The sequence below is a fragment of the Balaenoptera acutorostrata genome, chromosome 8 (assembly GCF_949987535.1).
Source record: "Balaenoptera acutorostrata chromosome 8, mBalAcu1.1, whole genome shotgun sequence".
In the NCBI taxonomy this organism is placed as follows: domain Eukaryota; kingdom Metazoa; phylum Chordata; class Mammalia; order Artiodactyla; family Balaenopteridae; genus Balaenoptera; species Balaenoptera acutorostrata.
In genome coordinates, this window is record NC_080071.1 from 86,332,441 (window position 1) to 86,454,336 (window position 121,896).

At 37.9% G+C, this 121,896-nt stretch overlaps 3 protein-coding genes and 1 pseudogene across 5 annotated transcripts in view; 3 read left to right on the forward strand and 1 right to left on the reverse strand.

The window, feature by feature from the left end:
• The window catches only part of C8H2orf72 (chromosome 8 C2orf72 homolog), a 9,467-nt gene extending 5,351 nt beyond the window's left edge, over positions 1-4,116 (forward strand). For 2 of the 3 annotated variants that reach the window (XM_007184887.2, XM_057550678.1), the window contains exon 3: positions 2,459-4,116. In XM_007184887.2, the coding sequence (XP_007184949.2) occupies positions 2,459-2,598 (140 nt within the window). In that variant the 3' untranslated portion in view covers positions 2,599-4,116. Of the gene's footprint in view, positions 1-2,274; positions 2,311-2,458 lie in introns of all 3 variants that reach the window. The other variant, XM_057550679.1, reaches the window with a different exon arrangement.
• A 138-nt stretch (positions 4,117-4,254) lies between these two features.
• On the forward strand, positions 4,255-4,965 carry LOC103005847 (ATP synthase F(0) complex subunit C3, mitochondrial-like; annotated as a pseudogene).
• A 7,243-nt stretch (positions 4,966-12,208) lies between these two features.
• Positions 12,209-121,525, forward strand: PSMD1 (proteasome 26S subunit, non-ATPase 1). Its single transcript, XM_007184708.3, has 25 exons — positions 12,209-12,377; positions 16,439-16,482; positions 17,118-17,191; positions 17,383-17,552; positions 20,879-21,084; positions 23,961-24,104; positions 26,231-26,457; positions 28,960-29,020; positions 30,076-30,204; positions 31,359-31,447; positions 31,923-32,001; positions 32,495-32,668; positions 34,866-34,977; positions 35,527-35,723; positions 36,701-36,796; positions 38,821-38,885; positions 76,274-76,388; positions 90,427-90,543; positions 97,490-97,592; positions 103,001-103,170; positions 104,913-105,005; positions 106,440-106,526; positions 107,096-107,242; positions 119,200-119,355; positions 121,320-121,525. The coding sequence occupies exons 1-24, from the start codon at positions 12,362-12,364 to the stop codon at positions 119,344-119,346; spliced, it is 2,862 nt and encodes a 953-aa protein (XP_007184770.1). The 5' UTR covers positions 12,209-12,361; the 3' UTR covers positions 119,347-119,355; positions 121,320-121,525.
• Positions 46,443-62,901, reverse strand: HTR2B (5-hydroxytryptamine receptor 2B). Its single transcript, XM_007184706.2, has 4 exons — positions 62,817-62,901; positions 61,222-61,927; positions 51,809-52,009; positions 46,443-47,451 (listed from the first exon to the last, which is right to left on the reverse strand). The coding sequence occupies exons 2-4, from the start codon at positions 61,742-61,744 to the stop codon at positions 46,562-46,564; spliced, it is 1,614 nt and encodes a 537-aa protein (XP_007184768.1). The 5' UTR covers positions 61,745-61,927; positions 62,817-62,901; the 3' UTR covers positions 46,443-46,561.
• Positions 121,526-121,896: the final 371 nt, after the last annotated feature.

The window sequence follows — 121,896 nt, forward strand, 5'->3', positions numbered from 1 at the left end:
GGGCCCTGGACCCAAGTCTCTCAGGAATGGGGAGCCCTGGCGACTTCTGAGCAGGGGTGTGCGCTGATTACGGTGTGTAGGGACGTGACTGGACTGCAGGAGCAGGGAGAGACCAGAGGCAGAGCCCACCTAGGAGGGGACTGCACCCTGCTGGAGCACTGAGGTCCCCACCTTGCTGGCTGTCACCTCCAAGAGGCCCTGAGCTGTCTCCTCTCCCAGGCTCACTCACTACACCGCAGCTGCTCCTGCCATCAGCAGGAGAATCTCCAGTCTCCTATAACATAACATAATCACAGGAGTGACTCCCCATCACCTTCGTCACATACCCAAACCTATGGCATGACTATCTCATCATAATCACAGGTCCCACCCACACTCAAAGGAGGGGATTATGCAGGATAAGTACACCAAGGAATGGGAATCTTGGGGGCTATCTTAGAATTCTGTCTACACAATTGAAAGCTCAAAAAATACAAAAGAAGAAACACAAATATTAAAAATCATTCATTTAATTCCCCCACTCAGAGGTAACTATAATTTGGGTAGACCATCCTGTCTGTCTGTCTATCTAGCTATCTATTTATATTGCCTTGTACTATTTAAATATTAATAAATTCACTTCTATATAATATATAAATCATCTGCAAAATGCATCATATATTTAATATATTTAATTGCAGAAATGTTAACTTCAATCTCTCCATCATCATTTTGGATGTATCTGGAAACTAAAGGGGAAAAAAAGCAAAGGAATCATAAACATTTTTTTTTTTCTTTTTTTTTGGCTGCGTTGGGTCTTCGTTGCTGCGCGCAGGCTTTCTCTAGTAGTGGCGAGCAGGGGCTACTCTTCATTGCGGTGCTCAGGCTTCTCATTGCGGTGGCTTTTCTTGTTGCAGAGCTCAGGCTCTAGGGCACATGGGCTTCAGTAGTTGTGACCACAAGCTCAGTAGCTGTGGCTCAGGGGCTTACTTGCTCCACGGCATGCGGGATCTTCCCGGACCAGGGCTCGAACCTGTATCCCCTGCATTGGCAGGCAGATTCTTAACCACTGTGTCACCAGGGAAGTCCCCATAAACAGCTTTATGTAACTCTTTGATCACTTCTCTCTGTAGCATATAACAAATTGTTTAGTCTCATGTAGAAGTGAATGTATTAAATGCAAATTGCGTGTACAGACTATACATAAACATTTATAATATACATAATAAATAGCAGATTATACATACATACACTTACATACACTGTTTTAGAATCTGCTTTCTTTATCAATAACATACTGTGATTGTGCAGTATTCCACAGCGATAATTATACGTCAACATCTTTCATCCTTTTTTTTTTCTGAGGTAATTGTAGATTCACATGCAGTTGTAAGAAATCACATTAAGAGATCCTGTGTACATCTTGCCCAGTTTTCCCCCATGTACATCTTGCAAAACTACAGGATAATATCACAACCTGGGTGTTGACATTGAAACAATCCACAGACCTTATTCAGATTTCCTGAATTTTACTTGTGTGTGTGTTTGTGTGTGTGTGTGTGTGTGTGTGTGTGTGTGTGTGTGTGTGTTTAGTCCTACGGAATTTTATACATCATTTTTTTTTAATTTATTTAATTAATTTATTTATTTTTGGCTGCGTTGGGTCTTCGTTGCTGCGTGCGGGCTTTCTCTAGTTGTGGCGAGCGGGGACTACTCTGCATTGCGGTGCACGGGCTTCTCATTGTGGTGGCTTCTCTTGTTGAGGAGCACGGACTCTCGGCGCGTGGGCTCAGTAGTTGTGGCTTGCGGTCTCTAGAGCGCAGGCTCAGCAGTTGTGGCCCATGGGCTTAGTTGCTCCAACGGCATGTGGGATCTTCCCAGACCAGGGATCAAACCCATGTCCCCTGCATTGGCAAGCGGATTCTTAACCACTTCTCCACCAGGGAAGCCCTATACATAATTTTTAATGCCTGAATCCCATAATGTGACTGAGCCACAGTTTACTCAGCCAATCCCTTTGTCAGATATCGAATCAGTTAGGATGCTCTCAGCTATAGGTAAAGAAACCATGACTCAAACTAGCAGAAGCAGACAAGGAATTCATTATCTCACCTAAAAGACGGTCTAGAGGTGGAGTCAGTTTCAGGGCTGGTTGATTTAGGGGTCCGGCAACACTTTCAAGGACCCAGGTTTTTTCCTTCTCTTTGCTGGGCCGTCCTCAGTGCTGTTTCATCCGTAGGCTGGTAGCAAGATGGCTGGAGCAGTTCCACTAATTATTCCTAATTATTTCCTTAGGATAAAATCCTAGAAGTGGAATTGCTGGGTCAAAGGGTATGTACATTTTTAAGGTTTTCGCTACGTATTTTGTTGTGTTTTTAAAGTAGATAGTCACTGGGGCCAAGTCCTTCCCTTTCATTCCCAGCTTACCCGCTCATAAACTTTATCTTCTCATTGGGTGATTCCTTCTCTTGTGTTCCAGATAAGTTCCAGGACCCTGAGGAGCATCTGGCACTGACAGTCGTATATCCCAACGGAGACTGCGAGGATCCCGGAAAGGGGTCAGTAGCCTGTGATAGAGTTGCCTCCACTCCCGCTGAGCCCGCCGGAGACTTGAGATGAAGGCTGGACCCCTGGCTTCCCCGGCTCTAACCTACAGACAGGGGGCTGGCTCTCACTGAGCTACCCTGCCTCCATGTTGACTTGGGATGCTGGTAACTACAAAGCCCCACCTGCCAGGGGGCTGTTGCGTTGACCTGTTACCAGCCAGGCAGCGGGACTTACTAAGCTAAGCAGGACCTAGGAAAATGTATCCTCCGGGAATCTGGCCCCCCCCCCTCGCATTTGCTCACTCTCGGGTCACTGTGGGGTTATTTTTTCTCTCTGTGCCGCGGTTTCTCTATGCCATTGAGACAGCTGGCTATCTGCTTTGAGGTTGTGCGGTGCTGTGGCATCCCATGATTGTTTGCATGAGTATCCATCATTTCAAGAGCAGCTGGACTAGAAATCATCAGATCTGAGAGGGGAGCCTTGGACCTGTCACTCAACCTTTGGGTCTTCTGTTTCTCAAACACGTAAGGGCGCTACCAGCCCAGTGGCCCTCAGCCAGGGGTCAGGCTACCCCTCCAGGCAGTATTGGAAATTTGTGTGTGTGTGTGTGTGTGTGTGTGTGTGTGCGTGGTGTGTTGGGAGAGTCACTGCAACTGTGGGGCACCCCTGGAATTTAGTGGGCATCTCACAATGTGCAGGGCAATCTCCAGCAGCACAAAGTTGTTCCATTCAAAATGCCAATCATGGCAACTTTGAGAAACTGTAGATGAGACCATCTCCTCCCTGTCAAATTCTAGGAAGAGTCCCCCAGAGCAGAGAGAGTTGGGCTTCCTGGGGCTTTGGCTCCCAGAGCAAGCCAGAATAAAGATGCATTGCCACCCTGGGGGCCTTTTGGGCCAGAGCCAGTATGGCCCCTGTGCTGCAGGCCCAGGGCATAAATAGCTTTGCACACTCTTGAGAAGAAAGGACCATCTTTCTTCCTCATGTTGACATTAACTTTCTGTGCCGCGTTCTTTGAGAATAAAGATGCTAGGAACTAACCACAGCACCAAACAGAAGGAAAGTTAGGGGTATGGATTACAAGAGCATAGGATTTGTTCTTGATCTCAGGTCCTAACCCAAGGTCAAAGCAGACGAAGCCCAGAGGTGCCGAGTTCATCAATCCTTTTTTCTCTGTTTATGAGTCAGTCAGGGTCAATGATGTTCCCTTAAAAGCCAGGAAGACCATCTGACTGTTCACTCAGAGAGGGAACTCTGTATTAGCTCCCTTGTCTTTCTCACCTGCCCCTGGAGAAATCCAGTCTTTGGAATGGCAAGGACAGCTCCTGATTTTCCCTAGTAGAAAGCACTGTCTAAGGGAAGCAGCTAAATTCATTCATTCATGCATGATTCACCCAGCAGACATGCAGTTGTGCCCAGCGCTCTGCAAGATGCTACATAACTTGTATGAGTTATTTCAGCTCTTGCTGTGATGGCGACCAAATGTGCAACGGGAAACCTTCTGTGGCCGAGGAGCTCTTTGATGTTAAGGAGGAGCCCTCCCTGCTCCGTGCCTTTTTTTTCTCTATAATTTATTCTCTATAATAGGGAGCCTAAGCCTAGTCCGTATCAGTGTGAGGGCAGGTAGGATGCCGGGAAGGATACAGCTGACTTCCTCCTACACAAAAATGGACTCAATGAATTGCTGTTGACTTTGTTTCAAAATGGGGAGCCCCATTCCTTTGACCTCTACCACCACGGCCACTGCCACCTCCCGGGAAGAGAGGAAGCAGGACAGGAGCCCACGTTGCCTGTCAACCAAGTCCTCCAGCTGCCCTGAAGAGTGCAAGATGTCCGCCTGTGCACATTCGCCTGCACCCCGCTCTGATCCAAGTTGGATCCAGAGTTGCATACAGACCAATTTCTGCATCAGTGTTATCTCGACCAGAGGCTAGGACTGGAGAGGGCTCTTCAGTACTTAACTGGGCCCAGAATGGTGTGTCTCAGTTAATCCAAAGGGAGTTTTAGACCAGTGCACTCAGCAGAGACATTGATACTACAGCCAGTTTTACTGGTGCAGGTGCTGCAGCAGTAGGAGTGGCTGATTCTGGTGCTGTTACTGGAACAGTCTTTGGCAGCCTCATCATTGGTTTTGCCAGAAACCCTTCGCTGAAGCAGCAGCTGTTCTCATACGCTGTCCTGGGATTTGCCTTGTCTGAAGCTATGGGTCTCTTGTTTGACGGTTGCTTCCTTGATTTTGTTTGCCATATAACAGAAATTACTGCTTGAAATGTTGGCATTCATATTAATTACAGATGTAATTCTGTGTATCTTACTGTGACTCCGAAAACTGTAGTATTGGTTTCATGGAAATGAATGTTATTTCCAAAGTCATTTCATTAAAGATGAAAACGTTAAAAAGTAAGAATAAAAAAATAAAATAAAATGGGGAGACTGCTATTTTTTTAAAAATAAATTTATTTATTTTATTTATTTATTTTTGGCTGCGTTAGGTCTTCGTTGCTGCGCGCAGGCTTTCTTTCTCTAGTTGCCACGAGCGAGGGCTGCTCTTCGTTGCGGTGCGCGGGCTTCTCATTGCGGTGGCTTCTCTTGTTGCAGAGCACAGGCTCTAGGCACGCGGGCTTCAGTAGTTGTGGCTTGTGGGCTCTAGAGCGCAGGCTCGGTAGTTGTGGCGCCCGGGCTTAGTTGCTCCGCGGCATGTGGGATCTTCCCGGACCAGTGATCGAACCTGTGTCCCCTGCATTGGCAGGCGGATTCTTAACCACTGCGCCACCAGGGAAGCCCCAAGACTGGTATTTTTGAAGCTGCTATATTTTTCTATTTCTCTGTTAATTTCTTTGTAATAATTTGGTTGAAGTTTTGTTATTTGATGGGGGGGCGGAAGCTTTTTTTAAGTTAGGAAATTGTCTAAGGCAGAAGTCACAAGACAGTAGCCTCTGCTGTGTTTAAAAATCTTTTGTATTTGTTGCCAACATTTGAAACTTGGGAGATTGCATGTAAAAAAGCTGGTTTTCTGGGTGAAGGATGGGGCATGTTGTCCCCTCCAGTTTCCTGTACCCTCCCACCCACCTCTCCCACTCCTCTGCCTCTCTTCATCTGAATATGCCATGTGCCTGGTCCTGGTCCCGGCGGGCAAGTGAGTTTGCAAGCCTCTGGTATAAAGCGTGGTTTACTCATTATTTTTTCCTTACCTTCAGTTTTTGCTGTGAAGAGTTGAAGAGAGAAGGTCTTTCTTTACTGAGATTTGGGTTCTGCCTCCCAAATGTTAAACGGGACTGAGACCCATCTTTGCTTCCTTGAGAAATGGCTAAGATACGCCCCATCCTTTTAGGAAATGTTGTTGCTGTCTTCTAGCAGACAGAAGAGTTAGGTAGCAGAAGGGATGGCTTTGGCAGTGGGTCTCTTCTCTAGGGACCCTTTACAAGGCACAAAGGTTGGGCTGGGCCTGTCTGAGGGCAGAATGAGGTCAGTGGTACCAGGAGCCATCGGTGAGGGGCCTCCAGTCAGGTCCCCGTGTGGGCTCTTGGGTGCTAATCTTTCTAATATGGCAGTGGTTGTGTTACTTCTGACTTGAATCAATAATTCCTAATATCTAATAAAACCAAACAGTACCTCATTGCTGGCTAATTGGAAACGGAATGGATCTTTCCCTTTATTCTCATAAAAGTGTTCCTTGAAGGGACACTTGGGAGCAAGGCATCTGGTTAAATGGCAGGACCTCTGGAATCGTCTGGCCTAAAGTCCCTCAGTCCTGCCCTGGGTGACATCTCCACAACCCTATTGGCTGGGATTGGAAAACATGTAGCTGGAAAGTGTAAGTAGATATTTAAAAAGAGTTTTTTTTTAAGAGATAGCATTTAACTTGGTATTTATTAGGGTGTGTGTCTGCACACGCGAATGTTTAACGAGATAAAACGGCCTTAACTGAGTCTCAGAGAACCCTTTATACTACGTGCGTCACAGTTTCCTCTCAAAATATTTGTTCACAAGACCTTCTGCACAAGAGTCCCTTGGTTATCACACCAAAGCTTAAGGCAAAGCTGCAAAGGGGTCAAGGGCTGAGGCCCCTACACCTGTGGTCTAAACAAGCCCCTCTTACCGGGGGCAGACCACCTAGGACCCCACCTCCCTGGGGAAGGTTGACAGTGGCCACGTTAACCTGAAAGCAGTCTATACTTCAAAGTGTAGCAGATCCATGCTGCAGGGCTGTCCCTGTGGTCAGGAGGCCGCACTTTGTCCTGTTTGGGTGGCAAACATAGCCAGCACAGTAGAGGAGCCGGTTATTTTGTACCCAAATAACCCCCTTCTGACCTGGTTTTGTGTGTAAGTGGATCAAGGATTGGGACAGATGTGGAAGTTGGCCTGGGCAGCCTGCCATATGCTTACACGTGGAAAGTTCAAGGGGAAATGGAGAAGGCAGGGGTGACTCCCAGGATCCCACACGTATCCCTCTGATGCCTTTGGCCCCTGGGCCAGAGCCCTCTGGTTGCCCTCTATTTGAGGCTGCCTAATACGGAGCAGAAACAGAGACTACCCCACTGGGCCATGCTGTGGTTCACAGGGATCTTGGAATTCGACTCCAAGGGACCACGGTGTGCCACTGGGCGCTAGGGCTGCTGTGGGTCCAGGGCTCTGGCAAGAGAGAGAATCTCGTCTGGCTTCCTCCCTGAGCTGCTCAGCTCCAGCCAGGGCTCCTGCTGCAAGTGCAGACAGTGAATTTCAGAGACCCTCAGGCAGAAATTCAGATTTTCAGTCTCAAGTCACGCTTGTTGCTGTCCTGCTCTGCACTTACGTGGAGTAATTAGGCGCTTAGCTTAGTCCTTGGAGCCAAGCCCTCATAATGAGTCCTGGCTGCAGAAACTGGGTCTCTGTCTTGTCACATGAGTTCTTTCTCTCCCTCACTGGTTAACAAGGTCTTCTCAGAGCAGGGTGTTGCCGCGGATCATTACCCTCACCCCAGAATGCCTTCACCCTGACCTCCCGCCCCTCCCCCGTCCCAGGCGCATAGCCCTCTCCAGAACTCCTAGCTGCGAGGGCAGCCACTCCCAGCCCCTTGATCCCCGACAGAGGTGGGTCTCACTTTCAGATTCTGCCCCCTGATCTGGTCTGGCCCAGTATGTGCCACCAGCAAAGAGCAGCCATGATTGTGAAGCAGGCCAAGGGGCCAGGCCTGAATAGGAGGGCAGAGGGACTGAGACCTCGGGGTGAGTCTAGACCAGCCCCGTCTCAGAAGAACCTACCAGGCACATATGTAGCTTTAAATTTTCTAGTAGCCACATTAGAAAAAAAAATCAAAAGAAACAGGTGAAATTAATTTTACTAACATTTTATTTAGCCCAGTATGTCCAAAATAGTATCATTTCAACTGTAAATATAAAAAAAATTTTTTTAATGAGACATTTTGCATCTCTGAAACCCTGTGAGAATTTTACAGTTACAGCCAATTCAGATATTAAATTTTTATCCAATATACTTAATCTGTATTTAGATTTCATTAAATTTATAGTTGAAAAAATAGATTCACATCCTCAAATTGTTCCAAAGATACTTAAAAAGTTTCCCAATGACTGAATTGGGTACCAGTCTTTAAATTTCAATAAAATAAGATTTTAATTTAAAATCAGTTTCCTGGGTTGCACTAGCCACATTTCAAGTGGCCACCTGGGGCTAGTAGCCACTAGATAGGACAGCCAGAGTGCAGGAGATCTTGCTTGGGGGTTCATTGTGGCTCCTCCCACCCCTGGCCACTTGCCCAGAGCTGGTTGGTCATTATAGACCCTCCCCCCAGCCCCCAGCCACCCCTCCTCCCGCGAGGGAACAGTGGCTTCCAGCATCACTTCATCCAGGGCAGATTTCCGGTTGCCCACGATAGGCGTTGCCCTCCTGGACACTGTCCTTAGAGGGAAGAGAGCCCAGCGTCTCCGATGGCTTCCGGGTTCTTTCGTGCCTCAGTCCATCCAGAACAATTCCAGCCCCAGCCGGGCGTTTCCCTCCAGCCAAGCACCTACCTACGGGAGGCCCGAGTCACCGTCTGCGTTTCACGTTTCTGCTCCCTGAATAAACGCTTTTACTCTAAAAGCACGTGGCCTGAGTGCTGTACAGGAAGCAACCACTAGCCTCGTGGCCAGTTTTATTCCGCGCTGTTCTATGCCAAGCCCTTGATTAGAGCACCTCCCCTCACAGGCGGCGCCAGGTAGGTGGACCAGCCCCCTCTACAGCAGGGCTCAGGTGACCCCAGGGCTGCTGTGCAACAGGGATTTGATCCCTGGTGTCCTGGCACCGACACCCGCCCTTTCCACCTTATCACTGTGCAGCTCAAAAAGCAGTCAAGGGGCTTCCCTGGTGGCGCAGTGGTTGAGAATCCGCCTGCCAATGCAGGGGACACAGGTTCGTGCCCTGGTCTGGGAGGATCCCACATGCCGCGGAGCGACTAAGCCCGTGAGCCACAATTGCTGATCCTGCGCGTCTGGAGCCTGTGCTCCGCAACGGGAGAGGCCACGATAGTGAGAGGCCCGCGCACCGCGATGAAGAGTGGTCCCCACTTGCCGCAACTAGAGAAAGCCCTCACACAGAGACGAAGACCCAACACAGCCATAAATCAATCAATCAATCAATCAATAAAATTAAAACAAAAAGCAGTCAAGCCCAGTTCTTGACAGGAGACCGAGCCCTCCTAAGACCCAGGATTTAAATGCCAGAAGGCTCGCGGGTTGAGGGGATGGGGGTGGGAAGAGGTGGGTGGTCATAGAGCGCTCGCCCCGTCCCATGTGCTCCGCCTTCTGGGGAGCGCTGTGACCACTAGAGGGCGCCGCGCGGGCCAGGGAGGTGCTTCGGCGAAGCTTCGGACTGAATCCTGCTCAAGGTGGGCACATCCGCAAAGAAAAAGCAGGGTCACGGTTTCCTCCCGTCACCCTGACAGAGGCCCCCGCCTAGCGCGTAACTGTGTGAGCCCACAGCTGACCTCTTTTGGGTTTTGAGATCTTTTGTGTTATTCCTATATTTGGAGGGAGATAGTTGTTTATGAACAGAGCACTGGGTAAGAATTCTTTCTGTGGTTTTACTGTGTCCTAAATGTCCTCTAAAAAGAGCTCATTTTAGAGTCTTGGAGAGGGCAGGGGTTTCTGAGACACTGGTCTGAGTTCTAGCCTTGTGCCAATAACTAACTGACCCTGTGTTCATACATTCATCCAACAAATATTTATTGAGCACCAACTATGTGCCTGACCCTGTGCTAGTTACTCTAGGGGACACGGAGATGAATAGATGTGGCTGTGCCCTTGAGTTGTTCCTTGTCCAGCTGGGACATAGACAAGAAAACATGATTAAAACTGTGTGGGGTAAAGGCTGTAAGGGGACACATGGTGGGGTGGTCAAGGAAGTCTTCCTGGAGGAGGTGCTGGGGATGAGGGGGAGAGGCCTTGAAGACAGAGCGGAGGGCAGGTACTGAGGTCAGAGACAAGGTACCATGCCCGCACAGCCTTTCTGGGAATCGGAGCAGTTCAGGATGGCAGGAGTGTGGCACACAGGGCAGAGGGGTGGGACATAAAGATGGAGGGTAAGCAGGGTTGGGTGAAAGTCCTGGAGAAGCTTGGAGGAGACCGTCCCTGCCTTCCTTGTTTTGGGTAGTGCTCCAGGCTAGCTGTGAAGAATGGCCTGGAGAATTGTACGATGGTGAGCAGGAAGTCAAGGCTGTTGGGAACTGTTGCAGCCAGGAAAGAAGAGGGGGAGATGACTAGTGGGTAATGGAGTGAGATGGGAGGCTGGGCTGGTGTGAGAGAGATTAGGGAGGACCAGATCTGGTGCAGACCAGGTACGGGGGGACAGAACAGTCAATGGTGCCCTCTACCCACCCTCTCCCTGGGGGGCCCTGCTTCAGTAGCTGATGGATGCCCTTCATCTCACTGGGATCAAGGCAGGAGACACACATGCAGCAGGGGCAAGGGGGGGCCGCAATGTATGCAGCTTTGAGGTCGTTGAATTAAGGAGCATCAAGCAGAGATGCCTGGTAGGTGTGTGAGTCTGATGCCCTGGAGAGAGGGCAGGGCTGCAGGGGTACATTGTAGGGCCCCCACCTTGTCCATGGCAATCCGAGGCATTGCACTCCCACAGGGAGAACGGGGAGTGAGAGGAAGGCTGTGCACAGAAACAGGGAAGAACAAAGCAGAAGAACAGAGCCCAAGATGGGGACTCGGGGTTTCAAGGAGCAGAGGCAGTGGTCAGAGCTGAGTTTTGAAAAAGATTGCTCTGACTAAAGAGTGCAGAATGGAATGGAGAAGGAGAAGCCAGAGGCCTGGGATAGCAGAATGTCCAAGAAGAGAGGGACCTCTCACAGGGCTCCCATGGGGCTCAGATGAGACTGTGGCAATTACAAGCTCAGCGTCCCAGCCAGAGACAGAATCGTCCTTCCATAGAGAATGTCTTCTTTTTGAAGAGCAGAGATGGCAAACTGGCCACCTCTCTGCTTTAAAACATTTTGAATTAGTTGCCAACATTTTTTTTTGAGATATAATTGACATATAACATTGTATTTGTTTTAGGTGTACAGCCTAACGATTTGGTATTGTGTATGCTGTGAACTGCTTATCACCATAAGTTTAGTTAACATCCGTTACTGCACAAAGTTACAATTTTTTCTTGTGATCAGAACTTTTAAAATTTACTCTCTTAGCAACTTTCTAATATACTGTAAGTGACGACTGTAAGTCGTCATGCTGTACATTCATCCCCAGGACTGATTTATCCTATAAATGGAAGTTTGTACCTTTCCACCCCCTTCACCCATTTCACCCAACTTGCCAACATGTAAAATTCCGAGGATTTCACACAAAATTCTGATTTCTGGCTTTTCTTGGAAAAATCAGAAGCTCTCACGACAGTAGCCCTGCATTTGGCACTGCAACACTGTCGGAGCTAAATTGTTTAGTAAAGCTGGTATAAGACTGCAGATGGCTATCACAACAGGCATTCCAAATTAGATACAATAAAAAACAGGAACCTGTCGCTACAGAGGGAGAGAGGAACTGGTCAGATGTAAGACAAGAATGGAAAATTTGTTTTTCCTTCAGAACACTTTTCACTGTATATCTTTTTATATTTCTGATTTTTAAACCATGTACAGTATTAACTATTCCAAATGTAAATAAAACCCTTCATTGTTCAACTTTATTATAAACCAGTGCTTACTTAGGGATTCATCGTGCTATGATTGTAAAGCATTTATGTTTGGATTTCTTTGGAAGCTGGGCCCTGGTTTTTAAAAATAATGGAAAATCATCCTTCTAAGAAAACGCTCTTTGCCCTCCCGGGATCCCCAAAGGCTTGGCTGGGGCGCGGGGTGGGCGCTGCAGGGAGACTTCCTGAGCAGCAGGTGGCGCTACGAGCCCCGCGAGCACCTCTCCTCAACCCGTTTTTCTCAGCAATGGCGGGTGACGGCGGGGGGGGGGGGGGGGCCTGTCTCTAGGGGTGGCTATTCTGAAGCCTGATCCCAGGTGCGGACGAGGGTTCCCATTCCCGCGGGAGCGCTGACCTCGAGGAGGATTAGAGAACACCATGGAGCTCTCCGTGCACCCTCCCGCGCGAGGCGGGGCGGCAGTGGCGGCATGGAAGACACAGGCCTGGGGAGAATTCGTGCCAGGCGGCAGGCGGGACAGTGGGCAACCCCGAGGCGGGCGGGGTCCTGGGTGAGAAGCGAGCCGGTGGCCTGAAGAGTGACTGAGCCGGGCACCCGGGGAGCCAGGCGGCGCGGCGGAGCGAGCGGCAGGGAGCTGACAGATAGACGGCGCGGCCGGGGCGGCGAGCGAGCGAGCGAGCGGGCGAGCTAGTACGGGGCGCAGCCATGATCACTTCAGCCGGTGAGTGGGATCGCAGCCGGCGCCGAAAGGGAGGAGACGCCACGCCGGCTTTTAGCTGAGTCAGGGCCGGTGACTGGGCACCTCTCGGCGGAGCACCGGCCTGCGCGGCTGCTCACTGCGCGAGGCTCACCCCCCGTGCCGGGGGCTGGTAGTGTGGCCCGGGCTCTCCGGGGGCCCCGCGACCCCCTCCGGCTCGGGGGAATCGCGCTGGGTTGACCGGCTCGTTCTTTCTCCGCAGCCACACCCCCGTTCCCGGACACGAGGGGCTTCCTGGGCCCTTCTCTGACCCCGACGGGTTTTCCTTAATTCCATTCCTCAGGCGGTTGACCATGTGGGGCCGTCCGAGCCCAGCCCTTCCTTGCAGGTGGTTAGGGTGGGATGGTCCCCCCGTGCAGCCGGACTGTAAGGCAGCCCATGCTACTTAAGTACTTCTCGACCTGACTTAGCACTTTTCTCTTTAGAGGGAAATCGAAATTAAATTAGGCTTGAGGCGGGTCGTTTCTGGGTCTGTTCTAAGGATATTTAGTTAAAGCACCCAGAGAACTTTCGTGTTCGGTGAAGACAGCATCCTGAAGGCAGACATTATACTGAGAATCCAACTGTGGTTTTGAGGCTAGATAATGACTAGGCTGCCTTGAAGGAAGAACTCATGGGTGTGCGGGGCAGGTTTCCTGCATTTAACCGTTGTGTGCGTAGATCGTGGAATGACGTTTGCAGCGGCATAAGCTGTAGAAGTCAGGTTTCAAGTGGAGATTTTTAAGCCCCGGCCTGCAGATTGATGTGCACGTAGCTGTCCTCAGCCTTGGTGCCTTTTTTCGTCTCTGCTCACAAACCTTTTTCTCGTCCTGTTTTACTCTACAGTTGCCCCACAAGTGCTTTGCTATAAACAAAGTGATAATCAGAGGACAGTAACTTGTAAGGAGCTCCAAACCATGTGTTTTATAAGGATTGCTTAAAGAAATTGGTGGAGACCCTGGGAGACATAATTGTTCTTTTTAAAGACTTGAAGAGCCGTCACCTGTACATGGGATTAGAGTTTTGTCTCCAGTGGGTGCAGATGATTGGGAGATGAATTTTAGTTCAATGTAAGGAAAAGCTTTTCCATCCAGTCAGAGTTCTCTAAAGAGAAAATTAGCACTAAACTTCTTGCTGCTTGTAAATGTAGGCCTCATTGTTTTTCAGATCCCTCTACTTAGCCCACACCACCTTCATCTCTTGCCTGGCTTGCTTTGACAGCCTTAAGATTTTGTTTTTCCAACAATTACCTCCGTATAGTCCATTCTTCGTGTTGTAGTCAGAGTGTTCTTTTTTAAACCTTAATCACATAATATTATTTTTTTGGTTAAAATCCTTCAGTGGTTTCCATTGTGCTTATAATAAAATCCAGGCTTATAGGCCTACATGATCTGATTCCTGGCTTGTCTTGTACTACTCTTTTCCTCACTATACCCTAATCATACTGGCCTTTCTGTTCCTTGAATATGTCAATTTCTCTCCCCTACCTCAGGCCCTGTCACATTCTTTTCCCCCTTTCTAAACTCCTCTTCCTCAAGTTTTCCCTTAGCTTCTCAATCCATAGCTTCCGCTCAAATGTTAGTCTTTCCTGATCATTCTATTAAAACATGCTGCATCTCTCCCCCTCAGCTGTCCCCTCTCTTCATTACAGTCCTGTAATTACTTTGTTTACTTGCCTGACTACTGTTTTTCTCTCTGTGGTAGAATTTTGGGCGGGAAGCTTTTCATAATTCTTAGAACAACTGCCGAGCAGATGACAGAAGTTCAAAAGTATTTCTCGAATGAAGAAATCAGTTAGCTAATCAAATCAATAAATCAGTCACCAGAGTATTTTAAGTAGAGGCTGAAACAACACTTGGTGGGGATTTAATAGAATTTAAACCTAATGATTTTTGAGGTCTTACTCTGAGACTCGGTGGTGATAGCATAGTGTGTATTCGTTACTGTCATTGGTTACATTTACTGGATTATTTATCAGCTTCTGCTCCAAACCTTTTGTCACCTGGTTTCCTGTCCTTTGGCTCTCTATGGCTTAGGATCTGTCCTGGGTGCTAAACGGAACCTAACAGGTACTAGTTTGGATTAGTTTATTTGTTCATTTATTGGCTAGGCACTTGCAGGGCACTAAGAACACAGTGGTGAAGAAGAGGTCAACATGTACTGTTAAGTTTTTCCAAGAGGTTTGGCTGTGAAAGGGAGCGGAGAGATAGAGATAGGTGGTTGCTGGAGGGAGACATGAGAATGAATTTTTTTTTAACATAATAAAGGAAAATTATGCGTAAAAGCTTTAAAACAATAGTCTCCCACTCCTCTTTTCCCTTTCTCATTCCTTGAGGCAACTGTTTTCAACTTTTAAGCTGTGTCTTCTGGAGCATACCTTTATATTTATAAATAATACGCTATTTAAAATAATGTTGTAAATCGATAGAGCAGCTTTAGGTAATATCTGCTGACTTCATATTATGGCATAAGAGATTTTTTAGCATCCTGAAACATTCCCCATTCCCCAGGTGCACCTCGTCCCCCATCTAAAGGTGAGTTCTGTTGTTTTTAAGATGAGAAATATTTGTGTATGGAGTGTAGGTATTTGATTTAGTTGTGTTCCATGGACAACGGCTGCATTTCTAAGCCAGGACAACCGTATAATACATTAGTCATAAGTGAAACCAAACAGGAGAGTATACAGAAATCCATCACCTCTTTTGGTAAAAGCAGTTCAGACATACCGTTGATTGATGGTAAGGGAATGGGTAGCGTTTTTAGTATTTTGATAAAGCATTCTGCCATTTATGATCTGTTCCACATTTAAGGTACTCTTGTCTATCAGCTCTTCCATGTCACTAGTTCACAATCCCCCTCCCCTCCCCTGATTGCATTCTTTAATCTGTCTTCTCTTCATGCTGTCAGTTCAACCTGTCTGTTCTGGATTTGTTATACCAACCTAGAGTACCAAGAAGTTCCTTTTATCTGCTTTCATGCTTTTTGAACAGTAGTATGCCCTAGCTAGAACCATGGCATAGTTTTGTTTGCTAAATTTTATATCTTTTCCTGTATGGCTCTCTAAAGACAAAGCTATTTGGCGAACCTACACTTACCTGTTAGAAATGGTTACATCTCCTAAGGAAAGTTGCCTTGACACTTTTTGTATCAGCTCACAGTTTCAACTCAGTGTTCTGGAATGATTTTAAGACCTACATGGAAAACATATCTGAGAGACAGTTTAGTTTCCTTCATGGTCCAAGGACGGTAATTTCCCACATCTTTTTTTCTAATAATCCCTTTGCTATATGACTGTATTTCAGGGTGCATTTTTTTGGAGAGGACAGTTATTTCCTTTACTCTCCAGTGTTAGTGCTAATCACCTCAGGGTCACGTGGGGAATGCTGTGCTTCAGTAATTGAAGTCAGAACAAGTGAGATTGCTCATCATTTAGCAGAGCCTTCTAGGTTACTTGTGATACAACAGAGGTGCCTTAATATAGGCATCTTGAAATAATTGAATTATTTTATTCTGTGAGTTGATGACTAAGTACTCCTGCTTTTGTAAATAATTTTATAACTCTTGGTTTATTTTGTGTGAATAATTTTATTCAAAAATTGTGTAGGAAAATTTCTCGTTTTGGTCAGTAAATTAGGCCAGTGATTGTCAAACTGTAATGAATATCAGTATTACAAGGAAGGCTTATGGCTCCATTACTGGACCCCATCCCCACAATTTCTAATTCAGTAGATCTGTGATGGGGCCAAGAATTTTTATTTTTAACAAGTTCCCAGGTAATGCTAATGCTAATGGATCCAGGAACCATGCTTTGAAAACTGTTGAATTAGGCAAATAATGTGATATATATGGTATTATGAGGGTTTGATAACACAGTTAATTCTTAAAATTTGAAATATAAACCTTTTCAGTTTTAAAGAAAAATAATGATTCCTCTAGTGAAGTCACCCCTCAAAAAATACTTTTTTTCCAACTCTGATATATTTTTGACTAAGCGTTAGTTTATCTTAGGATATATATTTCATAATCATATACCTTTTGTCTTATAGCTGGAATAATTTCTCTTCTGGATGAAGAAGAACCACAGCTTAAGGTATGAGTCGAATAAAAATTAACTGGGCTTAATATGAGTACTTCGAAGCTCTTTGAATTTAGTGATATCTGTATATCTTCTTCCATTTAAAATAGCCGTCCTACTTAGTCTATACCTAGTCATTGAAATCTAGCCCGAGGACAGGACAGTATTTTGGCAACAGCAGTGGTTTTCCCTAGAGTTTAACAAAGCTGAGGCAAATGAATCTCAGTGTGGCACCTGGAAACCACCCCGCCACACACCAGTTTTCTTATCAATGGAAATCACAAAAAGTTACTTCTGTATCACACATTTTAAAACTATTTTCATTTGACAAAAATTTGGAATATACTTTGGTTGGCTCTATGCACCTGAATTCATTTATATCCAAACCAGCAGCCTAGAGTCAATCTTATACATACTGTCAAAGAAGAAAAATGTTCAGTATGATAAGGAATGACATTATGTTTTATGATTGAAAACAGAAAGGAAGTGTGTAAGCCCAATGGAAAATATAAGTCAGTTGGTAAACTTTTGTATTTGTCATTTAGTAAATATGACTTAGAATTTGGCCACTGATTTGTTGGAAACTTTTTTTTAAGGAAGTATAATAGTAAGTCTGTCTCAAAATCGAATTTTGGTTTTATCTTCTACAGGAATTTGCACTACACAAATTGAATGCAGTTGTCAATGACTTCTGGGCAGAAATTTCTGAGTCTGTAGACAAAATGTAAGAATTTACTTTATTTCTATAAATTGGAATAAAGTAGATCAACCTTAATTATCTGTGGATGTGGGTCTGTGGCTTATTAATTCATTTAGAAATTTGCTGCCACTAAATTGCGACTTGAGTATTTAGATTTGGAATTTTTAAGGAGAACCACAGTTTGAACTAGGCCTATACTTCCTAATTTCTTTCAGAGAAGTTTTGTATGAAGATGAAGGTTTCCGGAGTCGGCAGTTTGCAGCCTTAGTGGCATCTAAAGTATTTTATCACCTGGGGGCTTTTGAGGAGTCTCTGAATTATGCACTTGGAGCAGGTGACCTCTTCAATGTCAATGATAACTCTGAATATGTGGAGACTATTATAGGTAATTATCTTCCATCTAGTAAGGCTTTATCTTGTTGGCTTCTTTCTTGCTCTAGTACATATAGCATTTTTTTCCCTGAATTTTTGAGGTTGCCACATTTCATCTAAATTGAAAGTTCATAATCTTTCTACACTAATTTTATGCAGGCTGAGTTTTTAGATGTGCCTTAGAATTCTGTGCTTTGTTGTTTTTTGTTGTAATGGACAGTAACATGAATAACAGTAATAATGAAGACACTCTACTCACAAAATATTTTAAGAATGAATCTAAGAAATTATTCAGAAACAGCCAACTTAACACAAAGATAGTTATCTCAGTGATTATGTTTATCTCTTTTCCAATGAGCATACTGTTACATGAAAAAATTAAATCTGATTATTGTGAATAACAGAAATTAAATGATAGTAATTTATAGAGTTGTTTCTAACACAGGAAATCATTATTGAGTGTTTCCATTGTACTAGGCACTGTACTGGTCGTTCTTCATAGCATAGTTTATTCCACAGCTGCCCTGTGAAGAAGGAGCTAACCTTGTTTTACAGATGAGAAAACTTGGGTTTCAAGATGATAAAGACACATGGCTATTAAATAGGAGGGTCAGAATTTAAAACCCAGGCTTACTCACTACGAAATCCATACTGTTTCTACTAGTAACCATTGTTTTTTTATTTGCTTCTGTATTTTTGAAGTGAGAGGGTAGCACACAGGTAAGGTTCGGGATTCTCTATCTTGTAAGTTGAACCAGCTCTGTACGAGTTTGTTCAAGGCTTTTGTAGCTTTAAAAATGTTTGAAAACTCCTGTTCTAATAGATGAAAGAAGGGATTGCATACCCTTCAGACGTGTCTTTTTGACTATCAAGCTTTAGATCATAGTTACAGAGAGCCCAAGAGTGTGTTCTCTGTCAAGTGTGTATAGTATAGTTTTTTGAATTGCTGATTAAGAGGAGATCTGCATTATTCACCTGAACCCTTAAAAGGAGAAAATTGGTATTCTCTTTCAGAAATTGGGAAATGCTGCACAAGGCAGTCCAGAGAGGTACTTTTCAAATGTCCCTGAAGTTTGAAGTAAGATTTTGTGTTCACATTTAAAATTTTTTTGCCATGATGGTGTGAGAATGTTGCAAGTAAGTTTGTTGTTGTTGGGAACTCACTGAATTGGAGTTTTCATCTGTGAATCCTGTGGGAAGAACAGATGATTTTAAAGAATAGACCGTATCATTTGAAACCAGAGCACTTTCCCTACATTAAGTTAGAAATGGTGAGTTAAGTGCATTTATCTCTTTTCTCTTATTTGAAGGATTTTTTTTTTGATGAATGTTGATAATTTTTTCCAGTGGTGATCTGCAAGTGCTTGCAATGTTAACATTTTACAAATGATGCTTTTAATCAGGACAGCTGGTCTATAAGAGGTTATGAGGTGGTAGATGCCTTCCTGTGTATCATCTTAGTCTTACCTTGTAGAAGGTGATTGTTGACTGGTAGACCAGTTCTGTTTGCTTTTCTTTGTGTGGAAATGGGGTTCACCCTTCTAGTTTTCTTGGGACTATTAGAATGGATTTTTTTAAATGTCCGTGAGATTTGTGAGAGGATATATAAAATAGAATTTAGGAAAGCCTTCCTAGGATCTTAATGAATGTCATAAACAATACACTCAGAAAATTCAAGGCTAGAATTTTCAATCTTCTCCCGATTGTAATAAGACTTCAACTAGGAATGAGGCTCGGTTCTGGAATACAGTTATGACATAAACCTGGTAAGTGAGAGCACAAGTCTCATTTGAAACCTGGGAGGTAACATTTTTCTTCCTCAGTTATTAACTAAGGAAGGCTCCCCAAATGTTATAAATCTGAGATTCCTTTCTGATGATATAGGGGTAATGTTTCCTCACAACTGCATTTGGTTCAAAAAGCTCATATTAGGGCCTGGTGAAGATTTTCTGCAACCAAAATTGTTTAAGGTCTGCTTTGTGAGTGCCACTTAGTTCTTACTAACTGTACCTGAACCTGCCTAATTCTACCTGGATGGACCCTGAATGTGGTATATTCCAATTTATAAAAGTCCTCTGCTTCCCCCAAAATATAAACCCATTAACATGGGCCATCTAGTAGACCAGCAGTTCTTTATCCTAGTTCAAATCATTTCTGTTTCCTGGGGCTATAGTTTGCGACTAATTAATCTTTTCCTTGTACCTTTCTCTTTGAAAGGGAGGGTGACAGGCCAGTGAGTTATAGAGAGGATAACTGCTATATATGTCATTCAGCTTGGTGGCTGTTTTCCTTAAGAAGGTGGAAGAAGGTTTAGGGAAATTTCCTTTCTTGGTTGCTCCTAAAAAGTTTAAGGTATGATTGTAAAGTAGTGTAAGTTGTAAACATGATACCCTTCAGTATGTTGCCTCTTCCTCCCCATTCACCCAAATCATCGTGAAATGGGAAAGCCAAATTATGCACATGCACCACTGCATGAATTTTCAGACTCCCTGTTTGGGGGAGAGGGGAAGTATGTGTGAATAGGTTCAACCTACCTCACATTGAGATAGTGAATATTTTAGCTGATTGCCGGAAAGGTTTTTGGAAATCTTGGGATTGCCTTTGGAACCTGTGGCACATTTCAGGTCATAGACTCTCTACTGTCAACGATCTAATAGTTTCATTAATGTGAAGAAGTGTAATTTATTGCCATGTGATCATTGCTACAGTAGGGTTTTTGTTAATATCCTCAGTCATGACAAGTGTTTGTTTTTGAGAGTGAAAACAGCAGCTATTTGTAGCCAACTCTGTAGAGTAAGCAGTTTAGTCAAGTTGAATAACATAATTTTGAATAATAAACAGTAACAAGATAGAAAATTTTTTTTAAATTTATTTATTTATTTTGTGGCTGCGTTGGGTCTTCGTTGCGGTGCGTGGGCTTCTCATTGCAGTGGCTTCTCTTGTTGCAGAGCACAGGCTCTAGGTGCGCAGGCTCAGTAGTTGTGGTGCACGGGCTTAGTTGCTCCGCGGCATGTGGGATCTTCCCGGACCAGGGCTCGAACCCGTGTCCCCTGCGTTGGCAGGCAGATTCTTAACCACTGCGCCACAAGGGAAGTTCTAGAAATGTTTTAAATAATGTCAGCTTACTGGAATTAGTGTGTAGCCCTGCAGTGTAACTGTTATGAAGGGAACAATATTAATTTGAAGGTATAACTTACAGCATTTAAAAAATTTGAAATTTGCTCATTACTCCATAGTCATCCCATAAGTTTTTTTTATGTTTATAAATGTAGGCATTGTCCTTTCTAGTAGTATAGCCCAATTTACCAGCTGATCACTGTTATTTTATTTTCTCTATAGCAAAATGCATTGATCACTACACCAAACAATGTGTGGAAAATGCAGATTTGCCTGAAGGAGAAAAAAAACCAATTGACCAGAGATTGGAAGGCATTGTGAATAAAATGTTTCAACGATGTCTAGATGATCACAAGTATAAGCAAGCTATCGGCATTGCTCTGGAGACACGAAGATTGGACGTCTTTGAGAAGACTATACTTGAGTCGGTAGGTAGATGATGGGATTTTAGAGATTGCTATTGATGAAGAATCAGCAGAGCAAATAATTAAAACTGAAAATTGCATGGGTAGTGAAAAGAAAATCTAACTTAGATATAATAAGGTGCTTTTTTGAGAAAAATTTTATTTTTATATTTATAAAATATAAAATATATGTATTTTATATTTATATTTATGTTTATAAATGAACCTTGGCTGTGTTTTGTGTTTGTCGAATAGTTGCTTTTATCTTACCACATTTATTCCTTTGAGGTCTTGCATGGGGAAGTTGTCTTAATTACCCTGCCCTTTTTAAGAAGACTATATTGGTAAACTACTATTGTAATGCATTTATCATGGTTAAAACTATAAGCTACATTCCTGGTTTGGGGGTGTTTTGAAATAATTACAACAGTTGTAAGTTACCAACCAAAGTGGTCAGAGAGGTGCAAGACTGAGTTAAATGGACATTGATCTGCATGCCCACTTTGCCTGCCTCACTACCTATCCTTCTCCACGAGCTAGCTCTTTGCACTCCAGCCATTTTGACCTTGTCTCTTCTGCTAGATGTACCATACCCCATTCCCCTTGCCAAAAGTATTGCCCCTGCCAAAAACATCCTTTTCCTTTTGTTTCTTTACCTGCTGTATTCCTGTTCAAGATTCACAGTTCAGCTCAACTGTCATTTGTTTACAGATCCTTCTGTCAATCCCTGCCAGGCATACCCTCCTCAACCCTTAGGTCCAGCTAGGTCCACCAGATTATAACCTCCTTAAGGATAGGTACTTTCACCACTGGGTCCCCGAAGCCTAAGGCAGTGTTTAGCAGCAGTGGTAAGATTTGTTTAAATGAGTAAATGAATGAATGACCCAGTGTCGTAGAACGGCCCTTATTTTGCTCTGTTTGACTTTTGTGCAGTTGTAGTCTCCCCTTGTCTTCAGGTGAATAGAACTAAAATATTTGTTTTTATTCATTCAACAAATATTTTTTGAGTGTGTATTATGTGTCAGACACTGTTCTAGACATTGGAGATACAGTGGCAAACAAGACCAACAAAGTTCCTGCCCAAATGGAATAATCCACTGGGGGAATAGGCAGTGAAGCCTTATTCCCTATAAGGTAAAGGGGTGATAAATTTTTAAAGAATAAAGCAGAGTAAGAAATGTGTATTACTTTACATCCCAGTGCACATATACATATAGATGTAACTTAGGATGAAATAATACCTACTTTTTCTACTTATGTAATCCTGATATTTTAAAATTGTATTTCATTTTTTAAAAAATGCTAGTCCCATTAAGTTGATTTCATCATGTATACGCTGATAGGTCACAACTTGCTTTTTAAAAAAAAATTTTTTTTAATCATTGAACAAAGCTATCTTTAAATTTTATAGTACTTTACAGTTTTCACAAGTTTCACACACGATTTCATATAATCCTATAATAACCCTTTTTTATCCCCTACTCCTATATTGCCCTTCCCCCTTCCCTGTCCCCACTGATAACTACTAGTTTGTTCTATCTGTGAGTCTGCTTTTATTTTTTGTTTTATTCACTAGTTTGTTGTATTTTTCAGATTTCCACATATAAGTGATATCATGCAGTATTTGTCTTTCTCTGTCTGACTTATTTCACTTAGCATAATGCCCTCCAAGTCCATCCATGTTGCTGCAAATGGCAAAATTTTATTCTTTTTTGTGGCTGAGTAGTATTACATTGTGTATATACATTTGTGTGTGTGTGACACCCCACATCTTTATCCATTCATCTGTTGATGGACACTTAAGTTGCTTCCATATCTTGGCTATTGTAAATAACACTGCTATTGGGGTGTGTATATCTTTTCGAATTAGTGAATTTTGTGAATTTTTAATTTCTCAACTCGCTTTTTGAGAAGTACTCCTGTAGCTCTTCAGCATGCTTATTTATGCTGAAGGACTTTTATAGGTTAGTATCTCAAATATTGGGTGTGCTTATTTATGTTGAAGGACTTTTTTAGGTTAGTATCTCAAATATTGGGTATGCTTTGAAGAACCACAAGGTAAACATAAATAATCTGGAGGGGCTTCCCTGGTGGCACAGTGGTTAAGAACCCGCCTGCCAATGCTGGGGACATGGGTTTGAGCCCTCGTCCGGGAAGATCCCACATGCCGCGGAGCAGCTAAGCCCATGTGCCACAACTACTGAAGCCCGTGCACCTAGAGCCCGTGCTCCACAACAAGAGAAGCCACTGCAGTGAGATGCCTGCATGCCGCAACGAAGAATAGCCCCCGCTCGCCACAACTGGAGAAAGCCCGCACGCAACAGTGAAGACCCAACGCAGCCAAATATAAATAAATAAAATAAATTTATAAAATAAATAAATAAATAAATAATCTGGAGTCAAAATTTCCTCGGGAGAGCACCAGCTAGATGTGACAGCACTCAAAGCTTGAGTCACTCAGAGCTGGAGAATAGTTCTATCACATTGTGTTCCTGGCCAGTGAGTATAGGCGGTAAGTCATGAGGATTAGCAAGACTAGAGGCAGACACAATTGAAAAGCATAGCCACTTGGTATATGTACAGCTGTATAGATCATTTTATAATAATTAACAGCATCACCACAGTTATAGTATACTATGGTCATATAGTTATGATCTTGGATGATCACTAAATATTTAATTGTTTTCAACCTATTTTTTTTTCATGAAGACAGGGAAATAGGTAATTTTCTTTTAAGATTTTCATCTAAAATGGTTAAAAATTTTAAGTTTTATTGTTTAAGTAGCAAATAAATCTTTAGCTGCCTAGAATGACTAAAGAATATCGATTAAAGTAATTTGATTTCTAAATAAACATGCTTCAGTAACCAGAATCATGTCTCTTCAAATTATCTCTTTCAGAATGATGTCCCAGGAATGCTGGCTTATAGCCTCAAGCTCTGCATGTCTTTAATGCAGAATAAACAGTTTCGGAATAAAGTACTGAGAGTTCTAGTTAAAATCTACATGAACTTGGAGAAACCTGATTTCATCAATGTTTGTCAGGTAATAACATTGCATTACTTTACACTGTACTGCTGGGCCGTGCCTCACTACATTACATTATATAACATCACATCACTGTAATTTCATACATGTATCTCAATTGATCTTTACAACAGCCTTGTGAAGATACTTTATGCGTTTATATTCCATTTTACTGATAAGAAACTGAATCTCTCAAAACTAAAAAGCTGTTTTGTTATAATGTGTTATTTCTATGTATTCTTTTTTTCATTTTGAAAATAATCCAAGCATTTAAGGAAATTTTTGAAAATGAGGTTAAAAAATAAAAGGTAGAAGAAAAGATAAAAAACAGTACCTATGTTATGTCATTCTAAAAAGAATTTCAGCTATAAAAATTATCTTTGGTTTCATTCCCCAAACACCAGCCAAGACCTTTGGGTATATTTTCTTTATCTCTTTTCATGTATGGACTTGCTTGCACACTTTAAAAAAAATTAAACAGTATAGAAAATATGTAAAATGAAAAGTGTATCTTTCTCTTTCCATTGGCCTTTTCCCAGTTAAAAGATTCATAAATGTTTTTCTTCCACCTACTAGCACATGTGGAGCTACCTCATTCTTTTCAATGGCTAGATTGTGTTTTATTGACAAATTTTTGTATTCTACTTAGAGCACAGCATTTTATCACACATTTGGTTTGTTATTTTTTCATTATAATGTGTTCTCAATATGTGTTTCTATCCTCTATACATATTTAAAATTTAGATTAATACATCCTTTTTTTGAATGCTTTTTTTTAAAATTGAGTATAGTTGATTTACAATATTATGTTAGTTTTAGATGTACAGCAAAGTGATTCAGGTTTTTATTTTTTTTCCAAATTATTTTCCGTTATAGGTTATTACAAGATACTGAATATAGTTCTCTGTGCTGTACAGTAAATCCTTATTGCTTATCTATTTTATATATAGTTTTTGATGCTTTTTAAACCAAGTGTGAAACACAGAAAAAGCTGGAAGAAAAATATCCACCTTTATATCACCCGAAGTCTATCTAACATTTTAGTATATTTCCTTTCACTTTTCTCTGTATAGGTTTCTGGAGTTTTGTTTGCTTCTAAATAGTTTTTAATAGTTTTTAAAAACTTACATGAAAAACAGTAGTCCTCTGCCTTCTTCCTCTGTGTATTGCAGTTTTATTCCTCAGAAGTAATTTTATTTCTTTTAGCTGTTTTATTCCTTGTCCCTGTAAAAATTTTTAAAAATTTATTGTACATTCTTAAAATACATTTTTGAACAGATAATATTACATTCACATGATTCAAAATTCATGAAGAATCAAAGGATATACAGTAAAAAGTCTTCTTGACACTTCTTTCCTTTGGCTCCCAATTTCCCTTCCCTGGAAGCAAACAGTATCAATTATATATTTCCTTCAATTTAACATTTTTTCATGTTTTAACGTTTCACAAATTCTTGTACAAACTCTTTCTTGATTGTGCGGTAGTCATTCAGTGGATATACTTTGCCTTTCTTAACCAGTCTCCTGGTATTGGTCATTTATTTTGTTTCCATAATTTCCTATACTTAATTTATAATAACTTTGGTTAATGTGTTCATTTTGAAATTGAGTTATTTGCTGCTTAAGGGAACAAGAAAATTTAAATTGAATTCTTAAAAGAAAAATCCTAAATTTATTGGGTGGTTTTTGTTAAAACATTTGGCAAATCCTAAGAGTAGTAAGAGAAATGCTTCAAAACAGTCATTTTAAAATGTGCCTCTTGTCCTGGCCCAGCACAATACAATGTGTTAAATGAATGAACGACTCCTACAATTTATGGTAAAGCAGAAAATAAGTTACAGAGCACTTGATAGCGATTTATGGATAAGATTTAAAGAAGCCAAGATTCATTCACCAACCGGTTATTGAATATTGCTAATTGCCAGGCACAGTTTTAGGAGCTGTGACTATAAGTTGTATGGATTTTCTTATGGAAGGCAGATTCCATTTTCAGGAAAACTTTGGTGCCAGGATCAGAACTAGAATGCTAGACTAGATAGTCTGCCCCAGTTTGCCTTTACTTACATTTGTTGACTATCACTCTCTAAGTATCTTGTAGACAAAGTTTTCAATTATTATGTAATTGTTCTTTATCTGCATTTCAGTGCTTAATTTTCTTAGATGATCCTCAGGCCGTGAGTGATATCTTAGAAAAATTGGTAAAGGAAGACAACCTCCTGATGGCTTATCAGATTTGTTTTGATTTGTATGAAAGCGCTAGCCAGCAGTTTTTGTCATCTGTAATCCAGAATCTTCGAACTGTTGGCACCCCTATTGCTTCTGTGCCTGGATCCACCAATACGGGTACTGTTCCAGGATCAGAGAAAGACAGGTATAAGTATCTTTTTCTGTATCAGAACGAATTCAACAATCTTTATTTCATTTTGAGAATAGATATTTATAGACAACATAATCTAAGAATAAATTTCACCATTAGCTTTCATAGATTAGCCTCTTACTAAAGCTATTGCTCTGTTTTGCACTCTGCTGCATACATTAAGGAAAACCAAAGAAATGGACCCTTCTGGAAAGAAATGGAAGTGGTTGTCTGATGGGGAGGGTGCCTGCCAGACAGCATGTGTGCTATCTAATCAAGTAAATTAAAAATCTCAGATAGGGCTTCCCTGGTGGTGCAGTGGTTAGGAATCCGCCTCCCAATGCAGGGAACATGGGTACGAGCCCTGGTCTGGGAATATCCCTCATGCCGCGGAGCAACTGAGCTCGTGTGCCACCAACTACTGAGCCTGCACTCTAGAGCCCGCGAGCCGCAACTACTGAAGCCCGTTGCGCCTACAGCCCCTGCTCCGCAACGGGAGAGGCCGCCGCAGTGAGAAGCCCGCGCACCGCAGCGAGGAGTGGCCCCTGCTCGCCGCAGCTAGAGGAAGCCCGCACACGGCAACAAAGATGCAACGCAGTCAAAAATAAAATAAATAAATTTTAAAAACAATCTCAGATGGGGTAGGTTGGGCTAGATTTTAGGCATTTGGGTTAGATATTTGTACAGTTAGGAACATTCTCAGCTTTTTTTTTTTTTTTTTTTTTTTAAACAAGGATGTTTCACTAGTCCTTTTTTTTTTCTTTTTTTAATTTCTTTATTTTTATTATTTTTGGTTGTGTTGGGTCTTCATTGCTGTGCCCGGGCTTTCTCTAGTTGCAGCCAGCAGGGGCTTCTCACTGCAGTGCCTCCTCTTGTTGCGGAGCATGGGCTCTAGGCACGCGGGCTCAGTAGTTGTGGTTCACGGGCTCTAGAGCACAGGTTCAGTAGTTGTGGCACACGGCCTTAGTTGCTCTGCAGCATGTGGGATCTTCCCGGACCAGGGCTCGAACCCGTGTCCCCTGCATTGGCAGGTGGATTCTTAACCACTGGACCACTAGGGAAGTCCCCATTCTCAGCTTTTTTAACGCTTTTATTAGAACTAATAGAAATTACTGTAAGTCAGTAATCTTGTAATCTTCATTTATTTAGGTTTTCTTTCATTTCTCTCAACAGTGTTTTTGTAGATTTTAGTACAGGAGTTTTGTACATTTTTCCCTAAATTTATTCCTAAGTATATTAGGTCTTTTAATGCTGCTGTAAGTGGTACGTTTAAATTTCAATTTCCAATTGTTTGTTGCTAATATGTAGAATTACAATTGATTTTTCTATATTAATGTTGAATCCCACAACTTTGCTTTAGTCACTTATTAGGTCTAGTAAATTTTTTTTATAGATCCCTTTATAGAATTTTCTACATAAGAATCATGTCATCTGTGAACAGAGACAATTTTACTTCTTCCTTTATAACTTTCATATCTTTTCCCCCCTTATTTTTTTCTGCATTGGTTAGGAAATCCAAACATTCTTCCTTTGTTCCTAATCGTGGGGTAATAGCATTTAATTTATTTCTTTTTGATTTTAAAATTTTCTTTCTCCTTACCCTCTCCTTTTCTTGTGTTGTGTTTATTTGATTTCATGTTCTTTCTGAGTTGATCTTAATTTCTGAAGTAATTATCCTTCTTCTTCCATTCCCAGTTTTTCCCTAGTTATATTATTTCATTTCTGATATATAATATTCTTTTATATCTTTTAAAAGTTTTCTTCATAACTTTGACCTCTTTTCAAATAATTTTTTCTTATAATAGTGAATGGGATTTTACTTTGATCCTTTTCTGTTTATCTTTACTGAAATTAGTTTTCCTAAATATTTACAAAGGAGGCTTGTTTAGGATAGTTTTTCTAATTTCCCTGTTCTCTAGAACTTCCTCTTTTATTGTGTTTGTGGAGTTTTAAACAAAATGGTGTCTTATGTTCTGAGATCTCCTGGCTCTGTTTCCTTTCTCACTTTTATTTCAGCCTTCTTTTTCCCTCATTTCTGCCTTCTTAATTTGGATTCTGTGCCCAGCATTTTCTCCTCAGTGTAGTGCTTTGACCTAGAAGAGGGTGTTGGCTGGTTCGTCTAAGAGTCGTTGAGGCTCCAGCTGCTTTGCTTCAGCCTGGTCTTTGTGGCTCGTGGTGGTGTATCTTCTCCTGACCGTGTTGTGGGGATCTGGGAGATACTGTGTCACCTGGTTTTGTTGTCCATATATTTTGCTAACCTAGTTAGTTGCTTTGCGTGTTTTTATGAATTTATTTGGTGGAAATTCAGTAACTGGGTTGCCTCCATCTTATTTTACAATCTTTTTTGTTTCCTAATGGCAGTACTTAAGAAGTAATTAACTGTTTTTTCCTTGCAAAATATTTAATTTGGACATGGTTCAGACCTTCAATTTGATTAAAAGAAAAAAAAAAGCCACCCACACATACTATTCAGAAAATATTTATCACATTAGTAACTATTGGTTCTCTTCTTTTTAGTGACTCAATGGAAACAGAAGAAAAGACAGGTAGTGTACTTGTAGGAAAGACACCAGAAGTGGTAAGTGTGCTTTTTGAAGTTGAGGTTGCCATTTAAACATATATTTCCACACTATACTGTAAATTATTTAAAAGTGCTTCATACCTGCTTTTATGGAGGTTTATTATTAAGTTTGATATCAAAGTTATTTTATAAAAATGGATTTTCTGTAAAAAGTAAAATTTTAAAGATTCATCCCAGGGAATTCCCTGGTTGTCCAGTGGTTAGGACTTGGCGCTTTCACTGCTGACAGGGCCTGGGTTCAATCCTTGGTGAGGGAACTAAGATCCCGCAAGCCACACAGCACGGCCAAAAAAGAAAAAAGATCAATCCCAGAAAGCACTTGACTTAGAAGAAATCAAATCCTCAGATCCTTATCAAAGAATGAACTCTGTCCAGAATAACTCTGAATTACCTGTCACAGGGTGAGAAAAAAAGTATGGCTTCTAACAAATAAATGGCAACTTATCATAGAGGGGGAGGGGGTAGTTTAGTTGTCTTTATTTTTAGTCTTCATGGTGTGTGGAAGAGTGGGGCAAGGATTAGAGCAGTGGTCTGTTGGATGTAACTGTTTCCTCCATCAGGATTTTTGGTTTCTGGTTATCAGGTGTATAAATTTCAACTCTTCTTTCACGTGGTTGGAGAGTTGTGTTGATGGCTTGGTAGTTCATGAGATCATATATATGTGTTGGTTAAAGGTGCTTTTTCTTAATTTGGAGGAGGGAGTTTCTCACCTAAACTATAAGTTGGCTGTGTATAAAATAGTTCTCCTTGCATATCACCAGTAATTAGTTACTCTTTTACAGTTTTTTTAAATATTAAAATATTTTATATTGGAAGCGAGTTTGGAATGAATAGCATTCTTCCATCAAGCTGGTATCATATCTCAATGGCATCTAATAAACAAATAAATTACTCTTTCTCTCAAATAAATGATACATGAGTTTTCTAGATCCTACTGTTAAAATACGGGTTTTGTTGTGTGTATGACTGTGAATTTCACTGGTTTAGGGCTGTTAAAGTTAGCTTACTGGATTTCAGTAATACAATAATTTTCATTCTTGTTTGTTTGGCAGAGTCCAGAGCCCAAGGACCAGACTTTGAAAATGATTAAAATTCTAAGTGGTGAAATGGCTATTGAGTTACATCTGCAGTTTTTAATACGAAACAATAACACAGATCTCATGATTCTAAAAAACACAAAGGTAGGAAATTCATCTGTAATGGAGGCCTTTTTCTTATATTTCTTTCTTTCTTCAATAAGTACTTATATTTATTTCCTATTGAATAATTTGTTGCATTTTATTCCTGATCAAGGAAATAAGTATTTAAAAAAAAATAACCATGGGAGAAATGCTTGATCTTGTTGAAGAAGAAAGGGAATTAATATTGATTGAGCTCCTGTTTTTTGTGCTAGTCTCTCACTGGGAAGTTTAGTGGCTTTTTTTTTTTTTTTTTTTTTTAGTCCCACTTTTTAAGTGAGCATTTATTTGAATGTATACATGTGGCATTTGGACAAATACCACAATCAGAACATTAATACAGGTTATTTGTGTGTTTGTTTTTCCCACTGAACTGCAAACTCCTTGAGAATAGGGGTTCTTACCTTGGTATTGTAACCTTTGTTGAGATACTGATCATAACAATTACTAATTTTTGAACAGATTATCTATTCATCTGGTTCAAAAAATGTTTTAATATAAAAAGATACATAGTACAAAAAATCTTCCTGCCTTGCCTGTGTTATTTACCCAGTATCCTTTCCCAAAGTCATTTATTCATTTTTTATTGTCATATGCTATTCCATTACTAAGCAGTTGTTTGATTGAGTCATATGTAATCATGCTTCTCCAGACTTTCAAAATAATTTTTACAGATGGCAAAAAGAATAATATAATTTGCATTTATGGCAATTTTCTGATGTTTATCTTTATAACGCAGTCTCATTAAAAATAAACACAATAACTTTGGTGATTGCCAGAGTTACAGTGCCAGAAGAGGTGCAGCATTGCTCCTCAGGTTACCCCAGTACTTCGGAGACCTTGAGCAAGATACTGAAGAGAAATGGCAAACTATTCAGAAACCCAAAATTAGAAAATCTGCTGCGTAAATTCCTACCTAAAATCTACTACTGACCTCAAGTTAAGACCACAAATAAAACTTTGTTTGACTTGCTTGTTTTTTATAAGCTAGCTATTTAATGTTTATAAAAGAAATATCCAAGATTCGTATGTTAAATACCAGTTCAGTTTATTCATGTTTTCACCACAAAACAGGGCCTCTTACTGTGTGTTCACGTGCAAGCTTGCGTTTGTATGAATACTTTGCTAATATTAAAAATCTATATTTGTTTTTGTAGGATGCAGTAAGGAACTCTGTGTGTCACACAGCAACTGTTATAGCAAACTCTTTTATGCACTGTGGGACTACCAGTGACCAGTTTCTTAGGTAAATATGCTTGTAGGTTCCCACTTCGGTTTAAAATTGTCTTTGACAGAGACTCTGTTGACATTGTCACATGGATGTGGGGAACTTTCCCTGCCTGACAGTCCTGAATTTTAAATTCTACTTTTCTATTTTATAAATTTTTTTAATTGCATATGCCTACTTGTTTTGAGGTAAAATTAATTTTCTTTATTAGTTGCCTTGAATATAGTTTTTTGAATGAAATACATTAAGCTTAGAAATTTGATACAGTTTTGCTTTTGTTCATAGTGGAATTACATGTCATGCATTTTTAAAAAGTCCTCAAAATATTAAGAACAACTTAGGAGGTAAAATGGAATCATCAGTAACTTGAGGTCCATAAAGTAAAATGATTTGTAACAGTTCAAGGTGAACATTTTAATGCTTTGACGTTAGCGTTATAAAAAGCTTTATGGAATTCATTTCAGTAGTGTTGCTGAATTTCCTTTTCTTACAGAGATAACTTGGAATGGTTAGCCAGAGCCACTAACTGGGCAAAATTTACAGCCACGGCCAGTTTGGGTGTAATTCATAAGGTAATATATACCGATCACTGTGAGCAGGCATCAGAACAGAAGCAATTTTCCTGGAGTTCAGAAAAAAACTAAAGTTTACTATAATTCATTGACAGGTACATTTTGTTAAATTGGATCAGTCCTCATACAGGGAAGGATAAAGTAAAGAAGAAATGTGTTTGTTTTTTTTTAAGAAAAGTGGAAATCTTTTTCCTGTGAAGACTAGCTAAGACGTTTCTCAAAATGAATTGAAATGAGTTATTTGCATTGTCTAAGATGAATTTGGGGAACTGTTATAAAACAAGGAGGGGATGGGAATTGCAGCATTTGTTTCTAACCAGGATGTGACTGGGTCATATAAAGGCTGTCTTCTTATATGAGTGATAAAGTTGCTTAGGAGAGAGCCCCACTTCCCCCTTCACTCTGGAGAAAAAGCAATAATCATAGAAAATGTTACATCTTCTTTTCTCTAACTTTCTTTTACTGACACCTTTGTGGTGGCTCAAATTTACAGGGTCATGAGAAGGAAGCATTACAGTTAATGGCAACATATCTTCCCAAGGACACCTCTCCAGGATCAGCCTATCAGGAAGGTGGAGGTCTCTATGCACTAGGTCTCATTCATGCCAATCATGGTGGTGATATAATTGACTATCTGCTTAACCAGCTTAAGAATGCCAGCAATGATGTAAGTATTAGAATGGAAAAATAGATTCCCATTACTTAAGAGTCCAGGGACACAGGGCTTCCCTGGTGGGGCAGTGGTTGAGAATCTGCCTGCCAATGCAAGGCACACGGGTTCGAGTCCTGGTCTGGGAAGATCCCACATGCCACGGAGCGGCTGGGCCCGTGGGCCACAATTACTGAGCCTGCGCGTCTGGAGCCTGTGCTCCGCAACAAGAGAGGCCGCGATAGTGAGAGGCCCGCGCACCGCAATGAAGAGTGGCCCCCGCTTGCCGCAACTAGAGAAAGCCCTCGCACAGAAACGAAGACCCAACACAGCCATAAATAAAATAAATAAATAAAATTTGAAAAAAGAAAAAAAAAAAAAAAAAGAGTCCTGGGACACATTATATTTGCCGAATTATTTTAGTGAATAGAAATTTTGTAGGATTCCCAAACCAGTACTGTTCTCATTGAATCTTTCTTTCTTTATTTGGTTGTGTGGGTCTTAGTTGTGGCAGGCGGGCTCCTTAGTTGTGGCTTGTGGGCTCCTTAGTTATGGCTGGCCAGCTCCTTACTTGCAGCATATGGGCTCCTCAGTTGTGGCATACAAACTCTTAGTTGTGGCATGCATGTGGGATCTAGTTCCCTGACCAGGGATCGAACCCGGGCCCCCTGCATTGGGAGCATGGAGTCTTAACCACTGCACCACCAGGGAAGTCCCTAGAATCTTTTCTTTTGAAGGTAGTTTCCTCTCCTTCTCCATAAGTTAAAATTGTGCTTCTCAGTCCTTTAAACCTTGTGTGTGAGGAGCAAAATAAAGTACCAGATATTTATATTGATAAAATATGTGCTGTATTCCCACACTTCAGAGTCTTGTTATGTTATATAAGTGACTTTAGTGATCATTTAGCCTAATTCTATTATTTTTCAGGAAACTAAAGCCCAAAGAAATTGCATGTACTCTTTTGGGAATCAGAATTCTTGCTTGTTTGATCTTTGATGACTTTTAAAATGTAACTCTTTTGGAAAAACTTACTAAGCAGCCCTGTTCTTTTTTTAAGGAACCTTGACACATAGGATTTTAGACTTTAACTTTTATGTTAGTCTCTTTTAGAAAGCTATTGGGAGAGTAGCTAAGTGAGCCAGAAAATTCTGTCCTACTTCAGTGAAAAGACTGAGGCCAGTAGGAAGGTCTTTCTCAGCTAATAAGCTCCCTATCCACAAATCATATAGTTTATACATATCTCTACCTCATTTCCTCTGTTGGTCTCAGGTAAAAATTTTCTTGTCAGATAAAACTTTTTGGTTACCAGCAGTAAAACCCTCTGCTTAAACAAGGAGTTTATTGGAAGTAGCTTATTTAATTAAAGGAAAGGCTGATGAACCAGTTCTCACAAAGGTTAAGGGCAGGGCAGTTCTGGGAATCTAGATAACAGGAACTAATGGGATCATCTCTTCAGGGCACTGCTGTCAGGGTGAATGAACTTGAAATGTTTTTGGTCCTTGGGTCAGTCCTCCTAAGAAAGATTAAAATTCGGGAGGAGCATCTGATTGGCCTGTCTTGGGTCACAGGCCCACACTTCCGCTAGGGGAAGATGGGAGCTTATTTTAAGTGATGGTCCCACCAAGACTCGAACCAGTGGGGAGGAATATTCCCCAAGCAGGAATGGGGTGCTGTCACCAATAAGAGGATACTGTACATTCAAAAGTAACAGATCACCACAAAAGTGTTCTTCAAATAAAGACTAACTTTTGGTCTTGACACCATTTTCTCCCACTTTCTTCATAACCATGAAGTTATGAAGAAACTTTTTTCTCCTCTATCTTCAGTTTCCTTCTGTGCTGCCTCCCTCAGTCCACAAGCATCTTCAGGTCTCACGTATCCTAAAAAAACCTTTCCTCACCACTTGCTTCTCCCTTTTAGTTGTTGTCATCTTTCTCCTCCCCTTCTCATGTAAATTTATTAAAAGAGAGCTGTACTGTCTCCACTTTCATTTTTTTCATTTCCTTCTCAACTCACTATTATTTTGCATCAGCAAGCAGCATTCTTTTGAAACTGAAATTGGTGAGGTTACCACTGGCCCTCTGTATCCTTTGATCATACTTCCTAGGCCAGCTGCTTTCCATGCCTAATATCACAATGTATTTTGAAATTTGAATGAAAGCTTGGATTTTAAGTGCAGTGTACCAAATAAATGGAGCCCATCCTTTTTCTTTAGATTGTTCGACATGGTGGCAGTCTGGGCCTTGGCTTGGCTGCCATGGGGACTGCACGCCAGGATGTGTATGATTTGCTAAAAACAAACCTTTATCAGGATGATGCTGTGACAGGTAAGTGATTCTTTCCAAAGATGACAAACTCTAGGATTAATTAATGTAACTGTAATATTTGTTTTCTACCTATATTTTGTGGTCTCTTAAAAATCTAATAGATTTCTCTATTTGCCCCATTTATCAAACTCATCTTATAAAAATGTTTTGTGATATATAGGCTTTTTAAAATGGTATATCTTGTGTGTATGTCTGTATAACTGACTTTTGTAAATAGAAGTTTATTAGAGTGATCTGCTTGTATCCTAGGGCTGTCTATACTGCTTGGTGATAATGTAGAAAAAATATTGCCATAATGTCTCCTTTGAAATCACTGTAGGATTTGGTAGTGTATCCTATCAAGATTTAAAAGGAAAATAGCTGTAAATATATGGATGTACTTCCACATAAACTATTCTTCTTTATATCTGATGACTTGAAAAAATGCTCTCAGAAGCTAACGGTTGTTTTGATAGTTGATGCTAATAGTTAGCACTTCCAATAGGATATGTTTTATTTACTTTACATGCATGACTCTTATTCTTTAATGTTTTGCTTTTCACTCACTAGGGGAAGCAGCTGGCCTGGCCCTAGGTTTGGTTATGTTGGGCTCTAAAAATGCCCAGGCTATTGAGGACATGGTTGGCTATGCACAGGAAACTCAACATGAGAAGATTCTACGTGGTCTTGCAGTTGGCATAGCATTAGTGATGTACGGGAGGATGGAAGAGGCTGATGCTCTCATTGAATCTCTCTGCCGTGATAAGGTGAGATCACATATTATTCATCCCCTTTTCCCTGCATTTCCTCACCCTCTGGTTATTATATCCAGCATTTACAGAAACACTTAACCTTTACTGGAAATTATCTCTATTCCTATCAGAACTCTTAGGCACATTTGTTGATAAAACTTCTCAAAAGATATATAAAGCCTAATAGAATTTAGGAAAGAAAAACACTGATTAAAAGAGGTGAGCAGGGCTAATTTGAGAATTTTAAATTTAATCAAGACTTCAGTGATTTTCAAATAAGCAGATTTAGAAAAGTTCTTTAGAAATATATAAGTTGATTTCTTTTAGAAATAATGTTTTGGGAATGATTTCATAATCATTTAATAAGATATAAAGTTTATTTCATTGCTTTTTCATCAAAAAACAGTGCCAATCTCTATACTTATTTATTTGGGTGAGATTTTTTTCCTTTGCCTTTTGTTTTGTTTTTACAGTGGCATTGTATATGGTAGGTAGTCAGTGGTAAACGGTACTGTCCTCTGTAATCTGATAAAAACATCCACTGCTATAGTTTATTGATAAAACTACTAATTATTTTGCTCAACTGTCAGACTCCGTATCTCTTCCACTCAATGCTCAGTGCCCAAGAATTAAGTGGTAAGGTGAAAGCAAGTTAGAGTGCAGAATTAGAAGCAAGCTTCTTTGTTGTTTGACAAATGGAAGTTGAGAATCATAGGGCAGTGAGTGTTGGTATTGGGCTTGAGTTTATACTTTCTAAAAAGTGTGAGGCAGCATAGGCATGTTGCACAGAATATTGGGAATTAAAAGCAGTTAACTACTACCATATTAGAGTCTTTTAATTCTCCATTTGTTTAGAGAACTGCCAACCACAAAATGGTGCTCCTTGAGTTCATCATTTCTTACCTAAAACCAACTCCCCTGATGGATGAAACTAAGCCTGTAGAAGTTACTATCTGAAATAAGTTGATGATTGACATTGAATTATTTCTTAGGATCCAATTCTTCGACGATCTGGAATGTATACCGTGGCCATGGCTTATTGTGGTTCAGGTAACAACAAAGCTATTCGCCGCCTGCTACACGTTGCTGTAAGTACTCTGACCTTTCTTGGATAGACAGGAAAGAGAAAGTTTGCAGACGGACACTAAATGTGCTGATGACTGCACACCCACACCACATAACTACCACCAGCGGCCCCAGGTTCAGATTCTCATTCATGGAGCACAGTCAGCCGTAACCTAGCGCCAGGTTCACTTAGCTTTTCAGAAGGATACAGGAAAGGATAACAGTGTGTCTATTTGAATGAAAGTCCTTAAAGTCATTTAGGGGCAACTTCTGAAACTCTATTCCAAGGGGCACCCTCATTTATAAGGGACAAGCCCATGTGAATGGATCCAGGAACTTGGACAGGCACTAGAACACAGGAGGGAATGACTTGGAGTCTTTGGCATCATTGAGCTTACAGCGTCGTGGGGAATACAGATGCCAGAACAAATTAATACAAGTGTAATGAGAGTTACAACACAGAAAATTCAAACTGCATATCAGCTGCTCCCTTTAAGGAACACGATATGTCTTCCCGTCTGCAAATAAATTGTAAAGCATTCGTCTAGGACTTCAACACACCTCAGGAGAATTGTTCCTGGGTATTTCATATTTATTGTTATGATTGTGTATGGAATTTTCCTCCCATTACATTTTCTGCCAGGTTATTATTGGTGTAAAACAAAAGCTATTGATTTTTATAGATTTATTTTGTAAACTGGACACCTTATTAAACTCTTTTATTGTGTTTAAAAAAAAAAAGACCATGTGAATGTGTGCAGCCACCCCAGGTGGGGAAATCTAGTGAACAATAGGAACGACTTCTTTTTACAGCCTGTGAAGTTAGCTTCCAGGTACCCCTAAGGGACATGCTCTATGACAAGAGACACGTTGCACAGGAAAGCCAATGCCCATGTTTTCCAACAGGCTTTTTCCACTCAGAGTCACCCAATCCAGGTACAGTTTTTCAGTGATAAATAATGTTGCCTGATAACACAGTGGACGTTCCATATGTCTCAACCCAGTAGGTTTCTACCGTCTTGGTGCTGGGAGATGGTAGACCCAAGGTCATCTTCCCATGCAGAAAGGGTTTAGAGCTATTATTCTTTCTTTCTTCCTAGAGATATTCACATGACACAGTATTTATTAATAATTTATTACTTATCAGTGCAGCATGTGGTATGTTATAGATGGTTGTATTTTGCTTGAGTTTAGGACATATGGTTTTGAAAACAACATTGAAGGAATGGTTAGATTTTCAACGTGGCCCACAAAAGCTATGGTAGAGCTGAAATAGTCTTTACAAGTAGCCCTGCATCTTAAACTTCACCAAACTATAAAGGCTTCTAAGCCTTGAAATGAAGAAATTCTCAGATGAATTTTTCTTAATTGGGGTAAGACATTCTAATAGAGGAATACAGTAGTCCCCCCTTACCCACGGAGTATATGTTCCAAGACCCCCAGGGGATGCCTGAAACCACGGATAGTACATATACTATGTTTTTTCATATACATACATACATACATACATAACTGTAATAAAGTTTAACTTATAAATTAGGCACAGTAAGAGAATACCTGAATTGCAGCATCACTACTCCTGTGCTTTGGGACCATTATTAGGTAAAATAAAGGTTATTTGGATATAAGCACTGCAATACCGCATCGATCTGATAACTGAGAGGGCTACTATGTGACTAGTGTGTGGATAGCATATACAACTTGGATACACCGAACAAAGGGATGATTTACATCCCAGGCGGGACAGAGTGGGATGGCGTGCAATTTCATTACAATACTCAGAATGACATGCAATTTAAAACTTATGAATTGTTTATTTCTGGAATTTTCCATTTAATAAATATTCAAACCACAGTTGACTGTGGGTAACTGAAACTGCTGAAAGTGAAACCATGAATTAGGGAGGTGGCTACGGTAATATGCTAATGAGATCTACTTTACATTTAAATGATGTGGGCCTCTCATATCAGTTTATTCTAGTAATGTAATGAATGTAGTAATAGGATGCATGTAGTATAATGTAATTATCCTTGAAATTTTTTCCTAGGTAAGTGATGTTAACGACGATGTCAGGAGGGCAGCAGTAGAATCACTTGGGTTCATTCTCTTCAGGTAATAATTTCTAACTTCTGATTCTATTTATATTCCATTTCTATTTATAGTTAGTAATTAAACAGAAACTAAATATCTGAGGAAGTATGTCTAGGTTCAGAGTGAGGACCATATAACAATAAAGTTAGTACTGTTCCTCTGAAGAAGAAGCCAGTATGTTTTGAGAGTCTGAGATGCTCTTTGAGAAGCAGTAGTCCTCTTCCCATGTATACTGGTAATTCAAATGGGATGCTATCTCTCACACAGACTTGCAGAGTTCTTGAAGCTCTTTAATGAGAGTGAAAGGTATTAGGTTTTGTTTAAATGCAAAAGAGTGAAAAATTTGCAGATTTGGAGATGCCCTTGGCATTATAGTATGGTTGTGATTTAGAGGACACACTCTGAAACCAGTCTGCCAGGATTGAATCTTGGCCCTGTCACTTACTAGCTGAGTGACTTTGGGCTTGTTACTTAGCGTCTTTGAACTTTGGATTCCTAAGGGTATAGTAATAGTACCTAAGACTGTTTTTTGACAGTTAAGTGAATTAATAGGTCTAAAGCCCTTCGAACAGTATTTGGCACTAGTAAGTGCTATTCAAGTGTGTATGAGTAGTGGCAATTGTAATAGTTAGTGGTGGTAGATGCAGTAGTACTTCTTACAATAGTTCTTCTCTCCAATCTCATGTACACTGTTTCTTTTCGCTGAGGTACTTTATCTTAAAATGCAACATAGGAAAATTAAAAGTATTTCTTTCAGCTCGTTTTTGGGCACTGCTTATTAGAGTTTACTTGTGATGAAATTACACAGTAAAATAAGTTCTGAAGGTACATGTAAGGTGAGTTTCATGTACTTTTAATCTTTGGTATAGGTATATATATATATTTTTTCCAACAAATATTTACTCAACATCCACTGTGAACTGGTTAGAGGACCTTCTCTAAGATGCAAGGTAGGAAGTTACTGCAGGCACTAAATATTTTTTTCCTATTGTGGATAAAAATGTTGAATAAAACAGCAAAGCACACATCCATATAGCATGTTAATAGGTTTCTCCTTACACCAGTCAGTTTTGTTGAATGAGGTTGTTCAACAAAATACTAATCTCCTTCACTGTATTACCTCTAACCCTCATTTGTCTAACTTGTTCACAAAGACACTAGAGAACTTTCACTAAATCCTAAAGACGTAATATTTATACAGATCTACTAGTCTGGTACCTCTAAAACAGATTATGTGGTTAATTGGTTATTATTGTTTTTAGTAAATTCATAGAAGTATCACGTGTTCATTGATTCCTTTTCTGAGATCTGATAAAACCTATTTGTGTTAAGCTATTCCACATTTTTTCAAAAGATCTACAACAGACTCCATAGTTTAAATTTCTTGAGTCCTATCTCTTTTTGAACATTGGAATATTTAGCCACGTACAGTCCTTTTGTATCTTTTTTTTTTTTTTTAAGGGAACGTTATTTATTTATTTATTTATTTTGGCTGTGTTGGGTCTTCGTTTCTGTGCAAGGGCTTTCTCCAGTTGCGGCGAGCGGGGGCCACTCTTCATCGCGGTGCACAGGCCTCTCACTGTCGCGGCCTCTCGTTGCGGAGCACAAGCTCCAGACGCGCAGGCTCAGTAGTTGTGGCTCACGGGCCTAATTGCTCCGCAGCATGTGGGATCTTCCCAGACCAGGGCTCGAACCCGTGTCCCCTGCATTGGCAGGCAGATTCTCAACCGCAGATTCTCAACCACTGCGTCACCAGGGAATCCCAGTCCTTTTGTATCTTTGCCATTTTCTGTTTTTGCTCAGATTTGTCAACAGTGGTTCTACAATTATATTCACAAGTTCTGTTTCAGGGAAGTGATTCATTTAGCTTAGAGACTTGAACTCATTTAAGGCACCCAGTCTCTTCACCTGTTTTGCATTTTGATCAGTCTTAACATTACCTTCTATCTTTCTGATCTAAAAAGCATTCTGCTGAGACAAAAGATGGAAGCAAAATAGAAGTTGAATAGTTCTGTTTCCTTCCTGTCATCTTTGGCATATCATTCTAGCCAACCTGTGATGCTAACCTTTCCTTATTTTTGTTCTAGAGTTTAGACACAGTTGAAAACCAGAAACAAATGGTTTTATTATTGCTATTCAGGGAGGTTTTTTAAAAAATTCTTATTGGAAAACTAGATAATTTGTATATGGAAACTATATTCTTCTAGGTGTACCCTTAGTAACTATTGGCCTATATAAAGAATCCTACTCATGATGGTCTCTTCCTTTGTTTTATCTATTCATTGTCGGCTGCTAACTGTTCCTATTAGTCACTTTATATTTTATATCATATAAATCAGTCACCTAGTGTGTGTATTCTCCCACACAGGAAGTTGAGCTTTCGTGAAAACTGTTTTTCTTCCATTTTTAACCTGACAGTGCTTTGCTCTCTAATTATCAAAATTCATTTCTGCCCTTGTATTTACTGTAGCTTACACATGTGCTCAGTTCCCAGTTTCATCAGCAGATGTCTTCCATGAGCTGCTTTTAGGCTTTGCTAAGATCTCTACTACCTAGAATACTCAGATCCAGCTAATGAGTTGTTTATGTGCTCATTACTTCTAAGCGACCATTCAGAGTTCTGTTGCTGTTGTTGTTTTTTTCTTCATAATATGATTCTTATAAGAAGTAGAAACTGGAAAAGATTTTAGAGATAACTTTGTCTAAAACTTCATGGATGAAGAAAATTAAATGTAATCAACTTGTCTAAGGAGGTGCAGTTAAAACCAAGTTCTCTAATTTTAGATTGTTGTCAATTCCCTGGAGTGATAATTTTTAAAGGTGAAAAAAACCTTAGAAATAAAACAGTATTCCCATTTTTTTTAAAGAGAAGAAAATTGAATTCCAAAATTGTTAACAAAACTTCCTGTTGTCATAGAGCTGAATGGTAGAACAGAAATTCAAAACAGGTCTCAGGATAGACTAATGCTTTCTCTACCATGCCTTTCCTTCAGAGCACCTTCTTTCTGAGTGGCTCTGATAGAACATTTTTATTCTCAAATTTCCTTATTAAGTTTAATATTTGGAAAGTTTCTGTCCTGTATCCTAAGAATTAGTAAATGTTTTCTGATGTGTCATCGGTTGCTTTCTTAGTGTGCTCCATTTTATCATTTCTTCCCTTTTAAATGTCACTTTTAAAATAACCACAGACATTTGGCCCCCTTGAATCGTGTTTTAAGGATTTATTTCTTCTTAATTTTTAAAACTTCTTTTAAAGTGTACTTACTGGACGCAAATACTGAAAACATATCAGTAAACACGTATTTGTACTTCAGCAACTAATGTGAAATTGTCTTTGTAGGAAACTAAAAATTTTCATGTATATTATCTCCTTTATTCTTAGGATAGTCCAGGGAGTTGTAGTATTTTCACTATTTCTTTCTCCTGGTATTTGTGGGTTATATGTTCATAATCTATATGATAAAAATAGAAAATTAAATTGAAAAACATTCTTGCCAAGTTGAAATGAACCTAGTTTATTTTTTATCCAATAATTAGGTGATTCGTGGGCCCATTGTTATTAGTCTAGTCAGCAGATTTATTATCACAACTCTCTACAGTACTGTGCTTGGCATTGACTGAAAACTCAGTTGGAATTGAACAATCTGAATTATTTCATCTTCACATCGGAAAGGAAAATGAAGAAAGAGGCTAATAGAAGTATTAGTTTTTATATACTGGTTAAAATTAAGTTGCTATAATGGTGAACAAGTTGATGATCTAATATAGACCTTTCTTAAAATTAGATAATCTTCGATATCCGTGATCATCTTTGCTGTGACTTAAGCTTACAATATAACACTAAATATTTCTCAATTTATACATTAATTTACTTGCAGATATGGATGGATCTCACAAGATCAGAGGGAGATTCTTGGTGCAGATATTTTTTAGACCACAAAAAAATGGCTTCTTGAATAGAAATGTGAAATGTGTTGCATCATCATAGATCCTTAGCATTTGAAGGAACCCTAGCAATCAAATAGTTACCACCAAATGCATAAATTATCTTTACAATATCTCCATTCACAATTTTATATCAATTTGATACATATTCTCTATGTGCTGTTTTCTGTTTCTGCCTCAGTGTCTGGATGCTGTAACTTCCTTGTTTTTTCAATTCTTCCTTCTATCTGCATCTTTGTTTTCGCCTCGCATTCAATTAACAATAAATATGGAATAGAGTGAAAAAAATATTTTTCAAAATTATCCTTCTAAATAGGTACAATCTATTCCTTTTCTTTGAAGGTAGGACTATTAAAGAGAGTCCCTTTGTTGCCATAGCGGTGGTTAACTTCGAGATTTGCTTTTAAATACAGATTTCCTTAAAATATTTTAAAATAGAAATATCAGTTATGTATCAAAATGCTAAAAATTTTGCACTGTGTTATACTTTTTCAGGAATAGTTTATATTGGAGTTGTATTTCCTTTTCTAGAATCTTCTGGAAATACTAGAATGATCTCTCATTAACTAGCTCTCAGCTAACTGTAAGCAAGGAATTTTTTTCCAGGAATTGAAGCTGAACAGTTTAAAGGTCTTATAGTTAATTCGGTAGGTGTGCATATGTTTAAGCACATACACAAATTTGAAGTCAGTATAGAGCATGTGGGAAGATATTCCTTCTAATCTAGATTGTCTAGGGATAGAGCTTTGCCAGTAAGATTGCCATCTCTAGTATTTAAATTTTCTGAAACAATTTTATTTGCCATCAGATACCTAAGACACAGTTTGGAATACTGTTGGAGTGATATCTGAAAACTTAATCTCTGACTTGGCAAGAATGTAAATCTTAACATACGCCAAACACTTCATATTAGAGACTGGAACCAAAATAGATAAGAATGATTTTTTTTTTTTAAGGAATGTAAATTATTTTGCCTCTTATTCGAGATAACCCACCCCTTTTTTTTTTTAACATCTTTATTGGAGTATAATTGCTCTACAATGTTGTGTTAGTCTCTGCTGTATAACAAAGTGAATCAGCTTTACATATACCTATATCCCCATATCTCCTTCCTCTTGTGTCTCCCTCCCACCCTCCCTATCCCACCCCTCTAGGTGGACACAAAGCATCGAGCTGATCTCCCTGTGCTATGCGGCTGCTTCCCACTAGCTATCTATTTTACATTTGGTAGTATATATAAGTCCATGCCAATCTCTCACTTCATCCCAGCTTACCCTTCCCCCTTCCTGTGTCCTCAAGTCCATTCTCTATGTCTGTATCTTTATTCCTGTCCTGCCCCTAGGTTCTAAAGAACCATTTTTTTTTTAGATTCCATATATATGTGTTAGCATATGGTATTTGTTTTTCTCTTTCTGACTTACTTCACTCTGTATGACAGTCTCTAGGTCCATCCACCTCACTACAGATAACTCAGTTTCGTTTCTTTTTATGGCTGAGTAATATTCCATTGTATAAATGTACCACATCTTCTTTATCCATTCATCTGTCGATGGACACTTAGGTTGCTTCCATGTCCTGGCTATTGTAAATAGAGCTGCAGTGAACATTGTGGTACATGACTCCTTTTGAATTATGGTTTTCTCAGGGTATATGCCCAGTAGTCGGATTGCTGGGTCGTATGGTAGTTCTACTTTTAGTTTTTTAAGGAACCTCCATACTGTTCTCCAAAGTGGCTGTATCAATTTACATTCCCACCAACAGTGCAAGAGGGTTCCCTTTTCTCCACACCCTCTCCAGCATTTATTGTTTGTAGTTTTTTTGATGATGGCCATTCTGACCGGTGTGAGGTGATACCTCATTGTAGTTTTGATTTGTATTTCTCTAACGATTAGTGATGTTAAGCATCCTTTCATGCAGAGATAACCCACCCTTAACACTGCTGAAAAAAGAGTTGTGGCAAAAATGCCTAAAGTTTTAATGATTTAGGAGTTAAATTTGTAAGGTATACTCTTTCTGGCAGATGACGTAGAGCCCATAAGATCTGTAATAGAACCATGTTCTAGGAGAGGATTCTGCCATTTGAATTTTATATACCTGGTTCCCTTATGCTGAGTGAGCTTCTCCATAGCCAGCATATTTCTTGTGATAATTTTCTTAAACTGTGTTGCCTGGAAGGGAGCAAGGATGGAGCAATAATAGGTTGAGGCATAAGAATGAATCAACCTGAAAAGGAAAGGCTAAGATATGGGCTGTCTTCACTGCAGATTCCCTCAGGCTAAATTTATTCACCATTTATGTGAGCAGCATAAAAATAAAATATCAAGGGCTTCCCTGGTGGTGCAGTGGTTAAGAATCCGCCTGCCAACGCAGGGGACACGGGTTCGAGCCCTGGTCCACGAAGATCCCACATGCCGTGGAGCAACTAAGCCCGTGCGCCACAACTACTGAGCCTGCACTCTGGAGCCCACAAGACACCACTACTGAGTCCACGTGCCACAACTACTGAAGCCCGCGTGCCTAGAGCCCACGCTCCGCAACAAGAGAAGCCACTTCAGTGAGAAGCCTGCGCACCACAACGAGGAGTAGCCCCCGCACGCCGCAACTAGAGAAAGCCCGCGTGCAGCAACGAAGACCCAACGCCGCCAAAAATAAATAAACAAAATAATAAAAACATTAAAATAAAATATCAAAAGTAAATAGAATTGGCTACTATTTACAGAGTACCCACATGAACTCATTCTCATAAGAACCTTATGAAACATAGATGAGGAAACAGAGAAATATTTTTTGTAAATTCAATCAGTTAGTTAGTAAACGGCATAGATTGGATTTATTCCAGATCTAGTAGTGCAAAGTAAAGTAACAAAAGGATGAATAAAAAATTTTGTACCAGAAGTTCAACCAAGTCTTTGGGGAAGTTTGGCAGCCATGATCTCATTTATAAGATTATTAAAATTTAGGTTCCTGGATTAATAAAGTCCCATGCCTTATTGCATGCTCTTTGAGAAACATAATGCACAGGCTCTTTGAGAAACATAATGAGGTATAGGTACCCAAGACTCGTTTCATTTGCTTTCTCCTCCTCCGGTAGACCCACCTCCGCTGAGTAGATGCCTGGTGTGAGCCATCTAACAAACAGCTCTAGTTCTAAGACCATGTCACTTTGTGTGATATCCAACTACTCTCCCTACCCCTTCCATCAAGACAGTTTCCTGATCAGTGCAAAATTGTGACTACATTTAACTAAGCCAGATTATGAATGGCAATCTCAGCTTACCTTCAGATGTGATCATTATTTTATGCACTTATTTTTAGTCCTCTGTTCCTATCACTGTTGTTCTGTGTTATGCCTTATGTCTTTAACGCCTTGAAGACAGGGTTAATACTTGTTTTGTTTATTTCATTCTTAGCATAGCTTTGCATACAATTAGGAACTAAATAAATTCTTATGGTGACTTTTTTTGTAAGCCAGAAGTTTATTGATTTATTTAATTTTATTTCATTTGACTATCTTAACATTTAACTAGTGTGCTGGATTGTTTTAATTTGCAACTATACAAAAATGATTTTTTTTGTTAGAGTAATTTTGCCCAAATAAAGAAAATTGGATAATCTTAATACATAATTCTTAATTTAAAGAGATGATTTTTGATACATGATATAAAGTTCTTCTTTATGTAATTCTTGGTATATTTATATCTTCTTTATCTTACTCATCATTATATTAGTTACATAAAAACTGTGCCATTACTCTATACATAACTGATTTGCTCTTCAGTTTTGTCACCTTCATTTTCGGTGAGAAGTGTATCTAGTAAAATGATTGATGAAGACTGAATGGTTGAACTTCGGAGCCTCATTGGGCTCTGGTACATGGCAGGATTAATGCCATTTCGCATTCGATGTTTCATAAAAAATTTAGAGTTCTCTGCCATTGGATTCTGGAAGTACACATTACCGGAGCATTTTCTGAGAGTTTTTACTGATTTTGTGGCCCGGTAATTGCAGGTGATGTACCGGCCAAATGCATCCCGAAATGTCTTGTTGAAGAGGGTGTAGACCAGAGGATTCACCCCTGAGGAAACATAGCCTATCCACACAAATATCTCCAGGAGCATTTTGAGAGTAGTCTGGTTGCAGGAATCACATAAAGCTAAAGTTATATTTGTAATAAAAAAGGGGCACCACATAAGCAAAAAGAGGAAAAACACAATCCCTAGAACCTTTGAGGCTCTTTGTTCATTGGAAATGGTCTGCACTGACTTTTTTCCTACTGTGGACTTTCTTCGCATAAGTATGTCATCACTTGCATTGGACAGGGTTTTGTCCTTGTGAGAACCATCCAGCATTGCCACTTTTTCTGGTGATGAGCAAGGTGTTTCATCCCTTTGGAAAACTGTGGACACAGTCAACCACATTAGGCGTTGAGGTGGCTTGTTTTTGACCAAGTAAGCTTTCTTCTGTAAAGCATGGATAGTGAGAAAGTAGGTGACAATCATGATCGCCAGAGGTGTAAAGAAGGATGCCAATGAACCAAAGAGCATGAAATTGCCAAAACGATCCTTTGTCAGCCCACAAGTGATGTTGTTGGGGTTACCCACATCAGTGTCTATACCTTTAATAGGGACTGGAACGGCAATGCCTAAGGAAGAAGAAACAAGATAAATTGAGTTACTTTATGACCTTTGACTCTTAGATTAGGTCCTTTTAAAGTTTATCTTACTGACTTTACCCTATTAGTGTATTATAATTCCTGGTACCCACAATGCAGAATCTGTCAAGAAATAAATCAATGGAAGATTTGACAAATAGAACCTAAGTAAGCAAACCTGCTGTTTTTAAAGAGATTGGTTTCAGTTTTATAATTAAAGCTTCCCTAAAGCCATAGTGTAGACATGAAATAGTAGAGAATGTCTTCATTTATTCTCCATTTCTCATTATCTATTTTTGTTTGTTGATCTATCCCAAGTTAAGGAAAAGAATTCAGAAGAGAAGCTGCTTTTATCTTAATATCCAGTGTAGTTGAGCTAAAGAGACTTAAGAATACATTCATGCAATATCTTAATTCTGAGTAGATACCTATTTTATAATCTTTGAGGTTACACAGTTTCATTTAACAGACAGTTTTATCTTTTGATATTTGTGAATGTCTTTTAACCTTTTCTTTCTGACTTCTTAGGGAAAACTAAGGGTTCATTGGTTTTTTTCAAATGCTACTTAAAAATTTGAGAGCGAGTGGATCATGAAATTTACTTGCTTTTTTTTTTTAATTTATTTATATATTTATTTTTGGCTGTGTTGGGTCTTTGTTGCTGCACGCGGGCTTTCTCTAGTTGCAGTGAGCAGGGGCTATTCTTCATTGTGGTGCGTGGGCTTCTCATTGCGGTGGTTTCTCTTGTTGCAGAGCATGGGCTCTAAGCACGCGAGCTTCAGTAGTTGTAGCACGTGGGCCCATTAGTTGTGGCTTGCGGGTTCTAGAGCGCAGGCTCAGTAGTTGTGGCGCACGGGCTTAGTTGCTCCGTGGCATGTGGGATCTTCCCGGACCAGGGCTCAAACCCGTGTCCCCTGTATTGACAGGCGGATTCTTAACCACTGCGCCACCAGGGAAGCCATGAAATTTATTTTCAAGATTGAAGGTTCCTCTAATAAAAATGAAAGAAATGTACCTCATGCTAATTTTATTATACTTTAAATACCGTGAAGTAGGTATTTAAATATGACCTTGCTTATTAGTGAAGTAGGTTATTAGCAAGACAACACAAGGGTTAACCCTAATCCTTTCCCTTTGAAACAGCAAATACTTTAAAATAATTCTGAATTAATTGATCTTTAGACACCTCTAGGAAGTATCATGAAAGAATTCACTTTTATGAATCTAAAAGTACTCCTATCATCTGCATAGCCTTTTTATGGTAGCAAAGAGACCTTGACAAGAATATATTCCTCAAACCCTTTCTAATGGAGGCCACTGCTTTTTCTACTTTTCCTCAGGTATAACACCAGAAAGAGGATTCTGTATACTTTCTTTTCTACACTAGGGGTCAGCAAACTATAGCCCAAGGGCCAAATCTGGCCTGCCTTCTGTTTTTGTAAATAAAACTTTATTGGAACACAGCCATACCCATTTGTTAATGTATTATATATGGCTGCTTTTGTTCTACTGCTGCAGAGTTGAGTAGTTCTGACAGAACCATATAGCATCTGTAAGACCAAAATATTTACTGTCTTGCCCTTTATAGAAGAACTTGGCTGGCCCCTCCTCTACCCTGTTACTTCCAGGTAATCATTACACTGTTCTTTCCCCACCCCAAAGCACTTCCCTTTTAAAGTCTATTTAAGCTACTTATACCACTCTATTCTCCATCCAGATCATCTACCAACCTCCAGGATATATGTCTGTCTTCCTTAATGGTTTCAGCCCCTTGCTATAGTTTTCTATCCACTGTTAACCTTGCTATCATCTTCCATGACTCCAGCCCATTTATTACTCTTCTAACACCTAATTTTATATTTCTTGAACTCTTCAACTCCAATGCACTCCTGAAGCCATCGATCCATAAGTCCACTTAAAACTACCCCATAGGGACTTCCCTAGTGGCACAGTGGTTAAGAATCTGCCTGCCAGTGCGGGGGACACGGGTTCGAGCCCTGATCCAGGAAGATCCCACATGCCGTGAAGCAACTAAGCCCGTGCACCACAACTACTGAGCCTGTGCTCTATAGCCTGTGAGCCACAACTACTGAGCCCACATGCCACAACTACTGAAGCTCGTGTGCCTAGATGCTCCGCAACAAGAGAAGCCATCGCATGAGAAGTCCACACACCACAACGAAGAGCAGCCCCCGCTCGCCGCAACTAGAGAAAGCCCGTGCGCAGCAACAAAGACCCAACACAGCCAAAAATAAATAAATTTAAAAACAAAAAACTGGCCCGTATCTAAAATCATGAAATCTGATATTTCCCTTTCTTGTCCTGCTACTCTTCATTACTTCTCTTTACAGTTATCTTGACATCTAGTGCATCCGTCCTTCTCTTTTTTCACATTCCATTAACTCCCATCAAGGCTCAGGTTACCTTCCCAACCAGCTTGTTGGTCAATGACATTTAAGTTTTCGCTAGTATTTTTTATACCTTACCCTCTTATTCTCCTTTCGCCTTACTGTTGTCAGATGTTACCTAGGATAACTGTAAATCCAGAAGAAGAAAGTGAGCTCTTTTTTTTTTTTTTTAGCACTTTGCAGAATTTAAAAACTAAACTAACCTCATTATTTGCCTTTTCTTTTACAAAGTCACTAAATTGTCATCGGTTCTACAACACAAAGTGTGATGAAATGAAAATGGCATTGATCTTGGCCTTTGTGCTAAAAAGCTGTTAAGTCTTTAAGCCAACTGTTTAAAACCTCTAGGTTTCTTTTCTCATCTGTAAAAGGAAAAAGTAGATTTGTAAGATTCTTCTAAGCTGTAAATTTGGGGTCATCTTTTTATTCTTTTCTTCCTGTATACTTATCACTTAGTATTAGTCCATCTTCCTGAATGCAAAGATTCTTTTTCTTATTTATCTTTGTATTCTTAGTACCTAACATATCATAGGTACTCTATAAATTTGATTATCCAGCCTTGATTGAGGTACCAACAGGCTGTTTATTGGCTTGATTAAATTTCAGTTTCAATGCTTTAATTCTCTTAAGGAGCCATTTCTCCTATTTTCCCTCTACCTTTGCCCTATTCTCTCCCCCCGCCCACCCCCCGCCTCCACCCTACCCCAACACACACTGTTTCCCTTTCCTTCTCCCTTATCACACTGAGCTTACCAAAAAGGTGTGGGTTGTTTGACATGAACTACTTGAGTTTTCCTTCTCTCCACTCTAAATTTTGGCAGTTGTCACCCATCCATGCCCTTTCCGTAGCTTCTTTTTTAGGGGCCTCTTCTATCGATCAGCCTCTGTCCCCAAAGCTAGCCTTTTCTCTCTGCTTGCAGGTATCTCCATTCTGAATAGAGTTTTCCTTGACCCTAATTTCTTCCCAAGCCAGACTAGTAACAGTCCTTACTTTTACCTCCAAACTTTTCAAAAGAGGGTTGGCCTTCGTATCTTTATTCCAGGAATATAAAGGTCATTTTCAGTGTCTTGCTTTCTTGTTTTTTTCCCCCAGCATTCTTTTTTCTGATTAGGGAGAGAAGTTACATCTTTTTCTTTCTTCCTTTTAGCATTTTCAGGTCTCTCTTGATTTTTTTTCCTCTTTGAATTTTTCCTTATTAGGAGAAAGTGAATCTGCTGGCAAACTGTTAATGATCATAGTAACCGTTGTGAATCTGTTTGTTTTTCTGATACTAACTTACTTAAAAGATTTGAGTTATCATTTATGCTGTACTTCATGCTAAGATACTCTAATATAGCAGCTATCTTTGAGTATTAAACATGGGCACAGGGGCATAAAACAGTTTAGAAGAAATATGATTTCTCCCAAAAATTATTTCTGAACATCATTTGTATCTCTCTTAAAACTTGTAATTAAGCATGTTCAAAACACTTAAACAGACAGTAATGCCTTTAGTCTGCGTACATATTGGTTTCCAAGGTGAATATATGAACTTCGATACCTGCATACAAAAAGTTTGGTTTCTTTTTGTTTTTGTTTTTGTTTCCTCTTTTCCTATTTATCTTCTTAGGTGTGATTTAAGATGCATTTCATTTTTTTTTTAATTGTTGTTACTTTAATAAAATTTCAAGATTCTGCATGCTACCCAGACCTTAATGATCGGTTGACAAATATGAAAACTGTTTTCAGATTTAGTCTTCCTGCATGTCAAAATCAAGCCTTGAACTTTTCTGCTTTTTCACACTTTTTGCTGATAGTGTGCTTTAGAAGCTATATGATGAATGTAATGTTATGAGGAGCTTGTATTGGTGTAACAGTGTCTACCAGGCCTGGTAATCTCCTAGCCAAATGGAACCAAAGGCTATATACACCACCACACACCCTGACATTCCCCACATACCTATTGAAATTAACCACACCACTGTAATCTTGATGAATGCTGTAGCTGGTGAGTTATATTGATTGGCCTGGATTGGCTTTTTGATGGCTATGTAACGATCCACTGAAATGGCACAAAGATGCATGATGGATGCAGTAGAAAAAAGAACGTCAAGAAATAACCAGGCAGGGCATAGAACGAGTGGGAGGGGCCACATAGCCTCTGAAAGAAAGAAAAACAAAAAACCATATTCTCAAAATGGCAACCTTTAATCTGCAGTTTCTTTTTTAAGTGATACATATTTTTTAACCTTTTTCTGTATTCATCTGAAATTTTATGACTTAAGCTGCAAGGTAATGTTTGACTTCAGATAATGGAGTCAGTAATATTAAATATATTTCTGTAGATGGTACCCTTTAAATACATTTTCTGTTTTGTATAATAATTACAGCTCTTTTCCTAAATCAGTTTAGCATTTTTAGCATTATTTTGACCTTTGCTCTTTTGTGTATTCCTTTTGTGATCTTTTAAAAATGTATACAGTGTTGCAACTGGAACTTAACCTTACTATTCAGATAAAATTTATTTTTAAGCTGCTATTGTATTTAAAAAAAAAAAAAACAGTTACCAAATAGAGGAAGCAATATAATGTGGCAAAAAGAATATTAGCATGGCAGTCTTAGTGAGGCCTGGGATTTTGGCTCACTTCTAGCATTAACTAGCAGTATGATCCTTGTTTATAGCAAACTCTAATTTGGTGAAATAATTAAGTGGAATGACTTGAGTTTTCCTTTTGACAGAAATAGTTCTTAAATAAAGTTTGCAAAAGGAATGGCTTCAGATTATTCCAAAGAAAAGTGGGTTGTTACCCTTCCAATATAGTCCATCCTTCACTCCAAGCAAGGAGATGTAATAAGCAGTACAGACTTCGGTTTAAAAAGAAAATCTCATTATTAAGCATAGTACTTTATTTAACAAATTCTTATTTAAAAAGCATTTATTCTATACCTCATACAGTCTGAAACACTTCAGAAATATTAACTTTTTAAAAAATTTCAGGTTTGGGGTATGATAGTTTTCCAATAAATTTACTTAGACGAGTATTCATACATATATGAATGTGATACACTATGCATTATACATATACTCACTACTAAATTTTGCAGTCTTAAAACAACTAAAATTTATTATAGCGTTTGTCCTAGAGTATTTCAGTTAGAATCCATTTTACAAACACACACAGATTTTAGAACTTGCTATAAAAGCAAATTCCTCCTGTATAGAACAAATGTCATACATATGAGATTATATAAACCCTTTTTATGGTTTAATTGTATGTCCACTGACATGTGAACTACTTTTCTTTTCCTGGTTTTTGTGAGTATATCTGACTTTGACAGGTATAAAATGATTGAGATAATTGAAGGGGGAACCAAGATAACTATCTCGGGATTTCAGAGCACCAAGAGACCCTTTAGTTGTAAACTGTTTAAATTCAGGAAGCCTGGGGGGAGTGGAGAAAGGTTAGTATCCCAGACCAAAAAAAGACCATAATTTAGGGAAAGAGGTTTTAGATAGACTTGAATATGTCTTTTTCAAGACTCAAGTAGGATCTCAGTGAAAAATATGTGGATACTTCACAAAAAAAGGTAGGTAGCAAGGCTGACAAATGCACCTTTTGGTGCCTTCTGTTTCCAGAGTTGGTATGTGGCATTCTTAATAGGAATATTAAAATATTTCTTTTTAAAACAAAATCAGTATGAATTTTTTATTGAAAAAGGATAAATGATTCCTTGGTACTTGGTTCCATGTTCAGCAGATTCTTTAAAAAGGATTTAAAGCATTAGGTGGAAGGAGTAATTCATACTTTTAAGTAAGTTACTTTAATCAGACTCTTCCTACTTCACTGAATTGGGGTTGGGGATAAGGGACAGAGATGATAAATTATAGTCATTGAGCTGGAAGAGACCTTAGAGATTATATCATTGATTTTGCAGATGAGTAAATTCTGGTACAATTAAGTCTTTGAATATGAGAGGGAGCATTTATTTATCAAAATTTAAATGTTAATTGAAAGTGTTCTTTAGGACCTTGCTACTCAAGGTGTGCTCGTCACATCAGCAAGGATCAGCATCACCTAGGAACTAGTTAGAACTGCAGGCTCTTGGGCCTCATCCCTTAGGTACTGAATCATACTGCAGTTGAAGGAAATACCCAGTTGATCTGTATGCAGATTAGTGTTTGAGAAGCACTGCTTTCTTGAAAAGGTTGTGTATTGAGTTTGCTGGCGTAGGATAGGCACTCAGAATTCCTCATAGAAACGAACTTATGGAAGACTGCTCAAAATAAACAAAGAAATAAAGTATGGCAGAGAAACTTGTGTTTAGAATGAATCTAATCAGACTTTCTCCCTCTTAGCCGTAGTGTTCAGTTTTCGTTAACTAGTGTAAAAGGACCTTGAACAAAGGCAACAATGTACTCTTTGACCTGAGCTTAAGCAAACTTACGGTCTAGAGTGGAAAGAATCATATACGACGGATAGTTTTGCAGTGGAAGCTGCTTGAAGTGAGGCTTCATCTTAAACTATCCTGAAGTCCAGATTTAGAACTGAGTAGGAAGTAGAAAAATAGTCAAGCCTAGAGCTATGACCAGAGATGTTAATCATAGTTAAGGATTTTAAAAGGCAGATAATTAATGTCTTATATCTTAGGCTTCCTTTTTTTAAATGCATGCTCTCCATCATCTTTTTAAGTGGGTTGCTAATAAATTTGAACTTGCCTATTTAGCTATTCTAATTATGGATTATATTTTTTTTAATTAAGGTCTGGAAAATTCTAGTCATAAATCTAGTAGCCGTGAGTAGGAAGCCACAATAGAATTCTCATATGAAAAGTACATGTCTTTGGAATTGAACTGCCTGACCCACATACTTCTAGTTGTGAGCTAAGAGGGAAAGCTCTTCAGTGCTGGTTTTAGTTAAGCCTGTGAAACCTTGTTAGCCTCCTTTTCCAACATAATGAATTTATTTTATAAACTCCAATTTTGGAACAGAAAGTGGATAGTGGATATTAAAATTAATGCAGATCATTAAAATTTTATTACTTGAGTGCTTTCTTAATTGATAACAGTAGAGATGTTGAAACGTGATAGAGCAATTTCTTAAAGAGACTGAGGTTTAGGATTGAGTGATGGATCTTTTTGATTAACCTTTATGATTCCAAGTTTCATGAAATACTAGTGAATAGACTGTTTTTATGAAACTAATATAAAAGTAACAGATGACTGCATTAAATAGAAATCTTTTATACAAAGCTAAAATAATTGCCTAAGTAGAAATCACGTAATACAATAATTTATACAAGTTAAAAACATTTCTAGACATTCTCAGTTTATAAAAGGACTTTCTCTAGTCGAGATATTTTCATTCTAAATAGTATTAATTTGATAGGCTCAAGGTCAGAAAAGTTTTTTACTATTCAGAGTAACTGAAAAAGGTTAACTTGGTATGGTGAGATAGGTTAGCTATTCAAAAATTTATATGTTATTTTTATTAGGAGTTTTAATTTGTTTTAAGGATTTATAATTTCATTTATTTGTTATAATGTATTATGTCTAACTTATTTCCATAAGAATGTAATGTATTATTTTATTATTTTTTTTAATTTTATTATTTATTTATTTATTTATTTATGGCTGTGTTGGGTCTTCGTTTCTGTGCGAGGGCTTTCTCTAGTTGCGGCGAGCGGGGGCCACTCTTCATCGCGGTGCGCGGGCCTCTCACTGTCGCGGCCTCTCTTGTTGCGGAGCACAGGCTCCAGACGCGCAGGCTCAGTAGCTGTGGCTCACGGGCCCAGTTGCTCCGTGGCATGTGGGATCTTCCCGGACCAGGGCTCGAACCCGTGTCCCCTGCATTGGCAGGCAGATTCTCAACCACTGTGCCACCAGGGAAGCCCTGTAATGTATTATTTTAAATGGAACATAAAAAGAAAGAATCTAAGGGAAATAAGTTATCAGGTACTTAAACTAAATTAATTACTGCTGGGGCTCTAAATTAGACTTTTTTTAATAAAAGCTAATACAGAAAGGGGAAGACATTTAAATTATATAGTATTTGTTGTCCCACAAAAAGAAAGCACACAAAATTTCTCTGAAAAACAAATCCCATTTCCCACCTCATTGCCCTATCCATTTCATTAAACTCAAAGAGGAATTTACTTCCAATAAGGTTTGAATAATGGCATTTCTTTGAGTGCCTAAAATAATTACAAATTGATAATTATAGGAGCAAAAAAGTCTTAGATGAGTCTTGGATCATGGACAGTTCGTTATTTATCTAAAAATATTAGTAGCACAAATATCTTGTTTAAAATGAAGACTTGTATGCTGTAAGTACCATCATACATAAGGGGTGGTAGAATTGCCGTTCAGTTACATACGTTGCTATTTGTCTCCCAAAGAAGGTTCAGTAACTTTTTAGACCTATGTCTAATATCTTCCTCAGAAAAGATGTCTGGCAATCATTTCAAGGATTCATGCAAGTATTGGTTAAGACCCACGTATTCTGTATCATTTAATATGAAATATAACCTTAAAAAAATATTGGGTTCTGCCTTGTCCCTAGAGAAAATTCTATGGTCCTCCTCTTAGATCGAGTTATTTAAGATATAAATGTTGTCTTTGCCAAATATTATAGTTTTGGTTGATATGATTTCTCATTTCATTTGAGAAAGCAGAGTAACAGAGGTTAAGAGTGTGGATTCTAGAATCAGTTCTCCTAGGTTCAAATTTTATCTCTGCCACTTACTTATTCCTATGTCCTCCCTTGTAAAATGGGGATGATAATAATAATACTGGTTTTATAGAGTTGCTTTGAGGATTAAATGCAATAATACATGTAAAGTGTTTAAAACAATATCTGGCATAGAGAAAGCACTCAATAAATGTTAGTTCTTATTACTATTATTGTTTGACAGAAACTAGCCAACTAGCCCAACCATTAAAACACTCCCACTTAGAAACAGTGAGCCATATCATCAGTATAAAACCTGGTATGTTTGTCTTCCTGCCTGCTGTAGCAAGAGTGCGTGCATCCAATTAAACTTAAAACTGTACTTCAAAAAAAGGGCATGAGAACATGGTTAACTGTTCAACTTTTAATTAAATTTGTCATGAAAGTATGCCTTTTACTAAAGTTGAATTTTAACTATGTTATATATGTGGCAAAGAAGCATAAGTAACCGATGTGCATTGCCAAACATTGCCATGCCTTTTTGTTTGTTTTTTGTTTTTTTGTTCTGGGTTGTTTGTTTGTTTGGCTTTCTTTCTAACTGGTATAAAAACCTGAATTTTTAAACCATAAACTCCATTTCTTGATGAGGTAAACTAATTTTCATCTGAAACCTGCTTATCCTTTGGGTAAGTTTTTAGTTTGGAAAGCTGAGTTATGTCATTAGTTTGGAAAGTAATTGACATTAATCTCTGAATCTGGCACATAAAAGATTTCCCTTTTGAGGATTTAAAGACTATTTTTAAAGCCATTCCAAGAGGACTATGTTCATTGAGGTAAATAGTTCATGAATGTATTGGAGCAGGACAAATCCTAAATGGCTATAATGTCCGAAAAGGACATAGTTTTCAAGTACACTTTTTTTTAATCTCAGAAATTCTTATGTTTCTATATTTAGCTTCTGGAAAAGACAGACCTAGATCAGTGCTTAAATTTTTATTACGAAGCTTCTGCTTTGTTTTCGTTATTCTTGTTTTTTCATTACATTTAAGCATATGAGGTATCCTGGGGTTAGATGTCTAATATAGTGTTTTAAGCGTTTTGAGTGATTTAATACTTATGAAAATTTTTCCTTGGTTTTTTAAAATTTCCACCTTCCAAAAAGAGGTGCCTTTAATTGCTTTGCTCCCTCATTTAAGAATTAGGTAGAGCAGCATTTCACTGCATAAACGAATAACTGATTCTTTTTCTTTTACTGCTATACATTTATCTCATCTCTGGTGAAACTCACATCCAAGCTAAATCTTATATTTAAGTATATAAACCCTTTGCATGTTGTACTGATAGTTGCCAATTATTAGTGCCTAAAACGTGCTGGGACCTACTTGACAATTTCACAAGATATTGGCAATGGAAGATGTAGCATAACCATTTTACAGACAAGGTGATTGAACTCTGATATGTTGTTAAGTGACTTGCCTAAGCCAATACAAGAGAACCAGGATTCAAAGCCTAGGGTATCTTGCTTCAAACCCCCATCTTCCAGCCATTTTATATACCCTCTTTCAACTGTACCACAGATACTGTTTCAACTTACAGATCGTGAGACATGGATTAAAACTTGTAAATAAGCCAGTAATGACCAATGAATGACCAAATACTGTATTTTCTCCCTTTACATTTTTAATCATTTATTTCATGAGAGAAGGCAAAGTTCAGAGACGTTCTTAAACTGTGAATAATCTGTCTTTTTTATATTGGCATATGATGTTCTGTTTTCCTTTGCGTCCTACTCAAGTATTTCTAACCTAGGCAACTTCAAGCCTTATGTTATAAGCTACTAATTTGTGATCATGATTTTTAAGAATTATAGACAAGACAGTAAAAAACTGGAAAGTAAAGGTTAAGTCCAATGCTCCCAAGGAGGAAGAAGTGACAGAAAAGTTGATGTAGCACAATTTATTTGAAAGACCATGTTATGCCTGCCAGTCATAATAATCTTGGAAAAATAGAAATTCAAATAATATATAATCAAATATTATACAAATTATTGGTTGAATAAAATGCTTCTCAGTGTAAAAGCCACTTTAAAATTTTCAGTGCTCTCCTTTTTTTAAAAAAACTACATTTTATTAGAATATAAAGTTTCAGTGTTACTTTCATTGAATTTCCCTGAGATAACTAAAATAACTTATGTCATTCATAGTGGTAATTAGTTTGTTTATGTTTACAGAGCCAGGGACACTTTTGTTTGTACAGACTTCAGAAGTTCTGAAGATTATCCCTATAATGAGAGAAAAATACACAAAATCTACTCCTGCATTTTAAGATTACAGAAATTCTTATAAATGCATTAATTTAGAAAGTCTTAGTATTTGTTAACACATGAAAGGCTATCAAAAAATCTTAGTATTTGAAGTCAGGTCCCCATTTATAATATGTGCAGTTCCCAATTTATGAGTGCATCCTTTTGAAGCTTTTTAGAGGGCAACATGCATTTTCTCATACATTTTCTCATAGAAGTAGAATAATGTTTTCAATAATGAATTAATGCAGTAACATTTTAAATAGTGGTTAAGTTCCCAGGTTAGTTTATTTTTAAAAATCTGCTAACCTTTCTATATAGCTTAATTACTGATAGTAGAAGTGTTTCAGTCTATGAAAGAGTTTATTTTGTAATTAAAAATTTACATTTGAAAGAAGGAAATGAGGTTAAAAATGTAATAATTATTTCAGACATAGATAGGAAGACATTCTACATATTTTATGTTAAAATATGTTGGATTTTCTGCTGACTCTTATAGCTAAGAATATCTTGGGCCCCAAATATTTAAATATAAACTTAGTTTTCAGCTGCTATATACCTACTGTTTTCCTGTGGAATACATGGGATTATCACTGTTGTCTGCTTTTGTGTTTTGTTTTGTCAGCTTACTTTAATGCCATGAAACTTTGCCTTTTAAGATTCCTTAACTGTTTAGCTGTTGATTTAAGTATCTACCACAGTATTTTGCAAAGACTAATAGATGTTTGACGGACTCATGGATTTTAAAGTTAAAATTCACTTCAATCTCATTTATTCAACATAACATCAATTAAATTTTGTGGTAGTATGAGATGAGCATTTTAACATTTTTTGTACACCTAGCAAAGCACAATTTAAAGAGTGATTTGACACATTAAACTATTGTGTGCATGGAGATAAGAGTTTGAATCAATGCCTATACAGTCTTTACCATATATGCATAAATGTTCCTGCATAATCCTCATTTATTTCTTTTAAACTTTATTCAGAATTAAGATTGTTTAGGTTCTCCTTTAGAGTAAGATTTCTTAATTATTTTCCATGGTTATGTGTAGCACTAGATTATTCAAAAGGTTGCAAATTTGTAAAAGGGAGGGGTATAGACAGGCAATATTAATGATTAGAGAGTCTTTAAAGCAGAAAACCTTATTCATTACTGCATGTCCTGCCACAGAATTTAAAGCCTGGGTAAGTGCTGATTTAGAATGGGAAGTTTTAGCCCGTCACCATCTGATTATATATGGGGGATCAAGTACTTAATTTTAGATATCTTTCTGTACTTACTTATAAAAATGTAACATTTAAACCTGAATACAATAGTTTGAATGGCAGTTTTTCTTCACCTTCTCATATATATTCTAGTTAATAAATTTTACTTCTATAACCTGAAATATTTTTATCTTCACCATATAAGCAATTCCAAGAAGCCCTATCTGCTACAAATAATCATTTTTCTTAAGCAGTTAATGAATGGAATATCAATTAATGTCAAGCATTAAATAAGTTAAATATTCTCTTAATGCTGATTCTTCAGAGCCCTCATAATTCATCATCAGAATTATTTGTGTTTACCCAAATTCTCTAACTAGAGATGATATGCATGAATAGGAAACTACTTATATCATTTTAATATCGTTATCTTTTTATCGATATTATAACTAAGATTTCAGTTCTAATTATATTTTAAATTATTGTAATAACTCAGGTTTTGATCCCTTATTTTAGTAACTTAGAGGTCTGATTCTTCTAACATATATCAAGGACACAAATGGTCAGAAATCATAAAAATTAAACAGATGGATCATCTCTTGAGATGCTCTGAGCCAGACCATTCCTTCAGCAACCAAACATAGTTTTTTGTTAACAAGACGCATGTGTAAGACTTGTGTTTAAGTCTTAAGTACACAAACTATAAAGAGATATAACAAGACTTTTTAGAACAATTCCAGTTTAAATTGGGGTTTAGAGATTTATATTGGAATTTAGTGATTCAAAGACCTTATTATTAATAATTAACCCAGCACATTAACTGTCACAGCAGTGTCCTAGATATTGCTTTATCAAGAAAAAAAAAAGTACTAGTAATGGGGTAAAGTATAGGTCTGTTCTTCACAATAATTTTTAGGTAATGTATGCAGAATATATGAGTATTGCTAACTTGGATGACTTTTTAAATGATTTTGTTAGGTGGCTGAGGAGGGAATGGAATTGTTTCTAAGAAATTATTTTTTGCTCTTTAAAACTGATTATCAACCATAGAAAATGATGAAAAATGAGGGACTGTTTACTCACTGTACCTTTAAATAGTCCAAGTCCATATTTAAAGATTAAATGAGTATCCATTTCTCTAATAGTATACCATAGTTCGGTGGTTTGATGGCAGGAACAAAGTGAAATACTTACCGAACATTATTGTCAAGAGGGCAATCGGCATCACAAACAATCCAACCAGCAAATCAGCCACTGCCAGGGACATTAGGAAATAATTGGTAGCATACTGTAACTTTTTCTCCAGTGCAACAGCCAGAATAACAAGGATGTTTCCACCAATTGTGGGTATTATCACCATGAGTATCAGAAGAGCTGCCCAGCGCAGCTTATTTCCCTGTTCCTCAACAATCTGTTTCATTTCGTCTGGTATCGATTCTGTCTGTAATCCAGACCAGTTAGAAGAGATTAAGTGGTCAAATGAGCTCTGCAAAATGTGCTCAGGAATTGTGCGTTGTTCGAATATTCTATAAGAGAGAGCCATTCGTTGTTTTCCTTTAATTTGATCCAATTCCATACAGTGGTCAGCATGGTCAGTAGCTAAGCTGGTCATCTGCGTTTTTAAGCCTTTGTACCCATGCCAAAAACTCAAGGCCAAAGTTGACTCCTTCCTTAAAAAAAGAATTTCAAGTTCTATAAAATGAGAGCATACATACATTTGTCCATGTCTGTAGGTAAGGCCCGAGTGTTTAGTATTCTGCAGAGGTTCAGGTTTCAGAAGGCTTAGTGAAAGAAACTGATAGCTGTGAAAAAAAGACTATATTTTTGGTTTCTCTCTCTCCCTTTTTTTTTTCTTGTAGTGGTGGAGTCGAGTTTGAATTTGAATGCCAGAGAGTTCCCCCTAGATATAAAATATGCCAATTGCATTATTTTATTTCTTTATTTTCAAAACCCAGTTTAAAAAAACAGTTGAATTTATTAGTAGCCCCTCCCTTCTCAATAGGTCTCTTGTGCATTTGTGACAATGCAGCCAATTCTCATAAACGTATGCCTGGTATGCTCCAATTAATGAAACGAGATATATTAATTTTTTCAGTGGTATAATAAAAACCTAGGTGTTTCTGACCCTTGGATGTCTTTTTACCTTTACTTTAGAATATGTGCAGAAGATTAGAAACATCAGAGCACCAAATAGTTCTGAATAGAACTTTTCATACACACTGGCCATCTACCTAGAAACACTTCAAGCCCCCCTAACGTATAAATAAATGATTTACCAGCTAGGAATCCTTATTTGTAATTGGGTTTTGTCTGAGCAGGTTTATTTTAATACTGATATAAATGCCATTTTTGTAAAACATTTTAGAACTCCTTTAGTTTGAAAGAAGGGGAGAAAATAAGTATTACTAGAATCCAGATAATTGTTTTCACTTATTTCATCTTTCAAAGAAAGCATGTTTCTGCAACAAATATTTTCCAAATTTATCACTTTATGTTTATCGCTTTATGCCAAATTTGAACCAGTTCTTTTTTGGTTTTAAGTAGTAATTTTTTTCCTAACCTTCCCAGTTTCCGAGGGAAGGAGGGGAAGCTGAGAGGAAGATTAAATCATTTATTCATAAAATCTACAAATCCCACATTAAAAATCTCCCCTTTAACATTTGTAAATTTTTCATTTTGGTTTTTTTAACCACTGAATAGAAATAAAAGATTATGGTAGCAGAGTTTGTGAAGAAAGAAAAAAAGAAAACTCTTTAGATCAACTCTATATTTATTTGTTAAATACTTACCTCTTGCTTGCTCTTTACTCTCCCAAGCATGTCATCTTATCTGCTCAGTAGACCTGCTTGCTGCTGTGACTGAAGTCCTCCTCCCATTGACTTATTCTGAGCCTCCAGCGCTGGTGCTTGAAAGCAATGAAACAAATGTGTTGTATAGCTGTAAGCGTGCCAAGGAGGTTATTTCATCTTTGATACATTCATTTTTACAGAGTAGCAGCATTCATTATAATTCATAAAATCACTAGTTAAGTATGTTGAACCAGTTCATGACCCTTATTCAAGTTATATTCTTAAGAGCTCTCTTTAATATTGGGGGGACTGTAATAAACTGTCATTTTAGCTTAACGTAGTTTTGTTTTAGATTAACCCTAGGCTGTTTTTCCCATTTGAGAAAGAATAAGATACAATCTAGAGATACTAGAGCTTTAATTCTGTGAAGGTTCTGCCCAGTGAACCTTAGAGTGATTTCCAGAGCTCTAATTTCTACCAGTGAAACAAGATTCTTATCCAGCTTTTATGCCTTTGTTGTGGAACACAATTAATTTGCTCTGGTTACAACCTTATATAGAAGAACACAGAAAGGTTTGAATTCTCCGTGCTTACATAAGTTTTAGAAGAGACTTTTTCATTGCTTGCTTTTAAAAAGGTGGCCTCTGGATTTGGGAGTTGGTTCATTGGCAGTTTTTTTTTTTTTTTTTTCACAGATATATTGGGGAAAGTATGTGATATATAATGAAAATATATTTCTGCCTTATTTCAGAAAATTAGTGTAAAAGTCTTATCAGCTATTCTATCTGAGTTTTCCTTGAACTGTAAGACTAGCTTAGCACTAGGACTTCAGCATTCTCAAGGTTTCCTTTTAAAAGATCATCATAGGGGACTTCCCTGGCGGTCCAGCGGCTAAGACTCTGCGCTTCCAATGCAGGGGGGCGCATGTTCGATCCCTGGTCAGGGAACTAAGATCCCGCACGCCGTGTGGCAAAAAATAAATAAAGATCATCATAGATTGCTCATATTTTTAAATTATTTAATTACTTCTACATTGGCCACAGCATTTATGCCCTGTTTCAAATTTATATTCCTTACCTTGTGTGAAAGTTACTGGAAAATATTTTGTTCATTTCAGTTCTACTGAGCACTTCAGATTTTATTCAATATTTGCTGTTTTATTTTAACTCAAAATTCAATATTTTAGAAAAAATATTTACTAAGAATTTTGGATGAAAACGAATAAAATAATCCTCAAGAACAATCAGATGGATTTTAATGTGCCAGAATTTCTCTTCAAGACTATGAAAATATCTTAAAATACTGCTTTATTCTGAACCACAATTTGACCCCTATGCTCATGCAGGCAGATAGGTATCTGCAAAACAAGTAATGTCAGATTGAAAATAGCATCATTATATTTAATGAAAAGACTTGTATGAAAGAAACCTTCATTGATCTGTGTTTACAGATAAATTTATTAAAATATTCAATGAGTATATTATAAAAATACCAAACATTATTATTTTATAATACTGTGCCAATACTGAACCTTCTCACCCACATTCACTCACTTTCTTTTTTTTTTAATATTTATTTATTTATTTTATTTTTGGCTGCATAGGGTCTTAGTTGCAGCACGCAGGATCTTGGTTGCAGCATGTGGGATCTTTTCGTTGTGGCACGCAGGCTCCAGAGCACGCAGGCTCTCTAGTTGTGGCTCGCATGCTCAGTAGTTGAGGCGCATGGGCTTAGTTTCCCCACGGCATGTGGGATCTTAGTTCCCCTGCCAGGGATCGAACCTGCGTCCCCTGCATATGAAAGCGGATTCTTAACCACTGGACCACCAGGGAAGTCCCTCCCTTTTTTTTTTAAACCTTAACTAAAAGTAGTTAAAATTGGTTCTTGGGATGTTTTTATTTTATTTTTGTATTTTTAATTAGTTTAATGGCTAAAGGACATAACTAGTTAGAACAGCTACTTATTTGGCAACCTTGAGTCATTAGAAGCATAGCTGATAATCAGAGAGAAAGCAAAATAATAATAATAAAAGGGTAGATGAATCTGTCAGTTGGCAAATAACTAAACCTGTGCTGTAAAACTTCACGTACATTAGGCAGAAGGCTGTCTATAAGTCCCCACTCCAAATCTTTTTGCTCTAAACACACTCACAAAAACTTCTCTCCCCCATCTTTAATGAAAACAAACATTTGCACATGGTGGTAAATCTAAATAGTACAAGAGAATATCCATTGATAAATTCACTCTTGAGACGGTTTTTTTTGTTGCTGTTGTTTTAATATTTGAGACAGTTTTAACAAACACGTTTCCCTCCCTTCTCCAGAGTAGAGTAACAGATTAAGAGGTGGACAAGCACTTTGGTAATAGCAAACAGGGCCAACTAAAAAAACAGGAATTAAAAAGTGTAGGCGTGTAGGTCTACTCAGAATAGAGACTTGCAGCTCTCATAACTCAGCCCTCCACAACTCTGTGGTATAATAATTGATATCATAGTGTTGACGACCATATATTTAATAAAGGTTAAATCATCTTTATTCAGCTCTGTTTTGGATAACAAGAATACATGAAGTGCATTTTTTTAAAATTTTCATCCAAAATGACAAAAAATATAAAAGTATGATTCTAAATGGTAGAATGAGATTTCAAATATCTGGAAACTTTATTTGTGTAGAATATCTCATTTACCAAGAACTCTAGATAAATTAATTCTTACTAAAGTAGATTAAAGGTCAGACTCAAACTCTAATCTGACCATAAACAAAACACCTAATTGGTGCCTTTTTTTCTAAAATACTTACTTTTATCCCTGATGCCTTTTAATTTATTGAACAGATTCTGTCTTCTACTTAAAGGGGCAGTCTAGTATCTTTTATAGGTTTAGGAAGACAACTTAAATGTCAGTCAAAGATATTTTTTATCTCTCAGTCATAGTATCTTTCAAACACTAACACACTAAGGAATTTTTGACAATATGTGGATTGTGTCCATTACATATTCATTCATTTGCGAAGTATTCATTGAGTTCCGTTAGCTTGTGGAGATACAGTGATGAACAAGATAAACATTTTCTGCCTTTATATCAATATAATTTATAATTTTATGAGGGGTGCAAACGCATATACTGATAATTATAATATAGCTATGGTGCAGCTTAGACTAACTCACTTCAACAGGGCCCTCGGTGCAGCTCAAATATTTCTTGGCCTTTTTTTTTGTTTTTAATTCCTTTCTTGTTCACTCTCTTTGATGAGATCAGTGAAAGAGCTAAAACTTTGCTCATTCTTCCCTGATGACTGAATTTACCTCTTATTATTTTTTATTTATTTATTTATTTATTTATTTATTTTTGGCTGTGTTGGGTCTTGGTTGCTACGCGCGGGCTTTTTCTAGTTGCGGCGGTGGGGGCTACGCTTCCTTGTGGTGTGCAGGCTTCTCATTATGGTGGCTTCTCTTGTTGCGGAGCACGGGCTCTAGGTGCTCGGATTTCAGTAGTTGTGGCACTCAGGCTTCAGTAGTTGTGGCACGTGGGCTTAGTTGCTCCACGGCATGTGGGATCTTCTTCCCAGACCAGGGCTTGAACCCATGTCCCCTGCATTGGCAGGCAGATTCTTAACCACTGCGCCACCAGGGAAGTCCCTTACATCTGATTTTAATGAAAGACTTAGACCAATCTGAAAGCTCTGTCACCTTTCAACTTCTTAAAATGTCTTTCTTTTCATCCAGCCTACCATTTGGGATCATGTTGTCATTCCTCTTTACCATAACTAACTTCTACTTAAATCCTTAGTCCCAACTCTTTATGGTAATTCTTTGCAATCTTGCTGAATAAAGTATTTTCTTTTTCACACATAGAATCCATGCCTTAAATATTCATTTCCTCAGCTTTAACTTCTTTCTTGCAGACATGCTCAGGTTTACAGTTAATGAAAAATAAAACCTTTCTTTGTCCCTTAAGTCTCTTTCCTTCATCATTTGACTTCTTTAGAGAATTGCCTATCCTTTTTCCTTCTTACTACCCACCCAATATATAACCCTTGTAATCAGATTTTTATCCCCAACATTCTATTAAAATAACTCTTAGAAAGTCACTAATTAACACCAATTGTTGATTTTGTGCAATATTTATCACTATTGACTGAGCATTTCTCTTTAAAACTTGTATCTTTTTTTTTTTTTTTTTTTTTTTTTTTAAGGATTTTCTTATTTATTTATTTATTATTTATTTATTTTTGGCTGTGTTGGGTCTTCGGTTCGTGCGAGGGCTTTCTCCAGTTGCGGCAAGCGGGGGCCACTCTTCATCGTGGTGCGGGGACCGCTCTTCATCGCGGTGCGCGGGCCTTTCTCTATCGCGGCCCCTCCCGTCGCGGGGCACAGGCTCCAGACGCGCAGGCTCAGCAATTGTGGCTCACGGGCCCAGCTGCTCCGTGGCATGTGGGATCTTCCCAGACCAGGGCTCGAACCCGTGTCCCCTGCATTAGCAGGCAGATTCTCAACCACTGCGCCACCAGGGAAGCCCTAAACTTGTATCTTTTTTTTTACTTCAAAGACACCCTATCCTGGGTTCTTTGTCTTTCTTACAGAATCTTTTCTAAGTCTTATTCTACCCTCTTAATATGTAGATTTTCCAAGGTTCCTATCCTGTTAACTTTTCTCCCTCTTCATTTTCTCCTTGCATTCACTCTTATGGTTTCCCATTGACTTGTTGAAAAAAACTCCTAAAACTCTTATTTCCAGCCCAATGACTGTGATCTTGTGGTCATGAGATGAGACAAGCAGCATACTTAAGGGCTAGGAGACCTCAGACAAACCAATTTCTCTGAGCTTTAATTTCTACATTTGTAAAAAGGAGGTGATGTAACCTGCTCTGCCGACTTCACAGCAGCATTTGACCCAGTTGATCATTTCCCCTTCGCCTTCCTTAAAATAGTTTCTTTGCTTGGCTTCCACTAGACCACACTGTTGGATTTTCTCCTACCTCATTACTACTCCTTTGTAGTCTCCTTTACTTGTTCTCTTTCATCTCAACCTCTTTAATATTGGGGCTCCTCTGGGGCTCATTTCTGGACCTCCTCTCCCCTCACACTTGGTGATCTCAGACACACTTAAGGCTTTGAATACTACCTATATACTAAAACTCCCAAATTTGTATCTCTAGCCTAGACCTTTCCTTCAAACTCCAGACTGTTACATTCAATTACCTACTCAATATTTCCCTTAGATGTCTAAAAACATCTCAAACTCAAAATGTCCAAAATTGAACTTTTGCTCTTTCCCTCCAAATCTGTTCTATCTATTGGTTTCTTTATCTCAGTTAAAGGCAGTTGCATTCTTCCAGTCTCTTTTTTTTCACGTCTTACCATCAGGAAATCTTGTTTTTTCTACCTTCAATATATGTACCAAATTTCAAACATTTTCCCCCATGTTCATGACTACCACCAAGTCACAGTTATATCTTAACCAGATTTGTGAGATAGCCTCTTAACGCATCTTCTTTCTTCTACCTTTGCCCTCTGGTCTCAGTAGAGCAGCCAAAATTAACCATTTTTAAACAAGTCAGATCATATCATTCCTTTGCTTAGAATCCTGATTGCCCTTCACTTCACTCATAGTAAAAACCAAGTTTCCTATAATCTGGCCCTGTTTTCAACTACTCTTCCCCTCTTCACTACACTCGAACTATTGACCTCTTTGCCACTCCTCAAACATGCTAGGCATCATTCCCCCACAGGGCCCTTGCATGAGCTGTTTCCTCTACCTAATATACTCCTTCTCTGGGCAGCCACTTGGCTCACTTCTTCACTGCCTTCTTTTCTTTGCTTAAATATCACCTTATCATTGAAGCCTGCCTTGACTACTCTACTGAATACTGCAAAATGCCCCCTTCTCTTGGCTCTTCCAATACGCCTTACCTTGATTTACTTTTTTGGTTCTCCTTAGAACTTCACCTTTTTACTTACTTTATCATTTATCGTTTATTGTCTTTCTCCTACTAGAATGTAGTCTTTGTCTTTTTTGTTCACTGTTCTCTTTGAGTTTATCCTGCTTGGAGTTTGTTAAGTTTCTAGTCTCTCATCAAAATTTGGGAAGTTTTTGGCCATTATTTCTTCAAGAGTTCTTTCAGCCTTCTCTTTCTCTTCTCCCATTGGGACTCCCATTATGCGTATGTTGGTATGTTTTGTGCTGGCCACAGGTCTCTTAGGCTCTGTTCATTTTGCTTCATTCTTTTTCTGCTCCTCAGATTGGATAATCTCAACTAACCTAACTTCAATTCTCAATTAACCTAACTTAATATTATCAGTTAACCTTATTTGATTCTTTTTTCTGCCTGCTCAATTCTGCTGTTGAGCCCCTCTAGAGAATTTTTCATTTCTTAGTTTGAGGATTTGAAGGGCAGGGGGAAACATGCTGATAATGCTGTAACTTTCTGAATGTTGCACATTTCTCTAGGTTCAGGAATGCAATCTGAGATTTTTAAGAGCCATGTTTCTTATTATGGTGAGGTAGCAATTTCTTTATATAAATCTTTTCAATCTACTTTCTTCTTACCTATTTGAGATATTTTCACTCCATTTGGCAGCACCTGAAAGAAATTAATCTGTTTGGAAACATACCAAAAGCTTGTCTGAAACTATAATTATTTTTAGTTTTCTGAAGTCCAATAAGATGTTAAAAAAGAAATATTAAAGATCGGACTAAATTTGTAAGGTTTGGGGCAAGATCTGTGTGGTTTTGTTTTCCTGGTGGTACTTTACACTTAGTAGATAGATAATTCAGTAAATACTAAATTGATGGTAAAAAAACTACCGTAAAAACTGTAGTAAAAAACTACAAATAGCAGTAGCTTAGGATACAGTTTCATGGGACAGAAGTGTGTTTGGGAAATGAAACTGTTTTCTTCTTTTTCACTTATTTTTGTGATAATATTTTATGTATGTTTTATATTATTATGAAAACAAAATTCAAAATGTTTAATATCTCCCCTCTTTTAATGGTATTCACTTTTTAAATTTTTATAAACTAGCCAAGAAATAAAGAGAGCAAGAAATGTTGCTAGAATTCCCACAACATGTAGCTCCATTGTTGAGAACAAATGAAGCTAGCAAATTTGTAATTGTCTGAGTAAATATACTTTTAAATTTAACGTATCAAAATGTAAATATGAGGAAAAGCTAAGTCATAGGTAACACATTTTGTGCTAATCAAAGTGTTGAATTCCTTGCTCTCTAACTATCCCCAGCCAATATAACAAAATCCACTATTTTTCCTGTGACTTGAACATTTCTAGACATTTATTTTTCTAAATATGTTCACAGAGACATAGAGATGAACTTTTATTGCTGATCAGGGATTAGTCATTTAAATACTTAGTTTTAAATGCTGATCCAAAGCCATTAAAACAAACTACAGGAATTATTTTGTGACATTATCTTAAAGACATAAATGTTTACATAGAAAAGCTAACATTCAAGGAGAGTCAGAATTATTTAAAATAACTGAAAAAAAGCCTTATGAATTGTTATTAAAGAGTTAGTGTATTTTCTATTAATTTGCAGGTTCTTTCTCCTTCCCTTGCCTTGCCCCCCTCTCTCTCAGTTTCATCCCTGTGTGTAATATAATGTGTTTTTTGGTCTTCTATATTTCCTGTAAATTGATAGTTAGATCTAGAGGCTTGGTCACATTCAAGTTCAATTTTTCACTCTTTCTCTTCTCCTTCTCCTTCTTCTCCTTTTTCTCCTTCTTCTCCTCCTTCTCCTCCTTCTCCTCCTTCTCCTCCCCCTCCTCCCCCTCCTCCCCCTCCTCCCCCTCCTCCTCCTCCTCCTTTTTTATTAAGAAGGGGCTGGCAGTGCACATAAGGTGTAAGGTCTAGTTGTTTCTCTTTTCATGATGTTAGCGTCTTTGATAATGATGCTGTTGTCCATTAATTCATTACCAGTTTCAAAATGGTGATGATATAATTTTATCATTTATTAGCTTAGTTTTAAAAATTATATATATATACCAACATGTATGTATGTATTTGAATAAAGATTAATGTAAATTTAGCTTTCAGTGAATGTTTGCATTGCGATCATTGCTTAGAAAAATTCTTTTGTCCTTTTAGAGCTGCCTGTTGAAAAATTAAAATAAACCTAGAATATTATGATTTTATTGTACTCTTGAAGAGGTTGAATGTCTAAGCTAATTAAAGAATTTGTCGTTCCTTGTCTTAACAAATTTTCTGAAGAAGGTGTCACAGTTGGAACTATTATTAGACTGAGAAACATAAAAGAATTTTTTATGTGCTTTTGAGTTTATAGCCCTCACAACCTATCTCAGTCTTTTATGGTAATCAACTAGGTAAAGCTCTCTGCGTTAGGCTCCCAGGCAAAGCTCTGTATTTATGTTCGCAGGCAAAACTTTTTTCTAAACCTCATGAAATTGTTAATGCCCTATTCTAAGTATAATACTTTTAACAAGTGGGAGATCATAAAATAAATGAAGTTTTAAGATACGTTTAGGATAAGCTCTTTGTGAGTCACTTTTCCCTGGAATATCCTGTCCTTGCTGCAGCTGAGGGGCAAGGTAAGCAAAGTGTTCTCTGTGCCATTAGCTCCCTAAAAGTTGGTGAGGAAATCTGGAGGTCAGAACCCTGAATATAACCAGCTTTCTAGGTTTAATACCCAGCTTGTTTTACATTGTTTTGAATGAACTTTTGGGTATGAGTTGCCTTACCTTTCTTAAAAAATAAGAGCCCAAACTACAGCATACTAGTAACCAAATTCCTGGTTCTGACCCAAAGGCAATTTCTGGTTATGCATTTAGATTTTAGTAATTATAGTATAGTATTCTACTCTACCACACCACTAACTCCCCAGCGTAAATAAGGTGGAGCAGATATCATTTTATGCATGAAGCAGTTAAGGCTCAGAGAGACTTAGTGATTGCCATTCTATTAATAAATGGCTGCACTAGAATTGGAATCCAGGTTTTTCAAATTCCAAGCCCACGTTCTCTCTACCACAGCATGTTGAAAACGAAAGGGAGAGGAGGCAGAGAGATCATTTAAGGAATCACTGTATTATTTCAAGTGAGAGATGATCAGGGCCTAAAACAAGCAGTGCAAACAGAAACAAGATTTAACAGTTTTACTTAATGGGGCAGATTAGATGTGGGGAATGAGAGAATAGAATGATTGAAAATGTGAGTTTTCTTGGTGTATAGATGAATAGTCACGGTGGAAAGAGAAGCAGTTTAGGGGAAGGGTGCCTTTATTCCTCTTTCTGTACAGAATTCTGTGTATTGACTGAGGTATTTGTGGACTATTTAGTTAAAGACGTTCAACAGGCACTTCAAAATTCAGGATGCTGCTCAGATTATTTGGAGTCTGTTGGTAGGGAGTACAAGGGAATTAAACAGAGGGAATACTCTTAATTCCTGTGTCATTATGTTAATCCTGTGTCACTTACCTAATGAAAATATAAATTCATAACTCTACCAAGGGACTACCATGAGGTTTATGTCCTCACCAAATTCCCACTGCGAAGGACCAAACCCATGTGCTTAGAACAGTGTTTCTGCCTATATACGTATAGTGCTATATTTTTTCCTCTTCTAGGGAAGATAGATTAGAAAAAAGACACATATTCTTGAAAGCATTTTGATTTATTAATACAATTTAATATTGAGGTTGCACAAAATATTCAATAAACAGTAGTTAATAGCCAGTATGTTTAAAAAAAAAAGGAATTCATATGTGCACTTTATGGTTGGATAATATGGCAGTGACTTGTGCATATGCCCTTGCACAATTCCTGCTCTCTGGAAGGTTGTACACATAGTAAGTTGGTAAGATGACTGTTAGCTACAAGCCAAGAAATTTTATTGAAACAACAAATCAGAACTTAAGTTACCTGTCCCAGTGTTTTACTTTTTAAAGTAGGCCTTCCCTAGCCCTTTATGTGGTCTCCCTGCTGGGAACTTAAAAGCACATAAAATTAAAAGACACTCAGTTAGCCCTTTTGAAGTAACTCAGAGGTACTTGTTAACTCTCTCTTTTTTGAGTTAAAAACTTAAGTGAGGAGGGGAACAAGGAAGTGCCTGATATTTTTCCCAGTGATTAACCCTTAGGCCTTGAACCTAGTAGGAAATACTTGTTGGTCAAGTCTGTAAATATATATTTAGTTTGGCTGCCTTTGTCTTTTATTAAGTAATAAAAATTATTTTATCTTTAGTACCTAGCACTGTGCTACTAATTTATGGGAAAAAGTATGGAAGACACAGTCTCAATCCTTGCCCCTTGAGACACATGCAGTCTTGAGTGGTTTTATTTATAATTTGTTATGTGATAAGATGTTTGAGTTTGTCAGAGGATTTGAGTATCAAAGTATGGACAGAACTGGGCTTCCCTGGTGGCCCAGTGGTTACGAATCCTCCTGCCAATGCAGGGGACACGGGTTCGAGCCCTGGTCCGGGAAGATCCCACATGCCTCAGCGCAACTAAGCCCATGTACCACAACTACTGAGCCTACGCTCTAGAGCCCGCGAGCCGCAACTACTGAAGCCTGCACGCCTAGAGCCCGTGCTCCGCAACAAGAGAAGCCACCACAATGAGAAACCCCCCCATCGCAACAAAGAGTAGCCCCCACTCGCCGCAACTAGAGAAAGCCCACGCGCCGCAACTAGAGGAAGCCCGCGTGCAGCAACTAAGACCCAACGCAGCCAAAAATAAAATAAATAATAAAAATAAATACATTAAAAAAAATTATGGACAGAACTTTTTAAGTTCTTAGCCCAATGCAAGTGAAAAATAAAAGTTAAACAATGATGGGACTTCCCTTATGGTGCAGTGGTTAAGAATCCGCCTGCCAATGCAAGGGACACAGGTTTGAGCTCTGGTCCGGGAAGATCCCACATGCTGCGGAGCAACTAAGCCTGTGCACCACAACTACTCAGCCTGCGCACCTAGAGCCTGTGAGCCACAACTACTGAGCCTGCACGCCTGGAGCCCATGCTCCACAAGAGAAGCCACCTCATTGAGAAGCCCGTGCACTGCAATGAAGAGTAGCCCCCGCTCGCCACAACTAGAGAAAGCCCGCACACAGCAACGAAGACCCAACACAGCCAAAAATAAATAAATTAATTAATTAATTTTTTTTTAAAGTTAAACAATGATGCTGTCAACTACAGTAATTCTCCAGCAACCTCTTTGGTATGATATCACCTTTAAAATTTCATTTTTATTTCATAGGAATATTTCTCATTGATGAAATGTCCTGTAATAATGAACACTGATTTAAAACCTTTGATGATTGGTTCATTTTTAAAAACCATAGAATCGTAAAGTGGAACAGACCTTATGGAACTTTTAGTCCAATTCCTTCTTTTTCCGATGTGAAAAGGGATCCCAGAGTGTATGGTTAATCGAACCTTGTCTAAAATTATCCCAGCTATTTAGAGGCAAAACAGGAACTAGAACATGGGTTTTTTACTTCTTATATAACTTACTGTTATTTACCTCAGTACTCATTAACTGAAAGCATATGTGTATTTGCTCATTTGTTTCTATATTATTCCTGCATGATAGTCAAGAAATATTATCTCTAGTTACAGAAAAGAAAATTTAAGTGATTTGCCTAATGTCATGTACTAAGAAATTAACAAAACTAAGACTAGAACCCAGATCTTCTGTTTCTTAGTACATTGCTTTCTTTATACTACTTTTCTGTATTGTTGCCACTAGATTGTTTACAGATTTTTCGTACTAGGAACTAGCTTCATCAAACTGAGAAAGAACATTTTCAAGAAAGAGTGATAGCAGAGTTCTACCTTTTTTTCTTTTTTGAGGTATGGTTGATGTATAATATATAAGTTTCAGGTGTACAACATAGTGATTCACAATTTTAAAAGATTAAGTTCCATATATAGTTACCATAAACTATTGGCTGTATTCCCTGTGTTGTACAATATATCCTTGTAGCTTATTTATTTTATACATAGTAGTTTGTACTCTTAATCCCCTACCCCTATCTTGCCTTTCCCCCAAAATTCCACCTTTATAGACAGTTGCATAAACTTGGCTCTACTCCATTTGAAATTTGAATTTACCATTCACTGGAGTTTGAGGCTAGAGGGCAATTTCAACATAGAATTATAGATTTAAATTGGTCTGTAGGTAATAACTGCTTTCATTCACAACAGGATACTTTTTTAAAAAAACGTTCTATTGAAATGTAATATATTAATAGTCTCTCTTTTTTTTTTTTTTTTAAAAGATTTTCTTATTTATTTATTTATTTATTTATTTATTTTTGGCTGTGTTGGGTCTTCGGTTCGTGCGAGGGCTTTCTCCAGTTGCGGCAAGCGGGGGCCACTCTTCATCGCGGTGCGGGGACCGCTCTTCATCGCGGTGCGCGGGCCTTTCTCTATCGCGGCCCCTCCCGTCGCGGGGCACAGGCTCCAGACGCGCAGGCTCAGCAATTGTGGCTCACGGGCCCAGCTGCTCCGTGGCATGTGGGATCTTCCCAGACCAGGGCTCGAACCCGTGTCCCCTGCATTAGCAGGCAGATTCTCAACCACTGCGCCACCAGGGAAGCCCAATAGTCTCTTTTTTAAGTTTTTATTGAAGTGTAATATACATCTAAAAACATGAACATAATTAGCCTACAGCTTGATGAATTTTCACAACTGAACACACCTGTGTAACCAGCACCTAGTTCAACATCAGTACCAGCCTTCTAGAAACTCCCCTTACACTCTCTTCTAGTTACTACCCCATCCTGCTGCCCCCCTCAGGAGTGACCACTATAACAGGATAGTCCTTTAAGATGAGATCAGATACTTCATTTGTCAAGGTTGTTCTCTCTTCTGTATTTGCTGCAAATATGAAGAAGATGAGAAAAGAACAATTTCTCTATTCTTATCAACACAAAAATAATTGCTGAAGACAAAAAAAAATCAGAATTTTTTCATACCAAGTCTTATTTAACAATTTAATATTCAATCAGAGTAATACTGGGATATTTAAATCTTTTGTGCAGCTTTGGAAACATCTTGGAGTCTCTGTAAGTGACTTTTGTCTTCTGAAACAGGACACAGAGTAAGCAGGAGTTATAAGAATGGACGTAGGGCTGCGTTCCCCTGTCCCCATTACCCACCCCCCGCCCCGGCCCGCCCCATCTCCCATGGCTGTTCCCCACCCTAGAGAAGACACAAGGGAATGAGTACTGCTGTGATGCAGAGCTGTGGTTGAGGGATCACTGATATGTTCCTCTTTCTTTGCATATAGTCTCTGAATGTTGAAGATAGCTTTCTAATATCAATAATTAGAATTCTGTTGGAGATTTTTAATTCTGCAACTTCTGTGTTAAATATAACTCTGTTGTTTCCCATAACTTTCAAAAAATTGATTAAAATTCTTCCATCTTGATTTAAAATATGTTATCTATAACACTGTCTTCACTTTCTCTGTTTCTCATCAGGACCCCTGAACAGTGCCCCAGTGTCGTTTCATTGTTGTCAGAGAGTTACAATCCTCATGTGCGTTATGGAGCTGCAATGGCCCTGGGTATCTGCTGTGCTGGTACAGGAAACAAGGTAAAGGCCAAAGCCAATGCGGTCAGTCCTTTTCTGGCGCCAGACTGTTTTCCCTAGCCGAAAAGTTTATGTAACAGTTGTAAAAATACAAGTGTGGTGTGATCTGTAAGACTTAACTTGCCTCACAAGTTAAGCTTCCCAGAACTTCCTCACTTAACTATGCTGGATTGCTCAAAGCCGTTTAAGAACAAACCACCACATTATATGGATGGCTCTAATGAAAACAATGCTGTTGAATTTTTTATGAAAGCATTGATTTCTTTAAAAAGAAGAAATAGTATTTTTTTCTTTGAAGAGCTACTCTGGCCATTTTACATTGTTATTTTACATGTTTAATTTGCATAATAAGTATTGTGGAAATCAAAGTTCTTATTTGAGACCACCACAGTCAACTCAGTTTGATTTTTTTGTGTGTTTGTTTTAAGTATATATTTAACTGCTGTTTGCCTGTTTTCTCCTCAAGAACATAGTAGATAACCTGGTATTTGTTAAGCCCACAAAAGTGACAAAATAAAGAGTTGGGTTAGGTACATTGATGATTTGAAAACAGTTTGTCATGAGAGTCATAAAGAAATGCACCAATGCTTTAATAACAAGTATTCTTGATTCACAGCAATAACATAAATCACCACATTTTGCCTTTCATAGAGCACATGAACACACCTTGGCCAGTTCCCCAAAAGGTGCACTTTTCTTTTAATAGCACACAGGCATGTGTGTGTGTGTGTGTGTGTGTGTGTGTGTGTGTGTGTGAAAGAGAGAGAGAGGGAACAAGAAAATGGTTATATTCCCAGTGTCTTTACATCAGAAAGGAGCCACTTTTTAAAAATCATCTCTTGTCCAAACTAAAGTAAAGCAAAGCATAATTATTAGTTTATTGATTGATTCCAGGAATTAGATTTTAACTTGCTTGACTTTTTCTCTAATAAATAGTATTAGTATTGGATACAAATAATTTTTTTTCTAGTCACATAAAACATTATTGAAGCTAGGAATTAAAATAGGCATTTTCACTATATGTGGCGAGAATTGTATAAAAATTTATAGAGACATGACCTTCCAATATTCTCATTCTGTCTCCTTACCCTGCTTTATTTTTCTTCATAGCACTTATCACCACCTGACATATTTTTACACCTATTTATTTATTGTCTATCTTCTCTCCACTGAAATGTAAGGTCCCTGAGAACAGAATGTTCACTGCTAAAACCTAAAGTCAGACCTGGCACATAGTAGAGTTTCAGTAAATATTTGTCAAATGAATGATGAAGGGAAGATCATTTTAAGGATATGATGATGAACGAGTTGGACATGGTCTCTGTCCTCACAGTTTTGTTTTTTAAATGTTTTCATTTCTTTTGGAGGAGAATTTCTTACATGAGAATGTATCTTCAGTTTTATTAGAAAAGTCATTGTGTGTATAAAACACAGTTTATGGAAATTGGCCTTCATTTTTTTCTAGGACACATCTGTTCTATAAACAAAGGAAAAATATAGTTGGATGTTTTACTAAGTATTTTCTCCCTCCGGTGTTTAGTAGACATTTATGTCAGACCTCATAAGTTAAATGTAAATTAGATTTTTTTCTTTCCAGATTATTCTAAACTTAATATGGTATCTAGGAGCAAATGTTCTCTGAGACACAGTATCTGACAAGTTAATTCAATGAAAATTCTTCATTACTCATACTAAACAAGTCTGCTTTATTTCTAGATAGTTTGTATGATCTACGTATCAATACCTATCTGTCTGAAGCTTGGCACTTTAATTTTGTTTCTTAAAAGCCTGAAACACCTATTTATTCTAAAATGTATCTTTGAGGTCATATCACATACCTCAAAGGCCAAGTTAGTGTCTTTTAACTTACAAGTTGGAAATTTTCTTATATTTTTATCATGACAACTTTATAAACAATATTGACAATATGAGTAACGTTTGCAAAACTTTCTCTTCTAAACAATGGCACTACATTTTTCAGGGAAGTGAGGAGAAAGAATACATTTATATGGTATTTGTATTATCTGTTAATCGCTCTGATTTTTCTTTTTTGAATTTTTGAATTTTATTTATTTTTTTATACAGCAGGTTCTTATTAGTTATCTATTTTATACATATTGGTGTATATATGTCAATCCCAATCTCCCAATTCATCACACCACCACCACCACCATCCCCCCGCCACTTCCCCCCTTAGTGTCCATACGTTTCTTCTCTACATCTGTGTCTCTGTTTCTCCTCTACAAATCGGTTCATCTGTACCATTTTTCTAGATTCCACATATATATGTTAATATACGATATTTGTTTTTCTTTCTGACTTACTTCACTCTGTATGACAGTCTCTAGGTCCATCCACGTCTCTACAAATGACCCAATTTCATTCCTTTTTATGGCTGAGTAATATTCCATTGTATATATGTACCACATCTTCTTTATCCATTCATCTGTTGATGGGCATTTAGGTGGCTTCCATGACCTGGCTATTGTAAATAGTGCTGTAGTGAACATTGGGGTGCATGTGTCTTTTTGAATTATAGTTTTCTCTGGGTAAATGCCCAGGAGTGGGATTGCTGTGTCATATGGTAATTCTATTTTTAGTTTTTTAAGGACCCTCCATACTGTTCTCCATAGTGGCTGTATCAATTTACATTCCCACCAACAGTGCAAGAAGGTTCACTTTTCTCCACACCCTCTCCAGCATTTGTTGTTTCTAGATTTTCTGACGATGCCCATTCTAACTGGTGTGAGGTGATACCTCATTGTAGTTTTGATTTGCATTTCCCTAATAATTAGTGATGTTGAGCAGCTTTTCATATCCTTCTTGGCCATCTGTATGTCTTCTTTGGAGAAATGTCTATTTAGATCTTCTGCCCATTTTTGGATTGGGTTGTTTGTGTTTTTAATATTGAGCTGCATGAGCTGTTTATATATTTTAGAGATTAATCCTTTGTCAGTTGATTCGTTTGCAAATATTTTCTCCCATTCTGAGAGTTGTCTTTTCGTCGTGTTTGTAGTTTCCTTTGCTTTGCAAAAGCTTTTAAGTTTCATTAGGTCCCATTTGTTTATTTTTGTCTTTATTTCCATTACTCTAAGAGGTAGATCAAAAAATCTCTTGCTGTGATTTATGTCAAAGAGTGTTCTTCCTATGTTTTCCTCTAAGAGTTTTATAGTGTCTGTCCTTAGATTTAGGTCTCTAATCCATTTTGAGTTTATTTTTGTCTATGGAGTTAGGGAGTGTTCTAATTTCATTCTTTTACATGTAGCTGTCCAATTTCCCCAGCACCACTTACTGAAAAGACTGTCTTTTCTCCATTGTATATCCTTGCCTCCTTTGTCATAGATTAGTTGACAATAGGTGCATGGGTTTATCTCTGGGCTTTCTATCCTGTTCCATTGATCTATATTTCTGTTTTTCTGCCAGTACCATATTGTCTTGGTTACTATAGCTCTGTAGTATAGTCTGAAGTCACAGAGTCTGATTCCTCCAGCTCCATTTTTTTCCCTCAAGACTGCTTTGGCTATTCGGGGTCTTTTGTGTCTCCATACAGATTTTTAGACTTTTTGGTTCTAGTTCTGTAAAAAATGCCATTGGTAATTTGATAGGGATTGCTTTGAATCTGTAGATTACTTTGGGTAGTATAGTCATTTTCACAATATTGATTCCTCCAATCCAAGAACATGGTATATCTCTCCATCTGTTTGTATCATTAATTTCTTTCATCAGTGTCTTAATAGTTTTCTGTATATAGGTCTTTTGTCTCCCTAGGTAGGTTTATTCCTAGGTATTTTATTCTTTTTGTTGCAGTGGTAAATGGGAGTGTTTCCTTAATTTCTCTTTCAGATTTTTCATCATTAGTGTATAGGAATGCAAGAGATTTCTGTGCATTAATTTTGTATCCTGCAACTTTACCAAATTCATTGATTAGCTCTAGTAGTTTTCTGGTAGCATCTTTAGGATTCTCTATGTATAGTATCATGTCATCTGCAAACAGTGACAGTTTTACTTCTTCTTTTCCAATCTGTATTCCTTTTATTTCTTTTTCTTCTCTTATTGCCATGGCTAGACTTCCAAAACTATGTTGAATAATAGTGGCGAGAGTGGACATCCTTGTCTCGTTCCTGATCTTAGAGGAAATGCTTTCAGATTTTCCCCATTGAGAATGATGTTTGCTGTAGGTTTGTCATATATGGTCTTTATTATGTTGCGGTAGGTTCCCTCTATGCCCACTTTCTGGAGAGTTTTTACCATAAATGGGTGTTAAATTTTGTCAAAAGCTTTTTCTGGATCTATTGAGATGATCACATGGGTTTTATTCTTCAATTTGTTAATATGGTGTATCACATCGATTGATTTGTGTATATTGAAGAATCTTTGCATCTCCGGGATAAATCCCACTTGATCGTGGTGTATGATCCTTTTAATGTGTTGTTGGATTCTGTTTGCTAGTATTTTGTAGAGGATTTTTGCATCTATATTCATCAGTGATATTGGTCTGTAATTTTCTTTTTTTGTCATATCTTTGTGTGGTTTTGGTATCAGGGTGATGGTGGCCTCGTAGAATGAGTTTGGGAGTGTTCCTTCCTCTGCAGTTTTCTGGAAGAGTTTGAGAAGGATGGGTGTTAGCTCTTCTCTACATGTTTGATAGAAGTCACCGGTGAAGCAGTCTGGTCCTGGACTTTTGTTTGTTGGAAGATTTTTAATCACATTTACAATTTCATTACTTGTGATTTGTCTGTTCATATTTTCTATTTCTTCCTGGTTCAGTCTTGGAAGGTTATACCTTTTTACGAATTTGTCCATTTCTTCCAGGTTGTCCATTTTGTTGGCATAGAGTTGCTTGTAGTAGTCTCTCAGGATGCTTTGTATTTCTGCGGTGTCTGTTGTAACTTCTCCTTTTTCATTTCTAATTTTATTGATTTGAGTCCTCTCCCTCTTTTTCTTGATGAGTCTGGCTAATGGTTTATCAATTTTGTTTATCTTCTCAAATACCCAGCTTTTAGTTTCATTGATCTTTTCTGTTGTTTTCTTTGTTTCTATTTCATTTATTTCTGCTCTGATCTTTATGATTTCTTTCCTTCTGCTAACTTTGGGTTTTGTTTGTTCTTCTTCTCTAGTTCCTTCAGGTGTAAGGTTAGATTGTTTATTTGAGATTTCTCCTGTTTCTTGAGGTAGGCTTGTATAGCTATAACTTCCCTCTTAGAACTGCTTTTGCTGCATCCCATAGGTTTTGGATCATCATATTTGTCTCTAGGTATGTTTTGATTTCCTCTTTGATTTCTTCAGTGATCTCTTGGTTATTTAGTAACGTATTGTTTAGCCTCCATGTGTTTGTGTTTTTTACTTTTTTTTTCCCCTGTAATTGATTTCTAATCTCATAGTGTTGTGGTCAGAAAAGATGCTTGATATGATTTCAGTTTTCTTAAATTTACTGAGGCTTGTTTTGTGACCCAAGATGTGATCTATCCTGGAGAATGTTCTGTGTTCACTTGAGAAGAAAGTGTAATCTGCTCTTTTTGGATGGAATGTCCTATCAGTTAAATCTATCTGGTCTATTGTGTCATTTAAAGCTTCTGTTTCCTTATTAATTTTCTGTTTGGATGATCTGTCCGTTGGTGTAAGTGAGGTGTTAAAGTCCCCCACTATTATTGTGTTACTGTGGATTTCCTCTTTTATAGCTGTTAGCAGTTGCCTTATGTATTGAGGTGCTCCTGTGTTGGGTGCATATATATTTATAATTGTTATATCTTCTTGGATTGATCCCTTGATCATTATGTAGTGTCCTTCCTTGTCTCTTGTAACACTCTTTATTTTAAAGTCTATTTTATCTGATATGAATATTGCTTCTCCAGCTTTCTTTTGATTTCCATTTGCATAGAATATCTTTTTCCATCCCCTCACTTTCAGTCTGTATGTGTCCCTAGGTCTGAAGTGGGTCTCTTGTAGACAGCATATATATGGGTCTTGTTTTTGTATCCATTCAGCGAGCCTGTGTCTTTTGGTTGGAGCATTCAATCCATTCACGTTTAAAGTAATTATCGATATGTATGTTCCTATTACCATTTTCTTAATTGTTTTGGGTTTTTTTTTTAAACATCTTTATTGAAGTATAATTGCCTTACAATGGTGTGTTAGCTTCTGCTTTATAACAAAGTGAATCAGTTATACATATACAATATGTTCCCATTTCTCTTTCCTCTTGCATCTCCCTCCCTCCCACCCTCCTCATCCCACCCCTCTAGGTGGTCACAAAGCACAGAGCTGATCTCCCTGTGCTATGCGGCTGCTTCCCACTAGTTATCTGTTTTACATTTGGTAGTGTACATATTTCCATGACACTCTCTTACCCTATCACATCTCACCCCACCCCCTCCCCATATCCTCAAGTCCATTCTCTAGTAGGTCTGTGTCTTTATTCCCGTCTTGCCACTAGGTTCTTCATGGCCTTTTTTTTTTTCCCTTAGATTCCGTATATATGTGTTAGCATACTGTATTTGTTTTTCTCTTTCTGACTTACTTCACTCTGTATGACAGACTCTAACTCCATCCACCTCATTACAAATACCTCCATTTCATTTCTTTTTATGGCTGAGTAATATTCCATTGTATATATGTGCCACATCTTCTTTATCCATTCATCTGTCGATGGACATTTAGGTTGCTTCCATGTCCTGGCTATTGTAAATAGAGCTGCAATGAACATTTTGGTACATGACTCTTTTTGACCTATGCTTTTCTCAGGGTATATGCCCAGTAGTGGGATTGCTGGGTCATATGGTAGTTCTATTTGTAGTTTTTTAAGGAACCTCCATACTGTTCTCCATAGTGGCTGTATCAATTTACATTCCCACCAACAGTGCAAGAGTGTTCCCTTTCCTCCACACCCTCTCCAGCATTTATTGTTTCTAGATTTTTTGATGATGGCCATTCTGACCGGTGTGAGATGATATCTCATTGTAGTTTTGATTTGCATTTCTCTAATGATTAATGATGTTGAGCATTCTTTCATGTGTCTGTAGGCCATCTGTATATCTTCTTTGGAGAAATGTCTATTTAGGTCTTCTGCCCATTTTTGGATTGGGTTGTTCGTTTTTTTGTTATTGAGCTGCATGAGCTGCTTGTAAATTTTGGAGATTAATCCTTTGTCAGTTGCTTCATTTGCAAATATTTTCTCCCATTCTGAGGGTTGTCTTTTGGTCTTGTTTATGGTTTCCTTTGCTGTGCAAAAGCTTTTAAGTTTCATTAGGTCCCATTTGTTTATTTGTGTTCTTATTTCCATTTCTCTGGGAGCTGGGTCAAAAAGAATCTTGCTGTGATTTATGTCACAGAGTGTTCTGCCTATGTTTTCCTCTAAGAGTTTGATAGTGTCTGCCCTTACACTTAGGTCTTTAATCCATTTTGAGTTTATTTTTGTGCATGGTGTCAGGGAGTGTTCTAATTTCATATTTTTACATGTAGCTGTCCAATTTTCCCAGCACCACTTATTGAAGAGGCTGTCTTTTCTCCACTGTATATGCTTGCCTCCTTTATCAAAGATAAGGTGACCATATGTGTGTGGCTTTATCTCTGGGCTTTCTATCCTGTTCCATTGATCTATATTTCTGTTTTTGTGCCAGTACCAAACTGTCTTGATTACTGAAGCTTTGTAATATAGTCTGAAGTCAGGGAGCCTGATTCCCCCAGCTCCATTTTTCGTTCTCAAGATTGCTTTGGCTATTCGGGGTCTTTTGTGTTTCCATACAAATTGTGAAATTTTTTGTTCTAGTTCTGTGAAAAATGCCAGTGGTAGTTTGATAGGGATTGCATTGAATCTGTAGATTGCTTTGGGTAGTAGAGTCATTTTCACAATGTTGATTCTTCCAATCCAGGAACATGGTATATCTCTCCATCTATTTGTATCATCTTTAATTTCTTTCATCAGTGTCTTATAATTTTCTGCATACAGGTCTTTTGTCTCCTTAGGTAGGTTTATTCCTAGATATTTTATTCTTTTTGTTGCAATGGTAAATGGGAGTGTTTTCTTAATTTCACTTTCAGATTTTTCGTCATTAGTGTATAGAAATGCAAGAGATTTCTGTGCATTAATTTTGTATCCTGCTACTTTACCAAATTCATTGATTAGCTCTAGTAGTTTTCTGGTAGCATCTTTAGGATTCTCTATGTATAGTATCATGTCATCTGCAAATAGTGACAGCTTTACTTCTTCTTTTCTGATTTGGATTCCTTTTATTTCTTTTTCTTCTCTGATTGCTGTGGCTAACACTTCCAAAACTATGTTGAATAATAGTGGTGAGAGTGGGCAACCTTGTCTTGTTCCTGATCTTAGTGGAAATGGTTTCAGTTTTTCACCATTGAGGACAATGTTGGCTGTGGGTTTGTCATATATGGCCTTTATTATGTTGAGGAAAGTTCCCTCTATGCCTACTTTCTGCAGGGCTTTTATCATAAATGGGTGTTGAATTTTGTCGAAAGCTTTCTCTGCATCTATTGAGATGATCATATGGTTTTTCTCCTTCAATTTGTTAATATGGTGTATCACGTTGATTGATTTGCGTATACTGAAGAATCCTTGCATTCCTGGGATAAGCCCCACTTGATCATGGTGTATGATCCTTTTAATGTGCTGTTGGATTCTGTTTGCTAGTATTTTGTTGAGGATTTTTGCATCTATGTTCATCAGTGATACTGGCCTGTAGTTTTCTTTCTTTGTGACATCTTTGTCTGGTTTTGGTATCAGGGTGATGGTGGCCTCGTAGAATGAGTTTGGGAGTGTTCCTCCCTCTGCAATATTTTGGAAGAGTTTAAGAAGGATAGGTGTTAGCTCTTCTCTACATGTTTGATAGAATTCACCTGTGAAGCCATCTGGTCCTGGGCTTTTGTTTGTTGGAAGGTTTTTAATCACAGTTTCAATTTCAGTGCTTGTGATTGGTCTGTTCATATTTTCTATTTCTTCCTGGTTCAGTCTCGGCAGTTTGTGCATTTCTAAGAATCTGTCCATTTCTTCCAGGTTGTCCATTTTATTGGCATAGAGTTGCTTGTAGTAATCTCTCATGATCTTTTGTATTTCTGCAGTGTCAGTGGTTACTTCTCCTTTTTCATTTCTAATTCTATTGATCTGAGTCTTCTCCCTTTTTCTCTTGATGAGTCTGGCTAATGGTTTATCAATTTTGTTTATCTTCTCAAAGAACCAGCTTTTAGTTTCATTGATTTTTGCTATTGTTTCCTTCATTTCTTTTTCATTTATTTCTGACCTGATCTTTATAATTTCTTTCCTTCTGCTGGCTTTGGGGTTTTTTTGTTCTTCTTTCTCTAATTGCTTTAGGTGCAAGGTTAGGTTGTTTATTCGAGATGTTTCCTGTTTCTTGAGGTAGGCTTGTATTGCTATAAACTTCCCTCTTAGCACTGCTTTTGCTGCGTCCCATAGGTTTTGGGTCGTCGTATCTCCATTGTCATTTGTTTCTAGGTATTTTTTGATTTCCCCTTTGATTTCTTCAGTAATCACTTCGTTATTAAGTAATGTATTGTGTAGCCTCCATGTGTTTGTATTTTTTACAGATCTTTTCCTGTAATTGATATCTAGTCTCATAGCGTTGTGGTCGGAAAAGATACTTGATACGATTTCAATTTTCTTAAATTTACCAAGGCTTGATTTGTGACCCAAGATATGATCTATCCTGGAGAATGTTCCATGAGCACTTGAGAAGAATGTGTATTCTGTTGTTTTTGGGTGGAATGTCCTATAAATATCAATTAAGTCCATCTTGTTTAATGTATCATTTAAAGCTTGTGTTTCCTTATTTATTTTCATTTTGGATGATCTGTCCATTGGTGAAAGTGGGGTGTTAAAGTCCCCTACTATGATTGTGTTGCTGTCGATTTCCCCTTTTATGGCTCTTAGTATTTGCCTTATGTATTGAGGTGCTCCTATGTTGGGTGCATAAATATTTACAATTGTTATACCTTCCTCTTGGATCGATCCCTTGATCATTATATAGTGTCCTTCTTTGTCTCTTGTAATAGTCTTTATTTTAAAGTCTATTTTGTCTGATATGAGAATTGCTACTCCAGCTTTCTTTTGATTTCCATTTGCATGGAATATCTTTTTCCATCCCCTCACTTTCAGTCTGTATGTGTCTCTAGGTCTGAAGTGGGTCTCTTGTAGACAGCATATATATGGGTCTTGTTTTTGTATCCATTCAGCCAGCCTGTGTCTTTTGGTGGGAGCATTTAATCCATTTACATTCAAGGTAATTATCGATATGTATGTTCCTATTCCCATTTTCTTAAATGTTTTGGGTTTGTTATTGTAGGTGTTTTCCTTCTCTTGTGTTTCTTGCCTAGAGAAGTTCCTTTAGCATTTGTTGTAAAGCTGGTTTGGTGGTGCTGAACTCTCTCAGCTTTTGCTTGTCTGTAAAGGTTTTAATTTCTCCATCGAATCTGAATGAGATCCTTGCTGGGTAGAGTAATCTTGGTTGTAGGTTTTTCTCCTTCATCACTTTAAGTATATCCTGCCACTCCCTTCTGGCTTGCAGAGTTTCTGCTGAAAGATCAGCTGTTAACCTTATGGGGATTCCCTTGTGTGTTATTTGTTGTTTTTCCCTTGCTGCCTTTAATATGTTTTCCTTATATTTAATTTTTGATAGTTTGATTAATATGTGTCTTGGCGTGTTTCTCCTTGGGTTTATCCTGTATGGGACTCTCTGTGCTTCCAGGACTTGATTAACTATTTCCTTTCCCATATTAGGGAAGTTTTCAACTATAATCTCTTCAAATATTTTCTCAGTTCCTTTCTTTTTCTCTTCTTCTTCTGGGACCCCTATAATTCGAATGTTGGTGCGTTTAATGTTGTCCCAGAGGTCTCTGAGACTGTCCTCAGTTCTTTTCATTCTTTTTTCTTTATCCTGCTCTGTAGTAGTAATTTCCACCATTTTATCTTCCAGGTCACTTATCCTTTCTTCTTGGGTTTGTTTTTGTAGGTCCTTTTCTTTTGTGTTTCCCACTTAAAGAAGTTCTTTTAGCATTTGTTGTAGAGCTGGTTTGGTGGTGCTGAATTCTTTTATCTTTTGCTTGTCTTTAAACTGTTGATTTCTCCATCAAATCTGAATGAGATCCTTGCTGGGTAGAGTAATCTTGGTTGTAGGTTCTTCCCTTTCATCACTTGAACTATATCATGCCACTCCCTTCTGGCCTATAGAGTTTCTGCTGAGAAATCAGCTGTTAACCTTATGGGAGTTCCCTTGTATGTTATTTGTCGTTTTTCCCTTGTTACTTTCAGTAATTTTTCTGTCTTTAATTTTTGTCAGTTTGATTACTATGTGTCTTGCCGTGTTTCTCCTTGGGTTTATCATGCCTGTGACTCTGTGCTTCCTGGACTTGGGTGGCTATTTCCTTTCCCATGTTAAGGAAGTTTTCGACTGTAATCTCTTTGGATATTTTCTCTGGTCCTTTCTCTCTCTTTTCTCCTTCTTGGATCCCTGTAATGCGAATGTTGTTGCATTTAATGTTGTCCCAGAGGTCTATTAGGCTGTCTTCATTTCGTTTCATTCTTTTTTCTTTATTCTGTTCCGCAGCAGTGAATTCCACCATTCTGTCTTCCAGGTCACTTATCCATTCTTCTGCCTCAGTTATTCTGCTATTGATTCCTTCTAGTGTAGTTTTCATTTCAGTTATTGTATTGGTCATCTCTGTTTGTTTGTTCTTTAATTCTTCTAGGTCTTTGTTAAACATTTCTTGCATCTTCTTGATCTTTGCCTCCTTTGTTTTTCTGAGGTCCTGGATCATCTTCACTATCATTATTCTGAGTTCTTTTTCTGGAAGGTTGCCTATCTCCACTTCATTTAGTTGTTTTTCAGGGGTTTTATCTTGTTACTTCATCTAGTACATAGCCCTCTGCCTTTTCATCTTGTCTATCTTTCTGTGAATGTGTTTTTTGTTCCACAGGCTTCAGGATTGTAGTTCTTCTTGCTTCTGCTGTCTGCCCTCTGGTGGATGAGGCTGTGTAAGAGGCTTGTGCAAGTTTCCTGATAGAAGGGACTGGTGGTGGGTAGAGCTGGCTGTTGCTCTGGTGGGCAGAGCTCAGTAAAACTTTAATCCGCTTGTCTGCTGATGGGCGGAGGTGGGGGATGGGGGGCTGGGTTCCCTCCCTGTTGGTTGGTTGGCCTGAGGCGACCCAACACTGGATCCTACCTGGCTCTTTGGTGGGGCTAATGGCAGACTCTGGGAGGGCTCATGCCAAGGAGTACTTCCCAGAACTTCTGCTGCCAGTGTCCTTGTCCTCACGGTGAGACACAGCCACCCCCCGCCTCTGCAGGAGACCCTCCAACACTAGCAGGTAGGTCTGCTTCAGTCTCCTGTGGGGTCACTGCTCCTTCCCCTGGATCCCAGTGTGCACACTACTTTGTGTATGCCCTTCAAGAGTGGAGTCTCTGTTTCCCCTAGTCCTGTCAAAGTCCTGCAATCAAATCCCACTAGCCTTCAAAGTCTGATTCTCTAGGAATTCCTCCTCCCGTTGCCGGACCCCCAGGTTGGGAAGCCTGACGTGGGGCTCAGAACCTTCACTCCAGTGGGTGGACTTCTGTGGTATAAGTGTTCTTCAGTTTGTGAGTCACCCACCCAGCAGTTATGGGATTTGATTTTATTGTGATTGGCCCCCTCCTACCATTTCATTATGGCTTCTCCTTTGTCTTTGGATGTGGGGTATCTTTTCTGGTGAGTTCCAGTGTCTTCCTGTCGATGATTGTTCAGCAGTTAGTTGTGATTCCGGTGCTCTCGCAAGAGGAAGTGAGCACACATCCTTCTACTCCGCTATCTTGAACCAATCTCTCGCTCTGATTTTTTTTAAATAAATAAATTGACGTGAAAGGAAAGCTGAAGTCATTCCCCCCATGTCCCCCAAAAAAGGATTCAATTTATTCTTCCTTTACTTGGCTTTGGAACAAAAGACATTTGAGAAATGACATACTGTATTAAAATAAGTTTGATAATCATATAAACTAATTGCTTTGTTCCTCCAAATTTATACCTACCTAAAGATCTTGTAAGGGGCACTGAACAAAGGTCCTGCAGGGTGTGTAATAGAAGTTATATGGAGTAAAAGAGTTCTTGGTCAAATACAATGAACAGATGCTGGGCTATGCAAAGGTCTAGTAGTTTCTTTAATAGGGTTTCTTGAACCTTTTGTTATGATATGTACACTCCTGGAGCCCTTGGTGTGCTAGATACATTTTTGAATTGCAAGAGGGGATGATATACAGTATGCAGGAGCTCCCAAACTTATTTAATCAAGGAATCCTGTTTTCATAGAACTGGTATTCTGAAGAATATGATATTGGGGATATCCTGGTAAACATTTTGGAAAAATCCCACCATACGTGGGAAGTGTAACCATGGAATCATTTCTAGTCCTATTTGACTTAATTTGTGTTGCCATTCTCCTAGCAGGTAAAATCTTTTCTGTTTTGTTTTGTATTGTTTCTCTTTGTTTTTTGTTTGTTTCAATTTACATTTGATTTATTTAATTTTTTAAATTAGGTTTTATAAAATCATCTTAAGATATTATCTTACTCTAGTATTTGAAGGAAGTTGGATACTTAGAGTCAGACTGGCCTGAGTTTGCTACACTTATGTGATTTTTGGCAATTTACTTTACCTAACTCTGTTTCTTTGTTTATAAAGATTGTTTTGTATTGCTGTTGTTGTTGTTTTAGGATGAAGAGGATTAAATGGATAATATATATAAAATACCTCCCACTGCACCTGGAAAATAATAGGTGTTTATCAAACATTAATCTCATTTTTTCTACTTTCTTTTTTATCTCTTTTACCCCAAGACAGGAGCACTTGTGTTGTAAGCTTCCTTTTCACTTACCATCAATTATATTGAAACTTAAAGCATACTCAGTTCTGACTGTTGCATCCAAGTAGTCTTAAATTAACTTGTGATTACAATGTTAAATGAAAATATTGACTTAGAAAGACAGTAACTAATCTGAAAATTTAGCTATATAAACTTTATTAAATGGTTTTTTTTTAATGCTTTCAGGAAGCAATTAATTTGCTAGAACCAATGACAAATGACCCTGTGAACTATGTGAGGCAAGGAGCTCTCATAGCTTCGGCTCTCATCATGATCCAGCAGACTGAAATCACTTGTCCCAAGGTGAGAAAACAAAAGAATTCTCTAGAAGAGAGCTGGTTCAGGCTTTTCTTTGGTAGCTTATCTTCTTTTGAGGACATTTCTACCTCAAATATGGTGTACACTGAACTCACAGAAAGTAAAGAGGTAGGAGAATGGGAAAACTTTAAGTATATAATACTCTTTGATTGCATTTTTTATAAATGTATGGTCACTTTGTTAATTCAGTTATATAGCCATACTTGAAAAATTAGAACTCATGGGTTGACAAAATCATAAAAATCAACTTGAATTTATGCCTCCTGCTGTCCTTTTAAAATTTATTCGGTAGGATAACTTGTTCCTGTGATACAAGATACAAACTAAGTGGTCTGTGATTTTTTTGGATCCATCCTTCTGAGGTAGTAAAAACTTTATATAGTATATACAATCTCAGTTTAGAAATGAGTACATCCAGATTCTCTGTTAGAATGTCATTGCCCTCATTGGAGATCCCTTGGGCAGGGTTTCAAATGGCTCCAGGAAGGCTTTCTTTCTTCTTTGACCCACATCTGTCCACAGAAACACTATTGCATTTTTTTGCCCTTCTTGTAGGTAGGAGTATAATAGGCTCTCAGTGCAGCTTTGCCTGCGTCTCCCTTTCTCTCCCCCTCCCTCTCTTCTTCTCCCTCCCTCTCTCATTGCTTGTGCCTCAGTCAGTAGCTAATGCCTCATAACTCATGTGTCAGATGTCAGTGCACAGTGCCCACTGATCATACTAGGCTCACCACATGCTCACCACATGGTCTCTCTGAAGCCCATCTCTAGGCTTAGAGTTAGTGGGAAAGACTTAAAGCCCAGTTTTCCCCGTAGAGAAATCCTTTTCACATATCCTTCTATTGATACAATCAAGTCCTCATATATACCGTGTGGATGACCCCATAACAGATTTTGAGGCATCTGTTTTAAAATTTCCTCATGATAGTCTCTCAGACCTCATTTCAGACTTTGGTATCTAATGTATCTTGGCACCTCACCCAGAACTTCTCATTTTGTTGAGAAACAGAAAATGCATAAATCTTATTACATATACTAAAAATTACCATGTTTGACATGTTTAATAGATGTATATAGCTTATGCAGTAATTTCAGATCTTTAATTCTTTTTTTTTTTTTTTCAGATCTTTAATTCTTAAAGTTAGGGCATTTAACAACCTTGTATAATTCTGCTCCTATATAAGAAACAGTCAAAGAAATTGACAACAGAAAAAGCCACTGGTATACTGTCTTCTGCCTCATTAAGCAGATTCATTTTTAGCAAAGTATCAATAGATAGACTGCGGGGGGGAGGAGAAAAATATTTCAGAACTCATTGGTTATTCTGTGGAACTTTAGTAGATTTCCTTTTCTGAGCAGTTGCTATCATTTTTGTTGCTGTCTTTTTTTTTTTTTTTTTTAATCCAGTCCTACTCTCTCCTAAAATCACTTTTAAGACTTATAAAAATTGGATTATTGCAAAAATAGAATCAAACTTCTCATCCTCTTTTAATAATACATTACTTAATATATTATATCTTCTAGAATATAAACATCTTTTCAAACAGACCACATTTCTTTTTGGTTTTTGTTTTTAAATAGAACAGTTATGAGTAGCTTTTGCATCTTTTATTTCTACTTTTGATCTTCTGTTGAGCTTTATCAGCTGGAGGTTATCCAACTGAGTAATGTCATTAAAGAAGGAAGTTTGGCCATCGAATGCACGTCCCCTAACAGTAATATATAGATATTTATTCACTTTGACCTTGCATGTTGCTTTCTTGTTATATGTATTGTGAACATGACAAATGTTTTGCCATCTTCCCATCCTCTGCTATAGGATTTCATTGATTTTATAACCATAAGCTCTGCACCAACAATGGCAGAGTACTTTGTAATGGGGGTGGGGTTAGGTTAGGCTAGGCTGTATAGTTTCAAAAACCTTTCAACTATTTATTCTAATAAACAAATAAAACTTTTTCATATTTAGAAAATGTAAAAAATACAGCAGTTTAAATAATTAGTATTTTGTAATCATTGCATAAATTTTGTTGAATGAAGTCTTAGCTGATGTGAATATGTGGTGTACACTTGCATCTTCACATTGTATCAGAATCTTGGGTATTGATAAGAATGTTAAAATGCAGTTATAGCTGGTAGGCTGTGCCATTAATATAAACTCAATGGGGGAAGTTAAATGTGTTCCCCAGTGACTACAAAAGCAAAAGTGTATACAACAAATGTTCTTTCTGGAAGCACTATCCCTTAGAGTAAAATTGTTACTCAGTTCATGAATCCTTAAACTTTAAGTTCTGTTTCATTGTTTTCTGCTCTTAAGCATGTGATCAAGAGCTTTGTAGACTATAGTTTATATCTCTCTCTTACCTGATAATTGTGAAGAAGGCAACATTGACATTCTGGGAATTCCCTGGCAGTCCAGTGGTTGGGACTTCGCACTTCCACTGCAGGGGACACGGGTTCAATCCCTGCTCCGGGAACTAAGATCCTGCAAGCCACGTGGCATGGCCAAAATTTAAAAAATTGATATTCTTTTGGGATGGTATGTGATATTGCTGAAAAGAAAAAGCTGTTAACAAGCTTGAAGAGAAGTAAGTTTTCAAGGCTACAGAGTCCTAGTCACAAGGTTACAAACCAGTCCATGAAAATGCCTTGAAATCAAAGATCAAGTGTTAATTTCAAGACTATAACCCCTCCTCAAAGGAATACAGAAGGGACATTTCTCAGATATTTTGTGAGATTTTTAATGGAAATTTCCAAAGGAAATGTTTTTTATGCAGTCATGATCTACTTCACATCCTTTTACAAAACGCTGTCTTAACACTAAGCTCTACACATTGTGGTCTTAGTTTAACTCCAGTACATCTTTGCTTTTCTTCTGCCAGTTTCTTGCTCACTCACTCTCACAAACATAGACCCCAGAACACGCATACACCCTTGGGTGATTACAAACCCAATTTAGAAGGCTCTTAGACCAGAGGTTCAGAACCATTTAACTAGAATACTGTTCTTTTATAGGTCCTTGGAGTTATTTTGTCTCCAGAACCCAACTCTTTATGAAGGATCTATCTTCTGTTTTTCTTATTAAATGAACTCCACTGTTAGCAGTTATTTGAACATGTATATAACAAGTATCATATATAGAATCAGATAAAAACATTAAAGTGTAAGAATGGGATCCTGTGCTCCTCCTTGCCTAATATCATCTAGCCTGAGGCCTGTTAACAAGGAAGCTTCTCCCACCACTGATATGTACCCTTTTTGGAAGTAGGATCATATTTGGCAAAGTTTGATCAGCTTTTGCAGTTTTAAAATAAATCAGCATGAACTTTTATATTATAAGGTTTTATTTTACAGCATAACACATTTTTAAGTAGTAATTTGTATTACCATACTGTTGCCTTAAGTAAGACAGGGATTTGGACCCTAAAAGTGTTGGTGGTAATATAAAGAAAAGGCACAACCAACTACCATGAACAAAATAATACTAATAAGATTGAGGAGGGAGCTGAAAACATCACTTGGGATATTGATAGTGGGGAAATCATGATAGCATTGCCAGGAATCTTGAAAAAGAATAAAGATAATTTTCACATTAGGCATGTTAAGTTTGAGATTATAGCAAGTCAGTTGGAGACAAGATGAGAGCATAGGAAAAAAATCAGAACTAAAGAAAGAGATGGGAGCTAGCCCAGATAAATTATATAAGTTCATGGCCCTTTATCTGCAATTCTAATTTACAGAAAGGTCTGAAAACTAAGAGTTTTGTCTGTCTTTAAGGACTCGTTTGGCTGTAAAATCTGAGCCACTATGAACTCATTTATAGCCTTTATCCCATAAATATTCATTTTGCTGCTTCAGAAATATTAATTTGGTTGATTACGGGATATTACCCCCACGCTCCACTGAGGATATTGCATAATTTATGGTGTGTGCACCATGTCACCTTTCTAAATTCTGAATTCCAAAATTCATCTGGCCTCAGTGAGTTCGTGGAAGGAATTATATACCTAGTTGAAGTCATAAGAGCTCATGTAATGTCATAGAAAGAGAAAAGGGAAAAAAAAACTCTAAAACTGATCCCTGATGTACAGCTTCATTTCTATATCCAGGAAAACAGGAAAAAAAAAAAAAACAGGAAGAGACATACCTAGGTGATAAGTAACCACAGAAAAAACGTTTACGGAACTTTATGCCCTTCTCCCATCCTTTATTTTTCTCTCTGACATAGATGTATGGGTTTTGTTTTTTTCCAACAGTATAAGGTGTATAGAGTTAAAAACATGATGAGTGTTTAAAATGCAGGATTTGGAGAAGGTAGATTTTAGATAATCAGGCACAGCAGAAGGCATGGTTCACAGCATTGTCTGAAATTTAATTCTTTTCTGTGAGATTATCATAATATAAAATGGGAAATTAATATTATTTTCTCCTACAAATTCTGATTTGTTTTATGTGGGGGCCATACTATTCATAGCGATGAAATTGAGTCAGAAAATAATGATCCTTAGCCATGACTGCAATTAATTGTTTGTGATCACAAGCAAGCCAGTCATTTTACCTATCTTGGTTCCATTTTTCACATCTGTAAATTAGGCAGAGTAGACCAGATGGGCTCAAAGTCGCCTTCCAAATGTAAGATACTATCCTAACCTACTAATATAATTCTTTATGAAGAATCATAATAATGAAAATTAAGTTACTGCTGCATAAGTAATGTGAGGAAAAATTTTTAAGTGATGAACAAAAACTAGCTTTTTAAAGTACTAGTCTACTTAATATTGATTGGATAAACCCAATATGTATTTGCATTGATTTTTTTAATTCCATCTTTCAGTTTCACCAAATGTTGTCCTATTGTTTGGGGTGTGGTTTTATATTTAAATTCTTCCTTATAATGTACATACAGTGCTTTGTCCAGCGTTTCTTTTTGTAAGTTCATGAACTATTTCGTAAACTGTTCGCACATAAAATTTCCATCCTATATAAGGTAATGTAAGTGTTCATCTAAAATAAGTTAAGAATCAAAGGAATTTGACCTGTTGAACCAGAGTAAAAGCATCAAACCTTAGGATTTTTAAAACTAGAAGGGAATTTTGTGATGATCTCATCGTGCAGGGTGTTATAGTTAGAGAAAGTAAGATGTAAAGAAGTGAGTGGCTTGCTAATGGTCATATGCTGGGTAGTGGCAGATTTAGTTCATTGTTTTCCCTATCACATTCTGTTGTTGCCTATGAATAAATAAGTGAGAACCATTTTAAGGAATATCATTTTGGTAGCAGTATTTAGGTTGCAGAGAGGATAGTCGTGGAGGACTGATAGGACTCTGATATGGTAAGACAGCCATGCTCACTGAATCATAAAATGCCTTTTACACATTACTTTACATATGTATTACTTCATATAGTCCTTACAACAACCGGGTAGGTGTTGTAATCCCTGTAGAGACGAAGAAACTGAGACTCAGAAAAGCCATGTAACTTACCCAAACAGCTTATTAGAGCAGAGGTATTTATAAGCCAGTGTTGTCTGACCCTATGTTAACTCTGCACTGTATCACAGTGTGGCCTCCCGGACCAAGATTAATGAAAAGGGCAAGAGATTCTGAAAGAATATGTAATGCAGATGAAGTCATTATATTGGGAAACTCAAATTCAATATTTCCTGCCTTTGGCAGATTTGGGGGGCTCTGTGATCATGTGCTTCTTGAACAAGCCAACTTCTTTCTGGGTGCTTACCATTTGAAAAGCACTTGGTGGGAAAATAGAGAAGTGTAAGACATGGAGGAAGCATAAAATATTTCCCTTATTGTCACCCAAAAATCAGATATTTTGATGAGAACATATATTTTATAAATATTATTTTCTAATTATAAAAGTAATGTATGCTAATTTTAGAAAATACAGAAAATAATAAAGAAGCAAAAATTACCAGTAATCCCTCCCTGAATGAGTCAGCATGTATTCCATTTTGGTGTGTTCTTTTTTTTTTTAACGATTTTTTTTCCCTTTTTGTTTTTAATTAATTAATTTTATTTTTGGCTGCATTGGGTCTTCGTTGCTGTGTGTGGGCTTTCTCTAGTTGCGGCGAGCGGGGTCTACTCTTCATTGGCGTGCACAGGCTTCTCACTGCGATGGCTTCTCTTGTTGCGGAGCACGGGCTCTAGGTGCCTGGGCTTCAGTAGTTGTCACACCAGCCTCAGTAGTTGTGGCTCGCAGGCTCTAGAGCACAGGCTCAGTAGTTGAGACCTACAGGCTTAGTTGTTCCATGGCGTGTGGGATCTTCCTGGACCAGGGATCCAACCCGTGTCCCCTGCATTGGCAGGTGGATTCTTAACCACTGCGCCACCAGGAAAGTCCCTTGATGTATTCTTTTGATACGAGTAATTATTGTGATGTGTCCTCTGAAAATTAATGTGTGTGCATAATGAAAATCTTTATTGTATATGTGAATATAAATCCAAAATATACCTCACACAGCTGCAGTGAAAGGTAATTTGTTGTAAGGTAGAATTGAAGGACTGTGCCCATTAGGAAATCTGTAGGTTGATGGTGAACAGAAGAGGTGTAATTCAAAGCTCACTGAAAGCCTTAGTGTTCCCTTGAGCTGTTTAAGCTTGCTGACTAACAGTGGTGCAATATGCAATATGGTGCAATATGTGGTGCAATATGAAATCACACTCAGCATTCCCCTGAGTCTGAATCATCCACTGTGGAATGAGGATTGAAAACAGAGCTGGTGCTCCCATACCAGAAAAGTCATGACATCCATGATTTCAATCATGGGACTGTTCTCCCTTCAAATCCGGTCCAGATCCCTCTCTTTCTGAATGTTGTGAATCAGAACTCAGGTTTCATTTGAGCAGTCTATTCCCCGCTCGAAAATGACACAGCAAGTGAATAGAACTAGACTATAATTCTTTTTCTTGTTCCTTCAGGTGAATCAGTTCAGACAGCTGTATTCCAAAGTCATCAATGATAAACATGATGATGTCATGGCCAAGTTTGGCGCTATTCTGGCCCAGGGCATACTGGATGCAGGTAAATGTTTTTAAATCTTCCAGATTAATTTGTCTGTTTAAATCTAATGAAATATCTGTTCTAACTATATGACAAAGTAGAAATTTAGTCTGGGACAAATTATTCCTGTAGAAAATTTGGACCCTGCAGTTCATAGAAATAATTTAGTAGAGTTAGGACTGCAGACTATTACGGTTTGAATCACAGTCCCTTTACAGTACTAGCCATATTTCCCCTCTTTATGTCTGTTTTCTTGTTTCGTAAGGTCTACCTCATAGTGTTGGGAGGATTAAAAATATATGTAGGGCTTCCCTGGTGGCGCAGTGGTTGAGAATCTGCCTGCCAATGCAGGGGACACGGGTTCGAGCCCTGGTCTGGGAAGATCCCACATGCCACGGAGCGACTAGGCCCGTGAGCCACAATTACTGAGCCTGCGCATCTGGAGTCTGTGCTCCGCAACAAGAGAGGCTGCGATAATAAGAGGCCCGCGCACCGCAATGAAGAGTGGCCCCCACTTGCCGCAGCTAGAGAAAGCCCTCTCACAGAAACGAAGATCCAACACAGCCATAAATAAATAAATAAAATTAAAAAAAAAAAAAATATGTAAAACAACTAAAACAGTCCCAGTCACTTAGTAAAGTGGTCAATGAGTGTTAGCTGATTTCTTTTCCTTTAATTTTCTTAGTATATATCAGTTTTAAACAAGTTGACATCGGAAATTTTTTGAGGAAAAAATTAAGTTTTAGACAAATTCTAGCAGCTAAATCATCCTAAAATAAGATACATGGAATATTTGCCTAGTAAATGCATAGCACACTGTACCAACTGGCTCCTGAATTCACATTCTTCACCACTACACTATGGTTTATTTAGAAAGAGATGGGCTACCCTTTCAAGATAGAATGGTGTGCTTTAGTACCTTGGACTTGGGGTTCATTCAACCTGTTCTTTAACTGTTATTACTGGTGATATCTCCCTCAGTAGGGTAGAAGGGAGGAAGCATAACTATTTCATTATTCAAGTGTGAGATTCTTTTTGTAACTGTACCCTAGGCATGTAGAATATAATCTTTTTCATTAATCTTTGCTAATTTGGAAGGTAAAACAATAGTATCTCAAGGTTTTCATAGTAATTCTATTACTAGATGAGCTTTTCTAAAACTTGTTGGTTATCTTAATTTCTTCTAATAAAAACACTGTTAGTCATATTTATTGCAACCATTCTTTTATTGGTCAACTAGAAATGTGTTTATATTTCTAGTGAAGGAAATCAGAGAAAGAAGCTGAAGTTTTTGATATAGTAAGTTTTTTTGTTAACCTTGTCAGGTTTTGTACTTAGAGTATTTTTTAGTCATATTAAGATTTTCAGTGTCCTTATTTTTTAATTTTAGGTAATCTCCCTTATATATAAGGCTTTTTTAAAGAATCTGTCTCCTTTCTAATTTGATTATATTATCTTTTTCTTAATTAGATTTGCTAGAGATTTCTCTTTTTGTTTATATGCTATTGCTAGTCTTTTTTTCCCCTAAATTCTTTATTTTTGCTTGACTCTTATTTGCTTTTTCTTTTTTTTTTTTTAGAATGTTGGTGCTGTTTTCTAAATTTTTTTTTTAATTAATTGATTTATTTATTTTGGCTGAGCTGGGTCTTAGTTGCATCACGCAGGATCTTCGTTGCAGCATGTGGGATCTTTAGTTGTGGCATGCAAACTCTTAGTTGTGGCATGCATGTGGGATCTAGTTCCCTGACCAGGGATCTAACCCAGGCCCCCTGCATTGGGAGCATGGAGTCTTAGCCACTGGACCACCAGGGAAGTCCTCGTTTTCTAAATTTTTGAGGCAAATACCCTTCTCTTTTAATCCATTTGTCTAGTAAAGTTTGTTTTGTTTTAATTTTCCAAGAAGTTGAGAGTTTTCTGCTTAAATTTTTAGTGTTTTAACGTACAATTTATATTTTTCTCTCTTTTTAATTTAAAGATAGGTCATTGCAGCTGTATATAAATAAGGACAGTATTCTATAGATACTTTAGATGAAGTAAACCATTTCAGTTCTTGATGGTATTGATTCTCTCCCATGTATAAATGATACAGACATTGACATGCCATAGTTTCTCCCTTCTCATTCTTTGCCACCTTCCAAAATTTTTATATTATGTTTACATTGTCATAGCTCGTAACATTTACATACTCTTGTGAAATCATAATTCTCAGTTTGGTCTTAGTTTCATATTTAAAGGGATTCAGTGCTCACCACCATTTCTTTTATTGTTGCTGCTTTTTCCAAGGTATCTATACTAAGACTTGACACTTAACTGACTGGATATTGTCAGTCTCTAGTTTACATTCGGGTTCACTCTCTATGGGTTTTGATAGATGTGTAATGATATGTATCCACCTTTACAGTATCATACAGAATACTTTCACTGCCTTAAAAATCCTCTGTGCTCTACCTTTTCATCCCTCCCTCCCTCCCCACCCCCCCAATCCCCGGGCAACCACTGATCTTTCTGCTGTCTCTATAGCTTTAGTTTTTCCTTTTCCAGAATGTTATATAGTTGGAATCATACAGTATATGACCTTTTCAGATTGGCTACTTTTGGTAACTGGTTTTTAAATAGGATTTAGAAGTAACATTTTACCACTCCATAATCTTTTATGTTTTCTTTTAGCTGCTAGTTTTTGAAGTTTGTGCTTTTAGGCTTCAACCCTTTACTCATTCATTCAGTACTACTAAATTAGAGTCATTTGTTAAGAAATTGGGGAGAGAATAATTCTTTGTTTTAGCTTTATTCTGCCATCTTTACTAGAAGTCCTCTCTCTGGTTTCCCTTCCTTCCTCTTTGAGCCCTTCTCTCCTTCCATCTTTTTTTTTGTGAGTCTATTTGATCTGTGATGAACCAATCAAGTTTTGATGCTTCTTTCCATTTCTCTTTTTAGTGTTATTAAGTACATAAAAGTTGTGTACTGCCATATTTGCTATTAGGAGCATAAGATTATTTTCTTACCCTTTTTCACTTTGCTAATATCCTTTCATCCTGGAAAACATTTCTGCAACTGCATTAGAAAAAATTTTGGTCCTGTAATTTATCTCTCAGAAGTTAATGGTAGTAGAGAAAATCTGGAGAGGGCAACTTCAAAGGAATGAGTGAAGTTTATGAGAACTCACTCAATGATTTGGTTTCTTCAGGGAGAAAAGCTGAAGATTAAGAAAGTTTATGGTGAAGTTTGTAAAACTGTGCAAACACTATCAATAGAATAAACTTGCCCTTGTTTTATATTAAATCTCAAACTATTAGAACTAAAGGCTAGTTTAGTTTCTAAGTCTGAAGAAGATAGGTTTCATTAAAATAAAATTCAGCTTCAAAACTTAGATCAAATATCACATTCTCTAGGAAGCCTTTCTCCCCTCTTCTTCTACTGTATTCAGCCTCCACCATGGGTTAGGTGGGCCTAGTACCCAGTTATATCTATCATAGTACTTTTATGCCTTATTTTAATTATCTAATTATCTGTCTTCACTAGATTGGAGGCTCCTTGGAATCTTTTTCAGTATTTCAAAATTCTTAATATATAGTAAGCATTCTGTGAATATAGGGGTTAGAATAGGGAAGAATGTAAGCAGACAGTAAAAGTATAACTCATTCCTGTTGGAAAAACACAATTAAAGTATACCTGATTTATTTCTAGGTAAAATCTTAAATGAAATATCTGTAGAGGGAGTATTAAGAAAATCTAGGTTATTTGGTTGAACAGTAGAACCCTGATTCTTATAAAAAATGCTTTTTGGCTTAGTAAAGTTAGTATTCACTTCCTAACTCCAAGCAAAACATGAAGGGAGGACTTCCCTGGTGGCGCAGTGGTTAAGAATCGGCCCGCCAATGCAGGGGACACGGGTTCAAGCCCTGGTCTGGGAAAATCTCACATGCCACGGAGGAACTAAGCACGTGAGCCACAACTACTGAGCCCACGTGTGACAACTACTGAAGCCCGTGCACCTAGAGCCTGTGCTCCGCAACAAGAGAAGCCACCGCAATGAGAAGCCCACACACCGCAACAAAGAGATAGTTGCTCACCGCAACTAGAGATAGCCCTTGCATAGCAACAAAGGCCCAACACAGCCATAAATAAATACATGCAAAACATGAAGGTGTCTGTGTGATATTGAGGTGAAGAGAAGTGAAATGTGAGCAGTGGAGATCCAGAATTGTAATTCATATTAGGATGGTGACTGGGCACAAACAAGCCTTATTTGTATGGGCTTTATATATTATATAAACTAAAAGATTCGTGTCTCAGAGTTCTGGGGTCCAACACTGACACTGTTACTATAGGCCAGAGGCTGCAACACAGCAGCCCGTGGGCCATACCTGCCTTAAACATGTTTTTGCCTGCCTAGCAAAATTTTGTCCGAAATCCAGATTCAAGTGTACTTTTAAAAACAAAATTACATAGTGACCCTGGATCTAACACCCCTAGTAACATGTCCTCTTTAAATATGACATGAACTTTTCAGTTTGCTTCAATCCACACTGCTTTCAGTCCAACTTTTCTCATTTGTTTACCTGACCAGTTCCTAAAGACATTCAAGTTTGCAACCCCTGAAGCCTCCTAGAATCTCAGCCTTATGAGGGCCCAGTAGAGATCTAGCTAACTGATACTTGGATCTTAGTTCTTGTTCACTAGCTTTCAAACTGTGTTTCTCTGCACTCCCTCAAGGGATAGTCTAGGGGACGTGGAAAGAGGTAGATTAACAGGTCAGATTCAAGCCCAATATCTCTTCTGATTTAACAGAATTAGCTCTGATTTCATTATTTTACATATTGTGCTTCCTCAAAAAAAATTTTCAGTTGAATCAAGGATTGGATATTAAAATTTTTCTTTTGTTAGTGGTAGTGCTCTAGTTCAAATGCTCAAGTTCAAACTGTCATTTTGCCAATGGGAAAAAAAACTTTTAGAGGTAAAGTGATTATCATGTCCAAGATCACAAGGCTAGTTAATCTTGGAGCTGCCTGCATTCAGACATGACTAAAGCAGAAAGAATAAAAATAAGCAAACAGTATTTACCTCTTGTCTCTTTGCCATTGTTTACAAATATGATATGTACTAAAATTTTACTTTTTGTTTGCACATTAAAAGCCAATGTACAATATAGATTAATATTTAATTTAGCATACAAGTTCTGATATCCTTCAGGCTTAGTTTTTGAAAAATGCCTACCTATATAGAAAGAAGTTCTAAATTACCCTTAGTCCAGTATTTCCAATTTTGGAGACCCTAGATAGCTCATTGGCTAACTAATTCCAGTGACTTCATATTAGATTTTAGAACTATACTGTCGAAATAATCACCAAATTCTTCCCTAGTGTAGTACTTAGAAATCTTTATTATTGCTCAACTAGATTCATGTTTATGATTTCTCTCCTTTTCTACAGGTGGACATAATGTCACAATCTCCTTGCAGTCCAGAACTGGGCACACCCATATGCCTTCTGTGGTTGGCGTGCTTGTCTTTACCCAGTTCTGGTTCTGGTTTCCTCTTTCACACTTCCTGTCATTGGCTTATACCCCTACCTGTGTCATTGGCCTTAACAAGGACTTAAAGGTATGTTTGTGAGACCTCAGTTTTATATTGTATCTTCACCGTATCCTATTTGCCACCCACTCATGAGGATTTTCATAAAATTTTAAAGATTAGTTGGCATCTTATTAATAAAGTATTTTCCCTTCAGACTGAGTCATCACCTTATTGAGAGGAGTGTGTTGGTGGAAGTTTTGAAAATCAAGTCTTTTCACTATAACTGTGTAACCTTGGGTAAATCAGCTGAGAGGGATTGGTAAGGGGGGGCAAAATAGAAAAATATGAAAAGGCTTTATAATCACTGATGAATTTTATTTAATATTGGAGGTCTGTGAGAGCTGTTGTAGGATTTCATGCAGATAAGTGACATGATGAGATTTGCATTTTAGAAACATTCTGATATCAGTGGAAATTTGTTACAATGCTATTGCAATAATCTGGGCAAGGAAGACCTAAACTAAATCTTACTAAGGAAGGAAGGTTTGAGACAGGGATATGTTTCAGTGTTATGTGATGCTAGAGCATTTGATGGAAGAAAGGATTGTTGCTAAAGGGAAAACAATATAGGAGGATGTCCCTTTGGTAGTGGCAGAAAGCAAGACCAGCAGTGAGGAGCCAGGGACACTGACAGAAAGAAACTAGTCACTTTAGTCAAAGACTTAAGGTGATACATTCCCTGTCATCACACTATACTTTTTTTTTTTTTTTTTTTAATGAGGTTTTTGCTTATGTCTTTTTTCTCAGTCCTGTGGCCTGATGACTCACTTTCTTGGTCTTGCATCCTCTCAGAGGCTTTTTGATCTTTAAATAACTCTTACATTTGGTCATCGCCATTGTTAAAACATTCTGTTAAGTTTTCAGAGTGGAAAAATTTTAGGCCAAAAAATGGCTGGTAAAGATTGAGTATTTCATTGAATTGATTTTTTTCGGTATAGCTGTATAGCCAATTAATTATCCCCTAAGTGTTTCAGTATTAAACTACTCACATTTGTAAATATTGAGCAGTTTTATCTCTCAGAGCAAGAATCTTTTGTTTTCCCAATCCCTAACATTTAACATTGTGGTTAAACATACTGTATAATCTTTAGGGACTTTTTCCTCTGGCACACAATTTTATGATCTCTGTTTCCATTCCTTACAGTGAAAGTGGGATGGAAAAGACAAGATTGCTTATCCTAGTAAATGTGATGCTCATTACCATTCTCTTGGGTAAACAGAGAAAAATTCAGACTAGAGAACTTTAAACCTGGTCAATAAGTAATGCAAAGCCGACTTTTCCATTAGGCTCATGCTAGACTCTTGTAAGGTGTGATTATATGGTGTAGAAACTGTATATGGACGTGTATAGGTTGTTACTGTGGTACAAGGAAGGGACATGGAAGTTAGGTATGCAGGTTAGATAATCAGATGACACTTTACAAAAAAGGTAACAGTTGATCTGACGCTCACACCATGAGTGGGACTTAACCCTCTGAAGCAGGGTGTGTGGTCAGTAAAAATGAAAGGGATGCCTGTTCAAAGGCACAGAGCTTCAAGAAAGTATAGGGAACCACAGGAGTTCTGTAAAGCACCTCAAAACTAATTCAGTGAAAGAAGAGAGATGCCTTTAAGGGAGGAGTGGTAACATAATTGAATAACTGTGTAATTTAGCCAGGATTGAAACTTCTGGCACCCCTTGGCATCTGTATGCTTGTTAAGAGCATATAATACTTAAATCTTGATTTTGATTATTTTAATAGAGGGGGGGAATTCTCTTATTTCTTCAGATGCCGAAAGTTCAGTATAAATCAAACTGTAAACCATCAACATTTGCATATCCTGCCCCTCTGGAAGTACCAAAAGAAAAAGAAAAGGAAAAGGTAGGTTATTTGTTACTTTGAGCATCATTTATACCTATATAAGCTGCTTAGTGTTTTACTTGGGTTTGTTTTAAATATTGTTATGTTTTAAAGTAGGTATTTTTAAACTAATACTTCTCATAGTAAAATCCAATGTTACACAGGAATATAAAGTGAAAGCCCTTTTCTCTCCTGGTCATCCAAGTCCCATGTTGCAGGGATCACAACCTGTGAATCCCTCCAAATGTTTTTTCTGCACATAGCTATACTTTTTAATACCACAATCGAATTATTCTCTGTGTGCTGTTCTGCATCTTACTGTTTTCACTTTAACAATTTTTTAAAAAAACTTTCAATGTGTATTGATCTCTTTTTTTCCAAAGCTGCAGAGCAATCCCTTTATATATATATCATTGTCTTACCAGTTCTTTATCTGATAGACATTTAAGGTTATTTCTGATTTGTCACTGTTACAAATGGGACTGGAATAGAGTTTTTATATATGTATATTTGTGCACTTGTACAAGTATATCTATAGGTTAGGATCTTAGATATGGAATTGCTTGATCAAAAGTAATGCACATTATTTATATTTATAAGTGTTAATTAAATTTCTTTTCAAAATGGATATAACCAATTTATACTCCTCCCAACCAGCATGAAGACACTCATTGATACGTGTTAAGTTAAAGTATGGTGAAATTGAGAGCTGTGCTTGCCCCTGTAGTTTTCTCAGTAAAATTACCCTTTATGACACTTGAGGTTTAGGAACATGATTTTTTCCCTCAAGAGAATGTTCCATATTAGCCAGTTGACTATTTGCTGTAAATGTTATAGTTAGGTAGGGATAATTATATAACTGACCAAATTTGCGGGTGGTAGGTGATGATACCCTTTGACAACAGTATCTTGTTCATCAGCTGTGTTTCAGAGCCCCCTCCCTTTTGAGTCTAAAACAAAGGCAGCTTTACACCATTACTGCCCAGCCTTTCGAAGTACCTGTTTCACCTTTGATTTCAATGAGACCCATCAAGGAGGATAATTCTAGGTTAACCACCCACCCACTGTGGATTACCATTGTAGGGCATCTAGTCCAGTGAGAGATCTTTACGACCAGGTTTGGAGAAAATTTTTGTTTTCCAGTGCTTTCCCTATGAAGTAAAAAAGGATGTGGCACCCAAATCTCTATCTTAGAAACTTACCATAGCAAATTCACATCCAAGGTATACTACAGATCAAAAAAAATTAGAGTTATATTGGACACAGGCCTCTAGGAACTAAAGATTTACCTGATGACTGTAACAGTAAGTTATCTTTATATTCCCAGATTATTTTGTTCTTTATGATACTTACTACCAGGAAACAGAATAGTACTGTAGAACTGAATTCTCATTGGGCTTGTACATTTGCGTGTAAGTAAGGGATTACAATGATTTACCCTGTTCACTCCTCTAGGTTTCCACTGCTGTGTTATCTATAACTGCCAAGGCTAAAAAGAAGGAAAAAGAAAAGGAAAAAAAGGAGGAGGAGAAAATGGAAGTGGTAGGTATAACTTGGTGGTCATTTGGGTTGATGTAGCTTTCTCTGTCATGGTCCAGATTCTTCCTTAGTTGAACATTGTTATACCTTGCTCTTGGCTTCCTTTAAATCATTATCCTGTTCCAAGCATGGAGACTCAAAATTTTAATTGGAAGAGACTTTAGAAGTTATACCTATTCACGGGAAGAATAGAAGGGTACAAATCAAAAATGAGTTCTTGGAGGAAATGACAACTAAAATGAGTTTTGAAGGGCGAGTAGGATTTTCATCAGACAGTGAGATGATGGTGGTAGAGAGAAAAGCCCTTTCAGGCAAAGGGAACATCGTTTATTTTTGAATATCTCTGATGATAGAAAAACCTTACTCTTTACAACTAAGTTAAATATCATTCTCACCCCCAAGCAGAGTTACCATCTCTCTTGTCTGAGTCTGGTATCACTTTACTTCTACTTCCGTTATGTCTAATCCTAACTACCTTTTGCACCTAATAGTTGCTCAGTAAATTTATTAAACATTATTCAGTGATGTAGAACAGAAGTGAACCTTTATGGGGCTATTTTTTTCCCCCCTAGGATGAGGCAGAGAAAAAGGAAGAAAAAGAGAAGAAAAAAGAACCTGAGCCAAACTTCCAGTTATTGGATAACCCAGCCCGAGTTATGCCTGCCCAACTTAAGGTCCTAAGCATGCCAGAGACCTGCAGATACCAGCCTTTCAAACCAGTAAGTCACCAGTGGCCCTTAACTATATACCAGTAGGATGTTAATCTGTAGGGCAATGGAATCTTTATAGAGAAGGATAAATCTCCAAAGTATTGGGAAAAGCTCTGTAGTACTAATAAATCTCTTAGCAAAAGAGAACATTCCCTTCCATTCCATGTAGATTTGGGGAGACTTTTCTTTGTGTGACCCTGCAAACATCCTTCATCTACCAAAGGCTTACATCATGGAAGTTTCTAATACAGCATAGTGATTTGGACCACAGACTCTGGAGCCAGACATCCTGAGTTTGAATCCTGATTCTACCACTTTCAGCCTATGAGACCTTAAGCCAAGTACTAATCCTCTCTTCCTCAGTTTTCACTACTATAAAATAAGAATTATAGTCCTTAACTCATAGGAATGTGATTGAACAAGGTAATACAGTTAATACATAAGCACTTAGAGTGTTCTATTTTACAATTAGAAAAGGATCTTCATGCCATTTAATTTATAATTAAATATATAAATATATAATATAATTAATTTATAAACATTCTAGGGCAGAATGTTTCATGTTAGAAACAAATGCTGATCAGAAATTTGAGCCGTGATAATGTCTTTATTTTCTAGGTTCTTGTATCTCGAAAACTAGAGAACCATTAGTAGACATATTTAATACATTCAAATCCTGGACCTGTCTAAAATGTCATAGACAAGATTTCTAGATCCTTATAGAAAAGTAAACCCATTCTCATCAGCCTGAAGGTGGTCCCTGATGGTGGTGACAACTCTTACCCACAATTGTGAGTCAAGCTCTTACCTGACTAGATTATCAGCTAGAGGAGACAAGGGCAGAGGATGGAAGATATTTAGTGGAAGAGCTAGAATTGGGCGGAACTGAGTTTATATTCCAGATCTGCCGTTTCTTAGCTGTGTAACTGAGACAAGTCATTTGATTGCTTCGTGTTTCAGTTTCCTCATCTAATAATTGGGATGGTGATACTACCTACTGCCTAGGAATATTGTAAAGATTAAATAGGTTGTTATATGTGAAACACTTAAAACAACATGTGCAACATGGTAAATCCTCAGTCAGTGAATATTACTTGGTGGTGGTGACAAGTCATCAGCCATCTGTGGGCAGCAGGCAGTCAGGCCAGGAAAGACAGAATAGCTTGCAGGTCTTCTCCCATCTCCTATTAATTTTGCATTACCAGGACCTAATACTGCTTGGTCTGTAGTGTCGAATGAATGAATTAATAGAACCACCAATGGACACATTAAATGTAGTCACTATCTAATCTGCAACCCAGCTCGCTAAAGTGACATGTTTCCAGAGAATATATTCTAACAGCATCCTTTCAAAACTGCTCGTGCCAGAACAGGTACATTAGTACACAACTAGTGAATACTTTAAGCACACAAAACACCTAGTGATTTTGACAATTATGAAGAACTAAAGAGAGCAAAGTATATGCTCAGTGTCATGAGGCCATCTGAGGAGACTGGTCTTCCTCAGCTGGAACTTAAATGATTGTTAAGCCTTTGCTCAAAATAAATCCGAGGAAGCTGTAACAGTTGTTCATTTACAAGCGAAAAGATTTCCTCTGTCTGTGCCTGGCTGACTGTTGAAGGTGTGCCCCAATCACACACATAGCCCCTCAGCAAAGACTCGGAGACTTATTGTTCCAGGTGTTTAAGGACATCCCTGGCTAGTCATTAGCTGTCCAATCAGGTAACTGAGAGGAGACTTCAGTGGTCACATACAACAGAAAATACTTTATAGAAAAGTCACAAAACAGACAACAGCAAACCCTAGGGAGGGGTGAGAATTTGATTTCCAGAGTTGCCACATTATATTATTTAAATGTCCAGTTTTCAACAGAAAATTACAAGACATACAAAGCAATAAAACATGACTCATACACAGGAAAAAAGCAATTAATAAAACTGTCTCTGAGGAAGCCTAGATGTTGTACATAATAGGCAGACTAAATCAACTAAAATATGTTCAAAGAACTAAAGGAACTATGTCTAAAGAACTAAAGGAAAGTATAAGAATGTTGTCTTAACAAATCATGAATATCAGTAAAGAGATAGAAATTGTAAAAAATCAAATAGACATTCTGGATTTGAAAAATACAATAACAAAAAAAGGGTGAAGAAAAAATGAACAGACCTGTTAAAAGCCAAGCATACCATCCATCATACACGGAAATGGGATAATGGGAGTCCCAAAAAGAGAGAGAAAAGTGTAGAAGAATATTTGAAGAAATAATGACTGAAAACTTCCATAATTTTATGAATAACATTGATCTACATATCCAGGATGCTCAGTGAATCCAAGTAAGATAAAGAGATCCACATCTAGACACATCATAATCACACTGTTGAAAGACAAAGAAGGATTCTTTTCTTCTTTTTCTTCTTTTAACTGAGGTAACATTGGTTTATAACAAATGTAAGTTTTGTGTATACAACATTATAATTCACCTTCTGTATACACAGCAGTATTCTCACCAACAAAACTCTAGTTTCCATCCATCACCATACAATGGACCCCCCTTTCTCCATTTCACCCTCCCGCACCCCCCCCCCAGAAGTTACTGTATTCTCTATGGTTTTTTGCTTTGTTTTGTTTTTGCTTTGTTTCGTTTTGCTTGTTCATTAATTTTTTTCTTTTAGTCCACATATGAGTGAAATCGTGGTATTTGTCTTTCTCCATCTAACTTATTTCACTTAGCATAATACCCTCTATCCATGTTATTGCAGATGGCAAGATTTCATCCTTTTTTTATGGCTGAGTAGTTAAGTATTCCATTGTGTGTGTGTGTGTGTGTGTGTGTGTGTGTGTGTATCACATCTTTTTTATCCATTCTTCTATCGATGGGCACTTAGGTTGTGTCCATATCTTGGCTGTTATAAATAATGCTGCTATGAACATAGGGGTACATGTTAACACTACAAATTAGTGTTTTCATATTCCCAGAAGTGGAATAGCTGGATCATTCTTTGAGGAATCTGCATACTGTTTTCCACAATGGCTACATCCATTTACATTTTGACCAACAGTGTACCAGGGTTTCCTTTTCTCCACATCCTCTCCAACCCTTGTTATTTTTTGCCTTTTTGATAATAGCCATTCTAATGGGTATGAGGTGATATCTTGTGGTTTTGATTGATTTGCATTTACTTAATAATTAGCAATGTTGAACATCTTTTCATGTGCCTGTTGGCCACCTGTATCTTCTTTGGAAAAATATCTATTCAACTCCTTTGCCTTTTTTTAAATTTAGTCATTTGTTTTTTTGTTGGTCAGTTGTAAAAGTTCTTTATATATTTTGGATATGAACCTCTTGTATGATGGATATATGATTTGCAAATATCTTCTCCCATTTGGTAGGTTTTCTTTTCATTGATGGTTTCCTTTGCTGTGGAGAAACTTTTGGTTTAAAGTAGTCCCATTTGTTTATTTTCGCTTTTGTTTCCCTTGTCTGAGGAAACATATCCAGACAGATATTGCTAAAACCAATGTCAGAAAGCATACTGCCTGTGTTTTCTTCTAGGAGTCTTACGGTTTCAGGTCTTACATTCAAGTCTTTAATACATTTTGAGTTAATTTTTGTGTATGCTGTAAGAGAGTGGTCTGGTTTCATTCTTTTGCATTTGGCTGTCCAGTTTTCACAACACGGTTTATTGAAGAGACTTTACTTTCTCTACTGTATGCGCTTGGCTTCTTTGTCATAAATTAGTTGTCTGTATATGTAGGTTTATTTCTGAATGTTCAGTTCTGTTCCATTGATCTGTGTGTCTGTTGTGTCTATTTTTCTGCCGATACCATGCTGCTTTGATTACTACAGCTTTGTAGTATAATTTGAAATCAGGGAGTGTGACACCTCCAGCTTGGTTCTTTTTTCTCAGGATTTCTTTGGCTATTCCAGGTCTTCTGTATTTACATTTTAAAATTTAGGATTTTTTTTGTTCTATTTCCGTAAAAACAAATGTCATTGGTATTGTGATAGGGATTGCATTGAATCTATAGATTGCTTTAGGTATATGGACATTTTAATATTGTTAATTTTTCTAATTTATGAGCATGAAATGTCTTTCCATTTCTTTGTATTTTCAGTTTCGTTCAACAGTGTCTTATTCAGTTATCAGTATATAGGTCTTTCTCCTCCTTGATTAAACTTACTCCTAGATATTTTATTCTTTTTGTTGCACTTGTAAACGGGGTTGTTTTCTTAGTTTCTCTTTCTGCTAGTTTGTTGTTATTGTATAGAAATGCAACAGATTTGGCAGAGAATCTTGAGAGCAGCAAGAGAAACACAACTCCTCATCATGTACCCAGAGCCACAATAAGATCAACAGCTGATTTGTCATTAGAAACTATGGAGGCCAGAAAGCAGAAGGTTGATATAGTCAAAGTGCTCAAAGAAAAGTCTCAACCAAGAATGCCGTATCCAACAAAACTATCCTTCAGAAATGAAGGCAAAATTAAGACATTCACAGATGAAAACTAAGAGAATTTGTTGCTAGCCAGCCTGCCATACAAGAAGTACTAAAGTGAACCCTTCAGGATGAAGTGAAAGGACATAGTAACTTGAATCCACATGAAAAAATACAGAGCACTGGTAAACATAATTATATAGGTAAATATAAACGATAGTATAAGTGTATTTTTGTTTGTAACTCTTTTTTTCCTCTTTTTTTTTTCTCCATTAATTTTTTTAATTGAGGTATAGTTGATTTACAATATTATGTAAGTTTCAGGTTACAACATAGTGATTCACAATTTTTCAAGGTTATACTCCATTTCTAGTTATTATAAAATATTGGCTATATTCTCTGTGCTGTACAATATATCCTTGTAGTTTATTTTATACATAGTAGTTTGTACCTCTTAATCCCCTGCCCCCAACTGGTCCCTCCCCCTTCCCTCTCCCCACTGTAACCACTAGTTTGTTCTCCATATCTGTGTCTCTTTCTTTTTTGTTATATTCGCTAGTTTGTTTTATATTTTAGGTTCCACATATAAGTGATATCATACAGTATTTGTCTTTGACTTATTTCACTGAGCATAATACCCTCCAAGTCCATCCATGTGGTTGCAAATGACACAATTTCATTCTTTTTTTATGGCTGAGTAGTATTCCATTTATTCTTTTTTATTCATTCACCTGTTTATGGACACTTACATTGCTTCCATATCTTGGCTGTTGTAAACAATGTTGCTATGAATATTGCAGTGCATATATCTTTTCAAATTAATGTTCATTTTCTTCAGACACATACCCAGGAGTAGAATTGCTAGATCATCTGGTAGTTCTAGTTTTAGTTTTTTTGAGGAACCTCCATACTGTTGTCCATAGTGGCTGAACCAATTTACATTCCCACCAACAGTGCACAAGGGTTCCCTTTTCTCCACATCCTTGCCAACATTTGTTATTTGTGGTCTTCAGTAATTCTTAAGATTATGAAGGGATCCAGAAAAATTCTTTATCAGATGAGTTGGAGTTCAGAAAATGTGGTCACAGAACTCTAGACCAGAGGGACCCCACCCTGTGGCCGGAGTCTGCTCTCACCCTGTCCCCAGGGTGGCCAGCTCACCACCCCCTCCCTGGTCTTTTTTCCTCTTATCTGATTTAAAAGACAACTGTACAGTGCAATCATAAATTGGTGTTGATGTGTACACACTGTATAAAAATGTAATTTGCATTAAAGTATGTCTTAGTCTGTTCTGGCTGCTATAGCAAATTGCCACCTACTGTTTAAGACTGGGTGGCTTAAACATCAAATCTTTCTTTCTCACAGTTCTGAGACTAGAAGTCCGAGGACAGGGTGCCAGCATGAGCAAGTGCTTGGTAAGGGCCCTCATCCCAGCTTATAGACAGCCCTCTTCTCATTGTACCCTCACATAGCAGAGAAAGAGAAAGCAAACTCTCTTCATGTTTCTTCTTACAAGGGCATGAATTTCATTCCCGAGGGCTTTGCCTTCGTGACCTAATTGCATCCTAAAGACCCACCTTCTCATACCATTACACTTTGTGGGGGTGGGGTAGGATTTCAACATATGAATTGGGGGAGGGGACACAACATATAGGTATGTTTGGCACATACGTGAGCCATACAGAACCATGTCTGGCACACAGTATGTGTATACTAAAGTTGGATATTGTTATGATTATTCTTATTATATATGGCAAATAAATTTCTATCTGTTTAATCAAAAAAAAGGGAGGAAGACTCAAATTACTAAAATCAGGAAACAAAGAGGGGGCATTACTACCAGCCTTACACATTACTACCAACCTTACAGAAATAAAAGGATTATGAGAATATACTGTGAATAACTATATGTCAACAAACTAGGTAATTTAGATGAAATTGACAAAGTCCTAGAAAGACACAAACTACTACAACTGACTCAAGAAGAAATAGTAAATCTGAATAGATATATAACAAGTAAAGAGATTGAATTAATAATCAGAAAACTATAAAGAAAAGCCCAGGGCCAGATGGCTTCACTGGTTAATTCCATCAAATGTTTAAAGAAAAAATAGCACCAATCCTTTACAAACTGCTCTAAAAAAATACAAGAGGAGGAAACACTGCCAGACTTATTCTATGCGGCCAGTATTACTCTGTAGTAAAACCAGGCAAAGACATTACAAGGAAAAAAACTACAGAGCCAATAATTAATGTTCACAAATTGGAAGATTTAGTATTACTCAAGATGGCAGTACTCCCCAATTTGATCTATAGATTCAACACAGTCCTTATCAAAATCCCAGCTGACTTTTTTTGCAGGAATATACAAACTGATCCTAAAATTCATATGGAAATACAGGGGACCCAGAATAGCCAAAACAATCTTGAGAAAGAAGAGCAAAGTTGGAAGAATCACACTTCCCAATTTCAAAACTTACTACAAAGCTACAGTAATCAAAACTGATGTTGGCATAAGGATAGACATCCAGATAAATGAATTTAAATTGAGAGTCCAAAAATTTATGGTCAATTTGACTTTTTTTTTTTAATTGAAGTATAGTTGATTTACAATGTTGTGTTAGTTTCAGGTATATAGCAAAGTGATTCAGTTATACATTTATGTATATATCTACTCTTTTTCAGATTCTTTTCCATTATAGGTTATTATAAGGTATTGGATATAGTTCCCTGTGCTATACAGTAGGTCCTTGTTGTTTATCTCTTTTATATATAGTAGCGTGTATCTGTTAATCCCAAACTCCTAATTTATCCCTTCCCCCCCACCCTTTCCCCTTTGGTAACCATAAGTTTGCTTTCTACAGTATTATCTGTGAGTCTACTTCTGTTTTGTAAATAAATTTGTACCATTTTTTTAGATTCCACAGATAAGTGATATGATATTATATTTGTCTTTGTCTATCTGACTTTCTTCACTGAGTATACGATAATCTCTTGGTCCATCCATGTTGCTGCAAATGGCATCATTTCATTCTTTTTTATGGCTGAGTAATATTCCAGGGTGTGTGTGTGTGTGTGTGTGTGTGTGTGTGTGTGTGTGTGTGTACACATATATATACCACATCTTTATCCATTCATCTGTCAATGGGCATTTAGGTTGCTTCCATGTCTTGGCTATTGTAAATAGTGCTGCTATGTGCATTGGGGTGCATATATCTTTCTGAATTTTTGTCTTTTCCAGATACATGCCCAGGAGTGGGATTACTGGATTATATAGTAACTCTGTTTTTAGTTTTTTAAGGAACCTCCATAGTGTTCTCCATAGTGGCTGCACCAATTTATATTCCCACCAACAGTGTAGGAGGGTTCCCTTTTCTCCACACTCTCTCCAGCATGTATTGTAGTTTTTTTGATGATGGCCATTCTCATCTGTGTGAGGTGATAGCTCATTGTAGTTTTGATTTACATTTCTCTAATAATTAGTGATGCTGAGCATCTTTTCTTGTGCCTGTTGGCCATCTGTATGTCTTCTTTGGAGAAATGTCTATTTAGGTCCTCTGCCCATTTTTTGAGTGGATTGTTTGTTTTTTTGATACTGAGCTGTATAAGCTGTTTATATATTTTAGAAATTAATCCCTTGTCAGTCGCATCGTTTGCAAATATTTTCTCCTATTTTGTATGCTGTCTTTTTGTTTTATAGTTTCCTTTGCTGTGCAAAAGCTTTTAAGTTTAATTAGGTCCCATTTGTGTATTTTTGCTTTTGTTTCCATTACTCTAGGAGATGGATCTAAAAAAAAATTTGCTGTGACTTCTGTCAAAGAGTGTTCTGCCTGTGTTTTTCTCTAGAAGTTTTATAGTATCCAGTCTTACATTTAGGTCTTTAATCCATTTTATGGTCGATTGATTTTCTTCAGTGGGGAAAGAATAATATTTTCAAGACATGGTGCTTAAGACAACTGGCTATCCATATGCAAAAGAATTAAATTGGATCCCTACCTTACAGCATATATAAAAATTAATTGAAAATGGATCAAAGACTTAAATGTAAGAGCTAACACTATATAAACCCTATCTGTAAATCTTTATGATCTTGGATTAGGCAGTGTTTTCTCATATGTGACATCTAAAGCAGAAGCAACCCCAAAAAAAGATAAATTGGACTTAATCAAGTTAAAAACTTTTGTGTTACAAAAGACACTATCAAGAAAGTGGGAAAAAACCCCAGAGAATAGAAAATATTTTCAAATCACATACCTGATGAGAGACTTATACCCAAATACATTTTTTAAAACTCAATGATTAAACAAAAAATGTATTTTTTAAATGGGCAAAGTATTTGAATAGACATTTCTCCAAAGAAGATTCACAAATGGCCAAAAGCACATGAAAAGATGCTCAACATCATTCATCATTAGGGAAATGGAAATCAGAACCACAAGGAGATAGTTCATAATACCCTAGGATGGCTATAATCAAAAAGACAATAGGTTTGTAGGTTAAAGTTAGCAAGGATATGGAGAAATTGGAACCCTCATAAAGTATGGGTAGGAATGTAAAGTGTTGCAGCCTCTATGGAAACCAGTTTGGCAGTTCCTCGAAAAGTTAAATGTAGACTTATCATATGACCCAGCAATTCCACTCCTTAGTATATGCCCAAGAGAATGAAAACTATGTCCACACAAACACTTGTACACTAATGTTTATATCAGCTTTATACATAATAGCCAAAAGGTAGAAACAATGCAAATGTCCATCAAGTGGTGGATGGTTAAACAAAATATGATATGCACAATGCAGTATTATTCAGCCGAAAGAAATGACATACTGATACATACTCCACCATGTTTGAAACTTAAAACCCTTATCCTAAGTGAAAAAAGCCAGATGCAGAAGGCCACATAATGTATGGTTCTGTTTATTTGAGATGTCCACAATAGACAAATCCATAGAGACAGAAGTTGCTTTAGCGGCTGTAGGAGCTGGGAGTGGGGGATGCAAAATGACGGCTAGCAGGTGCAGAGTTTCTTTTACGTTGATGAATGTGTTCTTGAATTAGATAGTGGAGGTGGCTGTACAACTTTGTGAGTATCCTAAAAAAAAATCACTGAATTGTATACTTTAAAAGAGTTCATTTATGTTATGTGAATTATATCTCAATTTTTAAAAAAAGGAAGAAAAGACTGCCTCTGTGTGTGTGCAGTGAAGAAAGGGGTGCCCCCTGACTCATTCCCTCCAGAACCCTCAATGGCAGGGTCATCAGATCCTTCCTCAGACATTGCATTTGAAAGAGGCAACTTTAGGGTTGTTCTGTTTGGTTTTTTTTAAATATTTATTTATTTCATTTTTTATTTTTTGGCTACATCGGGTCTTAGTTGTGGCACACGGGATCTTCTTTGTGGCATGTGGGCTCTTTCGTTGTGGCGTGCGGGCTGTCCTCTAGTTGTGGTGCATGGGCTCCAGAGCACGCGGGCTCTTTGTTGTGGTGCGTGGGCTTCTCTCTAGTTGCGGCGCGTGGGCTCTGTAGTTGTAGCATGTGGGCTCCAGAGTGCATGGGCTCTGTAGTTTGTGGGACGTGGGCTCAGTTGGTGCGGTGTGTGGGCTTAGTTGCCCCACAGCACGTGGGATCTTAGTTCCCCGACCAGGGATCAAACCCGCGTCCCCTGTGTTGGAAGGCAGATTCTTAACCACTGGACCACCAGGGAAGTTCCAGCAGCTTTAGTTTTGAAAATGGGTGGCATTCCTACTCTGTTTCCTGTCCATCTTAAAAGAAGTCTTATAGAGAGTGTGGAACATTTGGCAGCCGGCAGTGTCCCATTGCCTCTGTCTTCCATTGTCACTAGCCTTCTCAGAAAACAGAATGTCATATATCTTATTCTCTGCTTAGAGAGTGTGAACTTTCTCTCTAACATATAAGGCATTGATAAATCTAAACCATGTAGCTATAAAAAGCTCTTCCCATATGTTGATTATATTGCAGGATTTGGGCTGGAGCATTCCAGTTAAGCATGAAATAGTACCACTATGATCTGGAGCCATATATTTCCAAAATGCAGGAAGTCCTTTAGTGAACATGGGTATTTTCTGTTGAGTAAAAGATTGATCTCCATTTGGTCCTTTAGAAGGTTCAAATAAACTTTTAGACCACGGAGTATTAGGATAGTGGCCATGTTACTCTGTTCTTGGATGAATATTGGTATTAAAGGGAGGGTCCATTCATAAAATGGCTTTTCTTCAAGGAAAGCAAGCTTTTTAAGTGAAAGGGTTATAGATTAATGTGTTTGAATATGTATGTATTGAGAGAAGGGAAATAGTTTAGAAATTCATGAAGGCACACCAGTTTTATGGCGTGGCAGAGCAGAGTTCTGATGAGTAAAAATTAGATTAGGTTGAACTGCAGAGATGCTTATACATATATGAATCATTTGCCTAACGTGCTTGGGCTTCTTTTCCTTCCCAGTAATGTGCTTTGGTAGAAATATGTTTTTTCCAGATGTTCCCTCCACTGTTGACTGATTTAATTACAGAGAGCAGCTTTCCATTTCCTTTGACACAGGCAAGCAAATAGAATAAGATTAGCACACCAGAGATGGGCAGACAGTTTGATTTTTTAATTTACCTTTCACTAATATGTTTGGGAGAGGGCTTAATAGAATTGCTTCTACACTCTACTTCCCTTTTGTTTCCAGTCTAGTTTTTCACTGTCTCACATCACAAGGATTTGTAGATTATAGTGAAAAACACTCAGATATTTGTGATACTCATATTGCTCTATCATTCTGAAATTGCTGGAGAAAAATTGGCTTTTCATTTCTAGATTGTCTCTTGTGTCCAATATGATGGTTTTCTCACAAATGATAAAGTATCTGTTAGACTCGTGTGCGTCTCAAACTTTAACATGCATATAAATCACCTGAGGATCTTGTTAAAATACAAATTCAGAGATCTAAAGCGGGGCCAAGTTTTCTGCATTTCTAACAAGCTCCGAGGTAATGAGAATGCTACTGGTCCAGGACCACACACTGAGTAGCAAGGCATTAGAATACCGTCTTTGGATAGTAAACATTCTCCCTGCAGTCCAACTGAGGCTAGTACAGTACTGAGAAATACTTCTTAAATTGGGATGCATCATCCAAACAGCAACACCACATGTTCTACCATCCAGAGCCACTGGGTTAAATTTGTAGGTACTCCTATAGATTACAGTTATCTTTATCCTTTCTTATGCACATTGGCAGTGATGTCCTCATTCAGTCCTCAGACTAACCTGAAGGAGTAGATCAGGAAGATTTTATTAGCCCCTTCTTACGTTTGAACAGTTTAGTTAAGTCACTAGTGTAGCATCACACAAGCACAAATGCCCAGGTTTCCTGACTCTCATCTAGGAAAGTGTAGTTCCATGCCAGTTCTTTATTTCCAAACCATTCTAGTAGCCTTGAGGTACCATTTAACAAATATGCACTCAAGATTCTGGATCATTCTGGAAATATGAGTGGAGCTTGTGCTTCTTCATTCCTTGCTCTGTTTAATAGCTGTCCATTGGAGGCATCATCATTCTGAAGGATACCAGTGAAGACATTGAAGAGCTGGTGGAACCTGTGGCAGCCCATGGCCCGAAAATTGAGGAGGAGGAGCAAGAGCCAGAACCCCCAGAACCATTTGAGTATATCGATGACTAAGGACCAGAGGTGTGTATGGAACAAAATTGTATATCAAGGGAAATCTCTTAGTCGGTTCTTCACAAATGTTTTATACAGAGACTTGGTCTCCCTTTTTCCCTTTTGTACTTAATCCCTGTTTACCTAAATGGTATTAAAATTTACCCTTCTTTGACCTCTTCGTGAATATGGAAAATACCAATTCCTTTTTCCTTCTTTGACTCTCTACCCTCTAGTGTTCTACCAGTGCTATTCAAAGTGGCTGGACTGCAAACTGATTTCATAGGTCCATGATGAAGTAGGGAGCTTGCTCCAGAATGTAACTCAATGCTTCTCTCATCAAGAAAGCCTTGTTACCCACTAACCCCAAAAAAGTCAGCTGAACTGACAGTCAGCTCAGTGATGGAGGTGATTTCCATTTTGATGTAAGCTCCTTGTTGTGGATCAGTTATAGTTTGTGGGCGGGCACTGGTCGGTAGATCACACTTTGAGTAGCACAGGTCTAAATTCCTCACTGATTCTTCTCTCTCTCCCTTTCCTTTGGCAATACTTTTGGCACTAAAAGCCTTACCATTCATTTATTCGAGAAGCTATTGAACATCTAATATGTATAAGACATAGTGCTTATAGGTACTTTGGGGTCAGTTAGACTGTAACACAAAGCTTTGTCCAGTTGAAAAAGATTATTATTATGCCAGTGTCCTAACAATGTTGAAGGGGGTTTTTAGATGCAAAAGATTGCAATTTCACGAAATTGTCATTCTGTTTCCTCCAATTTTTTTTGAATGGTCATCACGTGTCTGAAGATGCATATAAACTGTATAATCAAGGTTCTGTAATTCCACCCTACTACAAGTACGTTGTCAAACAAATATGAATTTATTCTACTCGTTAAAGAAAGTAAGATCAGTATCATTTATTACATTAGGACAAAAGAAAAATACATTTGAAATGTCAAGTTGCAAATCTAGCGCTGTGAGTGTTACACACTAAGTAGCAATTAATGAAAGCTTTTATAGAAATCTCAGATAAATGTTAAGGCAGAAACCCTGCTATTAGTAGAAAAAATATATTCAAGCCTCCAAGAGACAGTTTGGAGATTTATAACTTCCCTTCCTGCTTTTGAAAATTGTCTTCCAGCTCTTGATGGTTTCCTAAGCTTTACCCAACCAGCACATGACAATATTAATACCCTGAGCTCTCAGTCTGTGTGCAGAACTGAACTCACATTAGCCTTCTTCAGCCTTTCACAGTACCTTACTGAAAACCCCCTGATTAAGTCTTTCAAGACAGTTAACTACAAAATGGCTTAGAAGTTTTCAGTTGGAAATTGGATTCTTGTTAGGTTTTTTTTTGTATTTATTTATTTATCTATTTACTTTTGTATTTATTTATTTAGTCTGCGCCGGGTCTTAGTTGCGGCACACGGGATTTTAGTTGCGGCATGCAGGATCTTTTAGTTGCAGCATGCAGACTTCTTAGTTGCAGCATGCGGACTCTTAGTTGCGGTATGCATGCAGGATCTAGTCCCCGACCAGGGATCGAACCCTGGCCCCTTGCATTGGGAGCGTGGAGTCTTACCCACTGGACCACCAGGGAAGTTCCCCTTGTTAGTTTTTAAAAGGGTAAAATATCCAGTCAAATGAGAATTTGAAAACTATAGTCTGTCTTAGCACAAACTGTCATATTAGGACTGCATCAGCAGGGTTAGGGGCTAGTTTGGTTTTTTTGTTTGTTGTTTTGGTTTTTTATTTTGGGTGGTTTTTTGTTTGTTTGTTTTTTCGCCACACTGTGCAACATATGGGATTCTAGTTCTCCAACCAGGGATCGAACCCATTACCCCTGCAGTGGAAGCGTGGAGTCTTAACCACTGGACCACCAGGGAAGTCTATAGGCTAGTTTTAGACTTCAACATCTAGTAGTTTGTTTTGGGTTCTTTTAATGTTTTTAAAATAAAGAATAACCCTAGCTTCTCCCTCTCCCCCCTTCCCCAGGATCTTATTGCTCACCTGAAGAAGACTGTCCAGGCTCATTGGAAACGCCTGTGAGGAAGTTCATGCTGAGACCTGCTATTCACTGCATGTATCATTGCCTCTGTGCTGACCTTGTGTCCAAGTCTTTGGTTGAAGAGATGGTATATGACTATTTAGTGTTCTCTTTCACACAACTTGGTTTTCAAATAAATATATTAAGATCTTCAGATGGACAAGGACTTCTTGTTTGTTTTTCAGCCTGGATTTTAAATAAATGGATCTAGTACTCTTTCCTCCCACCATGAAACGCCTAAACCCACAGAGCTAAATCTTTGATTGCTGGGATGAGTATGCATGACTTTAATATTGGTGAAAGAGTTAAACTATTTTATAGATTATTTGAAAAATAATGGAAAAAATAAGAGAGAAGAACAACCACCCTTGTTTATTACTCCAAGAATTCTCTGCATTTTTATTAATGGGATTGAGGGTGTAGGGTGGCATCACTTATTGAGGAAGTCCCTTTAATGATCCAAGGGAAATGTAGTCTGTTTAGGCAGCTCAGAAGCTTTTTTTTTTTTTTTTATATAAGCTTTGC

Bases quoted from the DNA above. Each gene is read 5' to 3' on its own strand.
- PSMD1 (XM_007184708.3), top strand. The intron at 34,978-35,526 runs GTAAGTGATTCT...TTCACTCACTAG, and splicing joins TCAGGATGATGCTGTGACAG to GGGAAGCAGCTGGCCTGGCC. The intron at 105,006-106,439 runs GTAGGTTATTTG...TCACTCCTCTAG, and splicing joins AAGAAAAAGAAAAGGAAAAG to GTTTCCACTGCTGTGTTATC.
- HTR2B (XM_007184706.2), bottom strand. From the start codon at position 61,744: ATGTATGTATGCTCTCATTTTATAGAACTTGAAATTCTTTTTTTAAGG. The intron at 52,010-61,221 runs GTAAGTATTTCA...TCTTTCTTTCAG, and splicing joins CCTCTTGACAATAATGTTCG to AGGCTATGTGGCCCCTCCCA. The intron at 47,452-51,808 runs GTATGTGGGGAA...CTTCTTCCTTAG, and splicing joins GGTGTGGTTAATTTCAATAG to GCATTGCCGTTCCAGTCCCT.